This window comes from Neolamprologus brichardi, chromosome 6 (assembly GCF_056152115.1).
Source record: "Neolamprologus brichardi isolate AB-2024 chromosome 6, ASM5615211v1, whole genome shotgun sequence".
NCBI classification, from domain to species: Eukaryota; Metazoa; Chordata; class Actinopteri; order Cichliformes; family Cichlidae; genus Neolamprologus; species Neolamprologus brichardi.
The window spans coordinates 1,143,677-1,259,286 of NC_142109.1; the positions used below are offsets into that span (position 1 = coordinate 1,143,677).

General features: G+C 41.4%; 4 protein-coding genes across 4 annotated transcripts; 3 read left to right on the plus strand and 1 right to left on the minus strand.

Annotated features, from left to right (window-relative positions):
- Positions 1 to 15,392: 15,392 nt before the first annotated feature.
- On the plus strand, positions 15,393 to 24,580 carry LOC148102367 (ribosomal RNA processing protein 36 homolog). Its single transcript, XM_087842432.1, has 8 exons — positions 15,393 to 15,479; positions 17,610 to 17,957; positions 19,934 to 20,066; positions 20,152 to 20,218; positions 21,625 to 21,729; positions 21,886 to 21,963; positions 23,648 to 23,765; positions 24,118 to 24,580. Exons 2-8 carry the CDS (start codon positions 17,642 to 17,644, stop codon positions 24,267 to 24,269), a joined length of 969 nt encoding a protein of 322 aa, XP_087698558.1. The 5' UTR covers positions 15,393 to 15,479; positions 17,610 to 17,641; the 3' UTR covers positions 24,270 to 24,580.
- Positions 24,581 to 37,227: 12,647 nt separating this feature from the next.
- LOC102778406 (apoptosis-stimulating of p53 protein 2-like) lies at positions 37,228 to 70,795 on the minus strand. The gene is made up of 17 exons (XM_087842379.1): positions 70,434 to 70,795; positions 57,831 to 57,978; positions 57,441 to 57,554; positions 54,318 to 54,394; positions 53,690 to 53,791; positions 53,120 to 53,297; positions 51,203 to 51,402; positions 47,180 to 47,344; positions 46,791 to 47,010; positions 46,553 to 46,675; positions 46,167 to 46,270; positions 41,774 to 42,170; positions 38,325 to 39,097; positions 38,080 to 38,217; positions 37,766 to 37,899; positions 37,423 to 37,589; positions 37,228 to 37,295 (listed from the first exon to the last, which is right to left on the minus strand). The coding sequence occupies exons 1-17, from the start codon at positions 70,485 to 70,487 to the stop codon at positions 37,228 to 37,230; spliced, it is 3,162 nt and encodes a 1,053-aa protein (XP_087698505.1). The 5' UTR covers positions 70,488 to 70,795.
- Positions 70,796 to 73,008: 2,213 nt separating this feature from the next.
- On the plus strand, positions 73,009 to 80,855 carry LOC148102368 (ribosomal RNA processing protein 36 homolog). Its single transcript, XM_087842433.1, has 8 exons — positions 73,009 to 73,092; positions 75,223 to 75,570; positions 77,547 to 77,679; positions 77,765 to 77,831; positions 77,915 to 78,019; positions 78,176 to 78,253; positions 79,923 to 80,040; positions 80,393 to 80,855. The coding sequence occupies exons 2-8, from the start codon at positions 75,255 to 75,257 to the stop codon at positions 80,542 to 80,544; spliced, it is 969 nt and encodes a 322-aa protein (XP_087698559.1). The 5' UTR covers positions 73,009 to 73,092; positions 75,223 to 75,254; the 3' UTR covers positions 80,545 to 80,855.
- Positions 80,856 to 83,955: 3,100 nt separating this feature from the next.
- Positions 83,956 to 110,294, plus strand: LOC102785948 (ral GTPase-activating protein subunit beta-like). The gene is made up of 33 exons (XM_087842434.1): positions 83,956 to 84,005; positions 84,745 to 84,921; positions 85,508 to 85,710; positions 86,469 to 86,635; positions 86,739 to 86,913; positions 87,472 to 87,603; positions 87,677 to 87,822; positions 88,012 to 88,062; positions 88,883 to 88,927; positions 94,661 to 94,708; positions 95,323 to 95,474; positions 95,553 to 95,718; positions 95,831 to 95,960; positions 96,046 to 96,213; positions 96,563 to 96,677; positions 96,770 to 96,902; positions 97,027 to 97,088; positions 97,175 to 97,265; positions 97,357 to 97,478; positions 99,073 to 99,255; positions 99,376 to 99,524; positions 102,120 to 102,289; positions 103,064 to 103,167; positions 103,374 to 103,529; positions 104,577 to 104,762; positions 106,245 to 106,403; positions 106,637 to 106,754; positions 106,832 to 106,954; positions 108,566 to 108,645; positions 108,746 to 108,824; positions 109,158 to 109,212; positions 109,296 to 109,435; positions 109,510 to 110,294. The coding sequence occupies exons 2-33, from the start codon at positions 84,766 to 84,768 to the stop codon at positions 109,680 to 109,682; spliced, it is 4,137 nt and encodes a 1,378-aa protein (XP_087698560.1). The 5' UTR covers positions 83,956 to 84,005; positions 84,745 to 84,765; the 3' UTR covers positions 109,683 to 110,294.
- The last annotated feature ends 5,316 nt before the right edge of the window (positions 110,295 to 115,610 follow it).

Sequence of the window (115,610 nt, forward strand, 5' to 3'; positions counted from 1 at the left end):
CCATGCTTTGGGGGACACGGTCTGTACGCAGAGCCTTATGCACCAAAGCTTGGTTCGCCCCGGCGCATTGCTGAAAGCGGAGTGTGTATTGGTGAAATGTGTTCATGGTGATATTCACAAGTGTCCCAAAGTGCCGCTGATATTGAAATACAAGGTCAAAACACACAGTTACCCGCGCCTGTCCCCTGATTGCGGGTACGAATTGAACAGCGTTTAATAACGTGTTGGGGACAGAACACGGGGATGCAATCACATCATGTGCTCAGTGGCGACGTCCGTCACTGATTCCGGGGGCGGAGGGTCTTTGACCAAGTGATAGAAATTGATGATCACGTGGTGCGTCCTGAAGCCGTGTGGACCTAGCCCAGGGGTCGGCAACATGCGGCTCTGGAGCCGCATGCGGCTCTTTTGTCCTTATACTGCGGCTCCCGGTGGTTTGGGAAAATAAATTAGAAGTATTTAGCTGAAGTGTATTTTATTTGTGTTTAGTTCTTTTTTTAACTTGTAGTTCTAAATTGGAAGATTATTGTGATTTTGAAATATAAAAATAAAATTATATTATATTATTTTTTCACCGCTCAAAATAAGAGTCACACTCGCGGAAGCCGGTGTACCCGCCGAAACGGCGTGCATTTATCGAGACTTTCGACCCCAGGTAGGCCAGTTATGGATCTTCGGATCCACATTATGTCAGCAACTCCACCATGAACTATGTTAAAACAAACACCGCTCACGCCTCACAGATGACAGCTTACAGTCCTGCGTCAAGATGAAAGCCCCGATTTGCAGATGCTGCGCACAGGTTCGGGACCATAAGTCTTATTGTAAACATATCACGGCAGACCCGACGATGTTTGCATGAACACGCTTTTCAGCATCTCTTTATTGACCACTTTTCACACACGGTTGCTGTACGCATACAGCCGGCTGTAGCTTTTCAGCTCACAGCCCGACAACACAACAGCAGATAGAGCACAGACTTTAAGGTGGCGAGGTGTGATTGCGGGTGCCGCTCAGGTGCGTCCGCCTCCCAGCGGCGCTGCAGACCACGCCCCGCCACACACATTAACCAGGTAAAATACATATCTAGGCAGAATTTTGCAAATATCTATTTTTCATCTTTTAGCAGCATAGTGCTTTTTTTCCAATTACTTTTTAAAAGTCAGGTCAAGGCTCCAAAAGCCCAAAGGCGATATAAGGGTGGCGACTCACAACAGTTTTGTTTGCTGGATCATTTTAGTTCAGCTAGGCGTCTTTCCTTTTGTTATATTTCTTCAGTTCAAAATGTGTTAATTACATAAATAAAATGTAATTTTCTCTGTAGCACTTCATGGATTTCATAAGCAACACACCTTAGTTGCTCTGTGGATTCTTTTAAAAAGCAGTTAAAAACTTTTCTGTTCAAACAAGCCTTTTGTTGATCTACGTATTTTATATTCTTTACATTATTTACATTTGATCTTTTACATTGTGTATAATGTCTATTGATTGTATTGTTTATTTTAATATTTGTGTACAGCGCTTTGTGACAGCCTGTCTGTGAAAAGCACTTAATAAATAAACTTTACTTACTTACTTTAGTTGTTCACACAAAGCATAAAAGTAAAAAAAACAATGTATACAGTGTTATCTTCATTTTAGATTTCAAAAAGTATTTGCGGCTCCCAGTGTTTTCTTTTGCGTGGAAACCGGGTCCAAGTGGCTCTTTGGGTGTTAAAGGTTGCAGACCCCTGACCTAGCCGCTCTTTGTGTCATTAAAAGAGGCTTTATCGAGTGGGTCGTGACACTCGCACAAAGGAGACATACCCAGTTGAGGGGAAACAGGCCTCCACCTGTAAAACATTCCTGTTTTAGGTCTGTCTCATTGTTGGCATTCTAGTGCACATGTTAGTGATTTCATTAACACCAAAGCAGCTGAAACCAATTTACAACCCTCTTTGTTGTAAGAGGCCTGGTTAAGGTGTAACAGGAGAAAACGGTATTGGTTGATCTTGGGGGGAACACAAGTATGTGAGCTAAATGTCACTGAGTCCATCCAAAAAGGTCTTGAAACAGTTTACTCAAAACCACAAATACAGTCGACCGAAATGAGAGCTCAACTGCAAATACACAAAGGGATAAATTACTGGGCATATGGATGTGACAATTATTGATCTTATTGATCATTTCTGACAAATCAGTGGGTACTTCAGTGCACACAGTTTACCTTTTTAGTCACTAACCTGAGGATTGCTTGTCAGAGATTCTATAGGAATCAATTCAATACAGAACTAAAGCAAAATAACTTTCATATATGCAACATTCAGTCTTCTTGGTTTTTTGAATTTGTTCGTGTGCTTTCTATTTTTTCTGCAAGACAGTCGTGTGAGGAAAAGATGAGAACTAAAATGTCTCACATGGATATAACTGTGAAAAAGTGACTACCATGGAGAATCTGGACTTCAGGCTTTGAAACAAGTCCACAGTGTCACCATGGCAGAGCTAAAATGGGCAGCTCCAAGCTTGTCAATGCCAGCGATTAGGCACCCATGAGGTCACACATGAGTGGGATTTTTTTTCAAATTAAATAAAATAATCTTTTCACTTTAGTCCTAATTACTATAAGAAAGGTTGCTAAGGGCGTTGTTAATTTTATTGGTCTCGTTCAGTCAAACTGAAAGTTTACTCTGCAAACGTAAATGAACATTGTCAGAAAGAAAAGTGTAATTTTGTATTTAGCCCCATTCGTTTCTCCTGGCCTTTTAGCTCTTAAGAACGATTGTTTTATGTTATTGCAGGCTACAGTAGCTGTTCTTGTCAACAGAAAATGGAAATACTCAAAAAATTTAAGTTGCAATAGTGTTAGAAATAATAAAACCAACAAAGGCTCTGAAAGAGATTTAACGGGCTCAGTGAGAAGCCGTCAACCAGCCTGCCTACTGTCCTACATAAAGAAAACTGGAGCAATGCTGTCTTCCTTCAGGTTCAGACAAAGTGGGCCACTGTCACCAGACCAGGAAACACTGCAGCCAATCAGAGATGGTGGAGGAAAGAAAGTTTCTCTTGGGAGTCTCTTGTCATTGGTACCACTGATTCCTGAACATCAACAGATCTTAAAAACAGACTACATTTGTGAGTGCGTGCACTTTTTTCACCTCAGTCACCTTCAGTCAGTTTCAATTGTAGCTCTGATTAAAATGGGTAACATAAATAGTCAGCTGAGATGAGTAACACGTCACACCAGGCATTTCCATAAATGTCTGCCCAGAAGCACCAGCTGTCAATCGTTGCAACCTGTTGTTTGTGAGCAAAACATGTAATAGACACACCGGTCCACTGTGACCATTTCACGCTTTCTTTCCAAAAGTGAAATGGGCATGCATGCTGAAGCTACAGTACCAGCAGGAGGGGATGATATAATCAAGTTGTCTTTTCTCTTCCACGTTCTAATAAAAATGTACATGTGGCCTGTTACGTTGGACACTGAATTATTATTAACATTAACTAGAAAAATTTGCATTTCCTGCGAAAATGCTGTGTGGATGCCTTAATGCTGAAGATGTCTGCTGAAAAAAGGTGTTGCCCTGAGTAGGATTCGAACCTTGCCCTTTTGGTTTCAAGGCGGCTAGTCATCTCACTGAGGCAAACTCATTCCCACAAAGAAGAGGTGGAGAGACTGAAAACTTTGCTGAAAAGAGTTGAATGAGCAGAATTTCTGGAGAAAAGATGGAAAGAAGCAGAAAATTGCGCTGAAAAGAGGTGAATGAGCAGAATTTCTGCTCAAAAGAGTTTTTTCTGAAAACAGCTGAGATTTGAGCTGAAAAGAGGTGAAAATTCTCCTGAAAAGAGTTCAATCAACAGAATTTCTGCTGAAAAAAGCTGAATGAGCAGAATTCTGCTAAAAAGAGGTTTTTGCTGAAAACAGCTGAAAAAGCTGGGATTTGTGCTGATAAGAGGTGAAAGGTCTGAAAACTTTACAGAAAAGAGGTGAATCAGAAGAATTTCTGCTCAAAAGAGATGAATCAGCAGAATTTGTGCTCAAGAGTTTTTTCTGAAAACAGCTGAGATTTGTGCTGATAAGAGGTGAAAAGGCTGAAAATTTTGCTGAAAAGAGTTGAATGAGCAGAATTTCTGCAGAAAGGATGGAAAGAAGCAGAAAGTTGCGCTGAAAAGAGATGAATCAGCAGAATTTGTGCTCAAAAGAGTTTTTTCTGTAAACAGCTGAGATTTGTGCTAATAAGAGGTGAAAAGGCCGAAATTTTTGTAGAAGAGGTGAATAAGCAGAATTTGCGCATGCAAGCAGGGAACATGTGCGGCAACTGTCACAGGTAGGATTCGAACCTCCGGGTCTCACGGCAGCTGCTCAACCCTCTGAGCCAAATGAGTTCTGGTCACAAGCAAAGATATGATAAGAAGAAAAATGTGCACTGTGGAGCAGAAGCTTAAATTAGCAGAAAAGAGGTGAAGAGGAAGAACTACTTTGTTGTGAAATGAGGTAAAGAGACTGAAATTTGTGCTTAAAACAAGTGAAAAAGCTGAACTCTGAAATTCTTCTGAAAGAGCAGAAGAGGCTGACATTTTTCAGCTACTCATTGAGCCAAACTGGTTCTCACGTAACAGAAAAACGGTGAAAAAGCTTAAAATTCTAATAAAAACAGCAGAAGAGGCTGAGATTTGTGCTGATAAGAGGTGAAAAGGCTGAACCAATCAGAGGTACTTCTTCTGTCTGCTTTATCAGGCTGTGTACTTGTATGTATTTCTGCCATGGAGCGTTAACAAGAATCTGAGGTCCATATTAGAAAAGCTTCCAAAATCATTAAACGTTGCAGAATTGTACTAAATTATCAATATGAATTACAGGTCTGTGATAGTGTATCAATTTGTAGTGGAAAAAAATGTTGAACAAGGTGGAATCGAACCCACGAACTTTGGTCTGAAGATCCGTTTCATTACCAACTGCGCCACTGGCAAAGAGAGCAGATGCCTGGAAAACAGGTTGATGAGCAGTCAGAATTAGATCGCGGTGAGAGGCGAAAACGCCGTTTTTTGGAGTTACAAAACGTCGTGTAACTCAAAAACTAGGTGGGATAGAAGCATAATTCTTGCACTGGGTGAATCAGCGGACTTTGGTGAACTTTGACTGCGATTTACTTAGCTCTTTGTACCTCCGTCGCGGAGATATGACGAGAGAAGAAACGGCTTCATTTTCGGAGTTTGAAAACTGAGAGGAGGACAGATTTCCACCCCTCAAACAAACGTAATTTATGGCTCAACGGTAAGATGACTGTAAAAACTGCTTCGACCGTGAGTGTCAGCAGTGTCTGAAGATGAATTGGCACAAGCCTCATGTCTTAACTTTGCTTCGTTAAGGAGATATGACGATTTGAAAATGCCTTCAGTTTCAGTATTTCAGCTCTGAGTTTCACAACCTCCCCATAGAGTTTGAATGGGGAGTTTTTAGACTTCGTGTCACTTCGAGGCAAATTGTGAAAAAACCGTAACTCGCACGATAATTATAGTGACACTGTCTTAAAGCCAGCAAAAATACCTACGTTTTGATGTATAATTTGTGGGGGATGAGTGGAAATTGAGTGAGTAGCAAGAAGTTGTTCAGACATGAAGAGAAAATTCAGAACGCACCAGTGCTCACTCTGAGTTAATTGCATAGCAACCATAGCAACACATGTATTTTCTGAAAAATCACAAATCTGCAACTGAAAACTTAAAGAGGCATTAAATGAAAACGGTATCAGATATGAAAAAGCTGAATCACACAGGAATAGCCCAATCATTTGAGAACGTTTTAAAGTTTGAATGGAGTTTCTACATGAAAGTATGAGGCCTTTGAGGGCATCCACACAATTATTAACATCTTTACCATCATCATGCCTTGTTTTCAGCAGCACTAAATTTTGCATCAAAGCACAAACTTCAGAATGCTGACATGCTCTCTCTTCTTCACTGCAGCCATTACATGCTCTTTTAAAGGCATACAGACACACAAACTCTCTCATTCACTAGAACACTTGGGCTACGTTCACACTGCAGGCGAAAGCACATCAAATCCAATTTTTTTTTGACCCTATGCGACCCATATCCGATCTTGGTATGACAGTGTGAACGGCACAAATCTGACATTTTCAAATCCGATCTGGGTCACTTTCGTTTGTGGTACTGAATCCGATACATATCCGATGTTTTAGAAAGAGACTGCTGTTTGAACGGTCAAGTCACATTAAATCAGTCTTTTACGTCACTGACACAAGACAGACGCCAATTATCAGTGCCGGAGAAGACATCGTGAATGCTTCCTGGCCATCCGGTGAAACTGTTGGGAAGACAATGTTGGAGAAACGTGAACATTTTATTTGTACTGTATAATCTGCAGATTCTGACAGAAATCTGCAACTATCCTTTGAAGCACCGCTCCTCTAAAACAGCAATAAGGATCATTATTAGGTTATTTACATTATTATGTAAATAACAAAATAACTTAAAGCAAAAATTGGGAAACGTGAAGTCCGAAGTCTTTATATTAAGGGCCATCAGTCAAACAATACTGTTTGGTCTGGGTCTAAACAGAGCGCGTTGTGTGTGACGTCTTCTTTTGCGCATGCGGCCGCTTTGAGGGTTCACACTAGAGCGCGTTTGCTGTCGCATTTTATTTGTAGTGTGAACGAGCAGACAAAAAAATCGGATTTAATCACAAAATCGGAATTGAGTATTAAGACCTGCAGTGTGAACGTAGCCTTTAACAAGCGAACACAGACACTTGCACAAAAACACAAACATGACACACACACCAAAGCTGTCATCTTGCAGTTAAAACACTGTAAGAAATCCTTCCAAGAGGACAGTATAGGCTGTTTGATTTTATACCACCACAACATCATTAATTTCAATCATGGAGGAAAAAACCCTGTGAAATCCTGGAAACACTGCTGCACCCATAGTAGCTGAAAGTGGAAACGTGTGAAAGCTGAAATATTAAAAAGCCCCGAAGAGTGAACCTGCTAGTCAACAGGCGGCGAGCCTTAAAGTCCTGTGGCCTCAGCTCCTAATCCAGCCAGGAATTAGAGCTGCATCACGCTGCTTAATACTACCACAACCCCCCACTGCTGTGTGGGATGAAATTAACGATCCATCTACTGTCTGAAAGAGGTCAACAGCTTCGTCTTAACAATGATCAAAATGGAGTCACCTCGTAATCCTGTTATTGACTCGCCAACAATTGAGACGTCACAACAGAAGCAGACAAACACACATGGATACATATAGTTCAGCTTTAATCAACAAAAGAAACGTATTACATAATTTTAGCAAATTAAAAACATTTTAAGCTGTTTTTGTTGCTACTCAGATTACAACTGCAAACATTTTTATTTTATTTTTTTTAATACTGGTGCTGATGTAGATTTCTATGAAAGCACCAATGACTACAAATGTGACAGTTAATAAATCTAAACATTTAACACAGTAGATCACTGATTTAATTAAATCATTTGATTATTATAATTAACTAGACAAATTAGGAAATTCTGTCAAATATTTCTGTAGATCTGAAATCCTGAGATCAGAAGCTCAAAACTGAAGCTAATTTGAAACATTATCAGACGAGACCGGGGAAAACCAAAGGTCAAAGAATATTGGTTTTGATCTCAGCGTGCTTTATTTATAACAGAGTGTTAAATCACAACTAAACTGACTGAAAACACATTTCGCTGTCAATGTGCCGACTGTTTTCATTCACTCATTCAGTATCTGTCCTGTTTCTGCTCAGGGCAACATGCTGACAGCTGCCACACTGCAGGTCACATCCCAAATGTTTTGTAGGCACTGTGGAGGGCTGTAGCCATATGGCTACCAGCATCACATGACATGCCAATATTGGATAAACAATACACACGACCCCATTGTCTAGGACGCTCCCACAGTGAGCAGTATAAACGCAGAATGCTTCCAGACATCTGTTGTTCACATTGTCTTCCTTGACTGACACTGTTTTGTTAGATTATATTGGGAGATGTCCCACCTGCTGACTAATCATCTATAAAGTCATACCTTTTGATAAAGTGTATGTTATGATGCTATTGGTGTCTGTAACCCACCTACCAACTTATAATATTACACTACACACTATTAATAAAATCTACCTACCTAGTAACGCCTGTCATCAGCAGTGTTTAGCATTGTTTGTGCTTATAAACATGCAGTGTGTATATATGTGTACATGTATAGCTGAGCTGAGCTTTCAGCTCAAAGCAGTCTGGCCATTTTCCTCTGACCTCTGGCATCAACAAGGGATATTACACCAGAGGTCTGCTGCTCACTGGATACTTTCTGTTTTTCAGACAGTTTTCTGTCAACCTAAACATAATCCCAGGAGTTTCTGGAAATGCTCAGGCTAGTTTGTCTGGCGCCAACATGCAATGTCACTTAAATCACCTTTCCTCCTTACGCTATCTCTCAGTTTGCACTTCAGCCACTCGTCTTGTCCATGTCTACATACCTAAATAGATCAATGCACTGAGTTGCTGCCATCTGATTAGCTGATTATATACTTATTTAAACACGTTAGCATATTGGCCAACATATATGGTGAAAACCAATTTTCTTACTGATGTCTGTCAGAGGATGTCAACAAGAAGGTGACTTTTCTACATTTGAATGTTTAGCGCAATTTTATACATTGAACATGAAAGAATGGAAGTACTCTCACTGTCAAAATGCTTCTGCCTAAAGATGTAAACAAAGCCAGAGCGGGACGAGTCTGACTTTATCGTCACCTTTGAGACCTGAATATCAGCACCAGGGTGATGCTGCAAACTAACATGAAGGCTACAAATGCTTTAGCGCCTCATCGCCTAAGGAATATTAAATAAAGAGTGTTCCCATATGACCTTGAATCGCGTGTGTGTGTTAGTGAGTGTGCTAGTGTTAATTTCTGGTCACTGTGGCAACAGTTACCAAGCAGCACAATGAGCTCCACTGAGCTCAGCCTGGAAGATTATGAGGATGCAGTTTAATGAATAGGGTGTGCTGCCTTTTTAAAGGCAGCTTTTATGTAACATTTAAGGCTTGCTTCACTATCTTGAATCACAAGAACTGGTCCTTTTATGCTTTTCTGTTTTTTTTTCCCTCTTATATACATATACACAAACATAGTATATGTGTATGCTTTTATAGTGTTGGAGGTTTAAGTAGACAAGGACAAAGTCTTAGATACAAAGGTCAGCAAATGTTCAGGTAATCTCTACAGGCTGCTCTCAATGTTTCACTTTAGACTTTTAAAAAAAATCTGGTTTCTAAATTATATGTATAATAATGTTATTACAGTTCTCCAAAACATTGTAAATCACAAAATGGTCAGATTTAAATATACTGTAATAAATGAAAACATATGCTTGTAAAGAAAACAAAATATTACCAAAAGTATCAGGTTGAACCTTTTATTTTAAACATAATATTATATTCCTTATCTTCTGCTGGAAAATACTGACGTCTCTTTTTCCCCCCATTGCAGTAAGGTTTTCCTGTCTGGTTAACAGATAATCTGATCCTGGTCCTCCACCTGTTTCCTTCTTTTTCTTGCAGTCTGGACGTCAAAGTTAATATGAAAAACGAACAAAAAAAGACTGACAAACGTTTTGTTTTGGGGTTTTTTTGTTTTGTGAGCCACAGTGACTGTCTCAGCAGAAACAATACTGACAACTTCCACTATTTAAAAATAGAGCTCTGTGGTTTTCTTGAACTCTTCTAACTGCAGTGGAAATACTTTCAAATCTCATACTTTTAATTAAGATTTCTCCCACTTATTCTGAAATCATGTTTCAGCAGTGGTAGCGTATTAGCAGTCAGTGGACACCCTGTCTACCTGCAGAGTGGGCCTGTTGTTGATGGAGGCAGTGTACAATGTGGTGTAACGGATCTGGGGCTACTCTTGCTTGTGGGTCTCTATCAGGCTGCCAGAGAAGACGGCGTTAACATGCAAAAGAGCTCAAGTAAAACCAAGTGTTAAAAACAGTGACTGCTGTGTGTTGCATCTTTGCTGTTTCTTTTCACACTTCTCTCATTCCTGACTCTCTGCCCTTGTTTCAGTTGTAAGGGTTCTTAAACAGCGGCTTTCTACTCAGCCTGAGCACTCAAAGCACTCATTCACTGATTCATCCGAGCACTTTTTCTATGCTTAAGTGCTTTCTGTCTAACATTCACATTCCAATGGATGCATCAGTTAGGCTACGTTCACACTGCAGGCAAAAGCGCATCAAATCCGATTTTTCTGACCCTATGCGACCCATATCCGATCATGCTATGACAGTGTGAACGGCACAAATCCGATCTGGGTCCCTTTCGTATGTGGTACTGAATCCGATACATATCCAATGTTTTAGAAAGCGACTGCTGTTTGATGGTCATGTCGCATTAAATCTGTCTTTTACGTCACTGACACAAGACAGACGCCACTTATCAGCGCCGGAGAAGACATCGCGAACCACCAACCAACCTACAGATTGGTTGGTGGTTCCACCTCCTGAGCTACAGCCACCCACTTTGTCAACCAATCAACATTTGTTCATGAACATCCAGAAACCTGTAGTTGCTGTGTTGGAGGACACATTGCTCTGAATGAGAGCATAGAAGCTCCACCCATCTGCTGTTCATTATGTTGTTAATGAGGGCAGCCAATCAAGTAAAGTTGTACAAATCAGCTGACCAGGGGCTCGATTGGTTCCAGCATTCTTGATCCTGTCTGGTCACCATGTTCAGTTATGAGCTAACAGTCACATGAACACATACAACATGTCATTAACATGGAAGCTCTTCACTATGAGTGAAGTCAAACAGTTCAAAATAAACTGTAGGTGGAGCTCCATGAAAACTTAATCATAAATCGTCTTCACCCAGCTGAACATGGATATTTTAAGGAAGTTAACAAAGGTAACGTAGCTTAAGCCACAAGGAGCTCGACAGCCGCAGCGCAAGCCAGCGGTCTAGGTGAGGTTTAAAAAGATCAAAGCAGTTAGAAGAGAAATTATAAAGATGAGTGAACAAGAGAAACAGGTCGATATCCTGCGATCTGCTGAATTTACAGTCAGACTAGAAAATGATGCAAGTACCTGACACTTTGTTCTATACATCTGTTACACCTGCTTTTTGTCGGTAAGGTAAAATATGTCAAAGATGAGTGCACAGAATCTCATTTGCGGTTAATCAATGGTACATTGCACTTTTACAGAGTTCAGTAATATTTGGCATTGATAAAAAATTTATTTTTGTTTTTTGATTTGTTTTTTCAACTTGTCATTTTTATAAAAATAAAGATTATTTTGAAGTGTGAATCAAAAAAGCTACATTTAGCAGCAGCATAGAGTATAATATGTGTCACCTTTACACCTTTATTTAAGACAAGTTGTGAGTAAACTGGTTGTTTTATAAGAGCTTCCTCCAAACAACCTATGTAGAAATAATGAAGTCAAGAGTAGAAGTTACTGTCTATAGAACAATAAATGAGAAGTTCATCTCACCATTTCCTCATTGATAGATTCTGTTTCCTTCAACAGAGTCTATAAAGTTCCTCTTTTGTCTGCCATCCATTAGTGTGCAAACCCCCCCACCCCCCCAATCATTAATGCAGATAACTGTAGCTGAAACACACTTAAATCCAACCAGTCAACGTGTCAGTTATCTGAATTTCAGTGAAATAATGACACTTTGGTGGTTCCCAGACACGGGACACCAGTGAAGAGTGGGACGTCTGACACGTGACAAGTACCAGAACACCACAGCCTGAAATGTCAAACTGTTCAGCAGAAGTAAGACTGAGGATGTAGCATGCACAAACAGGTCTTTTTTTATTCTCATAAACCAGAAGATTACCATCATTCCACATGAAAACAATGGTGTTAATCTATTATTAGTAGATCCACAGCTGGCCTGCTCACATCTGGTTGTGACACTGGTTGGTGCAACAGAGAAGTCTGCTGTGTTTGAGTCACTGCAGACAGACACCAGACAACTTCAAATCCTCTGTGTCACCTGCAGTTGGTCCGTGATGAGAGGAACACGTAATCCCTATTCTGTCTGATTCCACCACACTGGCATCTGTTGTCTAACTGATCCTGTTTCTCTGTTTAAGCTTCCTCACATTGTATTCAGCAGATATCTGCTAGATACAGTGTGAGGAATGGGGTTAAAATGATATACTGTAACAGAGTACTGTAATACATTTAACAGTCATAGTAATGTTACTGATCGAGTTGATTTCAGTTTGTGTTGATCAAGGAGAAAATGTGAGAACACTTTACAATTTCTAAGGAGTGTGAATGTTAAAGTTACTTTAATTTTCATTGCATGACAGGCATGACAGCACTGTGCAAACTGCACCCAACGCAAAGACACAATATCAACACAAAGCAAACCGCTAAGAACAATCATAGCCATGATTTAAAGCTGAACGTTTGCACATTAACACAAATTAAAACTACACCTAATATCTTTATTTTCAAACATAAAAAAATATGTGATTAAATATTAATTGTGTTATATGTAGTATTTATCATTACATTACAAAGTCAGAGGAAGCCAAGTACAACGAAAAAGATTAGTGCGACAAAAAAGTTTAATTTATAAAACATGACGTGTTATTTCGAGACACATTCTTATTTAAAAAATGCTTTAAAGGGATTCCACGAAGATCTCAGTGCGTGGTCCTATAAATTAAATTCGTGATGCAGCTATGTAAGGATGTGTGGTAGAAAGTTGAACTCGGAGTTTCCCCTCAGATGGTGGTGACAGTTGTGCATGAATGGGTCATTAAGGCAGAATGTGATTTTCCACTCACCGGCATCATGTTGGCAGTTCCCCGCTCTGTCGCATCCACTGCAGCTGAAACCATCAAAGCTTACACCGTCAACCTCCTCTGCTGCCCGCCTCTCTCTCTGCGCTTTACTGTCACATCACATCTATATATATTGTTTTAGATTTCACCTCCTGCTCGACCTGTTGCAATGGGTACGGTGGGATGTCCTCTGGAGAAAAAAGGCAGGTCGCTTTCAGAGAGAAGAACTACACGCAGCGTTTCCACACCAGACTGCAGCTCTTGATGATCTGAGCAGAAAACAAAGCGCGGAGAGCCGAGCTGCTGCTCTCCTGCTGCGCTCCTAATCCTACTCAGCTCCCAGCATCTCACTAACGAGGCTTGGTTTTGGACTTACTCGATCATTACACAGGAACAGCACTTCCGGTCAAATCTTTTCAGAATTAAAGCGACTCTTTCTCCAGAGTATGTTTTTAACATGTACATTTTCGATTTCTGGGGATCAGAGATTTAAACCACCGTGATACTAAGTAATACACAGAGTTATGAAAAAATTAAAATTCTAGCAAAAGAAAATAAATAAATAAATAATAGAGCATCAGTGATAAATATTCACTTTGCTCTGAGAAAAGAAATTTACACATAATAATACTAGAGAATACATTTCCAAGAAAATGTTGTTTGAAAGCTGAATGAGTTTGAGTTGACTTGTTGTAATTGTTAAATTATATGGGACATTTAAGTGCAGAAGTGTTAAAAAAGATGGAGAGTTGTTCAGTTCAATTCATTTTTTTATATAGCACCAAGTCACAACAACAGTCACCTCAAGGCACTTTATATCGGAAGGTAGACCCCACAATAATACATACAGAGAAAAAAACAACAACAATCATATGACCCCCTATGAGTAAGCACTTTGGCGACAGTGGGAAGGAAAAACTCCCTTTTAACAGGAAGAAACCTCCAGCAGAACCAGGCTCAGGGAGGGGCGGGGCCATCTGCTGCGACCGGTTGGGGTGAGAGAAGGAAGACAGGATAAAGACATGCTGTGGAAGAGAGACAGAGGTTAATAACAAGAGTGATTCAGCAGAGAGGTCTATGCTAATGAGTTGTGCTAATGTTGGATTTGATTTTTTTTTATTTTTGGAGGGTGGGTGGAAAAACTCACACTACACTAGACAGCACACTACTAAATAGAAAAAAGAAATGGCAGAAAAGAATAACAGCATACAATATTAGCCTACAAATCAAGCACAATAATAATAATACAGAAAAATACAGGAAGAAATGAGAATTGAAAAGATGAATACAAATTGAATCGTTCAGTGTCTTGGTTCAAGGTTCGTGGTCCGAATCCATCATCTGGCCAGTGTGGAGTTTGCATATTCCTTACGTGGGCTCTCTCTGCACTGGATTAGGTTAACTGGGAATCTAAATTGTCCATGAGTGAGTGTGAAAGGTTCTCTGTCTCTCTGTGTTACAGAGAAACAGGCTAATCAGGGGATTTTGTTTTAATCTTTCATGAATGAACTGGAACCTGAGGTGATGGACAAATACATACATACAACGCTCTAATTAACTCTGTCTGCTTTAAGTTACCTCACACATGAGAAAATTGGAGTCCATTAGACAGATATGACTTAAACCACTGTGCCACAGTACCTTTAATATCTATGACATGTTCTAACAACTGTAATAAAAAGTGTGGTCAACAGTGTCAAACACTACACTGTCTAGCAGTACAGAGGTAAGTCTACTGTCTGAGGCCACATTTGTAACCTTCATTAATGCTGTTTGTGTACAGTGAATTCTGAATCGATTCAGTTTTATTTATATATCACGAAATTGCAACAACAGTCACCACAAGGTGCTTTATACTGTGAGGTAAAGACTACAATAATAGAGGAAAAACTCCAACAATCAAATGACCTCCTCTGAGCTCCTCTTGGTGACAGTGAAAAGGATAACTCCCTTTTAAATGGAAGAAGCCTCCAGCAGAACCAGACACATTGATGGTTTGGTGGAAGTTATTATTGAAGTTAACACAGAAAGATTGGAGAGAGAATCTAAACGAATATCAGCTGTACATAATGATCTGTGGGGTGGTTGGAAATGTTTTTCCTCTAATGGTGAAAATTTAATTTGTTAATACAATTTCATTTATTTTTTAAAGAAACTTGCTAATTCATTAGTAGGTAAGGTTAAAGGAAGGCTTGGCTCAGTAGACATGTGACTCTCTGTTAGCCTGGCAAGAACCCTGAGTTTAACCTGGGTTATTCTTATTTTCTTCAGGCAGTAATGAATATTAAATGTCCTAGTTTTATGATTATTTTTTCTTTGTTTGTTTGTTTTCCATTTTATTTTGGAGCCAAGAGTGGCCGAATTTGGAGCATGAGTTGAGCATGTGCCAGAAACATTTATTTTATCATGAGTTACAATTATCATGAGCTTAACACGGGTTAAATTTAGCTCTTATTTTCCTTTAACACAATTGGTGTCCTGGGCAGTAATTATATCAAACACTGAAGGTTGGTGTTTTTCGTAACAAAAATTCTCAGTGAAACTTTTAATTTGAAACAGGAAGTGTTTTGTTTAGCTTCCTGGAGTGATGGGGGTACGCTATAGCGACACACGTGTGTTTGGAACTTAGGAAAAGACGACTTAACAGCGGCTCTATATCCAGGTGTGTTGACGTTTATTTTATACGACATACAGGAAAGAGCAGACTTAATAAGCTTGATTGGTGACGTTTTCGTTTGTTTCCCCATGTACTAACTGTTAATCCTGCTTGTGAATGTTACACCTAACAAGCCTCCTGAAAGTAAACACTGAACACGAGATGACGCCATTTCCGTGGGTAAAATACCGATGACTGTCCTGAGAATTATTATTGTTGCTCCATATAACCCGAATCAGAGTTCAGCTCTCATCAAAGCCGAATAAATCTGCCGTAAAGTCCTCATTCATGTGTTAGACAAGCTAATGCGAATACAGTTCACAAGATACATTATGTATGCGATTCCCCATGCAGTTATTTGCTCTGTTAGGTAACCGTAGTCCTTATGAACCAGTGAAAACTTACATTTTAGTCTTCGGAAAGATTTGCTAGGATTAATAGAAAGTACTGATATTAATATTCGTTAGTTTTCAAGATCACATTTTCATCCAGCGGCATCGATCATTAGCTAGCACCGAGTTGCTAGTTGCTATATGGTGTGTGGTTATTTCCGTCAATCTGCGCTTTTAAAGTTATGCATCTTGAAAGTACAAAAACCCCAAAGAACTGGAAAAATTTAAGAGACATTTCAGGAGCGCCCACGTTGATGTCAGGTCAGGTTTTAATAAAAAGAAAATCCACTTGTGCCAATGGAGACAGGAGAAGCGTATTTATTAGATGTGTAACACATCTGATGCAAGATGGCGCACAGACCGGTGTTGTGCCAAAAAGCGATTTTCAATGTTTCCGTGTATTTTTTTTTTTTGTGTAATATCCTTACGTATGTCGGTAAACAGCGTTTATAAGGGGGTTATATATAGAATTAAAAAAATATCTGTTGTTTCATGTATCTTTACAACTCTGTGTTATTGTACTTACATTATAACCAATCCTTTATCCCCACTTAAAATATTTTTACAGAACTATTGTAATATTTGCTGCCATTTCTGCTGTCCTACTGGCCAACTTACTCTTACACACATTTGTATGTTAATGAGGTTTTTTTTAAACTGCATAATTAAAGGTTATATAAAAGTCACGGCCAAAAACTGATTGAGGCTTCTACCTTGTTACACGAATGTTGTTTGTGGCTCAAGATGACTTTATGTCATCCATGAGGGATGCATTTGACATATGTTTCACATATTATAGCCCAACAAGTTACTTATAGCAGTTTAAATACGAGCAATCAGTTTTTGGCAAATACTGGAAATCAGTTTTTGGCAGACACTAGTACCTGCCTGCTCAGTGCGCTTGGCGGAAAGCGTCATTAGAAAGATTGGAACTCTTAGGCTACGTTCACACTGCAGGTCTTAATGCTCAATTCTGATTTTTTGATAGAATCCAATTTTTCCGTCTGCTTGTTCACACTACAGATAAAATGTGACAGCAAACACGCTCTAGTGTGAACGTTCAAAGCGGCCCGCATGCGCAAAAGAAGACGTCACACACAACGCGCTCTGTTTAGACCCAGACCGAACAGTATTGTTTGACTGATGGCCCTTAATATAAAGACTTGTTTCGGACTTTACATTTCCCAATTTTTGCTTTAAGTTGTAAAGTTATTTTGTTATTTACATTTGGCCTAATAATGATCCTTATTGCTGTTTTAGAGGAGCGGTGCTTCAAGGATAGTTGCAGATTTCTGTCAGAATCTGCAGATTATACAGAACAAATAAAATGTTCACGTTTCTCCAACGTTGTCTTCCCAGCAGTTTCACTGGATGGCCAGGAAGTGTTCGCGATGTCTTCTCCGGCACTGATAATTGGCGTCTGTCTTGTGTCGGTGATGTAAAAGACGGATTTAATGCGACCTGACCATTCAAACAGCAGTCGCTTTCTAAAACATCAGATATGTATCGGATTCAGTACCACATACGAAAGTGACCCAGATCGGATTTGAAAATATCGGATTTGTGCCGTTCACACTGTCACACCAAGATCGGATATGGGTCGCATAGGGTCAAAAAAGTCGGATTTGATGCGCTTTCGCCTGCAGTGTGAACGTAGCCTAAGAACGCTTTTTTCTTTGTAGGGTTGAATAATTACGACAAACTCAGCACCACGTAAAATTGTTCATATTTGTTTTATTTCCAGTCTCTGCGTCTACTACAACCTCATAAACAAAGATGATGAAGAAGCAGAAACAGCTGCCGAGCTCAAAGAAGAAAGGGTTAGAAAGCAGCAGCGACGGGGAGTCGTCTGATGTGGAGAGGAACTTTGCACTGATTACTGAGAGAAAAGGGACTGAGGAGGAAGATCAGTGCTACAAAATAGGAGAGGAAAAGACTGATGAAGATGAGGAACGATCAGATAGCAGCGATGAGATGGAATCTGATAATGATGAAGAACAAGAGGGAGATGAAGAGGATGGTAACAGTGATGATGACCCAGAAGATGCTGGTGGCAGCAATGAAGTCCAAACAAAAGAAGACATCAGAAAGGGTGAGTGTGTCTGCAGCTCAAGAATATGAACGATGTCAAACTGGTGAAGCGTGACCTGCAGGTTACATCTGCCATTTTTAAAGTGGGTATAAATGTCGTAGCAGGACAGCTAGTTAAGTTTGGGTGGTGCAGCTAGAATTACAACCACGTTACCTTTAAGTGCTGACGTAAGCCCTGTTTGTGCGATTGGCCACAAAACTGTTTGTATGTATGTTGTTTGTATAGAGGATATTATTCTGTTCAGTTAGGAAGTGTAAACTAGGGCTGTGCGATATGACCAAAGTCTCATATCCCGATATAAGAATTCCATCGTCCCGGTAACGATATAAATCACAAAAATGTAACATTTTCTGTAAATTCTGTGAATCTCGACCTGGCGGCTCTTTTTTACTTCTCATCCGTAAATAATCTGCTCTTTCACGTGATTCGGTTTATTTTGAAAAGTCTCAACAGGATCTTGAGCTTTATTGTGAAAGGTTCATGTGGAACATAAACAAGCGGACACGCAATGGTGTTACCGTCATTGTTGCTAACGACAACGCATAAAAACAGGCGCTTGTCCGTCCGTAGTGTGGTTATATTATATATAAGAGAAAGAGAGAACTTAATTTAAATGAATATAGCCACTACAGTGACATCAAAACGATGAAAAAATATTGCTGTAAACAGTTTATTTTGCGACACCACGAAACAAACGATAGCGTAAAATGAAACATAGACGTTTTTATATTGTTATCCGATATATATCGTTATATCGAACAGCCCTAGTGTAAACCATTGTGACTTTTTTAACATCCATTTGTTGTTGTTATTTTGTTTGTTTTTTTAGCCACCTACAATCTGAGCATGCTTTCAGTGCAGGCGAATTACCTAGCAAACACAGTGCTTTTCGTCTTGTGTTCTCACTGGCCACCACCTGTTGTGGTGCTCCTCATTTAACTGCCCTGACAAATAGGATTTTGACCAGCATAGGGTTCCCACTAGGGCTGCACGATTTTGCATAAAATGAGAATCACGATTTTTTTGCTTAGAATTGAGATCACGATTCTCTCATGATTTTCTTTTCCAGTATAAATATTTATTGCACTTATTAACTGCACATCAACTTCGTAACAGTTGAGACTGAACATAAAAACAATAAATAAACAAAAACAATAAATGTCTCACGTTTTGTCGTTGCCGCAAAATGTTGTACTGCTTGAAATTCTGTCTCCACCGTTGCTCGACACTGCGTGTATAGAGCAGGTAGTGCAACAATAGAAAAATAGTTGCAGGACGGCACTGTGTAGCGTTTGTCTAGGGTGTTGATCATTTTCCTAAATCCCTCGTTTTGCACAGTGTTGATGGAGCCATATCTTTGGTCAGGTGATAAGTGATAGCCTCCGTAATTTCTTTGTGCCTGCGGGAGTTCGACGGGTATAGGGAAGCGCTGTATAAGGTTCCCGTTATTGATGTTTCTCCTGTCACTTTCTCGTCATCCCTGACGTGCTCTCCGTTGTTTTTTCCCTGCCAATTTTAGCAGCCAGCTGCTGTATCACGTGGTATAAGGCTCCGCCCTTGTCATTTGTTGAGCAGGAAGAGTGAGCGCTTGTTTTCATGCAGATTACGTCCCGGATCAAAATGCGGTACAATCGTCGTCTTTTTTTTTTGTTTTAAATTATTGTCATTTGGAAATGAGATCACACATAAGTATGAATTGAGATCACGATTTTCTAACGATTAATCGTGCAGCCCTAGTTCCCACCCTCATTTTCAAGTACATTTCATGACAGACACACAAACACAGATTGTTGATTTGTGTTTCTGTGCGTTTTCATATTTTTGTCTTCCAGCTGCTCTACAGTTTTTGGTTTTTTTTCAAGATTTTCCCCCTTTGTTTGTTTTTCCCCCCACAAACCCAATATAGTGCTGAATGTATAATTGCGTGTGATAACTAATTGCAGTGTCTCCCCTTCTGTCTTCTTCAACCCTCCCAGAGCTGTCCAACATGTCATTTGAGAACATTGTAAAACTGCAGAACCAGGTGGGAACCAAAGTTTACAACACGGTCGCCTATGGCAGCAACAGGAGTCACGAGTCCAGCAAGAAGAAACGACTAAACAAGAACAGGTGAACGTTCTCAGCCTGCTCAGACAACTGTTAGACTTTCCTCATCTGAATCCTGCAGGGCTTTACGGTCTGCTTGTGATTTCAGGCCAGTGGAACTCTCAGCCAAGAAACCAGCACCATTCCTCCGACAGGTCATCCCCGTCAAGAAACCAGTGAGTGGAGAAAATCTCCAGTGTTGAGTTCAATGCACAAGCACTCATGTATATACAGATGGTTAGGGCTGCCACGATTAGTCGACTAGTCATGATTACGTCGACTATCAAAATCGTCGACGACTAATTTAATAGTCGACGCGTCGTTTGAAGCTTTGTAAGATCACAAAAGACGCAGGAATAAGTAGCAGGATTTAAGAGTGTAATAACGGACTGAAACAGAAGATGGCAGCACTGCATGTACAAGGATGCCAGCTGCCGTTAAACCCTGAAGAAGAAGAAGCTCTGTCCCAGAATTCATAGCGCAGCCCAGCTCAGTTTCCAACAATGGCGGCAGCTAGTTAGTTTTAATATTACTCTTATTATTCTTTCTGGGTCACAAAATACACGTTTAACATATTTTCAGACGAGAATGTAGCTGTGTAAACCTCAAATATCTGCTCAGTTTATCAAGACACCACATATTTTCAAAAGCGCTCCGACGTTTTCGGAGACGTCTGTTACCCACTAGCTCGTTAGCTAGCCGGGGGCAAAGCTCACTAGAGCCGTGAGAACACCGGACTCCCGGCAAATCGTTTTCAAACCCACCGCCATCTTTTGCTACTCAGGTTAAACATGATATAGAAGTCACTTAGATAACTTAAAAATGTTATTGTTTGGCTTTTTTTAGTATTTTATTTGTTCCTGAGTAAATCGGTTTGGCTGAGATTAAAGTTATAGTTTTTACACAGCTGAATAAACGTCAAGCAGACAGCTGATTATCAGAAGTGTGAGATGCTCGAGAATTTACTCCGGTGTCCTGTTATATTTTAGATAGCAAGGAGCAGACGGCTGAGTTTATTAAACTTCACCGAAACAATCTGCAAATTTCATTAAAATTTAATAAACTGTCATCTTGTCTTTATTTTTAGTTAGCACAGACCTGAAACACTTAACCTCCTAAGACCCGAACTCTTCCTGAACATGCATTTTTAATTTCTCTTTGATATTTGGGCATATTGGGGCCTGATGAATGTAAAAACAAAGAATTACCAGATTATTTTTTACCTTATTTTTGTTTCTAAGAAAAATTAGAGCCACAAATGAGGATATTCATTTAAAATTTTGATAGAACAGAGGCAGTATAATGTCCTCGTAAGTGGATATCAGGCCCTTGTAGAGCAAAATTGAGTATTTTGGTCTAAATAACCCAAAATGTGATGTCCACATATGTGGACGGCAGGTCCTAGGAGGTTAAAGCTGTAAGCTAATGATAGTTATATAAGAGCAGATGCTGCTGGTGCAATAAGCTGTACGTTTTACGTCCAATGGATGATGATCTGATTAGTCGACTAATCGCAAAAATAATCGTTTGTGGCAGCCCTACAGATGGTATATACAGATTTGTTTCTTGTTCTGTCCTCCAGACGCTGAGAGATCCTCGATTTGATGACTTGTCTGGAGAATACAAACCAGAGATCTTTGAGAAGACATATAAGTTCATTAATGACATCCGACACAAAGAGAAGGAGGTGAGAAAATGAACGACAATGTGCTGAATGTAAAGAGAAACAAAAAAGACATTTTTAACTGTAGGCTGAAAAATCTAAGATGATAACAGTTGTAAAACATGTTTGTTTCAGTTGGTGTGAGAAGAGTAACAGTGGCACCATTTTCGTTATTTGCAGATTGTTCAGAAAAAGCTGAAGAGAATAAAGAAAAACAGCCAGAAGAAGGAGAAACTGCAGTTCCTTCTGAAGAGGATGGTGAGTCTTTGCTGCCTTTCATTCACTTTTAATTATTCAGTTTGTTCGTTTTTATCAAGAAAAACTAGAAACGCATTAATAGTTTTACAATTTAAGCATCTTCCTTGAAAACCATTTCAGTTTGTTGGTTTATGAAATCATAGAAGAGAATAGAGTAGAATAGATCTTTATTGTCACTGTTACAAGAGCAGTGACACACAGTTTGGCTTCTCTCCGTTAGCAGCGTGTAGAATAAGAAAAAAAGAGAAGCCAAAAAATAGCCTTATAGAGCTAACGACACACAGGGAATATACATCGTAACATAAGTTTCTGCCAGATATATACACGTTGTATACAAGTTATATGTACCATGCAGAGGAGCAGGTGCAATATAAGGAGCGTGCATCATCAACCTCTTGTTGCTACAGACCTCTTAAAGGGCTGCACCAGCAACCAATCTATTGCTTGTAGTTGGCAAACAGCATTTTCAGCAGTATGTGTAAAAGTACTTTGCAATTTAAAAAAATAAAAACAAAACCGCTGCAGCAGTAACCGTGGTTACTAACTGCCACACGCAAGCGAGAGCACATTTCTCCCACACTGGCGTCCTTACACTGGCTGTCAGTTAGTTTTCGAATTGATTTTAAGATTTTATTCATTTTTGCATGTTGCAGAGGTTAGCACCCTCATACTCCTGCAAGATCACTGTGTGCAGATCAAATGCTCCTAGCTGCCCTGAGGTCAAGATTAAAGCACAGAGGAGACCTCTGTTTGCTGTGACGGCTCCTAAATCGTGGAACAAACGTCCCCTTCATTTCAAGACCTCCTCGACATTGGACACTTTCAAAACCTGAAATCTGAAAACCCACTTTTATTCCTTGCCTTTTAACTCAGAGTGAGTTTGCATTACTTTGGTCTTATTTCTTACCCAGATCTTGGTAAATGGTCTGCATTTGTATAGCGCTTTTACTTGGTCCTAAGGACCCCAAAGCGCTTTAGACTATACACAATCATCCACCCATTCACACACTGGTGATGGCAGCTACATTGTAGCCACAGCCGCCCTGGGGCAGACTGACAGAGGCGAGGCTGCCGGACACTGGCGCCACCACCTCTGACCACCACCAGTAGGCAACGGGTGAAGTGTCTTGCCCAAGGACACAACGACCGAAACTGTCGGAGCCGGGGCTCAAACCTTCCGATTACAAGACGAACGCCCAACTCTTGAGCCACGATCGCCCACAGATCTTCTCATTTTATTCTTCTTCCTTAAATTTGTATCATGTCTTCCTATGTTTTATCTCTTTTGTCTTAAATGTACAGCACCTTGGTCAACAGTTGTTGTTTCAAATGTGCTATATAAATAAATTTGACTTTACATGTTATAGTAATGCATTGCATGAGGTCATCAAACATCAAATTGGCAGTGCAGCATCAATATTCTGTTTGATATTCAGTTCTCCAGGCTCTCTTTCAAAGGTTTTCTTTAAACATTTGCTGCTTTTTTCAGTGATTTTCACTCCAGTCTGTGTAACTGGCGATTTTCAGGGGTGTGTTTTTTGTTCTTTGTATAGGTTATAGTGTGTGTGTGTGTGTGTGTGTGTGTGTGTGTGTGCGGCAGCAGCAACATTAATGGAAACAATTACAATTACTTTGCATGGTTCTATTCGGAGGTCTTTTTAATGTCAATTTTGACTTTGTGCAGGAAAACCAAGACCAAGCAAGGAAGAGCAAAGAGCAGCAGAGAGAGAGAGAGCTGCAGTTCAAGAGACAGCAGAGAGAGAGAGCCAGCGAGGGTGGAAAACCATTCTTCTTCAAGAAATGTAAGAAGATCATCAATAGATCTCGGAATGCTTATTTTCAATGTGACATCTATTGATTCACTATTTGGCCCCAGCGCTCCAAAATGACATCTTCAGTTCCTGATGCAGTCCTTCCCATTTATTCACACTTGGGACTGACATTAGGAATACACTGACCTGTGGTCCCAACTGTGACTTAGACTATTTCCTTATGGATTATTAAAGTATTCTGATTCTGATTTAAGATGGTCATGAAAAAAAGAAACGTTGATATGATTTTTTTTTTAAATTTCTGTAAAAAATAAACAGTGACAGTATCTGTGAAGGTAGTGGAAGTTTTAATAACTGTTCTTTCAATTATTCTTGCTTCTAGCTGACATGAAAAAGCTGCAGCTGGCTGAAAAATACCAAGAGCTGAAGAAGAGCAGCAAACTGGACAACTTCCTGAGCAAGAAGAGGAAGAGGAACGCCATGAAGGACCGCAGAAAGCTGCCCAAACAGCTGCAGAGCAAGAAGGCCGTCTAAGGCGTCAAGTGTCATTAAAAACTGTCAAATCATTTAAAAGATTCTTCTGATAGAAAACCCTTCATGCATCAGTCTGGCAGGCATCCTCAGGGCCTAAACAAGCTGGAGCTGAGCGTCTCAGCTGGCGAAGCTGCTGGGGACTCTGACTCAGTCGCTATGATTTGATGCTTTCAGTGCATTTATGTTCAGATATCTGAACTTTCTTTCATCCATTGATACTTGAGCTATCAAACGCAGGACATTGTATCATTGTGTCAAATCTATAAAACACGTACTTGTTAATAATCAATAAAGTGATGTATTTAAGTGTCTTTGATCTTCATTTGTACATGGTTTAGTAGAAAGTGCTTTTTAACATGAACAATGTCCTTTTCCTGCACTCTAATAGCCTTTTCTATGCAGTGAAAATATCATGCATTACTTGCAGTACCCATTGACTTCAGAATTCTTAAAACAACTGTATTTTATATGTGAGTACAGTAGGTCGTATATGTTCTGAGTAGGGTTAACCGTTTGGCTAGATACTCATTTGCAATGATGCCAACTCTGCTTCCAGCTGCCAAACAAGTTGGCAGGACACTGGTGCACACAGTTAGGCAAAAAGCCCCTCCCCCTCCCATAATAATTGCTGAACACATGAACAATAGTGGGAAAAACTTGGTGAAGCATCTTACTAACTGACATCCTCGTGAAGCCCGGTTTCAACAACATTGAAATACTGACCTGTTTAAATGTGAACCTGTCCAAGGCACACGCTAATGTTAGTCACTGTTTGTAGCCCATACTGGCTATCTCTTATTAAGCTAGTGGCTGGTGGCTAATAAAATGGTAACACTTGGAGCTAGTTATCAGTTCCTCTCATCTGTATTTAGATGATATTAATTTGATGCAGAAAGTTATTTGTGTCTAGAAAGTGTTTCTGTTATGGTCGGTGATTGAAAATTTACACTGTTATACAAGCTGCACACTGACTACTTTGCATTTGATCAAAGTGTCATTTTCAGTGTTGTCCAATGAAAAGATATAAAAACAAATATTTACAAAAATGTGAGGGGTGTACTCACTGAGATGCTGTGTAATTCAAAACCATTAGATTTTTTTGCTTTTCATACAATACCAGGAGAACCTTTGGATGTGACAGTTGTGACAATTATCTGACCTTATTTTAGATCAAATGAACAGAATTCACATTCCCAGAACTATGATTACATTTTGTTTTGGGGGGTAAAATAGTCAGATTTTTCATCCCTAACCTTCTTTTGTAAATTTCACACACAAAGGTCAGTACTACAGGCAGAAACATGGCTGTGCCATGGGTTCCCCAGTTTCACCCACTGTGGCCAAACTGTAATGGAAGAAATGGAAAAGAGGGCTTGGTTATCCTACCCTGGAACACCAGCAAGCTATTGGTTCAGGTATATGGATGGGTGAAAATCAAATGTTAGAACATACCACAATTCACTGATCACATTAACTTGGTCCACCAGGGAGGATGTGAAAAATGACAGGTTAGCCTTCTTAGACTCTGAGATTTCCATCAGTAATGGAGGACATCTGAAAGCTGATGTGTACCAGAAACCTACGCATACGGATCAATTCAATTCAATTCAATTTTATTTATATAGCGCCAAATCACAACAAAAGTCGCCTCAAGGCGCTTCATAGATACAGAGAAAAACCCAACAATCATATGACCCCCTATGAGCAAGCACTTTGGCGACAGTGGGAAGGAAAAACTCCCTTTTAACAGGAAGAAACCTCCAGCAGAACCAGGCTCAGGGAGGGGCGGGGCCATCTGCTGCGACTGGTTGGGGTGAGAGAAGGAAAACAGGATAAAAGACATGCTGTGGAATCAGTATTTAAGGTTTGACTCTCATCATCCACAGGAGCATAAACTGGGTGTCATCAGGACGCTACAACACAGAGCGAACACATCCCAACAGACACAGCGGCCAGGGAAGCAGAAGAACATCACATCAAGAAGGCCCTGATTAAATGTAGCTATCCCAGCTGGACTTTTGTCAAAGCTGGGAAGGCTCCTAAAGAAAGCTCCAGCCGATCCAGAAAAAAAGGACAACTGCTGCCTAAGCGAAAACCCTTAGTGATCCCTTATGTCTCATAAGTATCGGAACAGCTGAGACCCATTTTCTGTGTCTCTGCGGCTTTTAAACCCCAAAACACGCTGCGCCAAAGATCGGGTCCCTCCACACAAATAGAGATATATATTGTCGACCATTAAGTGCCTGGAGAATTGCTGTGATTTTATACCTCTATTATATAATTGTACAATAGCAACCAGCATTCCTACCCCTTACTCAAAGTGCAATACAACCAATCACATCACACTTTATACTGCACTGATCCTACTCCTTACACTGTACCTGTAGATATTTCTATATATTTTGTTTCTGTATATAACGTGTGCATTACCTCGTAAACGTATTTTGATCTTTATTTATCTCGATGCCAAACTATGTTTCATTGCTCTGGTAACAATAACAATAAAGATCTATATTACCTTATTTATACATCGGTGAAACTAAACAACCTCTGGCGAAGCCAATGGCACAAAACAGAAGAGCTAACATCAGGCCAGGACTCCACAATCTATTTACACCTACAGGCCAGTGGATACTCTTTCAACATCATAATCGAAAGAGGAGGAGGCCATTAATGTGAAAAGGGAAAGACCATCTCTAAATCGTGGAGGGGGACTAAGGGTACGTTTTTCACCATCTTACAATGCTGTGATTGCAGCCATTCCCCAACTCTCTGTGAATGATACTCATGGTCTTTGATCAGTGGTTGTGAATCAGTGGCTGTTGATCAATGGTCATGACAGTTAATGTTCAAGCAACTGACCTCACAGCTCATTGTTCATTCAGCAGCGCTAGTTTGAGTCTTTGTGAAAAGGTTCTGTTTATAAGGTTGGGGAAACCTGCAGTCAGCTGAGACTTGGATGAGTGACTAAATGTCTCTCCCACTGAAAACGCTACGACCAGATGAACAGAATCAACTTTTTGGAATTTCCTTACCTGGATGATTGAGCATCAAGATGTTCTTAGGGAACATTTTGAGCAACCAACTACTGCTGAGAGCAGCATCTGCATGAATAGCAGTAGATAATTACTGGTTTGGAGCTTTTTCAGTAAAACAAACAGAGTCATTACATGACACCAACCTATCGGGAAGGTCCTACATGTTGATACTAAACCCATCTGTTTAATGTAAGCTAAAAACTGTCTCTGTGCTTTGCTGCACTCTGGCAATAACAGCTCGAGAGGTACACCTCTAGTTAAACCGGTTCTGACTGAAATGTCACATTTCCTAACTGACCCTGAAGGCAGCAGCAGAAGGTGACTTGAAGCTTAAAGTTTTGCCTTAGAGTAACTGATTTGATTTCACTGTTGGTGTCAACAGGTGGTAGCGCAGAATTTCACTTGCAAACCGTTCAGCTGGACTCACCTGTGCAGGTATGATACTTGAGTTTCATGTTGAATCTGCTTTAGAAATGTTGAGCTGTTGTAATCAGTATTTCATTTCTCTGGAAGTATGTTTACTGCAGTACTATTTCAATACAAGCTGGACTTATTTATTTACTTAACTTTATTTATTTACTTTTATTTAAACACCCTGATCTTGGTGATCAAATGTCTTCCAACAGCACATCTTATTCTTCAATTTACTTTGTGTCCTTCACTTTCTTTTATTATCTGCTTTTCTCTCTCCATCTAACCACTGTCTGTTCTTCTTAAGAGAAGGACTGTATATGGACACTGTGAAGAGATATTTTCAAATTAGATGAACTCAAAATAACAAACAACCACTTTATCCTGTATCAGTTGAATTTTTAGATTGTATAACAAATTGTATTGTACGGTATGACATTAACCTCAGACTGCATTTGCGTAATTGTACCTTATAATAGTTTAGATAATTTTAGCTGAATACTTTCAGGCTCACATGTTAGAGATTCATGTTGCAATTCAGTTGTCAGTGTAAATGTGTTAAACTGACAACAAGGCATCAACGATGAAAGATTTTCCAACTTCATGTGAACTTGACTGCAGAATAAACATGTACACAAAATGCACAAAGGGAAGATTACAGCTGCTGATATCTGTTTAATGTAGCTGCAGTTACACTTTAACTGCCATGCCAAGGGCCTGTTAAGCAGTTCACACGATAAGAAACTCTGCGTGTCTGTTATGCAGTTGAGCTCTGAATTTCCAACCATGGACCAATCGCTGTCTGGTGGGCGGGGTCAAGTGAGCGTGCTCAGCTGTTTCCCGCCTTCTGTAGGCAGAGATATTGCTGTTGCTGTGGTGAAACCCCTGGGAGCTGGCCTTGGAAACCCTGGCACCCGTAGCTTGCTATGCACAGACAAACAGGTGAGTGTGACCTCTAACTAAAGCCAAACACACAGTGGGGGTAGACAACACAGCAGGAAGTGAAGAATGACTTGAAGCCCAGACCAGTTTACTGCAAAGCAAGTTGGATACAGTCAGACCCTGTTACCAAGAATGTGGAGGGGCTGTGCAAAATATTAATAAACAGAGAATGTAGCCTTTTACCAACCATTAAAACCTAGATACAAAGGCCTCCTTTGATGTATTTTTTTTGTTTAATAATTCACCAAATATTTTCAGTGGATGACAGGTCTGGACGTCTTTTTCTGTTTGACATGTAAATTTTCTTTGAAACATAAGTCGTATCTATGACAGTATATGTAACCTCCAAACCTCTGTACAGCTCTCTTAGCTTTACTGGAGTACTCATGAGGTGACTGCTGTTGTGATTTAACCCACATAAATAAAACTGATCATCATAAAAATACAAAAGAAATATCTGAATCTTAATCTCAATCCTAATCACTGAGGACAGAAACATAATAATAATAATAATAATAATAATAATAATAATAATAATAATAATAATAATAATAATAATAATAATAATCTGAATATGCAGGTAAAGTGGACAATGGAGGTCTTGTGTTATGGCCTCACTCTCCCACTAGAAGGAGATACCGTCAAACTCTGCGTGGACATCTACACTGATTGGCTAATGGCCCTGGTTTCCCCAAGAGACTCCACTCCTCCACCAATCAGCAGAGACCCCAACCTGTATGTCCAGAAGATCCTCCGACATCTGTTCAATCTGTTCTTGCCCAGGTAGACAATCTAGACCTGATTACCCTGATTTACTGATCCCATACAGGGATCCACTAAGGAACCATTGACCTTTAAGGACCTTGTTAGTTTTGAATACCTGATGATTTTAGATGCAACTCAGCCCTTCTTTGAATTAAGCCATATATTATATTCATGTTGTTAAAACAACATACGTGTTAACAGTTATCAATACTTATTTTACTGGCTGATGAGTATCGGTCAGGTCAGATTGATGTAGTTGATGTTTCTTCTGCCTTATGTTGCACAAAGCTGTTCTATTTAGTGACACCTACCAGACCAAAACCAGTTGAGACAGTGATTATTAAAGATAAAATTCTTCTATTAATCATATTGTGGCTCAAGAGTTGGCAGTTCGTCTTGTAATCGGAAGGTTGCCGGTTCGAGCCCCAGCTTGGACAGTTTCGGTCGTTGTGTCCTTGGGCAAGACACTTCACCTACCGCCTACTGGTGTTGGCCAGAGGGGCCAATGGCGCAATATGGCAGCCTCGCTTCTGTCAGTCTGCCCCAGGGTGACTGTGGCTACAACTGTAGCTGCCTCCACCAGTGTGTGAATGCGAGAGTGAATGAATAGTGGAATTGTACAGCGCTTTGAGGTTCTCGAAAAGCGCTATATAAATGCAATCCATCATTATTATTATATCCAACGACTAGCCATTAGTGTGGTGTCATGCAGATCAATGTGTTTGTACTTGTTACTGTTTTTTTCTGAACTCTTCTCTTCTTGACTCTGCACTCAGGTCTGACCAGGTAAATCTGGTCTACCTGCCTCTCTATCAGCAGGTTCTGTGTGCTGTCCAAGTACTGGCTAAAGAGAGTACCATGATGAGCAGAGACACCTGGGAGACTCTGTTGCACTTCCTGCTTCGCATCAACCATGCCATGCTGTCTCCAGCAACTGCTGCAGGTGATAGTTATCCTAACCCCCTGTATCTTTACTTGTCTCTCCTGTCCATGTCTCCTGTCTGCGTCTCACCGGTCTTTCTTCACCTGTCCTTGTGTTTCTGTAGGTGGTGTATCAGACATGTTGATGGCAGTGCTTCTTGAAGTGTGGCTGCTGTCTTGCTCTCGATGTTTTCCATCTCGCTCACTATGGCAGACATGCAGACAGATGTTGAGCAGCTGGAGACATCAGCCTGCAGTTGTGGAACAGTGGTGCAGAGTTGTTGCAGCCTTAACCTCCAGGTTCAGAAACATCACAAACTGTGACTGAGTTCTGTCCGGCAGCAGCCACAAAATACTCATGGGGAGATGTTTTTATTGTTGTTGTTGGGGAACTATATTGTATTGTTTGTTTGTTGGATTATTGGTGCTATGTTGTCTAGATAGATAGATAGATGGATGGATGGATGGATAAATAGATGGATGGATGGATGGATAGATAGATAGATAGATAGATAGATAGATAGATATGAATATAAAATATGAATATGCAATGAAATATGCTCATTAATGAGATGTAGCAGCCAAATGTCTGTTGCATAGTATTGCAACTGTTGTGAGTCTATTGCACGTGATTAGTTCTTATTTAGTGTTTAGCTTGTGCAAACACTAAAGCTTAGTTGTCCCCACCTTCCTTTATCCTCCTGTTTCCCTCCAGCGAGGAGTTAAATAGTTTGATGGCATGTGGGACAAAGAAGTTTTTATGTCTGTTGGTCCTAGACTTGGGGAGAAGCACCCGTCACTGAGTAGACTCCTTTGGTTTTTTGTCCATAATTGCATTGTTGTAATGTGCTCAGGTTGCTGCAGCTGACTTTCGGGCCATCATTCCCTCACTTTAAAGTCCCAGAAGAAGATGCTGCCCTGATCCCTGAGGACATGGATGATAAGCGAATCCCCCAGACCTGGTTCAGGTTCCTGCACTTATTTAGGTAACAATTGCTTCAGAAACATGGTCAGATGTTTTTAACTTGGCACGTGACATGTCTTTTTGTTGACCCCCAGTAATCCGGTGGAGCTCAGTCGCACAGCAGCTGTTGTTCCATCGCAAGTTTCACAGGGGGAGGTGTTGAGAAGAGGTGACAGTCAGCTACCAAACATCTTCTTTAAAGCCATGAGTGGAGTTGGTATCCTTGTCGACGCCTTCCTGGGTACGCTGACCTTTACTTTACACATTAACCTCTTTGTATAGGCATCTCCCTGGTGGCACTATCTGCTGCCAAGTTTTTACATTAACTGATTTCTCTTTTCATTAATCACACAATAGAGATAAATTCTAAAAATACCAAAATGAAATTATAGTTGTGACTTAACAATGATAACCAAGTTTTTTTTTATAGGTGTGACTGTGGAAAATAAAGAAACAATAGAACAACTCCTTCCAAACACTGGTATACACACAATACACTCCGTGAACTGATACAAACCCATCACACCCATGCATTCTACTTTACATGCAGGACACATTACAAATTCAGTTACATCGTAAATATTTGTGCAATCTCTGATTTTGTACTACTGCCAAATCAAAAAATCTAGATGTGATTGAAGCACAGCTTTAATTTAAGGAGTTTTGCATGAACTCTGCATGAATTGCAGCCATTCTATAAACAGTGCACCATGTTCATTGGGTCAAAAGACGTTGGGCTAACTAGATCCCCATCTGATCAGTTTTGCAGCGTTTTGCAGAATCAGTGCACAGAGTAGAGCTTCAGAGACTTCAGAGTTCATTCTGCTACTCGTATCACCAGTCACATCATCATAAACACTAGTGATTTTATTTTGTCAGTCTGACATGTTCCTCCTTCACTTGTATTAATTAAGTTCCAGTAAAAACATAGCAAATACAAGTGAAACACTTGAAGTGACGTCTAGATCTTTTATCTTAATTTTTCACGCAACAACAAGAGAACAGGCCTTGAAACTGCTTATGAAACTGTTTTTCATTCAGCATTAGAGGCTCTTAAAATCTGGGCCTGTGGATAAAAATGGCTGTAATGCCTGAATAGTCAATAAAATATTTCTTTTAAACCCCTTGAATTAAAGATAAAAGTCTGCACTTTAATCACACCTTGATTGTTTAACTTAAACTCCACTGTAAAGAAATACAGTCATTCAGCTTTAATGCACAGCCCTTAACAAAAATATTATATCACTTTTATGAAGCATTTTTATTCATAGTTTTCTGGCTTTGTTTCTGTGTTTTTTCAGGAATGACAACAAAACTGCACTTCAGAGACCGGCTGCCTTCTTTTGGTAACCCAAACTGATCAGATTAAACCAGTCAGTTAACTAATTAAATTAGACCTAGAGTCATTTGAGAGAACAAAACAAGATTAGCAACAACTAGCAAGGTAATTTTAGGTTTACCAGTGAGTTTTCAGTGTTGTTCAGTGGTTATTCACCTCTTACTGGGATACACTGTCATGGTAACCTATGCTGCATAGCTGCATGCTATGCTCCTAGCTTGTTATGTTCAACATATGAAATCATATGTTGAACATAACTACTACATACTATTCCCAGCATTTGCTGATCCAGGTGGCCTACCACTTCATAGCTGAGCTGCTGTTGTTATAATACAACTAACAGTCTGTTGAATAGCGAGGACATTTCACAACTGAACATGTTGCACAGGTGACATCCTATCATAGTAGAACGCTGGAATTCACTGAGCTCATGAGAGAAACCTATTCTTTCACAAATGTTTGCAGAAGCACCTAGATCTTTTTTTGATATTTTAAACATCTGTGGCCATCGAAGTAATATGAACACCTAAATTCAATCATTTTTATTTGGACGAGTGAGTGAATACAAATGTAATGTTTAATCTCTGCTTATTTCCTGCTGACAGCAATCTTAGAGTAATTGCACTGTTCCATAATACTTAATATAGTGATATCAAATGTGTACTTGTTTTTATAGTTTTGTTGGGGTCACTACTCAAGAAAAGTAACACTACTGGTTACATTACTTGTGTGTTATTTCATAAAATTGACATAATTACCTATGACATAATTATTAGGAGTCTGTCTTTCAGTATTTACATATGAACACAAAGCCAACAACACAAAGCGTTGTTCAAAACCAACCCAAGCAGATCTTAAAGTGATGGCCAGAGTGATTCTACCGTAGAAATATGACCATCAAGCAAGCTTGATGGCTCGTCATTGCCTTGGTTATCTGTCAGGGTCAGACTGATGGGCTGCGGTCAGCATAACCAGCTTTATCATTGCCCTTGTCACAAAACGGCCGAAGGCCGACCACCGAAAATCAAACCCACGTGCAGGAAACCCAAGGCGGAGGCAGAGTAAAGGGTTTAACAAAGGTTTATTAACTAACACCAAAATGACGTTCACATTAGTACTTGATTTAAGGCTTGATATATGGGGCGTGAGGGTCTTGGCCAGGGGAGAGGGACAAGCAAGGGGACAGGTCCAAGAAAGCAACGGCAGCTGCTGGTGATTAGGTAAGTACTGGAAGAGAGGAGAGCAGTGTTAGAGCGGTAGCCAATGAGGAGTTCTGGAGAGAGTGGAAGCTATGAAAATCTTCGTCTTACTGTGCAGGTGGGAGATGGAAGTGTTGAGGGAGAGGTGGTGCGGTCCAGGTGGGTTAGGTGGTGTGTGGCAGCTGTCCTGAGTGGTGAAGCTCCCGAGGTGGTGTAAGGGCAGGAGGGCAGGCAGGTGAGGCAAGGAGATGATTCCGAGAGTTGGCGGGTTAACCAGATTTCCAAGATGAGTGGTTCAGTATGATGGAGTTTTCCTGGAGTAACTAGAACACGAGATTACAAGGTTAGTAGAGCACTTGAGATTCATGAACATGAAGCGTGAGGCCTGGTTACCAACATAGGGTAGTTGACAAACTGGCGAGGAAGCAGTGTCAGCAAGCAGCTTAAATCTCCAACCTGATTGCCTCAATCAGCTTCAGGTGAGGGGGGCTGTAGGCCCTGCCCATGGGTGGATACCAGGGAGGTCCAGACCTTCAATGGAATTTTACAGCCACACACCCAGACCATGACAGCCCTAGATTCTTTGTGTTAGCCTTGCAGATGCTTACAGAGTGGCAATTCTGTTAGAACTATAATGTGTAACTTTGATCGCTCTTTTGTCTTTTAGATTAGATTAGATAAAACTTTATTAATCCCTTGGGTGGGTTCCTCCAGGAAATTCGGTTTCCAATAGCACAGCACCGACAGAAGTGAGCAGAAATATACCATATATATAAATACAGAGACATATATAAATACAGAGTATACACAAGGGATAAATAAAATAAATACAAGTAAGAATACAAGGGATTTGCACATTTCAAGTATTTTGAGTCTATTGCACCGTTGGATATTAAGTATTGCACAGTGAAAAGGCACTACAGCTTAGTTGCTCCCTTCTCCTTTGTCCTCCTGTCTCCCCTCCCTCTCCCCTCCAGAGAGGAGTTAAACAGTCTGATGGCGTGTGGGACAAAGGAGTTTTTAAGTCTGTTGGTTCTTGTCTTTGGGAGAAGCAACCTGTCACTGAACAGGCTCCTCTGGTTGTTTATGGTTGTGTGCAGAGGATGCCCAGCATTGTCCATAATGTCCAGCAGTTTCTTTAGTGTCCTTTTCTTTGCCACTGGCACCAGAGTGTCCAGCTTCATGCCGACCACAGAGCCAGCCTTCCTGATTAGTTTTTCCAGCCTGGATGAGTCCTTCTTTGCTGTGCTGCTCCCCACAGCATAGAAAAGTACTCCTGCAACCACCAACTGGTAAAACATCCTCAGGAGCTTCCTGCAGATGTTAAAAGACCTCAGCCTCCTGAGGAAGTACAGTCGGCTTTGGCCTTTTTTATACAGGTGCTCTGTGTTGCATGACCAGTCCAGTTTATTGTCCACCCACAGCCTGAGGTACTTGTATGTGTTGACCACCTCCACCTCCTCTCCCTCTATCTGAACAGGCAGTGGACCTGCTCTGGACCTCCCGAAGTCCACAACCAGTTCCTTGGTCTTTGAGGTGTTGAGTTGCAGGTGGTGTGTGTGACTCCATGCGACAAAGTTCCTCACCAGACTCCTGTACTCCTCTTCCTGGTCATCCCAGATACACCCCATGATGGCTGTGTTGTCTGCAAACTTCTGAATGTGGCATAATTCAGAGTTGTAGCAGAAGTCAGAGGTGTACAGGGTGAAGAGAAGAGGGGACAGCACAGTTCCCTGTGGTGCTCCTGTGCTGCTGTCCACAGTGTCAGACGTGATGTCCTTCAGCCTGTCGTACTGTGGTCTGTTGGTGAGGTAGTTTAAGATCCAAGCGACCAGGCAGGAGTCCACCTGCATCCTGTTTAGTTTTTCCTGAAGCAGGCAGGGCCGGATGGTATTAAAGGCACTTGAAAAGTCAAGAAACAGAATCCTGACCGTGCTTTTCCCTTGTCCAGGTGTGAGTGGGCTCTATGTAGGAGTACAGGATGGCATCCTCCACTTCAACATCTGTCTTACTATTTTGTGTAATAGTAAAGTCTATATCTCCATAGCTCCACTGTAGACCGCTCCTTGTTCTACTTAGACTTAGTTCCTCTTTCGACAGATGGCGCATTGGGCCACAAGGGCTTGCCAATGAGTTTGGTTTGCAGCCACATCTTCAGCCTCATCCCATGAAAGATCGACCGCTTTCAGGCCCTCAATGAATGACTGTCTCCACGTCTGTTTTGGTCGTCCGCAGCTCCGTGACAGGTCTCCATGACATGGCTATCTTCGGTAATCCTTTTGGATGTTGGCGGAGAACGTGATGGCAAAACGAAATCGTCGCTCCAATGCCACGTCTGCTAGCTGTTGTGAGGCAGTGTGCTGAAGGACCTCCTCGTTGGTAACATGATATCTCGATATGAAATTTTGAGAATCTGCCAGAGGCCGTGCTGTTGGAAAACATTCAGTCGTCGGGTAATCGTTGCCGTCGTATCGTATTGAACAAATGGACTTTGGATGAAATCGAGATGGCGGTCGATCTCCTAACTGGATTCAAGTTGTGCATGGCCGATGCTGCCTTTTCAAGCCGACAGGCGACGTCCTTGTCTGAGCCACTGTTCGGTGTTATCACACTGCCCAGAAAAGTGAACTGATTGACTTCATCAAGCAGGTGGTGGCCAACGAGTACCGGAGTATTTGCTCTGGCCTAACCGATCCGCATGACTTTGCTTTTTGCAGCGCTGATCCGCAAGCCAATCTTTGACGCTTCATTTTCCAGCATGGTGGTCAAATCACAAATGGAGCGTTGAGTAGATCTGAGCTGCACAATGTCGTCCGCAAAATCAAGATCTGCAATTTGTCGTCCGTCGTGTCCATGGACTCCATGCTCCCTGTCCCGCAGGGTATGCCGCAAGATGAAATCCACAGCCAGTACAAACAGAAACGGCGATATAACCGAGCCTTGTCGGACTCCCGTCTTGATCTCGAACGAGTCCGAAATCAGCAGCAGCTTGACTCGTGGTAGATGTTTCTCAGGAGGCTAATGAACATCTCCGGTATGCCGTAGGACCTGGCAATTCTCCAGATCGTTTCGTTACCGTTTAATAACACCTTTTTAAACGGTAACTGTAACGGAATACAGTTACTCATATTTTGTATTTTAAATACGTAACTGCGGTACATGTATTCCGTTACTCCCCAACACTGTTCATAACACACGTGAAAAGACCCAGGAAAACCGAGTTAACAATAACAACAATAACAAAATGACGCTAAAAACCGATAAAAACCCTGAAAACTATACATTTCACACCTGAGCCTCAAATCTCGCAGCCCGGTACCAAACGACTCACGGACCGGCCCGAGGCCCGGGGATTGGGGACCACTGCCCTAAAGAACAATTAAGCAAATTCCAAACTGGCCTGTAACCTGTACAGACACCCGTCATACTTCAGTAAATCTCTTGTTGCTACAGAACACGCTCAACCCCTTGAAAGATTTGCGAAATTGTCCTTGAAACCAACAAATTTGTTATGAACTATGAGGCTTATCTCCCTGAACCCCTTTTGTTAATATGTTAACAGGTTTTGTCTCACCATAGAGGAACTGGGAGCACTGGGCATAGCCATCTTCCATCTCTTCGCACTTGTCAGCAGCTGTCTGCATGTCACTATATGTTGTGGCAAATACAGCTGCTCCGGACTCGACAAGGAACTTACAGACCTGAACGTTGTTACAGGAGGCAGCACAGTGAAGCGGCGTCCTGGAGACACAAACAGAAGGAGAATGAGTAGTTAGTTAATGAGGACTGGTCTCTTCCTACCATAGACAATATAAAAGACAGACATAACATCCGGAAGTTATGTCCGGAGGTGTCACCATGGCTAAGTCCATCTTTTATACTGCCCGTGTTTTCTACTGTTTCCTACTTAGGCTCACCAGCCGTCGCTGTCGGCAGCATTAACATTGACACCAAACTGAACCAGAAACTTGACAATCTCGGTGTGGCCGGCACAAACGGCGTTGTGCAGAGCCGTGATGCCCTCATCGTTCGGCATACTAGGGTCATCCACCTGAAAGACACACAGTAACATACTGACCATATACCCTGGGGTGAAGAACAATTAAGGAAGTATAAATCTTTTTAGTGGATCTATAAAATAAGTATAGCAGTGTGTAGCTCCCACAATTTTTTGGTACATGCACAATGATAATAATGGGCTATTTTATTCTATTTGTTTTATGTGACTCACATCATAGATCACCCTCTGGACAAGATCATATTCGCCCTCCAGAGATGAATCCAGTAGCAGGGCCAAAGGGTTGAACTTGACCCGCAAATTGTGGTTGGCTCGCTCTTTGCCAGCTTTATGGAGGATTGATTTCTTACCCTAAGAAGAAAACAGAACTGCAATAAATTAGAAAAAAAAAATTGTGTTTGTATTTTAGGCAAACTGGATTTTTAATAACCTCTCAAAATCTGAGTCGCCTCACTCACCGGCAGAACTGTGACCTGTCCTGCAACCTCTGGTGGCTGCAGGGGAACAGCATCATCTCCCTCCTCCAACTCCCCGCAGCTGGGGTAAGGTGGGGGTGGGTAAGGAGGGAACTCCTCTAGAAACGGTTCCTGGTGAGCTAAGGTTGATGGACATTTCTCTTTCTCCTTGTCCTTGTCTTCCAGCGGTGATAGCACGCAGTGGCAGGAAGTAGGATCAGAGATGGGTGAGCGAGGGGGTAGCGGGGGTGGGGTCAAACTTTTCTCAGGGAGTGGCTCTTTCAACTCAGTTTCACTTTCCTCCTGAACCCTGGCTGCTCCATCTATGCCACCCATCCTGTCCTCAGGAACTGTAGGCTGTATATGGATCCCTGCAGAATTAGCCGTCTCCATGGGGATGGTTTCCATAGCAGCCAGAGTGGTTTTCTGGTAGAGCAGTTTCTGAATGTTGGGTCCTGCTGGGCCTTCGGGCTCTGTGATTGAGTTGCGTTTCTTCAGGGGTCGGGGTGCATGTTGCAGCCGGCGACGCAGATTATCCAGGTCAGCATCGCTGGGGTTCCTGTGAGAGTTTGATATGAAGGGGAGGAGCTTGGTGGGGCTGAGCGGGCGAGGGATACTGTGTTCCGCTGTTTCTCCTCCGATACCTTCAGTGTTACCTGGGCAACTGTTGCCAGCTTCACTTCCGTCAGGTGCACAAAATTCAGAATTGAGGGAATAGTTTTCTGAGCTGATTGATTGCTGCCTGCTGCTGGCTGGAAGGACTGGTTTTCCATACACTAAGAAAGGAAAGAAAATACATGGATTCACAAGACATTTCTCACAGCAAGCTCTATTTGACCTCCATTAAACAAACGCACAGATTACAAATTACATGTTTGATTATTGTTTGGGGTGAGAGGAAAAAAAACTCCCCCAAAAAACTTCATTATTGATAGATAAGTACCTGTTTTTCCTAAATACTGATACTGAAATCAAGTGGTATCTAAATCAGTCCCTGACAACATGCCAGTAAATACCAGTCACAGCTGTTCCCTTCACCTCACATGGTGAAGTTTCCAAAATATAGTCTGAACAAGTACAACATCAGAGAGGAAATGCAGAGGGATCTGATAGCTATCAAGTACTGGGCTATACGTTTTATTTACATCCATCATGCAGGTATAATAATGGAGTAAAATACTCCGTATTTTACTTCTAGGAGACAGGCTTATGGCCTGCATTTGTATAGCGCTTTACTAGTCCCTAAGGACCCCAAAGCGCTATACACTACATTCAGTCATCCACACATTCACGCACACTGGTGATGGCAGCTACACTGTAGCCACAGCCACCCTGGGGCGCACTGACAGAGACGAGGCTGCCAGACACCGCGCCACCGGGCCTTCTGACCACCACCAGTTTTCTCTGTGTCAATCGTTGCTAGTTTAGTTATCTGTATTTCTAGCCCAGGTTGTCTGGTATCTGGTCCTGTTCATGCCTGGTCTCACCTCAGTGTCCTCAGTGTAATGACGGGATTTCTGTGAGCAGTTTTGTAGAAATGGTGTCTAAAGGACCACTGATGGTTTTTTATAAAGTAATTATCGAAGTTAACTCGGGAAGATCAATTGGAGAAAAAGAGACAAAATAAGGACAGAGAGACTCAAGAGGAGCTTCTATCCCCAAGCCATCCAGGCCCTAAACACACACACCCGCCCTCTCACATCATCTATAATTGACTGAGACAGGAATTCCTTTAATTTTAAATATGATTATATTGTCTATTCTGTAAAATAGTCAGATGTCTATTCATATTAATGTACAGAATTCACCTGCTTGCTGCTACTACTGCACATTCACCCAATGTATATACTCTATATATATATATATATATAATGTTCTTCCACTCCTCCCCCCCCCCATTTTTGCACATGTCGAGGAGCGTGTCAGGCTACATTTCACTGTGTGTTATACTTGTATAACTATGCATGTGACAAATAAAGAACCTTGAACCTTGAAATATGAGTGGTTCTGAAAGTACATGATGTTACATCTGTGAGATTGTTATGAGTAATGTTTTACTGCTGTTTTGCACTGTGTTGGCACATGACATTGAAGAAGACAACGGGATGAATTATATCCTTAAATTAAGGATATAATTCATCCCCTTGTACACTTTCAGAAAGACATCTGCTGTGATGAAATCTATTCCTCACTGCTGTGTAATCCATTATTGTAAATTGAAATGTTATCAGGAAATGATCAGACAAAACAGGGTTTTCAGGAAATACTGTTAACTGTTCAGTTTCCATCCCATATGTCACAACAAGATCTAGTGTATGATTAAAGTGGTTATTTTTTCGTTTTGAATACAACGGATTAAATGCATGGATGATAAAATCACCTACAATAATTATCCTATCCGAGCTGAGCACTAAATCAGATAAAAATTCTGAGAAAACAGCCAGAAACTATGAAGTGAACAATAACAAATGTTTGTGTGGCTGTAATTTCAAATAAATGACAACTCTGCCTGTATCTTTGGTTGATTAATAAGCTGGAGAGGAAGATTGCTGTCACGCCCCGTCCTCAGCCTGTGCTTCGAGGTTTTGGACAGTTGGTATAACTCATGGCTGTTGAATCATTTAAACTAACAAAATCATCCTGTAACCAGGTTTCTGTAAGGTCGAGGAATTTGTAGATCAATTACTAACAGGGACACTATTTTACTCTTTGGTGCATTTGTGGATACTATGTTTTTCTTTTGTTGTGATTTTTTTATGTTTAAGTCATTATTTTGCTGATTTTTGGTTTGTTTTTTTTTGTTTTGGGAGCAGACACAGTCTCTAAGGGGATGGGGTTTTGGGGGATAACAGGGGGAGAGAAACTGTGGAGAGACTGCGACTCTGCTTCCTGATCCCAACTCTCGATAGTCGTGCTTTTTTTGTGGGGGGGGGGGAATTATTAGAGACACAGTTTGGTGGTGTGAAGAGTGAAGAGGCCAAGGTACTAGTCAGTCGGCTACGAGCTAAGCTAAGGTAGTGAGTCCCTAAAGATGAATGAATACTTTGAATATAATTAGCGGGTTATTCAACAGAAAGTGTGCTTTGGATAAAGAATTTAAGGATTACACAGCTCGAAATAAGCTACAGAAAACACCACTGTGTGCTGTAACAGGAACAGGAAGTGATGCTGTACCCCCTGTTGGCAAGTTTGTCGCACACACCTTATTTTTCTGCAAAGATGCAAAAGCCTCTCCCCTGTTGACTGAATTTTGGTGTTTTGGTGAAATTTTTTAAATTCATATTTTTCTACTAAGACATATACTACATGTTGGTGAATGAGGAGGACCAGTGCTTCCAAGGACAATCTTACACTGATTAAATAATCAGAAAAATCACTTTGGCCATAATTGTGCAGCCCTATCTTAACAGGAAGAGTATTCTAGTACACGGGCAACCGTATCAGTGGATTACCTCGGGGCTGGCTCCGAGGCAGTGTTCCTTGGCCACTATGTTGGTATCCCTTCCCCAGTGTAGCCTGCTGGGTGTACATCGAGTAGATTGAGGAAGCCGCCAGGGTCTGAGGTTTCTGAAGCACAGGTGGGGGACAATCAGAGAGTTCTGGGGTGTAAGGTCGCACAGCAGCAGCTGGAGGACTCTCCTGCTTGTTGGGCAAAGGGAGGGTGTTGCTATGACTGGATAGGATTCCTGGAGCCCTGAGGGGGGCCCCGACTGGCTTCACCTTACCAGGGAAGGTGCCAGTGTTATAGGGGGCTTTGGAGAAGGCTGACAGGCCAGAAGATCGGAATGGTTTGGGCTTGCTGGGAACTGGAGGTGGTGGTGTCAACTTGGAAAGACTTTTGGATGAGAGCTGAAAGTAAAATATAGCAAACGTGGAAACACAATGATATAACTGCAAGATACAGAAAATGAAGCAATAAATCAAATATCAAAATGAGCTGAAATGTAAAAGTGCTCAGCAGCTATTAACCAGTTTGAGTTTGACTTTTATATATTCATATATAAATATTCATATATATTCATATTCAACCTTACACCAGAGCTTTAATTTGTTTTTTGTTTTTTTATCATATCTCAACGTGAAAACGTATGTGTAAGTGCAACTATGTATATATTTCTGTTCTGCACATATGTTGTCCATATATGAATTAGTTTTGCAAAGATTTAACAGCATCTCATTTATTAGTCAGGATCAATGTTCCCTCTAATTTTTCATGTTTCTGAGCGAACACTTGGACCACTGTGAGCAACAGCAGACGTGTGCACTGTGGTCACGCCAGCATCGAATCCATCCAAGTTACATGTTTATTAAAATAATCAAATTACAGCATTTATGTTAGACTACTTTTAATTAAGTGCTTTAGCCCACTTACAATGAAAATTAAAAAAAAATCTTGTTCATGACCTGTGTAGTATGTTAACACTATTGGAAGTAAAAATAACTTGAACTCCAATTTCAAAACACAACTTTTTTTTTTTTTTTTTAATATAAAGCTCTGACTTGTATGATGAGTCTGAGTCTGTGGTCTGGGAGAGAGTCTGTACCGCTCTGTCTGCAAAATACAGCATATAATGACCAATGTTGGGCAATTAATTATATAGTTACTAGGGGTGCAACGATACAACAAAATTCACGGTTCGGTTCGGTTCGATACTTTGGTGTCACGGTTCGATATTTTTTCGATACAAAAAAAATGTTCATGCCTTTTTATTAATTTGTCATTTATTAAATTTTCACGGCACATTCTGCACCACATCTCTGTGCGTTCATCATTTGTTTGAAGCCAGCTCACCTCCTGCAAACACTTTTCCGAGAATACGTGCTTCTTTTGTGGTTCGGACTCCTTCTGACATTTCTTTGGAGGTGGAGGAACATCACAGTAATTGTTTAAAGGAGCTTCTTCGACATCTTTAAAAGTTCTAAACAAATGTCTGTCCTCTTCCTTAAAATCTTATGTACGCAAACGCGTTGCAACTTCTTATCTTGTGCGGGTTTTTATTTTGACAGCGAATGCGCACCTGCGGACCACTTATGTGCAGCCCTGGTTATTTAGCTCGTCATATTGCAGCCACAGAAATTCTTTTGTCCATGAAACCATAAAGCTGCACTTTCTTTTTGCCTTATAGTCTGATTTGTCATAACCTTTCCGTTTTGTCACTTCTTCACCCTGACCTGTCTTATTTGGCTCAGCAGAACTAAAATATATATCCTGCTGCTTTTACACACGCACTAACATAACGCTCAGCGATTCTCTGCGCGATCAACCTCTCACATGTTTAAGCTGCAGGAGATTTCACTTGTCATGTTTGCATAGTAAGCTAACGATTGATAAGACGATGTCAGAGGAATTGGTGCGCAAATTATCATCACTCACCAATCAGTACTGTCGCTCTCTATACACAGTTCACGCGATTGCAAAGTGAAAGCAAAAAACAAGCGCAAATTCAAACGCGATTTCAGTATGTCACATATTGACAGTGGCCGATGCCAATGACATAATTACCCAGCTACATTTCCGAAAGAATGCAAAAGCATTGACATATATTTTTCCTTCCTACGATAGGCCGACGGGCAGGGCAGAGATAGATTTTGGTAGCCCGACTGGAAAAAAGCCCCAGGACGTGGGGCTAGCGATTTTGCGAGCCCTGTATCTGATTGAGGAATCACTCATCTTTGGAAAAGAGAGTTTATTATGGAGAAATGTCTCTTTCCAAAATAAAAGCTATACTATACGCTTCTTCTGGGCTATATTCTCAGCAGCATATTAAACATATCAGGTCCCCATAAGGAGAATCATGTGCTAACGGCTGTCTAAATGACTCGGGTAAAGTTTGTAGCATGCCTGCTTGTTTTTGTCTGCTTCCACTTGTCTTTGCACTAGGATGATGTCGGAGTAAATGTGCAGTCATATTGGTTGTGTTCCCACTAGTGCTGTCAGCGTTAATCTGAAATGACGTTAAGGTCACAACACGGCAAATCTCCGTTAACAAGCTACCGCGGATCGCCTCATGAGTGGGGCTGGAAGACGTCAACACATTAACGAGCTAACTGCGCTAACACACTAGTTCCCACCAATTGAGCATTGCTGGCACATCCAACATACTGTTTTACTTTTGTCCATGACACGCTTACCTTCAGGGTCATACCTCACATGAAAACCAAAATAGTTCCAAACGCCAGATCTGAATGAGGGTGGGGGAGGTTCAATCTGCCATGTTGCAACGAGCTTAACTTCTGTCTAGCTAGCTTGCCCTGCGCTCAGTGAATCTGTGTTCGACTACTCCGCCTAGGCTGCACTGTCGAGCGCAGATCCACTGAGCGCTCAACACAGACAGCATCGTCAGAAGGAAAGTTGATAAAATAAATTAAAAATGTTGTATCGTTCGATACATATGCGTACCGAACCGAAAGCACTGTATCGAACGGTTCGATATCGATACGAGTATCGTTGCACCCCTAATAGTTACTTCTTCAAAAAAGTAACTGAGTTATGCAAACAACAAAGTTTTTTGCAGCTTTTTTTTTTTTAAATGCAGCAAAGGTGTTTTTAAATAAACATTTCAAACTATTTACAGAACAATCAGCTGTTCTGCATCAAATCTGATGCCACACAAATTATTTGTTTCACTCTAAAAAATAATTTCTGTCCATTATGAGATAAAGGAGAACAACAGCCTGATACCTGCAGGCCTGACAACAGCAGATGTATCACTGCTGTAACACCTGTAACATTCAGCAGTCGCCTCATTGTTCTGACACACACAACAAAACTATTGACTACACTACACACTAACTACACAAGATTTGCGCTAAACGTCGCAAATCTCTCACAACTCAAAACACGCCGTCACTCCTAAAACTTCCCCCATTTCTTAACAACTAGATGCCACGTTGCCATATCATTTTTTGATTGTTCGATGAATTTGATTGGACGAATAGGAAAGGCAGAGGGGGGTGGGGTTTGTTTTTGCTCACAGGCTTTCGAGGTTTTCCTTATAAGACGCCGTTTTTACCGTTTCTTCCCGCAGTAAATATAAACAACGACAGTATTCAGGAAGAAAACCAAACATTGCAGATATTTTTATCATAACTCTGGTTTTACGTGGCCGATCAACATTTAAAAACTGGTATAAAGTCCACACTTTTTCCGTCTGTCCTGCTCACATCTCCAGTGGTTGTACACGTTATCATTAACGTGGCTTCACTCCACATCAGCCACGCCGCTTTGCTCGCTAAAACACCGGTGTCAGCACATAAGGACGCTGTCATAGCCTGTCAACGACGTTGATTAAGCTGCGTATATACGCATTATTGGCTGGACTATGGGATAAGGTGGCATCGTTCCCATACGGGAGCAGCCAGTCACTTACTGACTAACACTGCAAAACAGAATTGTTAAAGTATTAATTTTAATTTCAATTCAGGTTAGATTATTTTTGTGCGCAATGCAGAATTTCTGTGCGCAGAGACTGTGCCAGCAATGCGCAATTACGCAGCTTAGAGGGAACATTGGTCAGGATCCTTGTATTCATCAGCTTAATCAGTGTGTGGTAACGAGACACGTGTTACCAACTTATTCAATTACTGATTTTGCTTATTGCTTATTCTTACTGTTCTTCTTGTTTAGTGAAACCTGCTGGTGAAGTGTTTGAGTTTAGTTCAGAAAGTTTTTATTTTGAAATTATTGTGTGTTGTTAACTTTAAAGACAACAGCTGCATCATCCACCATTAGGTAGATTTTAACTGATCTAGCAAGGCAGCTGTTGACTCATTACATTAACGCTATCCCAGGTTAGTCTTTTCTGAAAATGAAAAGGCATTAATGTTGAGATGTCCCACTGATACCTGATTGTCCCTGAGCAGGTTCTCTGTGGAACGATTCGATCGTGAGGGGATGGGAGGAGGAATGTCGGACCCAGAGTAGCTCTTGTCTATGGCGGTCTCACCACCTAGAAAAGAGAAAGTAACTCTAACATCGGTGGGACTTTGTTTAAACAATTTTCTATCATTCCTTCTATTCTCAGGTTGATTAGCCTGTCATTTGTACATGGTATTCTATGAATGCATGGATAGACCATCCTTAAATTAGGTTTTCAGTGAATGTCTCAATGAATCAGATGCCTGAACGTTTATGTGTCAGATTAGAAATGTAGTAACAAATGATTGTAAAGGCATAGAAAGTTTAAATCCTCTTTCTGCAAAAGGTAAAACAGAAACAGGACCTAACTGACCTGAGTTGCGGCAGCTTAGACTCGACATGCGAGGCAGCGTGGAGGCGTGCTCGTAGCCCCTACTGGATTCGGAAAATGAGCTTTCCCAGTCAAAGATCTTGCTTGTTTTTAAGGTGTTGAAACCTGTGAGGCAGAGATAACTACATCAAGTAGAGTTTTGGTACAGACTCAAATAGTGTTTTAGCATGCTAGGACTCAAAACAGAAAAATATATTTCTTACATCACGGAAACATGTACCTGAGGCTGGTTTGACAGGCCTAGGAGGTGGCTTCAGTGACGAATCAGCCTTGGGCAGGGTGACAGTGCCATCTGGGTATGCTGGCTTCACCAGAATCTCCTGGCGGACCGGCACAGGTGGCCCCTGAGAGCTTGATGTGGAGGATGACTGGATGTACGGCCCCACCGCTGCCACTCTGGAGCCCATGCTATATTGTGGGGCTGTGCAGTCTGAAGCCACCTGGAGGGAGCAGAAATGTTTGACTGCTGCAGCCTTTTCGATCAGTACTTGTATGTTAAGCAAACAACAAAGCAAAAATAAATGTTTTGTACAAAAAACAAACAAAAAAAACTTGTATGAAATTGTAAAAATCTACTTTTGCTGATATTTGTTTCCTGTGTAAACTCACTGGCTGGTTCTCATTCTGCTGCAAAGCAGCCTTTTTCTTCCAGAGCCGTTCCCGGAGTTCAACCAACCGACGGTCCATCGCAGCTACTTCCAAGTTCCTTTTGTTCAAGCTATCTCTCTGCTGCTGCAGCCTGGCACTCTGGTCCTGATTCAGCTTGTTTCTTAGCTGTTTGGAAAGGAAGGGGGGGGTGAGAAATCAAAGTATGATTGAAAACCAACAGAAAAAATATTGTCTAGAATAATTTATTAGACACTAGATTTAACCTCCCAGCAACTGTAGCTGGAAGCACTAACAGTGTGAGATAGAGGTATGTACAGCCGGATATCAAATCACTCCCTCTATCAGTGGTTCCCAAACTTTTTTTGCTAGGCCCCCCTTTGTTTTATAAGAAAATGTTCATTTAGTTTACATTTAGTAAACAATTAAACAAATACAAGTAACCTGCAATAAATTACAGGTAGTAATAAAATACACTACTAACTCTTTTACGCTACATCCACACCTGGGTTTGGCTGTCGGAGGGGAGCTTTTTTGAACTGCAGGTCCTTGAAGGGTAATACAGTTTGAAGCTGGAGGATCGCTGTATTAATATCTGAGAGAAGCTAGGTCCCCTAACTTGTGATGTGCAAAACCACTGATTTCCTTTCCGATCCGATACCAAGTAATATTCAGGATGGTATCGACGATACTGATCCGATACTTTGTACAAAAACTTATTTTATTTATTGTATCTCAAATTATAGCGTCATAATGATTACAGGACATCAGATTACTTGTTCTTATCACTTAATAATGCAGAGTTCATCACATAGAAATATAACAACTGAAGTTGCGGCTATTTGAACACCTTGCCTGCAGCATTAAAGGACTCCGTGAGAGACGTCTGTCTCGCTCTAGCAGCACCTGTCCCTCTCCTCCTCTTCAGTTCGCCTCAACATAAGCTCGTCATATTCTGTGATATGATTTACTCTGAGGTGTTTGACAAGGTTAGTGATGTTGCCACAACCATACATGCCAACCCTCCCGATTTTTCCGGGAGAATCCCGGAGCCACCATTCTCCCCATTTTCCACCCGGACAACAAAATTGAAAAACCATATCGCAGAATTCATAGCGGCCCAGCCAATTCCATTTTCCAACAATGGCGGCAGCGACTTACTTTTAATATCACTCTTATTTCTCTTTCTGGGTCACAAAAAAAACTTTTAACATATTTTCAGGTGAGAATGTAGCTGTGTAAACTTCAAATATCTGAGCCGATCGACGCGGTCTTTCACTACTCGGGTTAAACATGATATATAAGTCACTTTGATAACTTAAAAATGTTATTGTTGGGCTTTTTTCAGTGTTTTATTTGTTCGTGAGTAAATCGGTTTGGCTGAGATTAAAGTTATTAGATTAGATTAAATTAAATTTAACTTTATTAATCCCTCAGCTGAATAAACGTCAAACAGAAAACTGATTAAACATAAGTGTGAGACGCTCGAGAGTTTATGCCACTTTAGGATTAGTTTAACACAAAGTTAGTGCTGATCTGGGAGCATTGCTGTGAGTCACAGTGCGCAGCATAAAGGTCCTTTCACATCATGTGCTGCTAATGCTAACTAAAGGCCAAGGATCCAGAATTTGCTGCGCTGGCTGTTGAGCTCTGTGGGTTTTTGCAGCAGCTCTACCTGTGCTAGATGCACCTGCTGCTTGTCGTTTCTATCTCTGGCTTTATTTCCTCTACAAGAGTTTTTTTTTTTTTGCTGGTCCTTCAAATGTTCAGTAAAAACATGTATGCTAATTCATAACGAAGAATGCTTTGTAACTATCCCCACTAGTGAAGACTGTCATTTCCACAACACTACCCCCCCTCCCCACCCCGATGTCTGCAGCGCTGTTGAAAAGACTCTGGAGGTCCCTGTATTAAGCACAAACTCAGACGACCACAGACTGTTTTCTTTCGTGGTGACGCTGGGCTGGCATGTAAAAGGGCATTTATTCCCTTCAAGGACCTGAAGCTCCATAAAGCACCCCTCCAATAGCCAAACCCATCTGTTCTCTGATTGGATAGTTAAATTTGTGACTGACATGACATTGGCCAATCAGATGAAAGGACAAAAAATAGGGTCAAAATTCATTCTTGTAACTTGAAACTTGAGTGCAGAGTTTCACGTGTATTTTTTGTCCACACACAAATCTTTTTTTACACACACACAAATTCATTTTACACATACAAATCCTGATTTACAAGTACAAAATATTTATGACCACAATTTCAGCCCATATAGTTGGTCATTATAAGAAGTGTTTGTGAACTAAACATCAAGAATGTGGGATACTGTTTGTCCGTGATTTGGAGAGCCCAGTGCGACGCAGGGAAAACCAATTCTGCAGGGTAGACCTACCTTGGCCTTATGCAGGTGAAGCCAAAGGGAAGATATGCTTCACCATATTTTCTAGTCTTTGCTTGGAAGGCAGTTGGTTTGGAAACATATTTGGCGATGCTTCATACCCTGCTTTGCGTACGTGTGGAATCCCCGCCAAAAACCTGTCCATTATGCTAGCAGTGTCCAAACGCTCTTTTTTTTTTCTCTCTTCTCATACCATGCCCCCCCCCACACACACACACACACACACTTTGGGAACCTCCCGTCTTACACTTCTCTCCCCAACATAAGTTGCCTATATATGTTAAAAGTATTGGTATTGGATCGATACCAAAATATACTGCACAGCACTACAGACAGGATAAGAGTGCAGTAATGTCTTAAAGACATAAAGACTTGGATGGCCGATAACTTTCTGCTTCTTAATTCAGATCAAACTGAGGTTATTGTACTCGGCCCTGAAAATCTTAGAAATATGTTATCTAACCAGATTCTTACTCTGGATGGCATTACCTTGGCCTCCAGTAACACTGTGAGGAACCTTGGAGTCATTTTTGACCAGGAAATGTCCTTCAAAGCACAAATATGTAAGACTGCGTTCTTCCATATGCGCAACATCTCTAAAGTTAGAAATATCCTGTCTCAGAGTGATGCTGAAAAACTAGTTCATGCATTTATTATTTCCAGGCTGGACGACTGCAATTCATTATTATCAGGATGTCCAAAAAACTCACTGAAAAGCCTTCAGTTAATCCAAAATGCTGCAGCAAGAGTCCTGACAGGGACTAGAAAGAGAGAGCAGATTTCTCCTGTTTTGGCTTCCCTTCATTGGCTTCCTGTTAAATCCAGAATTGAATTCAAAATCCTGCTCCTCACATACAAGCTCTTAAATAATCAGGCCCCATCTTATCTTAATGACCTTGTAGTACCATATCACCCTATTAGAGCACTTCGCTCCCGCTCTGCAGGCCTACTTGTTGTTCCTAGAGTATTTAAAAGTAGAATGGGAGGGAGAGCCTTCAGTTTTCAGGCCCCTCTTCTGTGGAACCAGCTTCCAGTTTGGATTCGGGAGACAGACACTATCTCTGATAGAATGCTGCAATAGACGTAGGCTGCCGGGGGATTCCCATGATGCATTGAGTTTTTCCTTTCCAGTCACCTTTCTCACTCACTATGTATTAATAGACCTCTCTGTATTGAATCATATCTGTTATTAACCTCTGTCTCTCTTCCACAGCATGTCTTTATCCTGTCTTCCTTCTCTCACCCCAACCGGTCGCAGCAGATGGCCCCGCCTGCCTCTTACTCTTACTGCCTTTTTATGATTACAAATGCTACATAACAAGAACAGGAACAGAAAATATATTTCCCTCCACAATACAAAGTAATTTGTGTAAAGGCATAACAGTATCACCGATATCTTCACTCTCTCTATTAGGTAGAAATATGATTTTATGTCTGTAGCTGATTAATGTCAAGAGATTTTCACATTCATCAAAGAACGCTGAATGACAAATGTTGCTATAAAAATCTGATATATATTTATATCATACTGTAAAGAAAGCAGAAAATATGGCAAACATTTAATTTAATTGTAGAACAGCAAAGTATAATTTAATATTAGCAAGAGAAATTCTCCGCTAACATCTCACCTGCAGTTCTTTGTAGAGACGTTCCAGCTCAGCTGTAGAGGACATGTTGTGGTGGTGAGGAAGAAGAGGAAGAGAAGGCTCCAAACTGTTGCTCCTCAGCCCCTCCAGCTGGTTGCTCAGCTCCTCTACCCTCGCCACAGCCACGAGCAGCTCTGTCTGCTTCTGATGGAAAAGGCTGGTCATCTGCTCGATCTCCTCCACTGCAACACAATCATATCATTGCAGTCCTTAACTGATCCTGGTGTCATCCCGCAGTACCCTGCACTACTTATTTAAAGATAACCATTACACTCATTTTCAGTTTGAATAGGTTTTTTTAAAACCTTGTACTGGGCATACTCTCTTGCTGTGGAAGTACAGACATGATGGACATTGCACGGCTGGCCATCTTCATCCGTGGAGTGGAAATATTGGACATTAAATCGATGCACGGGACAGCAACAGGAAAAGACATTTTTGAAAACGCATGTCAAAGTGTAACGACGTGAAACTGCCCTGGGACAAACTTGTTGGACTTACAACAGTAAAAAAATTGGACTAGTCGGCAGGATGAGAGTAAAGATGCAGGAGGAGAAATGTACCGGTGAGTTAACAGCATATCACTGCATCACACACCAGGAAAGGCTGTGTGGTAGAGTCCTAAAAATGGAGCATGTAATGATCACCAAGTTAAAGGTTTAAATCACCGTCAATTTCAGTCTTTTATGTGGGAAACAGATTCAGAGTTCGCCGACATTCCTCATCATACAGAGGTCCGCTGGCTGAGTTGGGGAAAAGTTCTCAATCGAGTTTTTGAGCTCGGCAAGGAAATCTGTCAGTTCATGGACATGTGTGATGCGGTGAAGGCATTTCAAGTGAAGCTGTCACAAATGCAGCGCAACCTGCCTCATGTCAGGTTTATATTGTTGATTGTCATTTATGCTTAGCAATATTTAACCATATATGCTTAGAGGTGTATAATCGATTGTGTAGTGATACGATGTGTGATCCATAGGAGTCTGCAAAGACTTTGTGTGCATTCCAGAGTGTTCTGGCATTCACACCCACATCCTGGGAGCATGGGAGAGGGCACACCTTCTCTTATTGTTTTATGGTAGGATAAACGTGGCTATGTCAGTTTTAGTATAAGTGCCTTTTGTTTAGATGAACTGCTGGACTTACAGACCAGCAGGTTTAGGGAAGTAATTTATAGGGTCACATACTGACCCCCCCCCCCCCCCCCCCCCCCCCCCCCCCCCCCGTTGCCAAAGTGCTTGCTCATAGGGAGTTTTTCTCTGCATGTATTTTTGTTGGGTCTACCTTACAATATAAAGTGCCTTGAGGTGTTGTTGTGATTTGGCACTATGTAAAAGAAAATTGAATTGAATAACAATGTGGACGGTTGAATTTTATTTAGAGCCTCTTCTTATACGTAACACCAGCTGCATGTAAACCTTTTGTTTAAGAAGGGTAGCCAGTCAAAAGAAAGTTGACTTACACCACGAGTTTGAGATTGAAAATGAAGAGTGGGGCGCCAGTACCTCTTCTTTTTCTGATAGTCAATGAACAGAAATATATAGTTGGATATGAGAATATTAGCTCCCGTTTAAAAAAATCCCAAGTTTATTTAAAAAAATACAAAAATTAGACTATTTATGAAACAAAAACATTCTTAAATAGTTTTCTAATGTTTTTCCCATGGGGCAAACATGCCCCAAATTAATGTGCCAAACTTGTCGGTGCATTAGTGTTTCATATTGATTTTATACAATTAGGCCCAGGAATATGTGACACAGGAATATGTGACACAGGAATATGTGACACAGGAATATGTGACACAGGAATATGTGACACATAAAACAGTTCAAAGGTTTTGGATAAGAATAAAGAAGCTCTGCAAAGTGTTACAAAGCCTATGCAGTCGCATGGCTCACTGACCTAGTTTGCTATTACTCAGGCGTTTCTGTTCCACCTGACCCTTTAGGGCCCGGACTCGTCGCAGTTTGGCCTCCTGGTTATGCGCATTCTCCCTGAGCTGCCACAGCCGCTCCTGCTCTGACGCCTCCTGTTGCTGCTGCTGGTGATCCTGCAGTTTCAGGAACCGTAGCTGCTGCTCCTGCAAAACACAATGCTTTTCAGGTCTTTATCATATCATATCATGCTAAACAGCTACACAGATTTCTTCCTGATATACTTTAACTGGAAGACGTGAAACATTTACAGTACATCTTGTAAAATATATCCAGCCATTCATATGAGTAATAGAAGGCTTGTGTAGTCACAGTCGAATCATGTACATCACTTTAGTATGAACATTAGTCTCTGTTTGCACAGAGCTCTGTTTGGTCCACTAGTCCAGAGGGCAAACAGAGTACAAGTAGTTAATAAGCATCCATAGGCAACTGCAAGAGGTTATTGTGAACTGCATTTAAAATAGTATCAGCATCAATATAAGTGGTAACACCAGTAGTAGTAACAGTAGTAATAGTTGTGTATGGTGTGTTTTACCTTGGAGGCCAGCAGCTGCTGCTGAGCACTGATCTGCTGCTGCTGTCGGGTTGCCAGGTCGTGCAGCTCATTCAGCGTCATGTCCAGACAAGGAGCTGAAACCTGTAACGCAGATACAGTCAGAGTTCACTTTCACACAGACAGAAATACTAAAAGACACATTACACAGTCATTTACGGCAGCGGTCCCCAACCCCGACTCATGGACCGGTACCCGTCCATGAGTCGTTTGGTACCGGGCCGCGAGAGTTCAGGCTTGGATGTGAAATTCATGGTTTCAGGGTTTTTGTCGGTTTTTAGCATTATTCTTTTTATCGTTTTTATCGTTAATTTGGTTTCTCTGGGTCTTTCCCGTGTGTTATGAATAAATCTTCTTTTTTTTTAGTATGGGTACTGGTTTTATTCTGTTGCATTTATCCGCGACACCTTAAAGGCCGGTCCATGAAAATATTGTTGGACATAAACCGGTCCGTGGCACAAAAAAGTTTGGGGACTGCTGATCACAGAAATTCACAATGCAATATCTATGAATGTGTTTGAAGGGATTCATGTTAGTCGGTAATAAAAATGTAAGCCAAGGCAAAACACACTGATTTATTTTCATCAAAATCACAGTAAAAGTCTCTCACCCCATTCTCCAGACATCTCTCCAAAGAGGCTTTCACCTGGTTTCTCTTCATCATCTGATCTGCAGCCCTGGATCCAACTGGACACAAAACACAGTAAATACTAATGAAGAATTGAATCATTTTAGCCATGCTCTACTGCCTATCCAGTGTTGGTGCAGAGGATGGTCGGGATAAGCCAAGATTGACAACAATGTATATAAACACATAGTGAGTGAAAAAGGTGAATGACAATAAAATACTAGTGCATAATAATAAGCCCCCAGCAGCCTTAGTTACTCAGCAGTCAATTGCTGAGTAACTAAGGGGGAATTCAGGGTCACTTGATTCAGCCCTAACTATACGTTTAGCAAAAATAAAAGTTTTAAGCCTAATCTTGAAAGTAGAGATAGTGTCTGTCTCCCGAATCCAAACTGGAAGCTGCTTTCACAGAAGAGGGGCCTGAAAACTGAAGGCTCTGCCTGCCATACTTTTAAATACTCTGGGTACAACAAGTAAGCCTGCAGTGCGAGAGCGTAGTGCTCTAATCGGGTGATATGGTACTATAAGGTCATTAAGATGAGATGGGGCCTGATTATTCAAGGCCTTGTATGTGTCAAGATTCTGGGTCATTTGACCCAGCGTTCTTAGTTTTCCTGTGTTCCTGCGTCATGTTCAGTTCATTTGTTATTCTATTCTCGCGGGCAGTGGCTGAAGCAAAAACTCAGAGGTGGGAGGAGTTCAGAGAGGCCATGGAAAAACACTTTCGGACTCCCTCGAAGAGATTCTGGCAAACCATCAGACGACTCAGGAGGAGAAAGCAGTGCTCCACCTGCAATGTGTATAGTGCGGGTGGAGCGCTGCTGACTTCTGACTGAAAACATAGTCGGGCATTGTAAGGAATACTTTGAGGACCTCCTTAATCCCACTGGCACGTCTTCTGTGGAGGAAGCAGAGTCTGAGGGGGACGACTAGCCTATCTCCGGGGGCGAGGTCACTGGGGCAGTTAAACAACTCCTTGGTGGCAGAGCTCCTGGGGTGGATGAGGTCCGCCCTGAGATCCTGGAGGCTCTGGATGTTGTAGGGCTGTCTTTGTTGACATGCCTCTACAATGTTGTGTGTAGATCAGGGGTGGTTCCTCTGGATTGGCAGACCAGGGTGGTGATTCCCATCTTTAAGAACGGGGACCAAAGGGTGTGTTCGAACTATAGGGGGCTCACACTCCTCAGCCTCTCTGGGAAAGTCTATGCCAGGGTGCTGGAAAGGAGAGTCCACCCGTTAGTCGAACCTCTGATACAGCATTAACAATGCGGTTTTCATCCTGGTTATGGAGCACAGGATCACCTCTTTACCCTCTCAAGGATACTTGAGGGTGCATGGGAACTTGCCCAACTAATCTACGTGTGTTTTGTGGACTGGGAGAAGACCGTGTCCTTCAGACTCCTGCTTCGGGAGTATGGGGTGTCTGGTCCATTGCTTCAGGCCATTCGATCCTTATACAACCGTTGCAAGAGCTTGGTCCGGATAGCTGGCAATAAGTCGGACTCATTCTTGGCCAGGGCTGCCCTTTGTCACCGATTCTGTTCGTAATTTTTATTTGACAGAATTTTGAGGTGGTGAACGGCTTTTAGTTGGGTGGTCTCAGAATCTCATCTCTGCTTTTCACAGATGATGTGGTTCTGTTGGCTTCATCGGATGATGGCCTCCAGCTCACACTGGAACAGTTCGCAGTTGAGTGTGAAGTGGTGAGGATGGGGATCAGCACCTCCAAATCTGAAGCCATGGTCCTCAGCCAGAAAAGGGTGGAGTGCCCACTCTGGGTCAGTGACGAGTTCCTGCCCCAAGTGCAGGCATTTAGGTATCTCGGGGTCTTGTTCACGGGTGACGGGAAAAGGAAGCGAGAGATCAACAGACGGATTAGTGATGCGGACACTATACTGGTCTGTCATGGTGAAGAGAGAGCTGAGTTTAAAAGCGAAGCTCTTGATTTACCGGTCGATCTACATCCCTTATGTACCACGAGATGTGGATAGTGACCGAAAGAACGAGATCACAGATACTCCTTAAGGGTGACTGGCTCACCCTTCAGAGGAAGGGCGACTGGCCTTTCCCTTGGAGATAGGGTGAGAAGTTCGGCCATCTGGGAGGGGCTCAGAGTAGAGCCGCTGCTCCTCCACATCAAAAGGAGCCAGTTGAGGTGGTTTAGGCGTCTGATAAGGATGCCTCCTGGGTGAGGTGTTCTGGGCATTTCCCACCGGGAGGAGGCCCCGGGGCAGACCCAAGACATGCTGGAGAGATTATATCTCTCGGTTGGCCTGGGAACGCCTTGGTGTTCCCCCAGACAAGCTGGAGGAGGTGGCTGGGGAGAGGGAGGTCTGGGCTTTTCTGCTTAGATTGCTGCCCTCGCGACCCGGCCCTGGATAAGCGAAAGAAGATGGATGGACAAACGAGTGAAAGCAAAGTAACCTACAAGATACACCGTGCTCATTCGGACCTTCAATAGTGCCAATATTTTCTGTAAATTGTAATACACTGTCAAGCGAATTAGAGGAACACTCACCTTTTTACTTTTCAAACACAAGCATCTGTACTTCTATTAAAAATGTGAAAAATGTGTGTTCTTTTGCCACCTCTGTATATCAACTAATAGATGGATAGAGGTATATCTGTATATTTACAAAGGGGATACACCAGTACTGCCACTCCACTGAGTTAACCACAGGATCCATACCTGCCATCAAAAGTGAGAGGATGGATACTGTCTATCAAATTCTTCATAATTAACATTCAATTGATTACTTATAATTAGAAATTAGCTTAGACCTAAATGTTGGACCTAAATCATAACCTGTACTGTAGTTACGGCTGTTTGGACAATTTTTTCTTTTTAAATTTTACATTTTTTTAAGTGAGCATATGTTATGTCCTTCAAGAAATGTTAGACTGATGTCTTAGCACAATCATCAAAACACCAAATGAGGTAGGAGTTTTTGGAAGAAATATGCTTCTTCACTTTAGTAGATTTCCAGAGAATTGTGTATGAGTGCCAAATAGTACTGAGACTGTTCTGGTGGTGTGTGGTCCTTTATTAACTAACACAGTATGTCAGTTTTTTAATTACCGTTAGCCATTAAGTTTCTTTCTTACCTGATTCTCGTCCAGGTGCTCTTTGGTGACGGAGGAGATAACGTACCTCTCCCCTCTGCTGTCCTGATCGCTGCAACACCTCCAGCATCTGTTCTCCTTCTCCAACAACACGTTCTGATTGATTGAAAAAAGCACACAACGTTAAAGAATATAACATTAACCTTTTGTTACAAAAAGAGATGGAATGAATCAATCATGATATAATTACACCATAGGGCCAAAAACTATGTGTGAAAATATAAGTCTTATCACCTGAAAGTCACATTGTGGCTACTTTTGAAATATAGCTACAACCATATCAGTGTTTGTGTATTTGAGGTTCCCGTGAATGAATACTGCAATTTATCCAAAACTAGCAGTTTGGATATCTACTTGACACAAGAAACTCACCTGAGCCTCTCAATATCTCAGCCAGATAGCAGTCGGACTCGCCAGGCTCCTTGCAGAGCTCCACCACATCTCTGCACAGTGTCTCTGGTGTGATGGGGACTTCACTAAAGTGTTGGTTATTGTTGCTGAGGTACACAGTTAGGAACATCTACAATTACAAAATACATTTTGGTAATAAGAATTCAGGGTTCATTTATTTGCCAGATGTTGAGAAACCAGCTGCTAGTGTCAACACCACTTCATGAGTTCTAGAAATTGAATGGGTGACCTAGAGTACCAAACTGAGGGTAGCAGACTATGCAGAGGTGCCCAGACTTCCCTCTAACCAGCTACACGAACAACACTGTGCATAAGTCGAATGCTGATTGGCTGAAATTGGAAACCGAATGATAGTGGATATGTCTGTGTAGGTTCTCAGTCATCCAGGTAATGGTATTTGGGACAAAACAGGACTGGACATCTTTGTGAAGATGAAGATGTTTGTGAAGATGTTTCATCTCTCAATGAGATAAAGCCAGGCAAGTCAGCCTTTGCTACTTGCACTCCACGTGACAGAAAAAGCAAATGCTGGATGGAAACTCCTGAAGCGGTTACATGGTGGAAAACCATTACTTTAAGCAACTAGTTAAAAAGGAAGAAACAACATCCCAGGTAAAGTACTTTAGTTACTTTCAATCTAAAGTGTTAATTATTTAATTTATACTTAACTTAAACTTACAGTTGACTTATGATGTGTCATAGAATATTGTGTCACTACGATTGCACTATAATGCTGCTGCTGGCACGTTGTTTCAATAGACTACCTTTAAATTAGGAAGACTGTCATCAAGGACAGTAGCTCACTTGAAAAGCAGGACGAGAGATCCGCGTCATTGATTTACAGCTGTGAGCTTGTATTACTGGGTCTGTACCTTAAAATAATAAAGTACCTTGAGGCCAATTTTGTTGTGATTTGGTGCTATATAAACAAAACTGAAACTGAATTGAAAGGAACTGAGCATCAACAAAGCATTTTTTATATTGTCATACAATATAATTATTGCAAATTTTCTTAAAATCTCGTGATATAATTTTGAGGCTATATCACCTCCTTCTATAAAGGAGGCAGCCTAATCAGACGCCAGAACTACCTCAACTGTCCTCTTGCAATGTGGTTGAACGGTCTACTTCCTGCATGACCAAAAGCTTCACTCTGCTACTCAGACAACCCTTGGATGAGGTTCATTCTGCTACTCATGCTCATATGTTTTGGTTAATACCCACTCATAAGCATAACCATAAGTAAAACTCAACCAGTAACATCATAAGATCACCAACCTCACTTTCACAACAGACCTGTACAACATCCACAAACTTAAAATAGTTCCAAGGGCTGTCGGGTTTCCAATGTTCTGTTTAAAGTGTTAAAACCAAAATCATTGGAATAGTCCGTCAACAGACTGTGTTCAGTAAAACAGCATGCAACATAACAGTTTCACTGAAAACAAAACCTGCCCTTTTCACCTTTATTGCAGCTTTTGTGCTATTTACAACTATTACAGATATTTGTGGACAGAACTCCCATGATGCAATGAGCCATCTGTTACTCCAGCAGGGTAGGCCCACAGCCAGATTACTTCCCACAGCCTGCCAACCTGCGTGGATGCAGCACTCAGCACTTTCCAGCCTTTACTTATCCTGTGAACTAGGCACTAACCAACAACATGCTCAAAGGCTTATCAGAGCTTCTTCTAAGGTTTCCCATCCACAAAGCTGGTCTAAGGATTAAAATCTTCAACTTGACATCCCTGAGCTGGCTTTTCTCATTTTGCACAGCTCTTTCTGCCCTGATTTCTGTTTTATTCATTCCAGTCAATGTGGTCTGGAAAAAGCTCAAAAGAACAAAAACATATATGATGCATATGCCAACAAGATATAAAAAGAGAGGGGCTGAGCATTCAAAAAAGACAAAACAGTATTTTAAGCTAAATGCTACTGCAATGGAGGTGGAGTCACACTCTTCTACCACAGAGTAAATATGAAGAGAAATGAAGCAAGTGTAACCTTAAAAGAAAAGCATGGAAATAGTGTTGTGCAGGTTAAGAGTGTCAGAATCATGAGTTTGAAGCTGGAAATCGAACGTCAGTGCTGAAGTTAGAAAGGCAAGGTTGAGATGGTTTGGACATATATAGAGGAGGGATATACTGGACAAAGGATGTTTGAAGGTGGAGCTTCAGGAGCCACCAACCTTCCAATTAGTAGATCACCTGCTCCACCTCCTGAGTTACAGCAACCCCCAAGAAGTTCATGGATAAAAGAGGGGGTGGCGTGACAGAAAAGGATGCCCGGGATAGTGTGAGATGAAGGCAGACGATATGCTGTGGCGACTGGTGACGGGAACAGCCAAAAGAAGAAAAAGAACAATTCTAACCATGTTTTTGAAAATTGTATATAGTGACCTAATTAATAATAAGATCACTATATCATTATTGGTAATAATATTATCACCTAATATATATAATAAATATAAATACACTAGTATTCATTTTGCAAACATGTAAGTTTTCTAAGTCAGTCAGGCTTTCATTTGTTTGTACTCACATTTGTAAAGTTGTTTGTGAAGTACAAATCAACTATACAAATATTGATAACATTTAGGTTTGTACATGAAAGTTTCAATGCATGATTTATGCACGCTGTTTGTGAATGAGGGCCAATGTATGCTTGTGCCATCATCGTGGTGGAGGCGTGGTCCCTGGCTCAGCTGCAGGGGGAGGGATGGCGCAGTGAGCTCAAAGGGCAGGGCCAGGGAGGCTGGAGGGCCAGGTGGAGATAATCAACCAAACAAGGTTTCTCCCTTCAGCGAGGTCGGACACGAGAGGAGAAGTGTGTGTGCGGGATGGAAGCTGGCTGGTGTGTGTGCCGAACCAGAGTGCACAATCAATTTAGGAACAAAACAGTTACACAATCGAAAGAGCGGCGTGTCGGGTCACGGTCCTTTACAGTGGTGCCGAAACTCAGCTGGTATGCCAGACTCACATCGCTCGGGCTCCGACACCCTCCCCCGGTTCAGGAGGGACTACAGCGTTCCGGTAAGGAGTCAACGGGGTATGCGCCATGCTTTGGGGGACACGGTCTGTGCGCAGAGCCTTATGCACCAAAGCTTGGTTCGCCCCGGCGCATTGCTGAAAGCGGAGTGTGTATTGGTGAAATGTGTTCATGGTGATATTCACAAGTGTCCCGAAGTGCCGCTGATATTGAAATACAAGGTCAAAACACACAGTTACCCGCGCCTGTCCCCTGATTGCGGGTACGAATTGAACAGCGTTTAATAACGTGTTGGGGACAGTACACGGGGATGCAATCACATCATGTGCTCAGTGGCGACGTCCGTCACTGATTCCGGGGGCGGAGGGTCTTTGCCCAAGTGATAGAAATTGATGATCACGTGGTGCGCCCTGAGGCTGTGTGGACCTAGCCGCTCTTTGTGTCATTAAAAGAGGCTTTATCGAGTGGGTCGTGACACTCGCACAAAGCAGACATACCCAGTTGAGGGGAAACAGGCCTCCACCTGTAAAACATTCCTGTTTTAGGTCTGTCTCATTGTTGGCATTCTAGTGCACATGTTAGTGATTTCATTAACACCAAAGCAGCTGAAACCAATTTACAACCCTCTTTGTTGTAAGAGGCCTGGTTAAGGTGTAACAGGAGAAAACGGTATTGGTTGATCTTGGGGGGAACACAAGTATGTGAGCTAAATGTCACTGAGTCCATCCAAAAAGGTCTTGAAACAGTTTACTCAAAACCACAAATACAGTCGACCGAAATGAGAGCTCAACTGCAAATACACAAAGGGATAAATTACTGGGCATATGGATGTGACGTTGAGTCTTACTGATCATTTCTGACAAATCAGTGGGTACTTCAGTGCACACAGTTTACCTTTTTAGTCACTAACCTGAGGATTGCTTGTCAGAGATTCTATAGGAATCAATTCAATACAGAACTAAAGCAAAATAACTTTCATATATGCAACATTCAGTCTTCTTGGTTTTTTGAATTTGTTCGTGTGCTTTCTATTTTTTCTGCAAGACAGTCGTGTGAGGAAAAGATGAGAACTAAAATGTCTCACATGGATATAACTGTGAAAAAGTGACTACCATGGAGAATCTGGACTTCAGGCTTTGAAACAGTGTCACCATGGCAGAGCTAAAATGGGCAGCTCCAAGCTTGTCAATGCCAGCGATTAGGCACCCATGAGGTCACACATGAGTGGGATTTTTTTTCAAATTAAATAAAAGAATCTTTTCACTTTAGTCCTAATTACTATAAGAAAGGTTGCTAAGGGCGTTGTTAATTTTATTGGTCTCGTTCAGTCAAACTGAAAGTTTACTCTGCAAACGTAAATGAACATTGTCAGAAAGAAAAGTGTAATCTTGTATTTAGCCCCATTCATTTCTCCTGGCCTTTTAGCTCTTAAGAACGATTGTTTTATGTTATTGCAGGCTACAGTAGCTGTTCTTGTCAACAGAAAATGGAAATACTCAAGAAATTTAAGTTGCAATAGTGTTAGAAATAATAAAACCAACAAAGACTCTGAAAGAGATTTAACGGGCTCAGTGAGAAGCCGTCAACCAGCCTGCCTACTGTCCTACATAAAGAAAACTGGAGCAATGCTGTCTTCCTTCAGGTTCAGACAAAGTGGGCCACTGTCACCAGACCAGGAAACACTGCAGCCAATCAGAGATGGTGGAGGAAAGAAAGTTTCTCTTGGGAGTCTCTTGTCATTGGTACCACTGATTCCTGAACATCAACAGATCTTAAAAACAGACTACATTTGTGAGTGCGTGCACTTTTTTCACCTCAGTCACCTTCAGTCAGTTTCAATTGTAGCTCTGATTAAAATGGGTAACATAAATAGTCAGCTGAGATGAGTAACACTTCACACCAGGCATTTCCATAAATGTCTGCCCAGAAGCACCAGCTGTCAATCGTTGCAACCTGTTTGTGAGCAAAACATGTAATAGACACACCGGTCCACTGTGACCATTTCACGCTTTCTTTCCAAAAGTGAAATGGGCATGCATGCTGAAGCTACAGTACCAGCAGGAGGGGATGATATAATCAAGTTGTCTTTTCTCTTCCACGTTCCAATAAAAATGTACATGTGGCCTGTTACGTTGGACACTGAATTATTATTAACATTAACTAGAAAAATTTGCATTTCCTGCGAAAATGCTGTGTGGATGCCTTAATGCTGAAGATGTCTGCTGAAAAAAGGTGTTGCCCTGAGTAGGATTCGAACCTTGCCCTTTTGGTTTCAAGGCGGCTAGTCATCTCACTGAGGCAAACTCATTCGCACAAAGAAGAGGTGGAGAGACTGAAAACTTTGCAAAAAAAAAGGGGAATCAGCAGAATTTCTGCTGAAAAGAGTTTTTTCTGAAAACAGCTGAGATTTGTGCTGATAAGAGGTGAAAAGGGTAAAAATTTTGCTGAAAAGAGTTGAATGAGCAGAATTTCTGCAGAAAGGATGGAAAGAAGCAGAAAGTTGCGCTGAAAAGAAATGAATCAGCATAATTTCTGCTCAAAAGAGTTTTTTCTAAAAACAGCTGGGATTTGTGCTGATAAGAGGTGAAAAGGCTGAAAATTTTGCTGAAGAGTTCAATCAGCAGAATTCTGCTGACAAGAGGTTTTTGCTGAAAACAGCTGAAAAAGCTGGGATTTGTGCTGATAAGAGGTGAAAAGGCTGAAAATTTTGCTGAAAAGAGTTCAATCAGCAGAATTTCTGCTCAAAAGAGTTTTTTCTAAAAACAGCTGGGATTTGTGCTGATAAGAGGTGGAGAGACTGACAATTCTGTTGAAATGAGCAGAAGCTGCTGAGAATTGTGGTGAGAAGAGGTGAAAAGGCTGAAAACTATTCAAAAAAAAAAGGGGAATCAGCAGAATTTCTGCAGAAAGGATGGAAAGAAGCAGAAAGTTGCGCTGAAAAGAGATGAATCAGCATAATTTCTGCTCAAGAGTTTTTTCTAAAAACAGCTGGGATTTGTGCTGATAAGAGGTGAAAAGGCTGAAAATTTTGCTGAAAAGAGTTCAATCAGCAGAATTTCTGCTGAAAAAAGCTGAATGATTAGAATTTCTACTGAAAAGAGGTGAATGAGCAGAATTCTGCTGACAAGAGGTTTTTGCTGAAAACAGCTGAAAAAGCTGGGATTTGTGCTGAAAAGTAGTGAAAAAATGTAAAATTCTGCTGAAAAGAGTTCAATCAGCAGAATTTCTGCTCAAAAGAGTTTTTTCTAAAAACAGCTGGGATTTGTGCTGATAAGAGGTGAAAAGGCTGAAAATTTTGCTGAAAAGAGTTCAATCAGACCTCTCTGTATTGAATCGTATCGGTTATTAACCTCTGTCTCTCTTCCACAGCATGTCTTTTATCCTGTCTTCCTTCTCTCACCCCAACCGGTCGCAGCAGATGGCCCCGCCCCTCCCTGAGCCTGGTTCTGCCGGAGGTTTCTTCCTGTTAAAAGGGAGTTTTTCCTTCCCACTGTCGCCAAAGTGCTTGCTCATAGGGGGTCATATGATTGTTGGGTTTTTCTCTGTATCTATGAAGCGCCTTGAGGCGACATTTGTTGTGATTTGGCGCTATATAAATAAAATTGAATTGAATTGAATTGAACATCATTAATTTCAATCATGGAGGAAAAAACCCTGTGAAATCCTGGAAACACTGCTGCACCCATAGTAGCTGAAAGTGGAAACGTGTGAAAGCTGAAATATTAAAAAGCCCCGAAGAGTGAACCTGCTAGTCAACAGGCGGCGAGCCTTAAAGTCCTGTGGCCTCAGCTCCTAATCCAGCCAGGAATTAGAGCTGCATCACGCTGCTTAATACTACCACAACCCCCCACTGCTGTGTGGGATGAAATTAACGATCCATCTACTGTCTGAAAGAGGTCAACAGCTTCGTCTTAACAATGATCAAAATGGAGTCACCTCGTAATCCTGTTATTGACTCGCCAACAATTGAGACGTCACAACAGAAGCAGACAAACACACATGGATACATATAGTTCAGCTTTAATCAACAAAAGAAACGTATTACATAATTTTAGCAAATTAAAAACATTTTAAGCTGTTTTTGTTGCTACTCAGATTACAACTGCAAACATTTTTATTTTATTTTTTTTAATACTGGTGCTGATGTAGATTTCTATGAAAGCACCAATGACTACAAATGTGACAGTTAATAAATCTAAACATTTAACACAGTAGATCACTGATTTAATTAAATCATTTGATTATTATAATTAACTAGACAAATTAGGAAATTCTGTCAAATATTTCTGTAGATCTGAAATCCTGAGATCAGAAGCTCAAAACTGAAGCTAATTTGAAACATTATCAGACGAGACCGGGGAAAACCAAAGGTCAAAGAATATTGGTTTTGATCTCAGCGTGCTTTATTTATAACAGAGTGTTAAATCACAACTAAACTGACTGAAAACACATTTCGCTGTCAATGTGCCGACTGTTTTCATTCACTCATTCAGTATCTGTCCTGTTTCTGCTCAGGGCAACATGCTGACAGCTGCCACACTGCAGGTCACATCCCAAATGTTTTGTAGGCACTGTGGAGGGCTGTAGCCATATGGCTACCAGCATCACATGACATGCCAATATTGGATAAACAATACACACGACCCCATTGTCTAGGACGCTCCCACAGTGAGCAGTATAAACGCAGAATGCTTCCAGACATCTGTTGTTCACATTGTCTTCCTTGACTGGCACTGTTTTGTTAGATTATATTGGGAGATGTCCCACCTGCTGACTAATCATCTATAAAGTCATACCTTTTGATAAAGTGTATGTTATGATGCTATTGGTGTCTGTAACCCACCTACCAACTTATAATATTACACTACACACTATTAATAAAATCTACCTACCTAGTAACGCCTGTCATCAGCAGTGTTTAGCATTGTTTGTGCTTATAAACATGCAGTGTGTATATATGTGTACATGTATAGCTGAGCTGAGCTTTCAGCTCAAAGCAGTCTGGCCATTTTCCTCTGACCTCTGGCATCAACAAGGGATATTACACCAGAGGTCTGCTGCTCACTGGATACTTTCTGTTTTTCAGACAGTTTTCTGTCAACCTAAACATAATCCCAGGAGTTTCTGGAAATGCTCAGGCTAGTTTGTCTGGCGCCAACATGCAATGTCACTTAAATCACCTTTCCTCCTTACGCTATCTCTCAGTTTGCACTTCAGCCACTCGTCTTGTCCATGTCTACATACCTAAATAGATCAATGCACTGAGTTGCTGCCATCTGATTAGCTGATTATATACTTATTTAAACACGTTAGCATATTGGCCAACATATATGGTGAAAACCAATTTTCTTACTGATGTCTGTCAGAGGATGTCAACAAGAAGGTGACTTTTCTACATTTGAATGTTTAGCGCAATTTTATACATTGAACATGAAAGAATGGAAGTACTCTCACTGTCAAAATGCTTCTGCCTAAAGATGTAAACAAAGCCAGAGCGGGACGAGTCTGACTTTATCGTCACCTTTGAGACCTGAATATCAGCACCAGGGTGATGCTGCAAACTAACATGAAGGCTACAAATGCTTTAGCGCCTCATCGCCTAAGGAATATTAAATAAAGAGTGTTCCCATATGACCTTGAATCGCGTGTGTGTGTTAGTGAGTGTGCTAGTGTTAATTTCTGGTCACTGTGGCAACAGTTACCAAGCAGCACAATGAGCTCCACTGAGCTCAGCCTGGAAGATTATGAGGATGCAGTTTAATGAATAGGGTGTGCTGCCTTTTTAAAGGCAGCTTTTATGTAACATTTAAGGCTTGCTTCACTATCTTGAATCACAAGAACTGGTCCTTTTATGCTTTTCTGTTTTTTTTTCCCTCTTATATACATATACACAAACATAGTATATGTGTATGCTTTTATAGTGTTGGAGGTTTAAGTAGACAAGGACAAAGTCTTAGATACAAAGGTCAGCAAATGTTCAGGTAATCTCTACAGGCTGCTCTCAATGTTTCACTTTAGACTTTTAAAAAAAATCTGGTTTCTAAATTATATGTATAATAATGTTATTACAGTTCTCCAAAACATTGTAAATCACAAAATGGTCAGATTTAAATATACTGTAATAAATGAAAACATATGCTTGTAAAGAAAACAAAATATTACCAAAAGTATCAGGTTGAACCTTTTATTTTAAACATAATATTATATTCCTTATCTTCTGCTGGAAAATACTGACGTCTCTTTTTCCCCCCATTGCAGTAAGGTTTTCCTGTCTGGTTAACAGATAATCTGATCCTGGTCCTCCACCTGTTTCCTTCTTTTTCTTGCAGTCTGGACGTCAAAGTTAATATGAAAAACGAACAAAAAAAGACTGACAAACGTTTTGTTTTGGGGTTTTTTTGTTTTGTGAGCCACAGTGACTGTCTCAGCAGAAACAATACTGACAACTTCCACTATTTAAAAATAGAGCTCTGTGGTTTTCTTGAACTCTTCTAACTGCAGTGGAAATACTTTCAAATCTCATACTTTTAATTAAGATTTCTCCCACTTATTCTGAAATCATGTTTCAGCAGTGGTAGCGTATTAGCAGTCAGTGGACACCCTGTCTACCTGCAGAGTGGGCCTGTTGTTGATGGAGGCAGTGTACAATGTGGTGTAACGGATCTGGGGCTACTCTTGCTTGTGGGTCTCTATCAGGCTGCCAGAGAAGACGGCGTTAACATGCAAAAGAGCTCAAGTAAAACCAAGTGTTAAAAACAGTGACTGCTGTGTGTTGCATCTTTGCTGTTTCTTTTCACACTTCTCTCATTCCTGACTCTCTGCCCTTGTTTCAGTTGTAAGGGTTCTTAAACAGCGGCTTTCTACTCAGCCTGAGCACTCAAAGCACTCATTCACTGATTCATCCGAGCACTTTTTCTATGCTTAAGTGCTTTCTGTCTAACATTCACATTCCAATGGATGCATCAGTTAGGCTACGTTCACACTGCAGGCAAAAGCGCATCAAATCCGATTTTTCTGACCCTATGCGACCCATATCCGATCATGCTATGACAGTGTGAACGGCACAAATCCGATCTGGGTCCCTTTCGTATGTGGTACTGAATCCGATACATATCCAATGTTTTAGAAAGCGACTGCTGTTTGATGGTCATGTCGCATTAAATCTGTCTTTTACGTCACTGACACAAGACAGACGCCACTTATCAGCGCCGGAGAAGACATCGCGAACCACCAACCAACCTACAGATTGGTTGGTGGTTCCACCTCCTGAGCTACAGCCACCCACTTTGTCAACCAATCAACATTTGTTCATGAACATCCAGAAACCTGTAGTTGCTGTGTTGGAGGACACATTGCTCTGAATGAGAGCATAGAAGCTCCACCCATCTGCTGTTCATTATGTTGTTAATGAGGGCAGCCAATCAAGTAAAGTTGTACAAATCAGCTGACCAGGGGCTCGATTGGTTCCAGCATTCTTGATCCTGTCTGGTCACCATGTTCAGTTATGAGCTAACAGTCACATGAACACATACAACATGTCATTAACATGGAAGCTCTTCACTATGAGTGAAGTCAAACAGTTCAAAATAAACTGTAGGTGGAGCTCCATGAAAACTTAATCATAAATCGTCTTCACCCAGCTGAACATGGATATTTTAAGGAAGTTAACAAAGGTAACGTAGCTTAAGCCACAAGGAGCTCGACTGCCACAGCGCAAGCCAGCGGTCTAGGTGAGGTTTAAAAAGATCAAAGCAGTTAGAAGAGAAATTATAAAGATGAGTGAACAAGAGAAACAGGTCGATATCCTGCGATCTGCTGAATTTACAGTCAGACTAGAAAATGATGCAAGTACCTGACACTTTGTTCTATACATCTGTTACACCTGCTTTTTGTCGGTAAGGTAAAATATGTCAAAGATGAGTGCACAGAATCTCATTTGCGGTTAATCAATGGTACATTGCACTTTTACAGAGTTCAGTAATATTTGGCATTGATAAAAAATTTATTTTTGTTTTTTGATTTGTTTTTTCAACTTGTCATTTTTATAAAAATAAAGATTATTTTGAAGTGTGAATCAAAAAAGCTACATTTAGCAGCAGCATAGAGTATAATATGTGTCACCTTTACACCTTTATTTAAGACAAGTTGTGAGTAAACTGGTTGTTTTATAAGAGCTTCCTCCAAACAACCTATGTAGAAATAATGAAGTCAAGAGTAGAAGTTACTGTCTATAGAACAATAAATGAGAAGTTCATCTCACCATTTCCTCATTGATAGATTCTGTTTCCTTCAACAGAGTCTATAAAGTTCCTCTTTTGTCTGCCATCCATTAGTGTGCAAACCCCCCCACCCCCCCAATCATTAATGCAGATAACTGTAGCTGAAACACACTTAAATCCAACCAGTCAACGTGTCAGTTATCTGAATTTCAGTGAAATAATGACACTTTGGTGGTTCCCAGACACGGGACACCAGTGAAGAGTGGGACGTCTGACACGTGACAAGTACCAGAACACCACAGCCTGAAATGTCAAACTGTTCAGCAGAAGTAAGACTGAGGATGTAGCATGCACAAACAGGTCTTTTTTTATTCTCATAAACCAGAAGATTACCATCATTCCACATGAAAACAATGGTGTTAATCTATTATTAGTAGATCCACAGCTGGCCTGCTCACATCTGGTTGTGACACTGGTTGGTGCAACAGAGAAGTCTGCTGTGTTTGAGTCACTGCAGACAGACACCAGACAACTTCAAATCCTCTGTGTCACCTGCAGTTGGTCCGTGATGAGAGGAACACGTAATCCCTATTCTGTCTGATTCCACCACACTGGCATCTGTTGTCTAACTGATCCTGTTTCTCTGTTTAAGCTTCCTCACATTGTATTCAGCAGATATCTGCTAGATACAGTGTGAGGAATGGGGTTAAAATGATATACTGTAACAGAGTACTGTAATACATTTAACAGTCATAGTAATGTTACTGATCGAGTTGATTTCAGTTTGTGTTGATCAAGGAGAAAATGTGAGAACACTTTACAATTTCTAAGGAGTGTGAATGTTAAAGTTACTTTAATTTTCATTGCATGACAGGCATGACAGCACTGTGCAAACTGCACCCAACGCAAAGACACAATATCAACACAAAGCAAACCGCTAAGAACAATCATAGCCATGATTTAAAGCTGAACGTTTGCACATTAACACAAATTAAAACTACACCTAATATCTTTATTTTCAAACATAAAAAAATATGTGATTAAATATTAATTGTGTTATATGTAGTATTTATCATTACATTACAAAGTCAGAGGAAGCCAAGTACAACGAAAAAGATTAGTGCGACAAAAAAGTTTAATTTATAAAACATGACGTGTTATTTCGAGACACATTCTTATTTAAAAAATGCTTTAAAGGGATTCCACGAAGATCTCAGTGCGTGGTCCTATAAATTAAATTCGTGATGCAGCTATGTAAGGATGTGTGGTAGAAAGTTGAACTCGGAGTTTCCCCTCAGATGGTGATGACAGTTGTGCATGAATGGGTCATTAAGGCAGAATGTGATTTTCCACTCACCGGCATCATGTTGGCAGTTCCCCGCTCTGTCGCATCCACTGCAGCTGAAACCATCAAAGCTTACACCGTCAACCTCCTCTGCTGCCCGCCTCTCTCTCTGCGCTTTACTGTCACATCACATCTATATATATTGTTTTAGATTTCACCTCCTGCTCGACCTGTTGCAATGGGTACGGTGGGATGTCCTCTGGAGAAAAAAGGCAGGTCGCTTTCAGAGAGAAGAACTACACGCAGCGTTTCCACACCAGACTGCAGCTCTTGATGATCTGAGCAGAAAACAAAGCGCGGAGAGCCGAGCTGCTGCTCTCCTGCTGCGCTCCTAATCCTACTCAGCTCCCAGCATCTCACTAACGAGGCTTGGTTTTGGACTTACTCGATCATTACACAGGAACAGCACTTCCGGTCAAATCTTTTCAGAATTAAAGCGACTCTTTCTCCAGAGTATGTTTTTAACATGTACATTTTCGATTTCTGGGGATCAGAGATTTAAACCACCGTGATACTAAGTAATACACAGAGTTATGAAAAAATTAAAATTCTAGCAAAAGAAAATAAATAAATAAATAATAGAGCATCAGTGATAAATATTCACTTTGCTCTGAGAAAAGAAATTTACACATAATAATACTAGAGAATACATTTCCAAGAAAATGTTGTTTGAAAGCTGAATGAGTTTGAGTTGACTTGTTGTAATTGTTAAATTATATGGGACATTTAAGTGCAGAAGTGTTAAAAAAGATGGAGAGTTGTTCAGTTCAATTCATTTTTTTATATAGCACCAAGTCACAACAACAGTCACCTCAAGGCACTTTATATCGGAAGGTAGACCCCACAATAATACATACAGAGAAAAAAACAACAACAATCATATGACCCCCTATGAGTAAGCACTTTGGCGACAGTGGGAAGGAAAAACTCCCTTTTAACAGGAAGAAACCTCCAGCAGAACCAGGCTCAGGGAGGGGCGGGGCCATCTGCTGCGACCGGTTGGGGTGAGAGAAGGAAGACAGGATAAAGACATGCTGTGGAAGAGAGACAGAGGTTAATAACAAGAGTGATTCAGCAGAGAGGTCTATGCTAATGAGTTGTGCTAATGTTGGATTTGATTTTTTTTTATTTTTGGAGGGTGGGTGGAAAAACTCACACTACACTAGACAGCACACTACTAAATAGAAAAAAGAAATGGCAGAAAAGAATAACAGCATACAATATTAGCCTACAAATCAAGCACAATAATAATAATACAGAAAAATACAGGAAGAAATGAGAATTGAAAAGATGAATACAAATTGAATCGTTCAGTGTCTTGGTTCAAGGTTCGTGGTCCGAATCCATCATCTGGCCAGTGTGGAGTTTGCATATTCCTTACGTGGGCTCTCTCTGCACTGGATTAGGTTAACTGGGAATCTAAATTGTCCATGAGTGAGTGTGAAAGGTTCTCTGTCTCTCTGTGTTACAGAGAAACAGGCTAATCAGGGGATTTTGTTTTAATCTTTCATGAATGAACTGGAACCTGAGGTGATGGACAAATACATACATACAACGCTCTAATTAACTCTGTCTGCTTTAAGTTACCTCACACATGAGAAAATTGGAGTCCATTAGACAGATATGACTTAAACCACTGTGCCACAGTACCTTTAATATCTATGACATGTTCTAACAACTGTAATAAAAAGTGTGGTCAACAGTGTCAAACACTACACTGTCTAGCAGTACAGAGGTAAGTCTACTGTCTGAGGCCACATTTGTAACCTTCATTAATGCTGTTTGTGTACAGTGAATTCTGAATCGATTCAGTTTTATTTATATATCACGAAATTGCAACAACAGTCACCACAAGGTGCTTTATACTGTGAGGTAAAGACTACAATAATAGAGGAAAAACTCCAACAATCAAATGACCTCCTCTGAGCTCCTCTTGGTGACAGTGAAAAGGATAACTCCCTTTTAAATGGAAGAAGCCTCCAGCAGAACCAGACACATTGATGGTTTGGTGGAAGTTATTATTGAAGTTAACACAGAAAGATTGGAGAGAGAATCTAAACGAATATCAGCTGTACATAATGATCTGTGGGGTGGTTGGAAATGTTTTTCCTCTAATGGTGAAAATTTAATTTGTTAATACAATTTCATTTATTTTTTAAAGAAACTTGCTAATTCATTAGTAGGTAAGGTTAAAGGAAGGCTTGGCTCAGTAGACATGTGACTCTCTGTTAGCCTGGCAAGAACCCTGAGTTTAACCTGGGTTATTCTTATTTTCTTCAGGCAGTAATGAATATTAAATGTCCTAGTTTTATGATTATTTTTTCTTTGTTTGTTTGTTTTCCATTTTATTTTGGAGCCAAGAGTGGCCGAATTTGGAGCATGAGTTGAGCATGTGCCAGAAACATTTATTTTATCATGAGTTACAATTATCATGAGCTTAACACGGGTTAAATTTAGCTCTTATTTTCCTTTAACACAATTGGTGTCCTGGGCAGTAATTATATCAAACACTGAAGGTTGGTGTTTTTCGTAACAAAAATTCTCAGTGAAACTTTTAATTTGAAACAGGAAGTGTTTTGTTTAGCTTCCTGGAGTGATGGGGGTACGCTATAGCGACACACGTGTGTTTGGAACTTAGGAAAAGACGACTTAACAGCGGCTCTATATCCAGGTGTGTTGACGTTTATTTTATACGACATACAGGAAAGAGCAGACTTAATAAGCTTGATGGATGACGTTTTCGTTTGTTTCCCCATGTACTAACTGTTAATCCTGCTTGTGAATGTTACACCTAACAAGCCTCCTGAAAGTAAACACTGAACACGAGATGACGCCATTTCCGTGGGTAAAATACCGATGACTGTCCTGAGAATTATTATTGTTGCTCCATATAACCCGAATCAGAGTTCAGCTCTCATCAAAGCCGAATAAATCTGCCGTAAAGTCCTCATTCATGTGTTAGACAAGCTAATGCGAATACAGTTCACAAGATACATTATGTATGCGATTCCCCATGCAGTTATTTGCTCTGTTAGGTAACCGTAGTCCTTATGAACCAGTGAAAACTTACATTTTAGTCTTCGGAAAGATTTGCTAGGATTAATAGAAAGTACTGATATTAATATTCGTTAGTTTTCAAGATCACATTTTCATCCAGCGGCATCGATCATTAGCTAGCACCGAGTTGCTAGTTGCTATATGGTGTGTGGTTATTTCCGTCAATCTGCGCTTTTAAAGTTATGCATCTTGAAAGTACAAAAACCCCAAAGAACTGGAAAAATTTAAGAGACATTTCAGGAGCGCCCACGTTGATGTCAGGTCAGGTTTTAATAAAAAGAAAATCCACTTGTGCCAATGGAGACAGGAGAAGCGTATTTATTAGATGTGTAACACATCTGATGCAAGATGGCGCACAGACCGGTGTTGTGCCAAAAAGCGATTTTCAATGTTTCCGTGTATTTTTTTTTTTTGTGTAATATCCTTACGTATGTCGGTAAACAGCGTTTATAAGGGGGTTATATATAGAATTAAAAAAATATCTGTTGTTTCATGTATCTTTACAACTCTGTGTTATTGTACTTACATTATAACCAATCCTTTATCCCCACTTAAAATATTTTTACAGAACTATTGTAATATTTGCTGCCATTTCTGCTGTCCTACTGGCCAACTTACTCTTACACACATTTGTATGTTAATGAGGTTTTTTTTAAACTGCATAATTAAAGGTTATATAAAAGTCACGGCCAAAAACTGATTGAGGCTTCTACCTTGTTACACGAATGTTGTTTGTGGCTCAAGATGACTTTATGTCATCCATGAGGGATGCATTTGACATATGTTTCACATATTATAGCCCAACAAGTTACTTATAGCAGTTTAAATACGAGCAATCAGTTTTTGGCAAATACTGGAAATCAGTTTTTGGCAGACACTAGTACCTGCCTGCTCAGTGCGCTTGGCGGAAAGCGTCATTAGAAAGATTGGAACTCTTAGGCTACGTTCACACTGCAGGTCTTAATGCTCAATTCTGATTTTTTGATAGAATCCAATTTTTCCGTCTGCTTGTTCACACTACAGATAAAATGTGACAGCAAACACGCTCTAGTGTGAACGCTCAAAGCGGCCCGCATGCGCAAAAGAAGACGTCACACACAACGCGCTCTGTTTAGACCCAGACCGAACAGTATTGTTTGACTGATGGCCCTTAATATAAAGACTTGTTTCGGACTTTACATTTCCCAATTTTTGCTTTAAGTTGTAAAGTTATTTTGTTATTTACATTTGGCCTAATAATGATCCTTATTGCTGTTTTAGAGGAGCGGTGCTTCAAGGATAGTTGCAGATTTCTGTCAGAATCTGCAGATTATACAGAACAAATAAAATGTTCACGTTTCTCCAACGTTGTCTTCCCAGCAGTTTCACCGGATGGCCAGGAAGTGTTCGCGATGTCTTCTCCGGCACTGATAATTGGCGTCTGTCTTGTGTCGGTGATGTAAAAGACGGATTTAATGCGACCTGACCATTCAAACAGCAGTCGCTTTCTAAAACATCAGATATGTATCGGATTCAGTACCACATACGAAAGTGACCCAGATCGGATTTGAAAATATCGGATTTGTGCCGTTCACACTGTCACACCAAGATCGGATATGGGTCGCATAGGGTCAAAAAAGTCGGATTTGATGCGCTTTCGCCTGCAGTGTGAACGTAGCCTAAGAACGCTTTTTTCTTTGTAGGGTTGAATAATTACGACAAACTCAGCACCACGTAAAATTGTTCATATTTGTTTTATTTCCAGTCTCTGCGTCTACTACAACCTCATAAACAAAGATGATGAAGAAGCAGAAACAGCTGCCGAGCTCAAAGAAGAAAGGGTTAGAAAGCAGCAGCGATGGGGAGTCGTCTGATGTGGAGAGGAACTTTGCACTGATTACTGAGAGAAAAGGGACTGAGGAGGAAGATCAGTGCTACAAAATAGGAGAGGAAAAGACTGATGAAGATGAGGAACGATCAGATAGCAGCGATGAGATGGAATCTGATAATGATGAAGAACAAGAGGGAGATGAAGAGGATGGTAACAGTGATGATGACCCAGAAGATGCTGGTGGCAGCAATGAAGTCCAAACAAAAGAAGACATCAGAAAGGGTGAGTGTGTCTGCAGCTCAAGAATATGAACGATGTCAAACTGGTGAAGCGTGACCTGCAGGTTACATCTGCCATTTTTAAAGTGGGTATAAATGTCGTAGCAGGACAGCTAGTTAAGTTTGGGTGGTGCAGCTAGAATTACAACCACGTTACCTTTAAGTGCTGACGTAAGCCCTGTTTGTGCGATTGGCCACAAAACTGTTTGTATGTATGTTGTTTGTATAGAGGATATTATTCTGTTCAGTTAGGAAGTGTAAACTAGGGCTGTGCGATATGACCAAAGTCTCATATCCCGATATAAGAATTCCATCGTCCCGGTAACGATATAAATCACAAAAATGTAACATTTTCTGTAAATTCTGTGAATCTCGACCTGGCGGCTCTTTTTTACTTCTCATCCGTAAATAATCTGCTCTTTCACGTGATTCGGTTTATTTTGAAAAGTCTCAACAGGATCTTGAGCTTTATTGTGAAAGGTTCATGTGGAACATAAACAAGCGGACACGCAATGGTGTTACCGTCATTGTTGCTAACGACAACGCATAAAAACAGGCGCTTGTCCGTCCGTAGTGTGGTTATATTATATATAAGAGAAAGAGAGAACTTAATTTAAATGAATATAGCCACTACAGTGACATCAAAACGATGAAAAAATATTGCTGTAAACAGTTTATTTTGCGACACCACGAAACAAACGATAGCGTAAAATGAAACATAGACGTTTTTATATTGTTATCCGATATATATCGTTATATCGAACAGCCCTAGTGTAAACCATTGTGACTTTTTTAACATCCATTTGTTGTTGTTATTTTGTTTGTTTTTTTAGCCACCTACAATCTGAGCATGCTTTCAGTGCAGGCGAATTACCTAGCAAACACAGTGCTTTTCGTCTTGTGTTCTCACTGGCCACCACCTGTTGTGGTGCTCCTCATTTAACTGCCCTGACAAATAGGATTTTGACCAGCATAGGGTTCCCACTAGGGCTGCACGATTTTGCATAAAATGAGAATCACGATTTTTTTGCTTAGAATTGAGATCACGATTCTCTCATGATTTTCTTTTCCAGTATAAATATTTATTGCACTTATTAACTGCACATCAACTTCGTAACAGTTGAGACTGAACATAAAAACAATAAATAAACAAAAACAATAAATGTCTCACGTTTTGTCGTTGCCGCAAAATGTTGTACTGCTTGAAATTCTGTCTCCACCGTTGCTCGACACTGCGTGTATAGAGCAGGTAGTGCAACAATAGAAAAATAGTTGCAGGACGGCACTGTGTAGCGTTTGTCTAGGGTGTTGATCATTTTCCTAAATCCCTCGTTTTGCACAGTGTTGATGGAGCCATATCTTTGGTCAGGTGATAAGTGATAGCCTCCGTAATTTCTTTGTGCCTGCGGGAGTTCGACGGGTATAGGGAAGCGCTGTATAAGGTTCCCGTTATTGATGTTTCTCCTGTCACTTTCTCGTCATCCCTGACGTGCTCTCCGTTGTTTTTTCCCTGCCAATTTTAGCAGCCAGCTGCTGTATCACGTGGTATAAGGCTCCGCCCTTGTCATTTGTTGAGCAGGAAGAGTGAGCGCTTGTTTTCATGCAGATTACGTCCCGGATCAAAATGCGGTACAATCGTCGTCTTTTTTTTTTGTTTTAAATTATTGTCATTTGGAAATGAGATCACACATAAGTATGAATTGAGATCGCGATTTTCTAACGATTAATCGTGCAGCCCTAGTTCCCACCCTCATTTTCAAGTACATTTCATGACAGACACACAAACACAGATTGTTGATTTGTGTTTCTGTGCGTTTTCATATTTTTGTCTTCCAGCTGCTCTACAGTTTTTGGTTTTTTTTCAAGATTTTCCCCCTTTGTTTGTTTTTTCTGCCACAAACCCAATATAGTGCTGAATGTATAATTGCGTGTGATAACTAATTGCAGTGTCTCCCCTTCTGTCTTCTTCAACCCTCCCAGAGCTGTCCAACATGTCATTTGAGAACATTGTAAAACTGCAGAACCAGGTGGGAACCAAAGTTTACAACACGGTCGCCTATGGCAGCAACAGGAGTCACGAGTCCAGCAAGAAGAAACGACTAAACAAGAACAGGTGAACGTTCTCAGCCTGCTCAGACAACTGTTAGACTTTCCTCATCTGAATCCTGCAGGGCTTTACGGTCTGCTTGTAATTTCAGGCCAGTGGAACTCTCAGCCAAGAAACCAGCACCATTCCTCCGACAGGTCATCCCCGTCAAGAAACCAGTGAGTGGAGAAAATCTCCAGTGTTGAGTTCAATGCACAAGCACTCATGTATATACAGATTTGTTTTTTGTTCTGTCCTCCAGACGCTGAGAGATCCTCGATTTGATGACTTGTCTGGAGAATACAAACCAGAGATCTTTGAGAAGACATATAAGTTCATTAATGACATCCGACACAAAGAGAAGGAGGTGAGAAAATGAACGACAATGTGCTGAATGTAAAGAGAAACAAAAAAGACATTTTTAACTGTAGGCTGAAAAATCTAAGATGATAACAGTTGTAAAACGTGTTTGTTTCAGTTAGTGTGAGAAGAGTAACAGTGGCACCATTTTGGTTATTTGCAGATTGTTCAGAAAAAGCTGAAGAGAATAAAGAAAAACAGCCAGAAGAAGGAGAAACTGCAGTTCCTTTTGAAGAGGATGGTGAGTCTTTGCTGCCTTTCATTCACTTTTAATTATTCAGTTTGTTCGTTTTTATCAAGAAAAACTAGAAACGCATTAATAGTTTTACAATTTAAGCATCTTCCTCGAAAACGATTTCAGTTTGTTGGTTTATGAAATCATAGAAGAGAATAGAGTAGAATAGATCTTTATTGTCACTGTTACAAGAACAGTGACACACAGTTTGGCATCTCTCCGTTAGCAGCGTGTAGAATAAGGAAAAAAGAGAAGCCAAAAAATAGAGCTAACGACACACAGGGAATATACATCGTAACATAAGTTTCTGCCAGATATATACCAGTTATATGTACCATGCAGAGGAGCAGGTGCAATATAAGGAGCGTGCATCATCAACCTCTTGTTGCTACAGACCTCTTAAAGGGCTGAACCAGCAAGCAATCTATTGCTTGTAGTTGGCAAACAGCATTTTCAGCAGTATGTGTAAAAGTACTTTGCAATTTAAAAAAATAAAAACAAAGCTGCTGCAGCAGTAACCGTGGTTACTAACTGCCACACGCAAGCGAGAGCACATTTCTCCCACACTGGCGTCCTTACACTGGCTGTCAGTTAGTTTTCAAATTGATTTTAAGATTTTATTATTCATTTTTGCATGTTGCAGAGGTTAGCACCCTCATACTCCTGCAAGATCACTGTGTGCAGATCAAATGCTCCTAGCTGCCCTGAGGTCAAGATTAAAGCACAGAGGAGACCTCTGTTTGCTGTGACGGCTCCTAAATCGTGGAACAAACGTCCCCTTCATTTCAAGACCTCCTCGACATTGGACACTTTCAAAACCTGAAATCTGAAAACCCACTTTTATTCCTTGCCTTTTAACTCAGAGTGAGTTTGCATTACTTTGGTCTTATTTCTTACCCAGATCTTGGTAAATGGTAAATGGTCTGCATTTGTATAGCGCTTTTACTTGTTCCTAAGGACCCCAAAGCGCTTTAGACTATACACAATCATCCACCCATTCACACACTGGTGATGGCAGCTACATTGTAGCCACAGCCGCCCTGGGGCGCACTGACAGAGGCGAGGCTGCCGGACACTGGCGCCACCAGGCCCTCTGACCACCACCAGTAGGCAACGGGTGAAGTGTCCAAGGACACAACGACCGAAACTGTCGGAGCCGGCAACCTTCCGATTACAAGACGAACGCCCAACTCTTGAGCCATGATCGCCCCACAGATCTTCTCATTTTATTCTTCTTCCTTAAATTTGTATCATGTCTTCCTATGTTTTATCTCTTTTGTCTTAAATGTACAGCACCTTGGTCAACAGTTGTTGTTTTAAATGTGCTGTATAAATAAATTTGACTTTACATGTTATAGTAATGCATTGCATGAGGTCATCAAACATCAAATTGGCAGTGCAGCATCAATATTCTGTTTGATATTCAGTTCTCCAGGCTCTCTTTCAAAGGTTTTCTTTAAACATTTGCTGCTTTATTCAGTGATTTTCACTCCAGTCTGTGTAACTGGCGATTTTCAGGGGTGTGTTTTTTGTTCTTTGTATAGGTTATAGTGTGTGTGTGTGTGTGTGTGTGTGTGTGTGTGTGCGGCAGCAGCAACATTAATGGAAACAATTACAATTACTTTGCATGGTTCTATTCGGAGGTCTTTTTAATGTCAATTTTGACTTTGTGCAGGAAAACCAAGACCAAGCAAGGAAGAGCAAAGAGCAGCAGAGAGAGAGAGAGCTGCAGTTCAAGAGACAGCAGAGAGAGAGAGCCAGCGAGGGTGGAAAACCATTCTTCTTCAAGAAATGTAAGAAGATCATCAATAGATCTCGGAATGCTTATTTTCAATGTGACATCTATTGATTCACTATTTGGCCCCAGCGCTCCAAAATGACATCTTCAGTTCCTGATGCAGTCCTTCCCATTTATTCACACTTGGGACTGACATTAGGAATACACTGACCTGTGGTCCCAACTGTGACTTAGACTATTTCCTTATGGATTATTAAAGTATTCTGATTCTGATTTAAGATGGTCATGAAAAAAAGAAACGTTGATATGATTTTTTTTTTAAATTTCTGTAAAAAATAAACAGTGACAGCATCTGTGAAGGTAGTGGAAGTTTTAATAACTGTTCTTTCAATTATTCTTGCTTCTAGCTGACATGAAAAAGCTGCAGCTGGCTGAAAAATACCAAGAGCTGAAGAAGAGCAGCAAACTGGACAACTTCCTGAGCAAGAAGAGGAAGAGGAACGCCATGAAGGACCGCAGAAAGCTGCCCAAACAGCTGCAGAGCAAGAAGGCCGTCTAAGGCGTCAAGTGTCATTAAAAACTGTCAAATCATTTAAAAGATTCTTCTGATAGAAAACCCTTCATGCATCAGTCTGGCAGGCATCCTCAGGGCCTAAACAAGCTGGAGCTGAGCGTCTCAGCTGGCGAAGCTGCTGGGGACTCTGACTCAGTCGCTATGATTTGATGCTTTCAGTGCATTTATGTTCAGATATCTGAACTTTCTTTCATCCATTGATACTTGAGCTATCAAACGCAGGACATTGTATCATTGTGTCAAATCTATAAAACACGTACTTGTTAATAATCAATAAAGTGATGTATTTAAGTGTCTTTGATCTTCATTTGTACATGGTTTAGTAGAAAGTGCTTTTTAACATGAACAATGTCCTTTTCCTGCACTCTAATAGCCTTTTCTATGCAGTGAAAATATCATGCATTACTTGCAGTACCCATTGACTTCAGAATTCTTAAAACAACTGTATTTTATATGTGAGTACAGTAGGTCGTATATGTTCTGAGTAGGGTTAACCGTTTGGCTAGATACTCATTTGCAATGATGCCAACTCTGCTTCCAGCTGCCAAACAAGTTGGCAGGACACTGGTGCACACAGTTAGGCAAAAAGCCCCTCCCCCTCCCATAATAATTGCTGAACACATGAACAATAGTGGGAAAAACTTGGTGAAGCATCTTACTAACTGACATCCTCGTGAAGCCCGGTTTCAACAACATTGAAATACTGACCTGTTTAAATGTGAACCTGTCCAAGGCACACGCTAATGTTAGTCACTGTTTGTAGCCCATACTGGCTATCTCTTATTAAGCTAGTGGCTGGTGGCTAATAAAATGGTAACACTTGGAGCTAGTTATCAGTTCCTCTCATCTGTATTTAGATGATATTAATTTGATGCAGAAAGTTATTTGTGTCTAGAAAGTGTTTCTGTTACGGTCGGTGATTGAAAATTTACACTGTTATACAAGCTGCACACTGACTACTTTGCATTTGATCAAAGTGTCATTTTCAGTGTTGTCCAATGAAAAGATATAAAAAAATATTTACAAAAATGTGAGGGGTGTACTCACTGAGATGTTGTGTAATTCAAAACCATTCGATTTTTTGCTTTTCATACAATACCGGAGAACTTTTGGATGTGACAGTTGTGACAATTATCTGACCTTATTTTAGATCAAATGAACAGAATTCACATTCCCAGAACTATGATTACATTTTGTTTTGGGGGGTAAAATAGTCAGATTTTTCCTTGCTAACCTTCTTTTGTAAATTTCACACACAAAGGTCAGTACTACAGGCAGAAACATGGCTGTGCCATGGGTTCCCCAGTTTCACCCACTGTGGCCAAACTGTAATGGAAGAAATGGAAAAGAGGGCTTGGTTATCCTACCCTGGAACACCACCAAGCTATTGGTTCAGGTATATGGATGGGTGAAAATCAAATGTTAGAACATACCACAATTCACTGATCACATTAACTCGGTCCACCAGGGAGGATGTGAAAAATGACAGGTTAGCCTTCTTAGACTCTGAGATTTCCATCAGTAATGGAGGACATCTGAAAGCTGATGTGTACCAGAAACCTACGCATACGGATCAATTCAATTCAATTTTATTTATATAGCGCCAAATCACAACAAAAGTTGCCTCAAGGCGCTTCATAGATACAGAGAAAAACCCAACAATCATATGACCCCCTATGAGCAGCACTTTGGCAACAGTGGGAAGGAAAAACTCCCTTTTAACAGGAAGAAACCTCCGGCAGAACCAGGCTCAGGGAGGGGCGGGGCCATCTGCTGTGATTGGTTGGGGTGAGAGAAGGAAAACAGGATAAAAGACATGCTGTGGAATCAGTATTTAAGGTTTGACTCTCATCATCCACAGGAGCAGAAACTGGGTGTCATCAGGACGCTACAACACAGAGCGAACACATCCCAACAGACACAGCGGCCAGGGAAGCAGAAGAACGTCACATCAAGAAGGCCCTGATTAAATAGCTATCCCAGCTGGACATTTGTCAAAGCTGGGAAAGCGCCTAAAGAAAGCTCCAGCCGATCCAGAAAAAAAGGACAACTGCTGCCTAAGCGAAAACCCTTAGTGATCCCTTATGTCTCATAAGTATCGGAACAGCTGAGACCCATTTTCTGTGTCTCTGCGGCTTTTAAACCCCAAAACACGCTGCGCCAAAGATCGGGTCCCTCCACACAAATAGAGATATATATTGTCGACCATTAAGTGCCTGGAGAATTGCTGTGATTTTATACCTCTATTATATAACTGTACAATAGCAACCAGCATTCCTACCCCTTACTCAAAGTGCAATACAACCAATCACATCACACTTTATACTGCACTGATCCTACTCCTTACACTGTACCTGTAGATATTTCTATATATTTTGTTTCTGTATATAACGTGTGCATTACCTCGTAAACGTATTTTGATCTTTATTTATCTCGATGCCAAACTATGTTTCATTGTTCTGGTAACAATGACAATAAAGATCTATATTACCTTATTTATACATCGGTGAAACTAAACAACCTCTGGCGAAGCCAATGGCACAAAACAGAAGAGCTAACATCAGGCCAGGACTCCACAATCTATTTACACCTACAGGCCAGTGGACACTCTTTCAACATCATAATTGAAAGAGGAGGAGGCCATTAATGTGGAAAGGGAAAGACCATCTCTGAATCGTGGAGGGGGACTAAGGGTACGTTTTTCACCATCTTACAATGCTGTGATTGCAGCCATTCCCCAAATCTCTGTGAATGGTACTCATGGTCTTTGATCAGTGGTTGTTGATCAATGGTCATGACAGTTAAAGTTCAAGCAACTGACCTCACAGCCCATTGTTCATTCAGCAGCGCTAGTTTCAGTCTTTGTGAAAAGGTTCTGTTTATAAGGTTGGGGAAACCTGCAGTCAGCTGAGACTTGGATGAGTGACTAAATGTCTCTCCCACTGAAAACGCTACGACCAGATGAACAGAATCAACTTTTTGGAATTTCCTTACCTGGATGATTGAGCATCAAGATGTTCTTAGGGAACATTTTGAGCAACCAACTACTGCTGAGAGCAGCATCTGCATGAATAGCAGTAGATAATTACTGGTTTGGACTCTAACACATGGAGCGTTTTCAGTAAAACAAACAGAGTCGTTACATGACCCCAACCTATCGGGAAGGTCCTACATGTTGATACTAAACCCATCTGTTTAATGTAAGCTAAAAACTGTCTCTGTGCTTTGCTGCACTCTGGCAATAACAGCTCGAGAGGTACACCTCTAGTTAAACCGGTTCTGACTGAAATGTCACATTTCCTAACTGACCCTGAAGGCAGCAGCAGAAGGTGACTTGAAGCTTAAAGTTTTGCCTTAGAGTAACTGATTTGATTTCACTGTTGGTGTCAACAGGTGGTAGCGCAGAATTTCACTTGCAAACCGTTCAGCTGGACTCACCTGTGCAGGTATGATACTTCAGTTTAATGTGGAATCTGCTGTTAGAAATGTTGAACTGTTGTAATCAGTATTTCATTTCTCTGGAAGTATATTTACTGCAGTACTATTTCAATACAAGCTGGACTTATTTATTTACTTAACTTTATTTATTTACTTTTATTTAAACACTCTGATCTTGGTGATCAAATGTCTTCCAACAGCACATCTTATTCTTCAATTTACTTTGTGTCCTTCACTTTCTTTTATTATCTGCTTTTCTCTCTCCATCTAACCACTGTCCATTCTTCTTAAGAGAAGGACTGTATATGGACACTGTGAAGAGATATTTTCAAATTAGATGAACTCAAAATAACAAACAACCACTTTATCCTGTATCAGTTGAATTTTTAGATTGTATAACAAATTGTATTGTACGGTATGACATTAACCTCAGACTGCATTTGCGTAATTGTACCTTATAATAGTTTAGATAATTTTAGCTGAATACTTTCAGGCTCACATGTTAGAGATTCATGTTGCAATTCAGTTGTCAGTGTAAATGTGTTAAACTGACAACAAGGCATCAACGATGAAAGATTTTCCAACTTCATGTGAACTTGACTGCAGAATAAACAACACAAAATGCAAAAAGGGAAGATTACAGCTGCTGATATCTGTTTAATGTAGCTGCAGTTACACTTTAACTGCCATGCCAAGGGCCTGTTAAGCAGTTCACACGATAAGAAACTCTGCGTGTCTGTTATGCAGTTGAGCTCTGAATTTCCAACCATGGACCAATCGCTGTCTGGTGGGCGGGGTCAAGTGAGCGTGCTCAGCTGTTTCCCGCCTTCTGTAGGCAGAGATATTGCTGTTGCTGTGGTGAAACCCCTGGGAGCTGGCCTTGGAAACCCTGGCACCCGTAGCTTGCTATGCACAGACAAACAGGTGAGTGTGACCTCTAACTAAAGCCAAACACACAGTGGGGGTAGACAACACAGCAGGAAGTGAAGAATGACTTGAAGCCCAGACCAGTTTACTGCAAAGCAAGTTGGATACAGTCAGACCCTGTTACCAAGAATGTGGAGGGGCTGTGCAAAATATTAATAAACAGAGAATGTAGCCTTTTACCAACCATTAAAACCTAGATACAAAGGCCTCCTTTGATGTATTTTTTTTGTTTAATAATTCACCAAATATTTTCAGTGGATGACAGGTCTGGACGTCTTTTTCTGTTTGACATGTAAATTTTCTTTGAAACATAAGTCGTATCTATGACAGTATATGTAACCTCCAAACCTCTGTACAGCTCTCTTAGCTTTACTGGAGTACTCATGAGGTGACTGCTGTTGTGATTTAACCCACATAAATAAAACTGATCATCATAAAAATACAAAAGAAATATCTGAATCTTAATCTCAATCCTAATCACTGAGGACAGAAACATAATAATAATAATAATAATAATAATAATAATAATAATAATAATAATAATAATAATAATAATAATAATAATAATAATCTGAATATGCAGGTAAAGTGGACAATGGAGGTCTTGTGTTATGGCCTCACTCTCCCACTAGAAGGAGATACCGTCAAACTCTGCGTGGACATCTACACTGATTGGCTAATGGCCCTGGTTTCCCCAAGAGACTCCACTCCTCCACCAATCAGCAGAGACCCCAACCTGTATGTCCAGAAGATCCTCCGACATCTGTTCAATCTGTTCTTGCCCAGGTAGACAATCTAGACCTGATTACCCTGATTTACTGATCCCATACAGGGATCCACTAAGGAACCATTGACCTTTAAGGACCTTGTTAGTTTTGAATACCTGATGATTTTAGATGCAACTCAGCCCTTCTTTGAATTAAGCCATATATTATATTCATGTTGTTAAAACAACATACGTGTTAACAGTTATCAATACTTATTTTACTGGCTGATGAGTATCGGTCAGGTCAGATTGATGTAGTTGATGTTTCTTCTGCCTTATGTTGCACAAAGCTGTTCTATTTAGTGACACCTACCAGACCAAAACCAGTTGAGACAGTGATTATTAAAGATAAAATTCTTCTATTAATCATATTGTGGCTCAAGAGTTGGCAGTTCGTCTTGTAATCGGAAGGTTGCCGGTTCGAGCCCCAGCTTGGACAGTTTCGGTCGTTGTGTCCTTGGGCAAGACACTTCACCTACCGCCTACTGGTGTTGGCCAGAGGGGCCAATGGCGCAATATGGCAGCCTCGCTTCTGTCAGTCTGTCCCAGGGTGACTGTGGCTACAACTGTAGCTGCCTCCACCAGTGTGTGAATGCGAGAGTGAATGAATAGTGGAATTGTACAGCGCTTTGAGGTTCTCGAAAAGCGCTATATAAATGCAATCCATCATTATTATTATATCCAACGACTAGCCATTAGTGTGGTGTCATGCAGATCAATGTGTTTGTACTTGTTACTGTTTTTTTCTGAACTCTTCTCTTCTTGACTCTGCACTCAGGTCTGACCAGGTAAATCTGGTCTACCTGCCTCTCTATCAGCAGGTTCTGTGTGCTGTCCAAGTACTGGCTAAAGAGAGTACCATGATGAGCAGAGACACCTGGGAGACTCTGTTGCACTTCCTGCTTCGCATCAACCATGCCATGCTGTCTCCAGCAACTGCTGCAGGTGATAGTTATCCTAACCCCCTGTATCTTTACTTGTCTCTCCTGTCCATGTCTCCTGTCTGCGTCTCACCGGTCTTTCTTCACCTGTCCTTGTGTTTCTGTAGGTGGTGTATCAGACATGTTGATGGCAGTGCTTCTTGAAGTGTGGCTGCTGTCTTGCTCTCGATGTTTTCCATCTCGCTCACTATGGCAGACATGCAGACAGATGTTGAGCAGCTGGAGACATCAGCCTGCAGTTGTGGAACAGTGGTGCAGAGTTGTTGCAGCCTTAACCTCCAGGTTCAGAAACATCACAAACTGTGACTGAGTTCTGTCCGGCAGCAGCCACAAAATACTCATGGGGAGATGTTTTTATTGTTGTTGTTGGGGAACTATATTGTATTGTTTGTTTGTTGGATTATTGGTGCTATGTTGTCTAGATAGATAGATAGATGGATGGATGGATGGATAAATAGATGGATGGATGGATGGATAGATAGATAGATAGATAGATAGATAGATAGATAGATATGAATATAAAATATGAATATGCAATGAAATATGCTCATTAATGAGATGTAGCAGCCAAATGTCTGTTGCATAGTATTGCAACTGTTGTGAGTCTATTGCACGTGATTAGTTCTTATTTAGTGTTTAGCTTGTGCAAACACTAAAGCTTAGTTGTCCCCACCTTCCTTTATCCTCCTGTTTCCCTCCAGCGAGGAGTTAAATAGTTTGATGGCATGTGGGACAAAGAAGTTTTTATGTCTGTTGGTCCTAGACTTGGGGAGAAGCACCCGTCACTGAGTAGACTCCTTTGGTTTTTTGTCCATAATTGCATTGTTGTAATGTGCTCAGGTTGCTGCAGCTGACTTTCGGGCCATCATTCCCTCACTTTAAAGTCCCAGAAGAAGATGCTGCCCTGATCCCTGAGGACATGGATGATAAGCGAATCCCCCAGACCTGGTTCAGGTTCCTGCACTTATTTAGGTAACAATTGCTTCAGAAACATGGTCAGATGTTTTTAACTTGGCACGTGACATGTCTTTTTGTTGACCCCCAGTAATCCGGTGGAGCTCAGTCGCACAGCAGCTGTTGTTCCATCGCAAGTTTCACAGGGGGAGGTGTTGAGAAGAGGTGACAGTCAGCTACCAAACATCTTCTTTAAAGCCATGAGTGGAGTTGGTATCCTTGTCGACGCCTTCCTGGGTACGCTGACCTTTACTTTACACATTAACCTCTTTGTATAGGCATCTCCCTGGTGGCACTATCTGCTGCCAAGTTTTTACATTAACTGATTTCTCTTTTCATTAATCACACAATAGAGATAAATTCTAAAAATACCAAAATGAAATTATAGTTGTGACTTAACAATGATAACCAAGTTTTTTTTTATAGGTGTGACTGTGGAAAATAAAGAAACAATAGAACAACTCCTTCCAAACACTGGTATACACACAATACACTCCGTGAACTGATACAAACCCATCACACCCATGCATTCTACTTTACATGCAGGACACATTACAAATTCAGTTACATCGTAAATATTTGTGCAATCTCTGATTTTGTACTACTGCCAAATCAAAAAATCTAGATGTGATTGAAGCACAGCTTTAATTTAAGGAGTTTTGCATGAACTCTGCATGAATTGCAGCCATTCTATAAACAGTGCACCATGTTCATTGGGTCAAAAGACGTTGGGCTAACTAGATCCCCATCTGATCAGTTTTGCAGCGTTTTGCAGAATCAGTGCACAGAGTAGAGCTTCAGAGACTTCAGAGTTCATTCTGCTACTCGTATCACCAGTCACATCATCATAAACACTAGTGATTTTATTTTGTCAGTCTGACATGTTCCTCCTTCACTTGTATTAATTAAGTTCCAGTAAAAACATAGCAAATACAAGTGAAACACTTGAAGTGACGTCTAGATCTTTTATCTTAATTTTTCACGCAACAACAAGAGAACAGGCCTTGAAACTGCTTATGAAACTGTTTTTCATTCAGCATTAGAGGCTCTTAAAATCTGGGCCTGTGGATAAAAATGGCTGTAATGCCTGAATAGTCAATAAAATATTTCTTTTAAACCCCTTGAATTAAAGATAAAAGTCTGCACTTTAATCACACCTTGATTGTTTAACTTAAACTCCACTGTAAAGAAATACAGTCATTCAGCTTTAATGCACAGCCCTTAACAAAAATATTATATCACTTTTATGAAGCATTTTTATTCATAGTTTTCTGGCTTTGTTTCTGTGTTTTTTCAGGAATGACAACAAAACTGCACTTCAGAGACCGGCTGCCTTCTTTTGGTAACCCAAACTGATCAGATTAAACCAGTCAGTTAACTAATTAAATTAGACCTAGAGTCATTTGAGAGAACAAAACAAGATTAGCAACAACTAGCAAGGTAATTTTAGGTTTACCAGTGAGTTTTCAGTGTTGTTCAGTGGTTATTCACCTCTTACTGGGATACACTGTCATGGTAACCTATGCTGCATAGCTGCATGCTATGCTCCTAGCTTGTTATGTTCAACATATGAAATCATATGTTGAACATAACTACTACATACTATTCCCAGCATTTGCTGATCCAGGTGGCCTACCACTTCATAGCTGAGCTGCTGTTGTTATAATACAACTAACAGTCTGTTGAATAGCGAGGACATTTCACAACTGAACATGTTGCACAGGTGACATCCTATCATAGTAGAACGCTGGAATTCACTGAGCTCATGAGAGAAACCTATTCTTTCACAAATGTTTGCAGAAGCACCTAGATCTTTTTTTGATATTTTAAACATCTGTGGCCATCGAAGTAATATGAACACCTAAATTCAATCATTTTTATTTGGACGAGTGAGTGAATACAAATGTAATGTTTAATCTCTGCTTATTTCCTGCTGACAGCAATCTTAGAGTAGTTGCACTGTTCCATAATACTTAATATAGTGATATCAAATGTGTACTTGTTTTTATAGTTTTGTTGGGGTCACTACTCAAGAAAAGTAACACTACTGGTTACATTACTTGTGTGTTATTTCATAAAATTGACATAATTACCTATGACATAATTATTAGGAGTCTGTCTTTCAGTATTTACATATGAACACAAAGCCAACAACACAAAGCGTTGTTCAAAACCAACCCAAGCAGATCTTAAAGTGATGGCCAGAGTGATTCTACCGTAGAAATATGACCATCAAGCAAGCTTGATGGCTCGTCATTGCCTTGGTTATCTGTCAGGGTCAGACTGATGGGCTGCGGTCAGCATAACCAGCTTTATCATTGCCCTTGTCACAAAACGGCCGAAGGCCGACCACCGAAAATCAAACCCACGTGCAGGAAACCCAAGGCGGAGGCAGAGTAAAGGGTTTAACAAAGGTTTATTAACTAACACCAAAATGACGTTCACATTAGTACTTGATTTAAGGCTTGATATATGGGGCGTGAGGGTCTTGGCCAGGGGAGAGGGACAAGCAAGGGGACAGGTCCAAGAAAGCAACGGCAGCTGCTGGTGATTAGGTAAGTACTGGAAGAGAGGAGAGCAGTGTTAGAGCGGTAGCCAATGAGGAGTTCTGGAGAGAGTGGAAGCTATGAAAATCTTCGTCTTACTGTGCAGGTGGGAGATGGAAGTGTTGAGGGAGAGGTGGTGCGGTCCAGGTGGGTTAGGTGGTGTGTGGCAGCTGTCCTGAGTGGTGAAGCTCCCGAGGTGGTGTAAGGGCAGGAGGGCAGGCAGGTGAGGCAAGGAGATGATTCCGAGAGTTGGCGGGTTAACCAGATTTCCAAGATGAGTGGTTCAGTATGATGGAGTTTTCCTGGAGTAACTAGAACACGAGATTACAAGGTTAGTAGAGCACTTGAGATTCATGAACATGAAGCGTGAGGCCTGGTTACCAACATAGGGTAGTTGACAAACTGGCGAGGAAGCAGTGTCAGCAAGCAGCTTAAATCTCCAACCTGATTGCCTCAATCAGCTTCAGGTGAGGGGGGCTGTAGGCCCTGCCCATGGGTGGATACCAGGGAGGTCCAGACCTTCAATGGAATTTTACAGCCACACACCCAGACCATGACAGCCCTAGATTCTTTGTGTTAGCCTTGCAGATGCTTACAGAGTGGCAATTCTGTTAGAACTATAATGTGTAACTTTGATCGCTCTTTTGTCTTTTAGATTAGATTAGATAAAACTTTATTAATCCCTTGGGTGGGTTCCTCCAGGAAATTCGGTTTCCAATAGCACAGCACCGACAGAAGTGAGCAGAAATATACCATATATATAAATACAGAGACATATATAAATACAGAGTATACACAAGGGATAAATAAAATAAATACAAGTAAGAATACAAGGGATTTGCACATTTCAAGTATTTTGAGTCTATTGCACCGTTGGATATTAAGTATTGCACAGTGAAAAGGCACTACAGCTTAGTTGCTCCCTTCTCCTTTGTCCTCCTGTCTCCCCTCCCTCTCCCCTCCAGAGAGGAGTTAAACAGTCTGATGGCGTGTGGGACAAAGGAGTTTTTAAGTCTGTTGGTTCTTGTCTTTGGGAGAAGCAACCTGTCACTGAACAGGCTCCTCTGGTTGTTTATGGTTGTGTGCAGAGGATGCCCAGCATTGTCCATAATGTCCAGCAGTTTCTTTAGTGTCCTTTTCTTTGCCACTGGCACCAGAGTGTCCAGCTTCATGCCGACCACAGAGCCAGCCTTCCTGATTAGTTTTTCCAGCCTGGATGAGTCCTTCTTTGCTGTGCTGCTCCCCACAGCATAGAAAAGTACTCCTGCAACCACCAACTGGTAAAACATCCTCAGGAGCTTCCTGCAGATGTTAAAAGACCTCAGCCTCCTGAGGAAGTACAGTCGGCTTTGGCCTTTTTTATACAGGTGCTCTGTGTTGCATGACCAGTCCAGTTTATTGTCCACCCACAGCCCGAGGTACTTGTATGTGTTGACCACCTCCACCTCCTCTCCCTCTATCTGAACTGGCAGTGGACCTGCTCTCTGCTGACCACAGTGTCAGACGTGATGTCCTTCAGCCTGTCGTACTGTGGCCTGTTGGTGAGGTAGATTAAGATCCAAGCGACCAGGCAGGAGTCCACCTGCATCCTGTTTAGTTTTTCCTGAAGCAGACGGCCGGATGGTATTAAAGGCACTTGAAAGGTCAAGAAACAGGATCCTGACCGTGCTTTTCCCCTTGTCCAGGTGTGAGTGGGCTCTATGTAGGAGGTACAGGATGGCATCCTCCACTTCAACATCTGCCTTACTATTTTGTGTAATAGTAAAGTCTATATCTCCATAGCTCCACTGTAGACCGCTCCTTGTTCTACTTAGACTTAGTTCCTCCTGCGACGGATGGCGCATTGGGCCACAAGGGCTCGCCAATGAGTTTGGTTTGCAGCCACATCTTCAGCCTCATCCCATGAAAGATCGACCGCTTTCAGGCCCTCAATGAATGACCGTCTCCACGTCTGTTTTGGTCGTCCGCAGCTCCGTGACAGGTCTCCATGACATGGCTATCTTCGGTAATCATTTTGGATGTTGGCGAAGAACATGATGGCGAAACGAAATCGTCGCTCCAATGCCACGTCTGCTAGCTGTTGTGAGGCAGTGCGCTGAAGGACCTCCTCGTTGGTGATGATGATGATGATGATCTTGATCTCGATATGAAATTTTGAGAATCTGTCAGAGGCCATGCTGTTGGAAAACATTCAGTCGTCGGGTAATTGTTGCCGTCGTATCGTATTGAACAAATGGACTTTGGATGATATCGAGATGGCGGTCGATCTCCAAAGTTGCGCATGGCTGATGCTGCCTTTTCAAGCCGACAGGCGACGTCCTTGTCTGAGCCGCTGTTCGGTGTTTTCACGCTGCCCAGAAAAGTGAACTGATTGACTTCATCAAGCAGGCGGTGGCCAACGAGTACCGGAGTATTTGCTCTGGCCTAACCGATCCGCATGACTTTGCTTTTTGGCAGCGCTGATCCGCAAGCCAATCTTTGACGCTTCATTTTCCAGCATGGTGGTCAAATTACAAATGGAGCGTTGAGTAGATCTAAGCAGCACAATGTCGTCCGCAAAATCAAGATCTGCAATTTGTCGTCCGTCGTGTCCTTGGACTCCATGCTCCCTGTCCCGCAGGGTATGCCGCAAAATGAAATCCACAGCCAGTACAAACAGAAACGGCGATATAACCGAGCCTTGTCGGACTCCCGTCTTGATCTCGAACGAGTCCGAAATCAGCAGCAGCTTGACTCGTGGTAGATGTTTCTCAGGAGGCTAACGAACCTCTCCGGTATGCCGTAGGACCTGGCAATTCTCCAGATCGTTTCTTGATGCACGCTGTCGAACGCTTTTGTAAAGTCTATGAAATTGATTGACAGTCGTTGCTGTAGCTCGGCACTTTGATCGATTATTGTCCGTAGCACAAAAAGACGTCAGAGTAGCACTGTCAGTGTCCTGGGTCTGAGCGCACCAGGGTCCCTAAGCAATTATGGACATGTGTATTTTTGGTGTGCTGTCCCTCGTTCTCCCTTCTTGCAGGTATATGTGTGTGTGTGTGTGTGTGTGTGTGTGGATGCTGGAGTTTCTGAGAGCACCTGTTTACAGGCACCTTCAGGCCTGGTGGGTGTGGCCCTGCCAGGTGGTTGGCCACACCTGGAGACCATCACACAGCTGATCAAGCCTCGTCAGAGGAGCTACTTAAGAGTGCAATGGAGCTCCCTCCGACACTGGATCATTGAGTGACTTCACGAGAAGCGTGGAGACGAGAGGGCAGCAAGGACTGGGTGCTCAGACACTGAGGAGCGGAGACAAGGAACACTAGCACTGGGAAGAGGACATGACACGGGAGTCGGGAATGTACTGAGGAATTATTGTTATTTTTCCATTCACGCACTGCTTATATTCAGATCTCCATGCCTGGGTCCTCCTTCCTCACATCCCCACGGTTGGCCAGCGTCAACCGTGACAAGCACGGAGCACAGAACCTTTCCTGGAACGGAAAGGAGACTTATCCCACGCCAGTTGTTACAATCAGCAAGATCACCCTTCTTCGGCAGTTTCATGATGACATCCTTCCTCCAATCTTTCAGAACTGTCTCCCAGCAGTGATTGAGCAGGGCCATAAGTTTATCGACTATAAGGTCGCCGCCATTTTTCAACCAAAATCTCGTCCAACCCCGGGACCAGCCTTCATTGACTGAATCACGGCTTTTGTCTCTGCAACGGTAATTGGACAAACGTTAACTGGAAGGTTATCCAGGGGGCAGAAGGCGTCTATGGGTATCATCCACATAGGTGCCAGTTGATTCAGGATTTCCTCGAAATGTTGGACCCATCATCGGTCTTGTTCCTCCACCGTTGTTAAGAGGCGGCCGTCCTTGCTCTTGACTGGTACTCCTTTGCCACTTGGAGCACCGCTCAATTCCTGATGGACTCGATAAACTTGTCTTTGCCTTGGTGGCATCAGCCATATTAGCCAACCTGGTTTTCCATTTTAAGATAAAACCTCTTCTCACCCATACTCTGGTATTCATCTCCTTTTTTATGTTGCGGCTTTTGAGCCAGGTCGTAACAATGACAAAGCATGTATGTTTGATGTTTTTATTTTCTTTCTGTGAGCTGGTCATGGAGATAAATGAAGAACCTTTTGTAATGCAAGTAACAAGATAATTGTAATTCTCTTGATATTGTAATTGATCATTGTAATTACTGAATAATGGCAGTAACATGTTACATTAATGTGTTACTTAAAAATGCAATGTGATTACAGTAATGTGTTACTTTGTAACGCATCATACCCAACACTGGTTGTCAGTAGACCTGTCCATGCTTAATTTCACTTAATTTAGTTTAGCACCATGAAGTACAACCCGACCCAAACCTTTATTAGATCGACAATGTATAAATATTCTAGAGATTTTATCATTATTATTATTATTATTATTGTTTTATTGTTTATTTATGTATGTTTTGTTAGGCCAAATTGGCAACGATGCTTTGGTTTAACTATTTCAGCTTGGTAATTCTTTTTCTTTTTTCCTCCTAGCTATTTCTGTGACCAAAAGCCCGTTCAGAGACCGTCTGCCCTCCTATGGTAAGCTCCACAGATAACCACTGACTTCAGTTCAGTTCAGTTTCACTGTAGAGTGACAGATCAGGGTGATGGTTTGCTATGTTGGTGGGGTGGTGGTTTGCTCCAATTATTGGGTTATTACCATTCTCAGCCTTCTGGAGAAAGTTTATTCGATGGTGCTGAAATGAGGCACTGACCAGATTTTGTTCTGGGCACGAAACAGTGGAGCAGATTTTCACTATTGCAGGACTTCTGGAAGGATCATCGCTGCGCCCACGACCCAACTTAAGCACAAGATAATAGCAGGATGAATGGATATTACTTGGAAAACAAGCTAAAAAGCTTGTGGCCATCAGGCTTCCTGAAAGATTACATATATTGCATAAAGACATATTCCATTCTCTCCTCAACAGAGCTACCACTTGATGGGCTGCTATTGTCTTCCTTAAAGTCTTTGTCAAATTGAATTAGGCCTAGTCTATTTTGTTCACAAGTGAAACTCTGACCTTTCCAAATCCCCACTTACAACTCTGATACTCCAATGAGAGAAGATTAAAGCCACTTGCACATTTTTTTTTCTTTTTGTAAATATCAGCAAAATGGTGCTCAAGTGCCCCTATTCCTTTTTTTCTCAGGTATCTCCCGGCCTCGCTCTGGCAGTGCACCACCCACACCAGTGAATGTACTGAGCATGCCAAGCTCCACTTCCTCAACCAGTTCCTCCCCTCCATACAACAGACAAGTGACAGCAGCAAATTTTTCCAAGACAACCACCAAGACTCCCACGGTACCACAGTACTTCTTTTTCATTTGTCATGTAGCACTTCTTGATCTCTTTAACTTATTGCTTGTTCCTTTCTTTCAGATTCCATCATCCCATTGGAAATCTTTCTCCCAGCTTCCTTCCTTCTCCTCCCTGTTTTGTTCGTCTCTCAGACCCTCTCCCTCACCCCTCAGGTGTAATGTGGACTCCCTTCTACATCTGTTTGGTTGCTGGCTGTTTGATGCTGCACTAATCAGCAGAGACTCTGGTTTGTCTCTGCAGTATTGTTTACGAAAAACACATACTACACGTACACATAGTAGGACATTGTGTAGTCTTGCTGTGCTTCCATATTTTACTTACTGAACTGTCTTCTCTAGCTGGGCAGGGTGATGTTGCTGTGATGTCAAATGGATGGGCGGCAGGTCGAGCTGAGGCTTGCGGGACACTTTGCAGGATCTTCAGCTGCAGGAAGACGGCAGAGGACATTCTGTCTGTCTACCTGTCCAGGTACCTGTCTGTTCACCTGTTCAGAGCTATCCACCCATCTTTGAGCAGTGTAATGATTATGGTTCTCCATCTCTTATTCTGCAAGGTTCTACCTGGTTTTGATACAGGGTCTTCAAGTGTCAGAGAAGGCCAGTTCCCCTGTTCTGGCCTCCATTCTGCTGAACTCCACCTCTCTGTTCTGCTGTGACCTAAGAGGAGTCAACATACTGCTACCTCCCTTTATCTCAGCTCTGGAAAATGTGCTGCTTGACAGGTGCAAGTACTGCAAATACTGTAATTGTTCAATGAGAAAAGTTTATTTTAGTTTTTTTTAAAATAGCAGAATAAAGCTGACATTAGTAATGTTAGACGTTAACTCAGAGGAAGAATGGGTTGTAAAGCATCTTTCAGCCCAGAACAACTTAAAATTGGAATTGTCAATTGGTAAAATTCATCTATGGAATTTGGCGAGTTGATTGGAGGCTGAGTCATGAGCTCATGGATGCTGATAGATGCTATTACCTACCAGGATTTCAGGCTGTTGGATTTTGTTGTTCACCTGAATCTCAACGACGGTAAATATTACTAAACTAAAGGCTTCTCTCATACTCTCTCTCACTCAGAGAGCTGCTGAAGTTTAAGAATTTTGTCACTCTGGTGGATTTAAGGCGAGCCTCCATCCTTGTCCTGCTTTCCCTGCTGCCCATCCCTACGCACTTTGGATCAGTCCAGTTAGAGGTAACTTATCATGCGCTTGCTTAAAAACGTACCCTTGCCTGAGCAGAGCTGAGCCGGATCACTGTAGCAGTTGTGTTCACTTTGCTGCTTAGGAGTTACTGGATAGGAAGTTAAGCGCTGATGCTGCAACAGGTACCCTCCTGTTGCTGAAGCCACGCCTTATCAGTGTCCTGATTGGAGCTCTGCAGACAGAGGCAGACACCTGTAACATACAGCTCCTCCTGGGTTAGTTACTGATTCTTTTCCAATTATTGGTCAGTTTTTGAGCCAGTTAACAGAAGTTCATGTCTGAGTGTTTGATGTGAAAGATTTTTCCATTGTAATCACTTCTGATCTGGTGTTTGCATAGCGGCCATGTTGAATCTGATTCAGGATTCAGCTGTGTCAGAGCCTGCAGGACGAACTCAACACGTGAGTTTACTGATATCTAGGGATATGTACTTACATTTGCCTTCATTTTATGAGACAAAAACAGTTTTCTTTGCTTTTGCTTTCAGGAAACTGAGCCCCTGCTTACTGGGACCAGTAAACTCAAACAGGCTTTGGGAGCAAGTCGGACCAGTACAAACCGATGGACCAGAGGATCGAGTAATTACAAATTCAATTCAGTTAAATTTGTTTTATATTATCAATCCCTCACATCTGAAGAATCTAACTGCAGTAATGTGCGTCCAATCAGATGCAGTGGCAGTTTTGTGGGTTCAATCTCTACGTTTGCTCACTCAGCGTCTGACGTCTCAGTGGAGGAATGATTCAGCAGTTTGTCTTTCTGCCCTGGAAGTACTGGGAGGACTGGCCAAGGTGGAGACACACACACACACACACACACACACACACACACTCAGCGAGATCAAGAAAACCTTACTTTTTTTTGACAATTTTATTTTAAATTTTCAAAATATAAAACAAAGACAAACACAGAACAAACAAAGACAAACACAGACAGGCTCAGGCTACGTCCACACGTACACGGGTATTTTTGAAAACGGAGATTTTCCGTTTTCGTTTTAAAAAATAATCCCGTCCACACGTAAACGCAGAAATGAAGGAAAACGCTGCTAGGAACATGCCAAAGCAGCAGGTGGCGATATATTCCTAACCGTGTAGAAATGTTGGCCAATCAGAAGTCTAGAAGCCTCGGTGGGAAAAAGTAAACAAAGCTGGGGCATAGAAGCAGAACGAGTCGTATGTGTGGAGGGACAGTAACTGTGTGTGTATATGTAAGCATTTAAACACTGCAGAGACAATTAACAGTAACAGTATTGTAGAAATTCATTTCACCGAAACAATAACGTGGCGCACAGTGTGACGTCAAAAAGGCGCACACCTTTGATGCTGCGTTTTCTGCGTTTTCTCCGTTTTTCTTGTCCACACGTAAATGTAAAAACTGAGTTTTAGAAAATATCCACCCTGGCCGGCGTTTTTAAAAAATCTCCGTTTTCAGTGACCGAAAACGCCGTTTACGTGTGGACGAAAGGTGCAAACGCATAGAAAAATCTGCGTTTTCAAAAATACCTGGGTACGTGTGGACGTAGCCTCAGATGCATACAGAAAAAACAATTAATGCAAACAAACTTGCACTTCACAATACAAGAAGAATACAAAAAGCTGAAGTTGATGAGAGTTTACAGAGTTTCGCCCAATCTGGTTAAAGTTTTGATTATAATTAATTATTGAATTAATTGGTGTCTGCTGTTTATGGAGAAGAAATGGATTTTAGACAGACACTTACTCCACATAGAGTCAGGCACTTTCATCCCCAATTCTTTTCCCCAAGCCTGCCTAATCCCAACGGTATGCACTACAATAGAGTCACTGAGTAACTGTACAATTTTTGTGATAAGATGTCTGGAATCAGGTTGGCTCTTGAGTATTTCGTAGATCCCGTGCTCCGACTCCTACTCTGGTAGAGTTGCAAAATCTTTAAACTTGGATTGGATGTAATGACTGACCTGCAGATATCTATAAAAGTGTGAATGTGGCAGATTATATTTCCCTTTTAGTTGACCAAATGAAGAAAATGTATCATCAATATACATATCCTTAATATAAAGCCCTTTTCTCTCCAGACATGATAAGTCTTATCTTGCCAAGGGGGCATAAAATCCTGATTAAAACATATTGGCGTCTGTACAGATGTGTCTGGCAGTTCCAAAAAAACTTCTAATCTGATTCAAGATTCTAATGGTTTAACCCAGACCTTTATAAGAGTCTAATTTTTCAAACTTGGTAAATAACATAGCCAACAAGAAAACCTTACATTTAAATCAATGTTATTTATACTGAACCAAATTATTACAGGCATCCTTTACATGTGAAGCTCTTGATCTCTCAAAATTATACAGGGAAACTCAGTATTGTCTTCCACTATGATCCTGTACCTATCCCCCTGCAGGTGGAAGCGCGAGTGGAGGAGTCAGAGAGGATGCGAGTCGTCAGTTCAGTCTGCACCTACATTGTTTTTCAGTGCAGTCGTCCTCCTCCTCTTCACTCCAGAGATCTGCACTCCATCATTGTTGCTGCCTTCCAGTGTCTCAATGTCTGGTTAACACAACATCCCACACTGCTTGGCCATAAGGTAACTGACCAGCCCAACTAATCACTATGTATCAAAGAGATATCTAACTGCCAGATGACTGACCAGCAGGTGAACATCCGTGCGCTTTATTTAGTGTGTGTTTTATTTGACTTTATTCAGGAGTGTTTGTTGGAGGTCCTGGAGATCGTGGAACTTGGGATTTCAGGCAGTAAGTCTAGACAGGAACAAAAAGTGAGATGTAAAGAGGAGAAAGACCAAAACCCAGCCTCTCTGAGGGTGAAGGAGGCAGCTGAGGCCACACTTAGCTGGTGAGCATCACAGTAACAATAACATTAAGATTGTAGAGATTATAGAAACCAATCATTTTGCATATAAGATCTGACTTAGTTTATATCATGCATTTTGGTTGCTTCTTAACAAGCAACAGGAACAAAAACAGAATTTTGACATGAATTGCTTCGAGGATTTATGTCATTTCAAAAATCTGTTACTGTTCATCAAAGGTGTGGTAGAAGACTGTCAGCAGCACGGTGGCACGGTGGTTAGCACTGTTGCCGCACAGCAAGAAGGTCCTGAGTTCAATTCCACCATCAGGCCGGGGTCTTTCTGTGTGGAGTTTGCATGTTCTCCCCGTGTTTGCGTGGGTTCCCTCCGGGTACTCCGGCTTCCTCCCACCGTCCAAAGACATGCAGCTTGTGAGGATAGGTTAATTGGATAATCCAAATTGTCACTAGGTGTGAATGTGCGAATGAATGTGAGTGTGAATGGTTGTCTGTCCCTGTGTGTTGGCCCTGCGACAGACTGGCGACCTGTCCAGGGTGTACCCTGCCTCTCGCCCTATGACAGCTGGGATAGGCTCCAGCGCTCCCTGTGACCCTGAAAAGGATAACTGGAAGCGAATGGATGGATGGATGGACTGTCAGCTCCAAAAACGGTTATTGTTTAAACATTTCATCGTAGAAAGCTTTCTGATCCTGGATATACTTTCAGTCTGACTGAATCTCCTTTTATTGCTCTTCACACACATGACACAGATGCAATGGAGACAAATGAGTCAAATAATGTTCATGAAGCTGGCAACAATGCATTATTTTACTACAAGTTCAGTCATATTGAGTTCAATTCAGTTTTATTTATATAGCGCCAAATCACAACGACACGCATACTGTAAGGTAAAGACCCTTAATTGGTGTATTTGTCCTACCCTACTATCCCTGTCTCTATGTCTATCTCTATATATGTATCATAAATTAGCTGTGTGGAGCAGGCAGGATCAGACCCAAATGCAGACTCGTTAGGCAGGACTTAACACAATAACACAGCTTTATTGCTGGAATGTCAAAGAAATACAAAACTAGCCTAAACTGGGAATACTGGGAATAATCTAAGCAGACACAGAAACACAAAGCCAGGAATGAGGAAGATCAGGACAGAGGGAAACAGAGGGCTTAAACACACAAGGAATCACGAGGGAACGAGAAACAGGAGGGAAACACAGCGGAGCTAATCAGACAGGATGAGACAGAGGAAGCTAAACTGAACATAAAACACATGAGACGAGGTACCTTTAAAGTAAGACAGGAAATTACCCAGAACCATGACAAATATGTGTGTAACAAACCTGCATGTATGCATATTAACCTGGATAAAAGAGACGCATTAAAAATGCAACAATGTAGCATTTTCATTCTGCAACTTAGCACGCCGGAAGCCTGATCCATGCTTGGTTGTGCCATGGTATTAGTGTTAGTATTAGGGGGTTAGGGGTGGGGGGTAGGGTGCTGTATTGAACAACTGATCACGGAAATGTGGCCAAACTTGGTCTTGCAAAACTATGAAATGCGCTAATTAATCCTTTTTTAAAAATCGTTTGTACAAATTGTTTCGGTTAAAAAAAAGGGGGGGGGGGTATTTCTTTGGGTTGTTTTTTTTTTTTTTTTACAGAACTCACATTCTATTTTTTATTGCAATGTGGGACTTTACAGTACTGCTTCTCTTTTTTGTTTGTTTTTTGTATTTCAAATCGGCCATGCTAAGAGATTTAATTAGTGCATTGGTCCAAACTTTTTGGCTTTTAACCTTAAATGTTTTAGGATATTCATGTTAAAACATTGTCTCCCAAAAAGTAGGTGAACGGGCCTCTTTAAAAATAAAAAATATCAAGAGAAGTATTTTAATATGTGAAACTAAAATTTCACAGAAATCAAAATGTTCCACCTCTGACTTCTTTGAACAGAAAATGTTCTAAAGATTTGAGGTGATTTGATTTGAGTTGAAATGACACAGAAAGAAAGAGCATTGTCATCTTTACAGCCTTTTAGTCATCAGAGTTTGTAGTCAAATTAAAGTTACTGCAAACTATCAAAAGTTACCCTGTGTAACTATAGTGAAATATCTGTACTTTGCTGTTGGTTTCCTCTAATTCCTTTGTGCACCAGTGCTCTATACAATCAATTAAATATTATTTATATAGCACCAAATCAGAACAACAGTTTCCTCAAGGTTCTTTACATTGTAATGTCAAGACCCTACCCACAGAGTCCCGACTTTAACACAACAGAACTTCACCTTTTGGACGAATTGGAGGAGAGACTTTACAGTGTCTTACCTCACAAATGTGCATCTGGAAAAATGGTCAACAATTCCCATAAACACACTTCTAAACCTTATGGAAAACCTTCCAGACGAAGTAAAGGGTGTGCCGACATGGCATGTCACTCAGGTTCACATGCATGTGAAGGCGGATGAGCAAAAACTTTTGGCAACATAGCGTACAACTGCTGACCTGCTCCATGGTAAACATACTGAATGGATGAGCTGTAGCTTGGTTTGTTGCCACCAAACATCCAACTATCAGACTGGGGCATCTCTAGCTTTAAGGATGTGGTCTGTATTTGTCTCAGTGTTATGCAGGTTTCAGAGGCATTCCCTTTCGTCAGTGGTATCCTCACTGAGGACGTTCTGGTTCGCTCTTCCTGTCAGAGTGACAGCAGTCTTGAGAAGTTCAGATATTTTGTGGTGGAAAGCTCCACGATCCTAGCCTTTTTGGAGCAAACACTGGGAGGTGAACAGGGTAAGTCCTGATACAACTAATTCTGAAACTGATAAAAAGGAATCTGGGATGTGTACACAAAAGAATAGAAGCTAATGTTTTTCTATTTACATAATTAAGGAAAACTGTACAGGATATTAGGAAATAAATATATTGCACAGCAACAATAGCAGCAGAAAACCAGTGTACATGCATCCTTCCAGACATGAAACTGAACCCTAAAGATACAGTCATGGAACAGAAAGATGGAGATCCTGTTACCTACATTGACTGCAGTCTGTTGATGAGGGTGTGAGTGGCTGTGGGAGATGGTTGTTTTGAATGCTGAGCTGACAAACAACATTCTGTCTCAAAATGTTGTTGCAGCCTGCTGCCTTCTTTATTTTCACTCTCCTCAGGTTCTTACAGCCATCAGCCACGGTGAGATTTACTACTTTCTCATCAAAGTGAAGGATGGCTTTTATTACAGGGGTGCTCATTAAAAATGTTCATTAAGAAGGTGTTGTTGTCACACCACCTTATAATCTGTTACTGCCTGAATCCCCTGCCACATGTGTCTGGTATTACTAGAGTCACAGTAGAAACCTTTGATCTTTCCAGCATTCACAGGCTTATCACATACTCACACTGATCCTGGCACAACAGGAACGCAGGCAGTACTCGACACTACTGTAATATTTAATAGATATTTTAGATTTCAGCTTCTACTGTTCCACATAAAACGAATCTTTGGGAGGTTCAAAGCTGCCCGTTGATAGTTTTGATTGTGTTTTTGCTTTTCAATGGTGAATGCAGCACAGTATCCATCACTCATCATGGTGATCAGGGGAGCGTCAGGACGCCACACCTGGAGTCTAGAGCTTTGTCCGAAGCCTCACGAGGGACAAGCTGACACACAGGTGGCCACTTCCAAGCTGATGCAGTATGATTCAGTACATGTTGTGCATTCCTTCAGAGGACTTTATCATAGCTTACAATAGATTATACAAAAGATGTACGCAGCCACTTAGATGTCTTCCATTAGTTTGTGAAGTCATATTTTGTAGTACTTTTTTCAGGTTAGGTCAGTCATTTCTTCTCTCTCTTACCTGATGATTGTTTTCAGGAACCCCTGATACCAGAACAGCACAGCATGGCCCAGGAAGATGCCAGAATACAAACTGTTATCAAACAGCAGCTGCTTTCTGAAAGTTTTGATGCAGTTCCATCAGTTAAAGCAGATCATAGTATTCCAGCTCTGCATGAGACCATTACTGAGGAGGTAAGAACCAAGTTGGATGAAACCCAGTATATTAGTATATGCTCCTTCTTTAAACCGAAGGTCTATTAATACATAAGAAAGGTGACTGGAAAGGAAAAACTCAATGCATCATGGGAATCCCCGGCAGCCTACATCTATTGCAGCATAACTAAGGGAGGATTCAGGGTCACCTGGTCCAGCCCTAACTATATGCTTTAGCAAAAAGGAAAGTTTTAAGCCTAATCTTAAAAGTAGAGATAGTGTCTGTCTCCTGAATCCAAACTGGAAGCTGGTTCCACAGAAGAGGGGCCTGAAAACTGAAGGCTCTGCCTCCCATTCTACTTTTAAATACTCTAGGAACAACAAGTAGGCCTGCAGAGCGAGAGCGAAGTGCTCTAATAGGGTGATATGGTACTACAAGGTCATTAAGATATGCTGCGCAAATGGAAGAAAGCAGTCTTACATATTTGTTTAATATGTGCGTTGAAGGACATATCCTGGTCAAAAATGACTCCAAGGTTCCTCACAGTGTTACTGGAGGCCAAGGTAATGCCATCCAGAGTAAGAATCTGCTTAGATACCATATTTCTAAGATTTTCAGGGCCGAGTACAATGACCTCAGTTTGATCTGAATTAAGAAGCAGAAAGTTTGAAGACATCCAGGTCTTTATGTCTTTAAGACATTCCTGCAGTTTAACTAATTGGTGTGTGTTATCTGGCTTCATGGACAGATAGAGCTGGGTGTCATCTGCATAGCAGTGAAAATCAAAAAGATGATGACAGTCCTTTTTTTTTTTGCTGTTTATGACCCAGGCAGCTCCTCAGTAATTAATGTTTTCTCTCCTTAAAACTTGGTATGTTCTTCTAAACACGTTGATTGAATGGTTACTTTATATGATGATGCAGTCAAATAGAGACTGAGAAAATCTGGACTGATGATTGTGGTTGTTAGGTATAGTTAAGCCAAAACTGAAACAATTTCCTGAGTACATTGAACTGGTTAGGTGTGACAGGTGTGTGACAGTTGTAATTACAGTGTAAATCCAGGTGTAACCTTTTACTGGCCAGGTGCAGCAGCAACTAGAACATCTGCGAACAGCTTTAAAGAGACAGCAGCAAGTCGAGGCTCGACCACAAGCGAGCAGTCGTTCGGCTGTCCCGATGACCTGTAAACCTCCTCCACCTGTCACCCATTTCCAGGCGGCAAGACTGTTCCTGTCCCACTTGGGCCTGCTGACACCTGAGAGTGTAAAGGTAAAGAGGTGCTCGTAGGCGGTCGCCTGGTTGTTGGGGTCTTCACTGCCTTACTGTGGGCCTTTACCTTACAATATAAAGCGTCTTGAGGCAACTGTTGTTGCAATTTGGCCCTATATAAATAAAATGTAACTTAAGTAAAATTACTTTTGAGCCTCTGACGATATGATGTATAAAAATTGCTGTAATTGCTAGACTGTAATTGTAATTTTGAGACTTGATGATTTCCGGGTGATGGAAAATCATCAAGTCTTACGGCGTACCCGACTGCTTCGTTACCGCGTTCCAAGCGTTGTACCGCAACTCTAGTTGCTGCGTCCGAACAGACAACGGCATCACGGAATATTTTAACATCGATACTGGTGTGCGACAAGGCTGCGTCCTATCGCCATTCCTCTTCAACATCGCCATTGACTATGTCATGTGCCGAGCAATTGGACCGAACACGATGGGCATCGCCGGACGTGATCCCCTGCAGCAGTTCACAGATTTGGACTTTGCGGACGATATAGCCTTACTTGCACCAACACTCCGGGCTCTTCAGAAAACAACCTCATCTTTGGAAAGCGAAGCAGCACCGATAGGACTCAGGATCAGCGGTGAGAAGTCGAAGATTATGCGAGTTGGTTACGCTACACCATCAAACACAGCGGTTACTGTGAAGCAGCAGCAGCAGCTAGAAGAGGTGGACAGGTTTATGTACCTGGGTTGCACTTTTAGCAGTGACGGGGACGTGGAGCATGACGTTAAGTGCAGAATTGGGAAAGCATGGGCAGCCTTTCAACGATTACGACCTATATGGATGACCATCGTACTGCCTTCATCAACCAAGTTGCGGCTCCTGAAGACCATCGTTATACTGACGGCACTGTATGCAGCGGAGACTTGGAAATCAACTGCAAAGATCAACCGCCATCTTGACGTCTTCCAACAACGTTGTCTTCGACGGCTGCTCAAGATCACATATCGGGATCGCGTTACCAATGAAGAAGTATATCGCCGTGCGGGAGTAGAGCCGCTCCATGTCCAAGTCACCAAGCGTCGGTTCAGATTTGCCGGTCACATCCTTCAGCTACCGGACCCGAGACCTGCCCGTGTCGCGGTTCTGTGGAACCCGAAGAATGGAAAGAGACGGAGAGGAAGACCTAAAATAACATGGAGGAGGGCTTTCCTTGAAGATTTACGTTCAGTCGAACTGTCATGGGATGAAGCAACAACTGCCGCGATAGACCGAGTTCGATGGCGTTCTCTTGTCGCCCGATGCGCTGATCGGCGTGGGAGGGTCTAAGTCTAAGTAACTGCTAAACAGTTGATGTAATACTTTTGACTTAAAGCTGAATGTCTGCACTTCAATACCATGTTAATTGTTTGATTTAAAATCAAAATCAGAGGCATAATTGGCAAAATGTCGTCACTGTCCAAAAACGTATGTACCTGGTTGTATTTACAAGTGTAAGTGTGCTTATCTGTGTCTCTCTGTAGGATCCAGGTATCAGTGGTGTTCCAGCTCCGCTTGTGGCACTCGACTCATCTCTTCCTGGTTTCTTTGACAGCCTGAGAAATTTGGACCAGCAGCCATCAAGAATCTACGATTCCACCTTTATCTTCTACATGGGAGCAGGACAGAGGACAGAGGCTGAGGCAACCTAAATAGAGTTTTCAATGAGCAGCTGACTGCGTTCAACATTTGTTTCAATTAAATATATTTTGTATATAGTTTTAGATTGGTTAAGGTTGTTTTCTTCTCTTTCAGTGTCATTTTGTGTGGAAAATGACACACTGTCAGATCTAGATACAATTATTTGCGAATTGTTGTAATGTTTTTTGAAACTGTTGCTCTTGTTGTGTTGATTTTATTATCTGTTTGTGTATAGATCCTGAAGAATGTGGAGTCGGCCTGCACTGTCCATTCACACTTCCTTGACTTCCTGTCATCTCTTGGTTGGCCGGTGGAGGTGGGACAGGTGGGCAGGGTCGGCACTAGCAGATGCGGTATGTGTTGCTGATTGGGCCATTCACAGAACACTCTTAAGGCTTTTGTTGCTGATTGGTTATTTTCTTTCTACCAGAATTTTCTTCTGTGCTGGGTGACAGCGGAGGGAGTGTGTTTGACGGGAAGCGGTTCATCCTGATGTTCACAGACAGTCTGACAGAGCTCACCTTCATTGTCCCGTCACTGTTACACAGTCATGGTAACACATAATGTACACTAGTGAAACCCAGAGGGTTTGTGTGGTATGTGACTTGAGGAAGCATGTTAGTGTTTGAGATGCAAGTTTTATGTCTTTTTTTGTATTCAAATCAACACTCCTGTAATCACTCATGTAATAATGAAACCACATTAAGCAAAGTTGTTAAAAATAAGATGATTCAAATAACATGAAACACTGAAACTTTCAATTCAATTTTATTTATATAGCGCCAAATCACAACAAAGTCGCCTCAAGGCGCTTCATAGATACAGAGAAAAACCCAACAATCATATGACCCCCTATGAGCAAGCACTTTGGTGACAGTGGGAAGGAAAAACACCCTTTTAACAGGAAGAAACCTCCAGCAGAACCAGGCTCAGGGAGGGGCGGGGCCATCTGCTGCGACCGGTTGGGGTGAGAGAAGGAAGACAGGATAAAGACATGCTGTGGAAGAGAGACAGAGGTTAATAACAGATATGATTCAATGCAGAGAGGTCTGTTAATACATAGTGAGCGAGAAAGGTGGCTGGAAAGGAAAAACTCAATGCATCATGGGAATCCCCCGGCAGCCTACATCTATTGCAGCATAACTAAGGGAGGATTCAGGGTCACCTGGTCCAGCCCTAACTATATGCTTTAGCAAAAAGGAAAGTTTTAAGCCTAATCTTAAAAGTAGAGATAGTGTCTGTCTCCCGAATCCAAACTGGAAGCTGGTTCCACAGAAGAGGGGCCTGAAAACTGAAGGCTCTGCCTCCCATTCTACTTTTAAATACTCTAGGAACAACAAGTAGGCCTGCAGAGCGAGAGCGAAGTTCTCTAATAGGGTGATATGGTACTACAAGGTCATTAAGATAAGATGGGGCCTGATTATTTAAGACTTTGTATGTGAGGAGCAGGATTTTGAATTCAATTCTGGATTTAACAGGAAGCCAATGAAGGGAAGCCAAAACAGGAGAAATCTGCTCTCTCTTTCTAGTCCCTGTCAGGACTCTTGCTGCAGCATTTTGGATTAGCTGAAGGTTTTTCAAGGAGTTTTTAGGACATCCTGATAATAATGAATTGCAGTAGTCCAGCCTGGAAGTAATAAATGCATGAACGAGTTGTTCAGCGTCACTCTGAGACAGGATATTTCTAATTTTAGAGATGTTGCACAAATGAAAGAACGCAGTCTTACATATTTGTTTAATATGTGTGTTGAAGGACATATCCTGGTCAAAAATGACTCCAAGGTTCCTCACAGTGTTACTGGAGGCCAAGGTAATGCCATCCAGAGTAAGAATCTGGTTAGATACCATATTTCTAAGCTAGAAATATGGTATCATGGTAACATGGCTAAACCTGATGTGATCTAGTTGGGAACAAGAAAGAGCTTCACCTATGACTCGCCCAATCTTCAAATCTGAGTGTCAATAAAACAGAAAATCATTCATAAGTGAAACTTTTGAATTAATATTTACATTAAATATTGAATATTTCTGCTAAAACATAATAGTGTGAAATCTAACATTTACTATGATTTTAAGAATACATGTCACCATATAAGGTTGTGAGTGATTTATAAATTTTGTATGAATACATTTTATTTGACCCATTTTGTGTTCTTTGAACTAGATGGCTCGTCAAAGAGTTCAGAGGTGTTGTCCCCACCTGCTGAGTCACCACTCAACCTACCATGTCACTCTAAATCCAATGTATGGACTTTCAAAATAAAAGACTTTTTTCCTTGTTCCTCTAATTTGTATCTTACGTGCTCGTTTCTTACTTGTCTCTTGATCTTTCATGTCTGTGCAGAGTTATCCAGCAATGATGCCATGTAACAGCTCTGAATGCAACTTGATGATAGTCTGGGTCGAACGGTTCGAGGACATTGGTAACTATGATTCATTTTTCTGAAAACAGAAGTTCATGCTTGCTCTGTGCAAATTTAAAGTCCATGGTGACATTACAGATCACACAGACAAAGAGACTACCAGTGAGAGATGTCTTAAATTCAGAAGAGTTTCCTGAAGAGACTGAGACACGTAGAGTGATCAACTCAGCTCAAAGACAAAGTGTTATACTACTCACACAGTTCACTACATGTTTAAACACAGGCTCTGGAATCTTAATGGCCTTAATGTGGCAGATTAACTATTAATGTAGGTGATCTTGATCTAATCTGTCTATGCCGTGAATGGAGGATAAACGTGTTTTTGTGTTTCAGAGAATTTCCCTGTGTCTGGTCTCCTGTCACATACCAGGTCACAAACAGAGATCAGGTAAAACTCTCATCATTCTCACACTTTAAGACTATGAAAACTCTTAAAATGTGCAAACACACTTTTGTCCATCAATCTGTTAGTATATCCACAATCCAGCTGATTTTTATACATCCTCTGAAAACTGGACTCTACCGAATCCACGTCAGTGAAAACACCACCAGCAAGTTTGGTTTGGTCGTCCCATTGGTCAGCGGGAGTGTGGTCAGCAAGAGGTCACTGGGTACGTGTCTCCTTGTCTTCATGTCTGCATCGGTGACTGCCTTTTTTCCTGTCTGACCGTCTCGCTGTCTCCAGGTTTTTTGGTTAGGGAGATGGTGATAAACTGGTGCCACCGAAGATTGTTAGAAAGTGACTCTACTCCACCACCTCACATTAGAAGAAAGCACATGATCAATGACATCACTCTTCGCTACCGAAGCCGCCACTCTGAACCTGCCTTTTACTCTTCCCTTTTCTATGAACCCTAATCTGCTAGCCCTGCCTGTGTGTGTGTGTGTGTGTGTGTGTGTGTGTGTGTGTGTGTGTGCGCGCGCGCACCTTTGCAATGGGAGTCAAAGGTTTGATTCCCGATTCCAGTAAGGGTCCTAGGATAGACCCCCATGCTAACCAAGCCTACCTCAGACATGAGCAAGAGACTTAAATATGAAGCCATGCCGGCTCAGACGTTGCCTGAATTAACAAGATCTGCGATAGGTGTTGAGGGACCAGGACACCCTGATGAGAAGTGGGCTATTGAAACAAGACATCATCGGTGGGAAACAGATGAAAATAGGGCGCTGTTGGCAGGGTACTACGCAAGTAAACTCGGCGGAAGGGGTTACATGAATAGTAAACGGAGCACTAGGTGCAGTTACCTAGGCAACTGCTAGGCAAGTGGCTCCAGCAGATCCCGGGAACAACACCAGAGATCTCTGTCCAGATGAGTGCAGTCCTGGGAACAGCTAAGATACTGCACAGGACCCTCAAGCTGCCAGGCCTCTGGACCCGAGCTTGAAGGATAGACCGCCCACAGGGGCAGGAGGGAAATTATATCTGTGTGTGTGTGTGTGTGTGTGTGTGTGTGTGTGTGTGTGTGTGTGTGTGTGTGTGTGTGTGTGTGTGAAAGGGTTGTTAAGTTAGCCAACCAGACAAAAAAGGTTCTGTTTCAGCCTCCAGCTAAAGACTAGACTAAACATTGAAATTAAAGATAATATATACAGATATTGTGTGTTTTTTTGTTTTAAAAAGGAAAGCAAAAACCTGTGTACTTTAAGAGTCTCATGTTCATCCCATCAGCCAACTAATTGGTCCTCTGTTGAATTACATTGACCATTTTACTAACAGCAAAATACCTTTACAATGCAAACTACAGAGCATATGCAATGACACATCTATGTTTGTTTTTGTTTTTGTTTTTTGTTTTGTCTTGTTGGTTTTTGTTTTTTTTTTTGGGGGGGGGGGGGGGGGTTGGGGGGTTAATATGACTGATTAAACTCATTGACTGATGCAAACCAGTCGGTAAGCAGTAAGCCCGTGTGTCCTGGGTCTACACCAGGCCCTCCTCCAAGCAAGACGTGCTTTGTTTGTTTATGAGAAGCAAACTACAAGTGTAAGTGTGCTTAAACTTCTCCGGGTCATGTGAAGGTTAGTAAGACTCAATTTACATTCCAGCTTTCACGTTATCTGGTCTGAGGCATGTGTTTTTGTGATGCACCAGAGTGTCAAAGTAATCTGATTTCTTGCTTGTGAAAGTCACTGAACAATCAGAAACAAACTTCATGAGGGTGGTCTGAGAGCCCGAGTCCTCTAGTGGGCCCTGTGCCCACTGCCCACCACCATGATGTCTAATTGACATTTGCCATAGAATACCAGAATTGGCAGGTCAGCCACTGGCGCCCTGTGCTTTTCATTGTTCGCCATGTCACAGAAGATCAAAGGGTCTGGAGAAGTCATGCAATTTAGGGGGACATATTTATGGAGGCATGCACAGACCTATAAATGCTGAACAATGGCACCCTGACTGCCAGTAGGTGTCTGGATTAAATCCCTGGACCCATTGTCAGACACATGACTGCTGCAGAGGGTCCTGGGTTCCTCCTGTTACACATCAATGCCTGCAGCAAGAGTACGCAGGGAGCTTCTGGATAATGAAGGAATTAATAACTGACCTACAGCCAACAAAACACCTCTGGGATATTATGTTTCAGTTCACCCAGCACTGTGAACCTGCCCCTCAGACTGTCCAGGTTTTCCACCCAGCAGTAGGACCATTATTTGCTACTTTGTGCAAGGAAGAATAGGAGTACCACTAGCCCCCGACAAAATGACCTCCAACAGTCACGTATGTTTCTGACCAAACATGCTCCATGAGGGTTGCCTGAGATTAACTAGTGGAGCCTGTGCTTACAGCCAAGCGGCTTTAGCATTTCACTGATAACGTCAGAACTGGGAGATCTGCCACTGGTGGTTCTCTTCACAGATGATGGTGCCACAAAGTTTCCAGACTCAATCATTCTAGGTCTAAGGCAGTGGTTCCCAAACGTTTTTTGCTGGGCCCCCCTTTGTTTTACAGAAAAATGTTCGCGCCCCCTCCCTTGCGCGTACATGAACGCACTAACACATCCTCCAACCACACACGCCCATATTTTGCTCAATTGCGGTTTTTTTCATACCTCAAACATTTAGTAAACAATTAAGCAAATACAAGTAATCTGCAGGTAGTAAGAAAGTAAACTACTAACTCTTTTACGCTACGTCTGCACCTACACGGGTATTTTTGAACACGCAGCTGTTTCGTCCACACGTAAACGGCGTTTCGAATCACCGAAAACGGAGAACTCATTTTTTGCGTTTATGTGTGGATGAGGAATACAGAGTTCGTCACGCAACGTCAAAGGTGTGTGCCTTCTTCCACGTCACGCTGTGTGCACGTTATTGTTTACATGAGAGGAATTGCAGAATGGCAGATAGTCAGATTAACAGTATTTTATCTCTATCTTCAGGTTTTACATGCTTACATATAAACACGCAGCTACTGTCCCTCCATTTTTTTTGTTTTTTTCCCTTTTCATGCTGCGCCCCCCCTGCAATGGCTCTGCGCCCCCTCTAGGGGGCAGGCCCCACACTTTGGGAAGGTCTGGTCTAAGGGATGAGAGGGTAATGTATACTTTGCAAATAAATAAATAAATAAATAACAGGATTCAAAGAAGAAGTCAGAATCCAGAGTTAACATAAACAGATAACGGTGGTTATTATAACAATATCATCTAATTATAATTAGAACAAAACAATCTTCAACCTGAAGATAAAATCCTTTCTGAGAGGAAGGAAATAGTATAAAGGAGATTAACAGTAACAAGAAAAAGCTAATCCTACTGGCACCAGATTCAGTGCCAGTAGCCAAATTCTGTCGCTCCCAGTGAGAGTCATAACGCCCTCTCTCCCAGTCACACACAGTGCAAACAATGGCTGAAATGGCCCAACAACCCTGTTTGCCCCCATCTTCTTCCTGTTTATACACCGTGACCCTGATTATGAGTGGAAACACCTGCTGTCAGAGGGAGAAGGACATACACACAACCACTCCATTTAGTTTTCTTCTTTTCAATTCAATTCAATTCAATTTTATTTATATAGCGCCAAATCACAACAAAAGTCGCCTCAAGGCGCTTCATAGATACAGAGAAAAGCCCAACAATCATATGACCCCCTATGAGCAAGCACTTTGGCGACAGTGGGAAGGAAAAACTCCCTTTTAACAGGAAGAAACCTCCGGCAGAACCAGGCTCAGGGAGGGGCGGCCATCTGCTGCGACCGGTTGGGGTGAGAGAAGGAAGACAGGATAAAAGACATGCTGTGGAAGAGAGACAGAGATTAATAACAGATATGATTCAATGCAGAGAGGTCTATTAATACATAGTGAGTGAGAAAGGTGACTGGAAAGGAAAAACTCAATGTATCATGGGAATCCCCCGGCAGCCTACATCTATTGCAGCATAACTAAGGGAGGATTCAGGGTCACCTGGTCCAGCCCTAACTATATGCTTTAGCAAAAAGGAAAGTTTTAAGCCTAATCTTAAAAGTAGAGATAGTGTCTGTCTCCCGAATCCAAACTGGAAGCTGGTTCCACAGAAGAGGGGCCTGAAAACTGAAGGCTCTGCCTCCCATTCTACTTTTAAATACTCTAGGAACAACAAGTAGGCCTGCAGAGCGGGAGCGAAGTGCTCTAATAGGGTAATATGGTACTACAAGGTCATTAAGATAAGATGGGGCCTGATTATTTAAGACCTTGTATGTGAGGAGCAGGATTTTGAATTCAATTCTGGATTTAACAGGAAGCCAATGAAGGGAAGCCAAAACAGGAGAAATATGCTCTCTCTTTCTAGTCCCTGTCAGTACTCTTGCTGCAGCATTTTGGATTAGCTGAAGGTTTTTCAGTGAGTTTTTTGGACATCCTGATAATAATGAATTGCAGTAGTCCAGCCTGGAAGTAATAAATGCATGAACTAGTTTTTCAGCATCACTCTGAGACAGGATATTTCTAATTTTAGAGATGTTGCGCAAATGGAAGAACGCAGTCTTACATATTTGTTTAATATGTGCGTTGAAGGACATATCCTGGTCAAAAATGACTCCAAGGTTCCTCACAGTGTTACTGGAGGCCAAGGTAATGCCATCCAGAGTAAGAATCTGGTTAGATACCATATTTCTAAGCTTTTCAGCGCCGAGTACAATGACCTCAGTTTTATCTGAGTTAAGAAGCAGAAAGTTAGTGGCCATCCAAGTCTTTACGTCTTTAAGACATTCCTGCAGTTTAACTAATTGGTGTGTGTTATCTGGCTTCATGGACAGATAGAGTTGGGTGTCATCTGCATAGCAGTGAAAATGTATGCTATGTCTTCTAATGATGCTGCCTAGGGGAAGCATGTATAATGTAAACAGAATTGGTCCTAGCACTGAACCCTGTGGAACTCCATAATTAACCTCAGTGTGTGAAGAGGACTCTCCATTTACATGCACAAATTGGAGTCTATTAGATAGATATGATACAAACCACTGCAGTGCAATACCTGTAATACCTACAGCATGTTCTAATCGCTCTAACAGGATATTATGGTCAACAGTATCGAATGCTGCACTAAGGTCAAGAAGGACAAGCACAGAGATGAGTCCACTGTCAGAGGCCATAAGAAGATGATTTGTAACCTTCACTAAAGCTGTTTCTGTGCTGTGATGAGCTCTGAAACCTGACTGAAACTCTTCAAATAAACCATTCCTCTGCAGATGATCTGTTAGCTGTTTGACAACTACTCTTTCAAGGATTTTTGATATGAAAGGAAGGTTGGAGATTGGCCTATAATTAGCTAAGACTGCTGGGTCTAGAGATGGCTTTTTGAGTAAAGGTTTAACTGCAGCCACCTTGAAGGCCTGTGGTACATAGCCGATTATTAGAGATAGGTTGATCATATATAAGATCGAAGAATTAATCAATGGCAGGACTTCTTTGAGCAGTTTTGTAGGAATGGGGTCTAAAAGACACGTTGATGGTTTGGAGGAAGTAATTATTGAAGTTAACTCAGAAAGATCGATTGGAGAAAAAGAGTCTAACTTAACATCAATGGAACTAAGAGTAGCTGTAGATAATATTACATCTGTGGGATGATTATTGGTAATTTTTTCTCTAATGATAAAAATTTTATTTGTGAAGAAGTTCATGAAGTCATCACTAGTTAACGTTAAAGGGATGGTTGGCTCAAAAGAGCTCTGACTTTTTGTCAGCCTGGCTACAGTGCTGAAGAGAAACCTGGGGTTGTTCTTATTTTCTTCAATCAGTGATGAATAGTAAGCTGTTCTGGCTTTGCGGAGGGCTTTCTTATAAAGCAACAAACTATTTCTCCAGGCTAAATGATGATCCTCTAAATTTGTGACACGCCATTTCCTCTCCAGATTACGAGTCATCTGCTTTAGGGTACGTGTTTGAGAATTATACCACGGGGTCAGGTACTTCTGATTAGAGACCTTAGTTTTCACTGGAGCTACAGTATCCAGAGTCGTACGTAGTGAGGAGGTGAAATTATTAACAAGATAATCGACCTCTGTTGGGGTAGCGTTCAGATAGCTGCTCTGCTCTGTGTTGGTACAGGGCATTGACAATGATAACAGTGGCTGGATTATATTCTTAAACTTAGTTACAGCGCTTTCAGAAAGACATCTACTTTGATAAAGTCCACTCTCCACTGCTGCGTAATCAATTATTGTAAATGTAAATGTTATCAAGAAATGATCAGACAGGAGAGGGTTTTCAGGAAACACTGTTAAATGTTCAGTTTCTATGCCATATGTTAAAACAAGATCTAGAGTGTGATTAAAGTGGTGGGTGGGTTCTTTTACATTTTGAGAGAAACCAATTGAGTCTA

Coding starts and splice junctions, on each gene's coding strand:
- LOC102778406 (XM_087842379.1), bottom strand. CDS start 70,487: ATGGTTTCAGCTGCAGTGGATGCGACAGAGCGGGGAACTGCCAACATG. Junction 53,298..53,689: donor AGCAGCTGCTGGCCTCCAAG/GTAAAACACACC, acceptor TGTGTTTTGCAG/GAGCAGCAGCTACGGTTCCT. Junction 46,676..46,790: donor GCCTGTCAAACCAGCCTCAG/GTACATGTTTCC, acceptor TCTGCCTCACAG/GTTTCAACACCTTAAAAACA.
- LOC148102367 (XM_087842432.1), top strand. CDS start 17,642: ATGATGAAGAAGCAGAAACAGCTGCCGAGCTCAAAGAAGAAAGGGTTA. Junction 20,219..21,624: donor TCATCCCCGTCAAGAAACCA/GTGAGTGGAGAA, acceptor TCTGTCCTCCAG/ACGCTGAGAGATCCTCGATT. Junction 23,766..24,117: donor ACCATTCTTCTTCAAGAAAT/GTAAGAAGATCA, acceptor TCTTGCTTCTAG/CTGACATGAAAAAGCTGCAG.
- LOC148102368 (XM_087842433.1), top strand. CDS start 75,255: ATGATGAAGAAGCAGAAACAGCTGCCGAGCTCAAAGAAGAAAGGGTTA. Junction 77,680..77,764: donor AAACGACTAAACAAGAACAG/GTGAACGTTCTC, acceptor TTGTAATTTCAG/GCCAGTGGAACTCTCAGCCA. Junction 80,041..80,392: donor ACCATTCTTCTTCAAGAAAT/GTAAGAAGATCA, acceptor TCTTGCTTCTAG/CTGACATGAAAAAGCTGCAG.
- LOC102785948 (XM_087842434.1), top strand. CDS start 84,766: ATGGACCAATCGCTGTCTGGTGGGCGGGGTCAAGTGAGCGTGCTCAGC. Junction 85,711..86,468: donor TTCAATCTGTTCTTGCCCAG/GTAGACAATCTA, acceptor CTCTGCACTCAG/GTCTGACCAGGTAAATCTGG. Junction 97,089..97,174: donor CTGCAGGACGAACTCAACAC/GTGAGTTTACTG, acceptor TTTTGCTTTCAG/GAAACTGAGCCCCTGCTTAC.